The following is a 139,536-nucleotide window of genomic DNA, read 5'->3' as shown; positions in this document are numbered from 1 at the left end:
CACTTTTGTAGCTGAAATACGGGAGCTGAGGACATTGATTTAATTCATTTGTCACTATGCTGCCTTTCTACGACCCTTGTTACACTAGCATTCACAATAGACAGGCCAAAACTGGAACTGTATTGTGCTTATGTAACCAATGTGTGTCTAAGTAATTGGGATTCCGTAATCGAATAATAACTGAATGTGGGAAAACCTCCTCTGTTTCACTAGATTCATCTGCTTCTTGTTATGGCAAAATATGGACAATGACAGGTTCACATTTAACAAAAATTAATTTAATGTATGCAAAGCTTTTTTGCAGTATGAAACATGGAAGAATAAATAAAATTGTGGTAATGTGCAGATGATGGTGGCCCTGATTTAAATATAAGTCCAGAACAGACTATTACACTACATCTTTATGAGCAAAACTGATTGACATTCATTAATGCATCAAAATGGGCACTAATCAACAAAATGAAATGAATGAAAATCCATCCTTGGTGTAGAAAACTAAGTTTAAGTTGATAGTTACCAGTAATTGTTGGTGTGCAGGCCCTGTCTTATGATAGGGGATGTAGACAAGGTTGCATTATACAGGACAGGATGGGGTCTGGAATAGATGGTTCCTCTCATGCTGTATGGTTTTGTCAGTTGGTTAATGTAAGCTCCTGTGCACTGTAGCTCTCCGCCCAGCTTTCATCTACACACCACACACACAGTTACTCGCACATACTCGACTAGTGCAGACGACCTTCACTTAACAATTTGCAAACAGAGACAAGGGTCACATGCATCATCTAAATCTACAGTATATTAGTTTGTTATGAAAATAATCTACACTAAAATTTGAGAAAAATTTGATCACAAAAGACATCTGGTTAATATCTGTTAAAGATACAAGGCATGCTAACATGCATTTCAGCACATGAACAGTTTAAGTCAAGAACAAGTCAACACGTGAAAGCAACATGTACACTAGCATTTTGGAGTTCATGTGTTTTCAACTCTCCCACTGCTAAAATGTGTATAAAATCAACTATATCCTTCTAACTTTGTGGCAATGCTTATATGCTGTGATAACTTTGGGAAAAGCTATTTCCGTTCCAGAGTCTCATTTCCTCATCTCCACCAAAAATCCCCACTGGATAATTTGGATTTATTGCTGTGTTAATGAACATGGATTTTAAATGGGATGTCTGATAAGCTCACAGTCAGGTGTTTACATAATTTCATCCAAATGCAGTTTAGGTTCATTGAAAAATATGGCAAAATCCTACAACTTTGTGGCATGCCCCACTTATGTGTCATTTGTGATTATGATTTACTGCAGCTGGTGATTTTTCTTTGCACAATAAATATAGGTAGTTTCAGTGCACCCAGTAAGAAATACATGGAACAGTGGTCTTTTTGCCAAGGTTAGAAAGAAAGTGAAAAGGTCACCTTATGTTGAGATGTTATTGTGCTGGATGGTCAAATCTAATCCAAGAGGTTCCAAAATCAGGTCTGCCATGAATCCATTAAAAGTTGCTGGACACTGTAAAGCTTACATTGGTTTATAGGCTGTTGTGTAATAATAAGCCCCTGCTCCAAACCCGATGCCTAATTAAGGTTTGTTGCTAATCATTCAGAGGAACAAAAATGCAGGGACAGGCTTCTTTCTTGCAGGGTAGCCTTTAAGTCTATTGCGATGTAAAGTTTGCTTGACTTTGCAAAGTGACACTTGTGTTTTCTTATTCAAGGCAAACCTGATTTTGGTCTCTCAGCAGAGGGTGACACTGGGTCTGTGGGTCACAAAAATGACCACTGACAACATGTACTTCTTAATGAGTGGAGTCAACCAAGACCTATTTCTATTGCAGTTGTAGAAGTCACTGAAATCCCAAGACTGCTATGACATACTATATGTCCCTTATGTACTGTATGAAGACTTTAGCCTTTACTGGATGTATGATTTTAGATTGTGTAAAAATCCAGGGTAGCAATAAGGAACTAATCCCTCATCAAAGATATGAATCCTTTTTATAATTTCTATAATGTGTAATATTTCATTTCATATCATGTGTTTATAATAGCTAACAGTCTACATGTTTTACTTTAAGTGTGTAATTCCAAAATAATATATTTCATTAGAGTTTAATACAATACACTTGTGTTACTAATCACTTGGTGTATGATATCCAAGACTAAATTTTAGTTCAGTATGGCAAATTAATTGGAAACTTAATCAGCTCTTAGTTCTAGTAATGATTTGCCGGATGCAAAGCAACCCCTAACGGTGTGTTCCCATTTAAAAAAAAAATCTCTCGTCATAGTCTATATTAAGAATCAGAACTCAGTCAAACTATGTAAAACAAGAAACATCTATGAACAGTAATCCAACAACACAATATGTCATTAACATGGAATATAAACATGGAAATAATAAGAGATTAGGACTAGAGAATAATGGAAAAAATGACCGAAACACTGCTCAGGATGAAAGGCAAATGCACGAGACTGCACAAAACAAACAGCTTCACATATTAAATATGCACAACCTAATCCAGGAAACAAGACACAGGTGAACGCAATCAAAAATCCAAAAACAGAATGGGGGCAGAGATTACTAAAACAAAACAAAGAACACATGCTGTGTCGCCAGTGAATTCACAAAGTAATGTAAAGAGGAGTATAATTTACACTCCATTAACAATTGTTATTCTATTGCATCTTGTATTTAGAATTTACACTGCAAAGATTTTTAACTTTTTCATAAAACTATGATCATACACAATATCCATTTAGTTGTACTGAAATCTCATGTGTGCACTGTGAAAAAAATCAGCTTATTAACACTTGAATGCTGACTTTGCTTTGTTGTTGGGCTCTGTGATAGCTTGTATACTGAACGTTGCACAGCAGCATGGATACTGGAGACCTGATTTTAAGTAGTTATAATAATGACTTTTTATTATTATTATTATTGTTATCATTATTATCATTATTAGTTTTTATTATATATTTATATTGTTATATAAATAATAATAAAAATAATATATAATAATACTCAATAAGTTATTATTATTATTTTTAGTATTTAATAAAAAGCAATAATATTTGAATATATAAATTAATTGTCCAAGTTAAAAACAACAGCATAAGTAGAAATGAACCCATGCTGCATATTATAAAATATGATTGCAGTATAAACCTAAGAATGTAAGGCCTGTTCTAACCTTAATGGCTCAGCCTTAATGCAATTATTAGAAAACCGTGAATTTTGTATCTCTGAGTTATGCTTTGCCACTGGCAATAATGGCACCATGTTCTTCCTACTTTCAAATAAAATGCTTCTGTTAGTTCTAATATAAACTGTGCACTTAATTAACAGAAGTGAGACGAATTTGTTTGGATGTGGAATGATGGAAATAGAGAAAGACAGCAAGCAAATGTTTCATGCAGACCCAGAACGCCACACAAAGAACAGACCGTTTAAACTAAACAAAGGGCAATGAGATACAGCAGCACTGCGTGGGTACTGCAATATATTTACTTTATACTAGAACGGCTCAACAGAGGTGTTATGCAACATTAACCAACAGAGGTGAGAAGTAACAAAGTGTTAGTACTGTTTTCACTAACATTATGTACAGGTGTAAATATTTATGCTATTATGTATTTTAACTGAATACATGTTGCCCCTAGATACATTTCAAAATGCTAACAGACTTTCTGTAAACTACATTTTCAATACAGATCTGTTACTCTAGAATTAATATAGCTGATTTATAATAATAATAATAATAATAACAATAATGCAGAACTTTGTTACGCCATGTCAATTCGGAAGTTTACACCAATCAGCCATAACATTAAAACCACCTCCTGGTTTCTACACTCACTGTCCATTTTATCAGCTCCACTTACTATATAGAAGCACTTTGTGGTCCATCTGTTTCTCTACATATCTATTTAACCTACTTTCACCCTGTTCTTTAATGTTCAGGACCCCCACAGAGCAGGTATTATTTGGGTTATGGATCATTCTCAGCACTGCAGTGACACTGACATGGTGGTGGTGTGTTAGTGTGTGTTGTGCTGGTATGAGTGGATCAGACACAGCAGAGCTGCTGGAGTTTTTTAAATACCTCCTACCTAGTTGGTCCACCTTGTAGATGCTCATCTATTGCTGCTGTTTGAATTGGTCATCTTCTAGACCTTCATCAGTGGTCACATGACGCTGCCCACGGGGCACTGTTGGCTGGATATTTTTGGTTGGTGGACTATTCTTAGTCCAGCAGTGACAGTGAGGTGTTTAAAAACTCCATCAGCATTGCTGTGTCTGATCCACTCATACCAGCACAACACACACTAACACACCACCACCATGTCAGTGTCACTGCAGTGCTGAGAATGACCCCCCCACCCAAATAATACCTGCTCTGTGGGGGTCCTGACCATTGAAGAACAGGGTGAAAGCAGGCTAAAAAAGTATGTAGAGAAACAGGTGGACTACAGTCAGTAATTGTAGAGCTGATAAAATGTGGAGCTGATAAAATGGACAGTGAGTGTAGAAACAAGGAGGTGGTTATAATGTTATGCCTGATCGGTGTATATCTTACCCAGGTCACAGTACAGTAAGTGATTCAGATGTTGTTTGACAACTGCCTACCTCAGCAAGTAATTAGTAATTACATCAATTATTTTTTCACTTTAAGTAAAGCAAAAACAATATGCATAAAGCATAGATTTGGGTCTAACTTGACTACAAAATTACAACTTTTACCATTCACTAAAATAATTAAGTACATTTACCTGAGTAAAGAGCTGGTGTACTTCTGGCACCTCTGTTAACCAGTGACGGACTAATAATAAATGTTAAGCAGCTGAACATGTCTCGCTCAGGTGTATTTTGTACAGGCATAGCAAGGCAGGCAGGAGATGGCATGACATGGGGAGGAAAAGGGCAGCTGAGTTTGGCTTTTACATGAACATCAAACAAGTGCTCACCCTTCTAAAACAAAAATGGCTGCCAGAGTGGCTACGCCCAAATGCCCTCCTCATCATCCTATTGGTTAAGATGGCAGGGGTTCAGCCAAGTGCAGCATGGGAAAGAAGATCTGGTTAGTGAGCAGGTAGAAGTGTTCCAAGTGGAAGTGACCGCCAAGTGCAGACCCAGGTTCAGTTTAGCATGTTTGCACCACATTGCACAATTATCTACAGGATCAACTGATCCTGGATCTGTACTTAGGGTCGACTTCTACCCATGTGACTTAGAGAAACACCAGGAGACGTGATTCACTGAGAAAGATGAGTCTGCATTAGAGTTGGGGTCAGTTTTATTTCATTTATGCTGGAAACAAGACATAATGGGAAATTAACACTCTTATGAAGAGTGTCCATCTCCAATTAAAATACCAAAACTAATACAGCAAAGAAAGAAAAATAAAATTGGCCCCATCTCTGGCCTTGCAGTGAAGAGTATGCTTATATGAATGGTGAATACTTTATTTCTATTAATATTTTTATTTAGCCATGTTATATCTCAAAGAAAAATAAGCCAATGGTAATAGGAAAATATGAAAATATCACATTTGGAAAATACATTTGAAAGCTGCAGTGTCACCTGATCGGGTGATTTTGGCGGTTTGTGGTTGATCTGGTCAGGTGGTGTCTTCAGGTGGCCATCATCGTAATTATCCGTCATGAGCTTCATCCGATTCTGTGTCTAGAAGAAAACAGGTTCAAGGCAAAAATCAGGCAAAAATGATTTTCTTGTGTTCGGGTAGCCATTTGTTAACAACTTGTTGTTGCAAATTACTTTTTACTTTTCATTTAAGGCTTTTTGCAAAAGTAAACTTGTCTTTTGTGAAGTGGAACTTTTGTTAAACTAAGTGGACGAACATTTTCTTACTCATTATGCTATTTTTGAGTAGCATGTACACCAGTCTGATGGGACTTTTTCATCTTCCGTCTAATTTTGGTAAGTGTTTTACTTTACTTAACAATTTTGTTTAAAATAAATGATCTTAATGTTGACACTAAATAAATAATCAAACAGCGCTGCTTTATTTGCCGTGTTTAGGCTACATGCTAGCATGCTAGCCTTCATACGAAGCAAAGAGTGTACTGGCCTGCTTTATTTTAATCCTTAAGTGAATGGTATTAATGTTGATATTAATACTTCTGTTTCTTGTTTCTTTGTTTTGTTTTAGAGAGCTGCAGCCAAACATTAAGAAATCAGCTTGCTGTGTGAAACTGAGTACAGGTTCATGGTTACTGTAAAGAGCTGTTTGTGTTTCATCAGAACTTTATATACAGTTTGTACAGTTTTGAAGATGTTTTCTTGATATATTGTATTTTAAGTAAATACTTCTGAAGTGAAATAAAAAAATTTTTTTTTATAATTCTGTCTGTTTTTCTATAAACATTTCTAATTGATATTTAAAACGTAATAAACATGAAAACTAAGAAGAAATCAATATTTTTGTCCATTGAGCTCAAGATAATAAGTAGAATTATTGGGAAAAGCAGTTGGTATAACAAAAAAAATAAAGTTTAATCAACTTGCTTTTTAAGTGTAATAACTTAATGTTTTAAGTTATGCTAACTCAAGTTTTTATTATACATTACCTAACTTTTTTAAGGCAACCGGTTTCCTCAAATTTTTTAAGTAGATTGAACTTATCCGGGCTTACAGTGTTCTATCAGCCTGCTGGGTGCTTAGGCAGATGTTAAAATCTGGCTGATGTTAAAATTGGCTGTGTGTCTGTAAGGGGTGGGACAATGGCTGGCTAATCGATGGCATCTGCATAATGAGATGGGGCATGATGGGGATTGGTCCATGACTTTCTGTGCAGTAAAAAGATCCCCATATGAACTCGCTTTGTGCATGTAAAAGGATGGTTGGTACTGCATGTGTTAGAGGAGGCTTGTGATGGTTGCAGCTCTCCTGGGTCAGGAGTGGAGGTCTGCAGCAGTAAAGATGAATTACAATTGGGTAATTGGAATTGGATATGACTAGATTGGGAAAAAAATTGGGAAGGAAATGAATAAATAGAAAAAAGTCCCTAAAAGGTTGACTAATCTAGGTTGGTATTATGCTGCTTTTGTCAAGGTGACCAGAATTCTTATTATTTATTTAAATATGACCAGAATTTCTATTATTTAGTTAATAAGGATACTAAAGAAAATCTTTAAACCACAAATACCAGCTTTAATAGCATTTTTTAAGGGAAGAAAGAATGGTGTCCAGTGGCAACCAACAATCAACTTGACCTTTAAGCAATGTCTGGTACAAATACACACATATGGCTCACTCTCCCTCTCAGCTAGAGCCCTATGACGTGGATCATACCTGCTGTTTGAGCTGCTGCACCAGACGGTCTTTCTCTCTACGCAGCTGGGCCACTTCCTCTTGCGTCTTTTTCTTTTTGGACGAGGACAGCTCCAGCAGCGCAATGTTTGCATCCTTTTCACTGATGGCCGCCAACAAAGCCTCCTGTCTGTAATGCACAATAAGCATGAGTTTAAAAAGGTGATGGTTTCAGTTATATCTCACAGGAACATAAGCTGGTTGAACATCATATTTTACAGTTATGATTATTAAATTATAACGGTTCTGCCTTTGTTTTTAGAACAGTTTGTGTTGCCTCAGTCCATTGGACATAGTAGCTGATGCAGCTTACTTCATCTCCAGCACCTCCTCCAGATGTCTCCTTCTTTCAGCCCTAAGGGTGGTCAGATGGGTCTCCTTCTCTGCCAAAGACTGCTGCGTGGATGACATCTTGGCCTTCATGGACTCAAGCTCCTGCTTTACCTTCTCCATGGCTCCAAGCAGCTCCTCCATCTGTTTTAGGAAGCAGGAAGCAGTCAGACAGCTCACTTTTATATGGCTAGGCTCAGTACAACACAGTTTAATTGCTTATAGTCTTGAGTGCTTGAGTTGTAGATGACTGGACTTCTTTTTTAGGTTCTTGAAGACGTAAAACACTAGAGGTTAAATACCTGGGACTCCCTATCAGCTTTGAGAACCAAGGAAGTTTTTCAGGTGAGAGGTGAAGCATCTTTAAGAACATAAAGAAGTCCATTGGTCTTCAACTCAAGCACTCAAGACTACCATGACCTGGACGACTAAGAATCTATACTAACCTAACTGCTTATACAAGTTTTTACAAGTTTTAACAGTACAGATAAGGGTAACATTGTCAATTCATTTAGGTTCATTTTATAGATATGCAGCATATACAGTGTATCACAAAAGTGAGTACACTCCTCACATTTCTGCAAATATTTCATTATATCTTTTCATGGGACAACACTATAGACATGAAACTTGGATATAATTTAGAGTAATCAGTGTACAGCTTGTACAGCAGTGTAGATTTACTGTCTTCTGAAAATAACTCAACACACAGCCATTAATGTCTAAATAGCTGGCAACATAAGTGAGTACACCCCACAGTGAACATGTCCAAATTGTGCCCAAATGTGTCGTTGTCCCTCCCTGGTGTCATGTGTCAAGGTCCCAGGTGTAAATGGGGAGCAGGGCTGTTAAATTTGGTGTTTTGGGTACAATTCTCTCATACTGGCCACTGGTTATTCAACATGGCACCTCATGGCAAAGAACTCTCTGAGGATGTGAGAAATAGAATTGTTGCTCTCCACAAAGATGGCCTGGGCTATAAGAAGATTGCTAACACCCTGAAACTGAGCTACAGCATGGTGGCCAAGGTCATACAGCGGTTTTCCAGGACAGGTTCCACTCGGAACAGGCTTCGCCAGGGTCGACCAAAGAAGTTGAGTCCATGTGTTCGGCGTCATATCCAGAGGTTGGCTTTAAAAAATAGACACATGAGTGCTGCCAGCATTGCTGCAGAGGTTGAAGACGTGGGAGGTCAGCCTGTCAGTGCTCAGACCATACGCCGCACACTGCATCAACTCGGTCTGCATGGTCGTCATCCCAGAAGGAAGCTGACGCACAAGAAAGCCCGCAAACAGTTTGCTGAAGACAAGCAGTCCAAGAACATGGATTACTGGAATGCCCTGTGGTCTGACGAGACCAAGATAAACTTGTTTGGCTCAGATGGTGTCCAGCATGTGTGGCGGCGCCCTGGTGAGAAGTACCAAGACAACTGTATCTTGCCTACAGTCAAGCATGGTGGTGGTAGCATCATGGTATTGGGCTGCATGAGTGTTGCTGGCACTGGGGAGCTGCAGTTCATTGAGGGAAACATGAATTCCAACATGTACTGTGACATTCTGAAACAGAGCATGAACCCCTCCCTTCGAAAACTGGGCCTCATGGCAGTTTTCCAACAGGATAACGACCCCAAACACAACCTCCAAGATGACAACTGCCTTGCTGAGGAAGCTGAAGGTAAAGGTGATGGACTAAACCCAATTGAGCACCTGTGGCGCATCCTCAAGTGGAAGGTGGAGGAGTTCAAGGTGTCTAACATCCACCAGCTCCGTGATGTCATCATGGAGGAGTGGAAGAGGATTCCAGTAGCAACCTGTGCAGCTCTGGTGAATTCCATGCCCAGGAGGGTTAAGGCAGTGCTGGATAATAATGGTGGTCACACAAAATATTGACACTTTGGGCACAATTTGGACATGTTCACTGTGGGGTTATGTTGCCAGCCATTTAGACATTAATGGCTGTGTGTTGAGTTATTTTCAGAAGACAGTAAATCTACACTGCTATACAAGTTGTACACTGACTACTCTAAGTTATATCCAAGTTTTATTTCTATAGTGTTGTCCCATGAAAAGATATAATAAAATATTTGCAGAAATGTGAGGGGTGTACTCACTTTTGTGATACACTGTATATTACCAAAGCCCCATACCATGTTCATCACTGAAAGAAACCAAATGGCCAGTTTGAGTAGGTTGAAGATAGCTCTACCTAATATACTGGTAACTCAATGTAAGTGAGATTTTCTGTAGCATTGCAATAATTTCTTTACACAATTGACACTAGCCTGTTTCTCCTGGTGGTTGCGTGCAGCCTCCTCCTGTGCCAGCACCATCTCCCTCTCTGCTGTCATCTGCACACTCTCTCTCAGCGCCTCCTCCAGCTCCTCAATGCGCTCAGCCTTCTGCCTTAACGATTCCTGGAATTGATAGGACACAGACCACAAGATGAGGAGCGTTAAATCTATACAGGCCTAAAGATTGAGTAAGTCCTGAGCCTGTTTTTTTTTTGCCAGTCACAGTTTTGCTGTTTTGTCTAAACAGTTAAATTTTTGATCCATCAGACCAGAAAATGTTTTCCTTGTGTTGTCAAAGTTGTTTACATACTGTTTAACAAACTCTAAGTGGACTTTCTCATGCCTTTTACTCAACAGTTTACTTGACAGGATAAACCTAATAACGAGTTGTGCCGCCCTTGCCAGTAACAAGTGCAATCAATTGTTTGCAGGAACTGGCTCTGAGTCTTTTACATAGCTGTGAAGGAATTTTGGCCCACTTCTATTTGCATAGTTGCAGAATCGTCTACATTAGAGGTTTTTCAAGCATGAACAGCCTGTTTAGAGTTTATTGGTAATTCAAGTCAGGATTTTGCCACTCCAAAACAAGCCCAGCATAATGTTGGTGTTTTTTTAGCCTTTCAGGGGTAGACTTACTTGTGGGCTTTGGATCACTGTCCTGCTGGAAATCCCAACTGTGTTTAGCTTTAGGTCACAAACTGACATTTTTCTTCAAGATTTTTATGATAAAAAGTAGAATTAATTTTTCCATCAATTCTGACAAGTCATCCAGAGACCCAGACCATCACAATTTCCATCCTTATGTTTGACTATTAGTATGATGTTCTTATGGTGCAATGTAGTGTTAGCTTTATGCCAGATGTAACAAGGCCCATGTTTTAAAAAAAAAGATCCACCTTTGAATCCACAGAATATTATCCAAAATGTCATTTGGGTCATCTTGATGTTTTGGCAAAATGCAAGACAAGCCTTTGTATTCATTTTGGTTAGCAATGGTTTGCTCATTGCATCTCTCTAATTTATGCCATTTTGCCCTGTGGTTCTTTGTGACCACCTGGATGAGACGTTGATGCATTTTTGGTAAAACTCTGGTAGGCTGGCAACACCACTGTTCCAGGTTTTCTCTATTTGTGAATAATGGCTCTTATTGGGGTTTGTTAGAGTTACAGAGCTTTAACAATGGCTTTGCAACCCTTTCCAGTCTGGATAATTTGGCGCTGTGTGCTGCTTAAGACCTTCTAGTCTGCTTCACATTGCCAGACATGCTTTATTTAAGCAGTGCTTAGTTTCAACAAGTCTGGCAGTAATCAGACCTGAGTTTGGCTACTGAAATTGAACCCTACTGTCAATTGAATTTGGAAAAAAATCAGGCAGGGCTGAACAGCATTTTCCTACAGTTAAATAAATCATAATTTATTTACTTGGGTTATATTTGTCTAATATTAAAAGTAGTTTGGTGATCTGAAACATATAAGTGTGACATGCCAAAACAGAAGAAACTAAGAAGACATAGTTTTTCGAGGCGCTTAAATCAGTGGGATTAATGGCTGTGCTCTAGGTATCGCACCTGCTGGGGGCCGTCACTGGCATTGCGCCCTCTGCCAGTCGGCTCCCTGTGTTTTCCAGACGGCTTCTTTCCGTGCTCCTTTACCTGCCTGGAAAAGGAGGATGTAAAATAAGCACAAGAACAGATATGACTTTACAAAAGTGGATGGTGTAAAATTACTGCACTGTAGAAAATAACACCTATACTAAGAAAAGAAGAGAATATTTGTTTGTTCAAAAAACGTTGAGTTGAGTTCTATGTATATTACTCTACACATTTCTTTTTTATAATAATAAAGATTGGCATTTCTGACCACAGAAATCACGCAGATTCTTACTGTGGCCTTTGTCATATCCACAATTGATTAATGTAAGCTATTCAGCGTGCCCCTGCTTACCTGTTACCCTAACCAAAAACTCTTGTATAACTCATATAACTTACACAGCTATACTGAAATTACACCACTGGCCTTCTGTCACACAGTCACAGCCTGGATCAAGTTTAAAACTCTTATCCTTACTTTACAGGCTTGAAGGGCTATGCTCCAGATTATCTTCATTCCTTAATTCAAAGCTACACACCGGCATGCTAGTGCAGATATCCAACTACAGGGTGTCCGATTTTTTCTTTTTCTTGAGATCTAAGCATGCTTAAAAGGTTTTACCAATAGTAATAACAGTTACTTCTTCATTACGTGAAAGTCTAAAGATGTACCTTTTTTACTGTACTTATATTCATATTTTCTATTTTTCTGCACTTTGATTCATTGTACCCAAACTGTGTTGTGTTGTGTTGTTTATATTTTATTTATCATCCATTGAATTAGTCCTCAGTTTAAAACTATCCCTAAGGTACAGTTTAGACCTCGAAGATTTTTCCTATATTTAGCTTTTAAAGCTCTCTGTTTCCATTAAGATGAGAACTTGTCTTCAAGCCTTAAAACAATGTTAAATACCAAAGAGTGAAACATAATCATCTTTAGTAAGCATATATTTATATGGAGTGAATTATTTTGTAACACAAGATATGCTAAATTTTACTTTCTATTTTTTTAGTGAAACTAAGTACAAATCAGTATATATAAGTAAATATATTTAATGTGATTAAAGCTATGTTTCTTTGAAAGAATTCTGGTTTACCCAGAATTATTAGCTAAAGGCAATTTGAGAACTTAATTTAGAACTTTTTTTTTTTTAGAACTTTTGTAGCCTAAAGTGTAACTAGAAGTTGGACAGGTTTTAAATGTCAAAAGAAGAAAGATCAAAAACATGGAATGTAAAAGTCAGGCAAGTCAATCCAATCTACCTATTTCAATGTAAATGTAAAACACATTTTTCAACAAGGTTTTTGATGTGTGATCAAAGTTGCACAAAAATTGTTAGCCTGTAAACCTGTAAACCTTTTTTTCTTTTTAAAAAAGTAGACCCGCCTATCATTAAGAATTTGTTTACAAATACATTTCAATGAAGACTGTAAGAATAAGTAGGCAACGGGTGGAGTGCTGGAGACACAGGTTCATTCTCGTCTTCTGTCACTGTGGGTGACCCTGACCAGCATAAAATGGTTTACTGAAAAATCACCTTTTTCTTCTTAGTAGTTTTGAGTAAACTGGCTTATTGTGTACTTTTCTCATAGACAGAAATGTGTGAAAGTTGTTTTTGATCATCCCCCAAACACTATGGATTATGTACATAGGGCTTCAGTTTAAAATGTTGTGGTATACATTTAACACAGAGGTAAATACTCATAGTGGCATGGTTGTGGGCTTGTGAGATGTCCATGTACTGCATGTACTAACCTGGAAGCCACACTAGGTGCAGAATTCCAGGTAACAAAGTGAAGAAGAAGGGAGACAAGAGCAAAAGTTCAAATGCAGATTAGCAAAAGCAGAACGAAAATAGATGTCAAAGGGTGTCCAGTATAAAGCAAATATCAAAAGCAAAAACAGAGGATGCTGTTGATTATAACGATGATTTCACAAAGACATGAAAATGTTTGAACAGAGACACTGATCTGACACTGACAATCACATTTAAAATGAACACCCCAATGAGCCAAATGAACAAGCTGACCTTTCAAGCTCACTGATCTTTCTGTCCTTGTCGTTCTTCTCGTTCTCCATCTGCCGCAGGATGTCCAGCAGTCGGTCAACTTCAGCTTGCGCTTTCCCAGACTCCTCTCTGTGCCTGGCCACATCGGCTTCCAGCGAGGAGATTCGTTTAGAGATCTCTGAGTTGACCTGTGCTTCCACAGCTGCATTCTGGGCCTGTTAATTATGTGTGAAGATGTGAACTTGCACTGCTATCCATGCCAATATGTCACAATACCAATCACAAAGTAAAGCAATCTCCTTATTACTCACCCTCTTTAGCTGGGTCTCTAGTTTAGAGCACTCTTCCCTCCTCTGCTCGAGAGCAATCTCTAAAGATTTTAGTTTGGAGTCTTTCTTTAGCCCAGACGATGCTAAGGATGATGCATGTTCCTTCAGGTCCAGCAGAGAATTCTAAACACAAAAATGAACACTTACAGACATTTACACATATGAATGAACTGGGAAATCAAACTAAGTAAATGTAATATAAAATTCTGGCAATGCAAAGTGCACATAAGATGCCTTTCTGACATTTGGGGCAGTAGTTGTGCACATCCTCAAATAACACCATTTATTAAAGGGCACTGTGACACGACTTTCTCAAAAGGCAACACAAAATACCAATATAAGCAAAAATGGCTTATAGGCTGTTGAAGACGATTAATCACTAACATTTTTTCAGCTTATTATTTCAACATTTTGCCAAAATTACCCATATACATCATTGTGTGCACTGTTTTTGTCTCTAAACGTCTAATATGCAAAGATAAAGGGTCCCTTTTGAGTCTGGTTCCTATAAGGGTTTTTTTCCTTATAATCATAAACTCATTAACGGATGGACCCAAAAATGGCATATAGGCTGTTGAAGCTTTTCTGCATTTATTTGCATTTGTAAGACATGTCCATGTTTCTCCATGTAAATTTATAAAAAGAATCGTCATAAAATCACTAAGTTCACATGGAAACCTACCACCCAAAGGGACAGGATGGTGATATAGTACTAGGCTTCTGAAGACTTGGGTTTGATCCTTTTTTGAAATGTTTTTGTCTGTCTGTTTACCAGATTTTGCCCAAAAACATGCCAGTTGTGCATGCTAGGTGTAAGAGAATGAGCATATGGTCGGTTGGGCCCTGTGATGGACTGTCACCCTGTCTGGCTTTTACTTCTGCCTTGTGTCTTGTGTTTCTGGGTAGAATCTTGACACACTGCAAGTCTGATCAGGATTAAGTAGCTACTAAAGATCAATTAATTAAATAAATGCAGGAATCCAAGATTCAAGGCTACGTAGTTTACCAGAATTGTGTGGCCTTGTGAAATAATTGACATGTTCTTTATTGTGGTATCTAAAAGCATTGGACACATGGCAGAAATACACCCTGCACTGGACAGTGCATTGCAGGGCAACACACATATACATTGTATCTTGGGCCAGTGTAAACCAGTCCCAATTCCAGTATTTCACCTTGGTGTTGAGGTTCCTATGGGGACAATTGCAAGTCTCATTTTGTTTTGGTTTCTGTTCCAATAGCATGTCACCACCCCTGATTTGTTCCTTTGTTCTCTATCAGCCCCTGAACAGCATCCCTGTTAATTTGTTTATTGGCCTGCTTGTGCTATGACTAGTTCTACAGACTTTGATGATTATCCTCATAATATGCTCACTGTCCACTATCTGCAAGTGTGTGTTGCCCTGCAATGGACTGGTACCCTGTCCAGGGTGTATTTCTGCAATGAGTCCATTGTTTTTGGGATAGCACTGGACCTACTGTAACCCTGATTATGATACAGCAAGAACAAATAAATACAAGTGGAAAGTGTGTGCTGGTGCTAGGTTAGCTCTCATTTTCTTTCTAAACAGAAAAACCCACCTCTCGTTCTGAGAGATCTCCCTGCAGCAAGCTCACTTTGTCCTTCAGCTCTTTCAGCTCCCTCTTACTACTCTCCAGGTCCTCAGTCTTCTCCCTCTCCTCTCGGTCCCTCTGCTCTTTTAGACGCTCGATTATACGTTCCTGTAATAATAATAATAATAATAATACATTTTATTTATATAGCGCTTTTCAAGATACTCAAAGACGCTTTACATAAGACAAATAATCAAAACAAATACGTACATACACCATACAAATCATAGTACAAAATCAAAATAGTACATCAACATCAAGAATAATTAAGATAAAAACAAAGAGAGCAGCATAAGACAGTTCATTAAAAATTAGCTAAATTATGAGAGAGAACAACAAATATAGAACAATTTCTTAAAATTAGACAGAAACAGGACAGATTTACATGCAATCAGGAAACTGAAAACTTTACAAGTTTTAGGATCTAGGACTTCACATTTCTGTCGTGATCTAAGTATAAAAACTATTAAAAAGAATAGCAAAAATAAAAGCATTTATTTTGTGTTGTTACAAGTTAAATGCCACTCTGAATAGATGAGTTTTGAGAAGTGACTTGAATTTGGACAGGTCAGGACAATCTCGTAGGTGTTTGGGGAGAGCATTCCATAAAGATGGAGCAGCTATGGAAAAGGCCCTGTCACCCCAGGTCCGGTGCTTGGTCCTAGAGGGTATGGACAGTAGGTTAGCCTCAGAAGAGCGAAGGCTACGGGAGGGAATGTGCTGATGGAGCAGGTCGGTGAGGTAGGATGGGGCCTGATTATGGAGAGCTTTGTGAGTGAATAGAAGAATTTTGAATTGAATGCGTTGAGCAACGGGAAGCCAATGAAGTTTTTGTAGAACAGGTGTAATATGATCACGGGAGCGAGTATGAGTAAGGAGGCGAGCAGCTGAATTCTGGATATACTGAAGTTTTTTTAGGATTTTGTTAGATGTACCATAAAGGATGCTATTGCAATAATCAATTCTGGATGTAATAAAAGCATGAATCAAGGTTTCGGCGGCAGAAAAGGAGAGTGATGGACGTAGACGTGCTATGTTTTTTAGATGAAAGAAAGCAGTTTTGGTGATGTGATTTACATGGCGGTCAAAAGAGAGGTTGCTATCAAAAATTACACCAAGATTTCGGATGTTAGAAGACGGAGACAAAGTGTCATTATCAATGGTAATTTGAAAATTTTTTGTGGTTTTTGCCAGGGTTGTAGGACCTACGATGATCATATCTGATTTTTCACAGTTTAATTTGAGGAAATTAGCTTTCATCCACAATTTCATTTCAGTGATGCAATTTGTCAGAGTGGAGTGAAGTTCAGTATTAATGGATTTGGAGGAGATGTAAAGCTGAATATCATCAGCATAGCAGTGGAAATGTAAACCATGCCGACGTATGATGTCACCAAGGGGGAGCATATAAAGAATAAACAAAAGGGGACCTAACACTGAGCCTTGGGGAACGCCTTGGGACAGTGGAGCAATGGCAGAACTACAATTGTTGATATTAACAAACTGTTGTCTGTTTATGAGATATGACCTTAACCACAAAAGGGCAGTACCAGTGATGTTGACAGAGGATTCAAGGCGGGACAGAAGAATGGAGTGATTAATGGTGTCAAAAGCTGCAGTAAGATCAAGGAGGACGAGAATATTAATTTGTCCAGAGTCTGAGGAAAGAAGAAGGTCATTTGTGACTTTGAGGAGGGCTGACTCAGTGCTGTGCTGGGGGCGGAAACCAGACTGAAATGATTCAAATAGATTATTGGAATTTAGGTGATCTTTGAGCTGTGAGGCAACAACACGTTCCAGTATTTTCGACAGAAATGGAAGATTGGAAATGGGCCGAAAGTTACTCATAATGTTAGAGTCAAGTCCAGGTTTTTTAAGTATGGGAGTAACAGCAGCCAATTTGAGTGATTGAGGGACTGAGCCAGAACTAAGAGAGGAATTGATTATCTCTGTGATAAGTGATGAGATAACTGGAAAACAACCCTTAACAAGTTTTGATGGAGCAGGATCCAAAACACAAGTGGAGCTTCGCATCCCTGTTAAGATCTCAGATAGGTCCAAAAGAGACACAGGTGAGAACTGAGACAGAGGCTGGGTAATAAATTGAGATGAGATAGGCGGAGAAACAGAGATGACAGGGGAAACTGTCAGAAAATTGTGGATATTCTCAACTTTTGTTTGAAAAAATGAGAGGTAAGAGTTACACTTGTCAACTGTAAAGGAATTGGTAGTATTGTCAACTGGTTTGAGAAGTTTATTTATTGTGGAAAAGAGAGTCTTAGGATTTGTTGATCCAGCATGTATGAGTTCGGAATAGTAAGTGGATCGGGCTGCCGTAAGAGCGTCTTTGTAATGTTGAAGATAATCAGAATAAATCTGATAATGTACTGTTAGACCGGTTTTCTTATAAAGTCTTTCAAGCTGGCGTTTACGGGATTTCATTTGGTGAAGCTCAATTGTGTACCATGGTGCGGAATGACTAAATGAAACAAATTTGGTTCTCAAAGGAGAAGTTCTCTGTAAGAGGTGATCAACTGAGATTAACCCTGTAAATTATACGTTGGGTCTTCAAGATGTCTGAACACTCTTTAAATGTTTCTATAGGTTGACTGTTGTCATTTAAAGGAACTGGACATGTCTGAAGACGGTTCCTACTCTGCTATGACACTGAAGCTCACCTTCTCGGCCAGTGAGTCCTCTAGTGTACTGAGAACTGTATCAGTATTAGAGGTGTCTGTCTGCAGAGACTTCACTCGTTCTCTCAAACTGCCCATTTGCTTCTCTTTGTCTCTCAGCTGCTCCTGCAGGTTCTCAATCTGGATAAAAGATGGAAAAAATATGGAAAGATGGAAAAGTCTAAACAACATAGTCTAGTAGTAGTATCTTTTTTCCTGACTTGCAAGTCAGTGTTTCCAAGTGGCATTAGACCCAAACCTGATTAGGATAAAGCATTTACTACGTAAAAATTCTCTTATGTTTTTTCCCCCTTTTTCCTGAATTTTAGCAACTTCCAATTCCCTATTGCAATTCCCTAGGCTGGCCAATAAGGGCCGCAGACAATCACCCGCCCCTTCTGATGTGTGAAGTCGCCAGCCACTCCTTCACACAAGCCAGTATGGAAAGTCATGATATACCCTGCTCTCGCCAACCTCCCTCAGACACGACCAAGCTCTTGAGGCTTGAACTCAAGAGCTCAAATTTTCTGTGTTGGTAGGCTAGCACAGTAGACTGCTGTGCCACCTGGGGCCCCTATTAACATTATACATACAGTTAGAGAGCATTTTTCCAAGATGACCCATATACATCAATGTGTGCACTGTTTTTTCTCTAAATATCTACTGTGCAAGGATGAAGGGTCCCTTTTGAGTCCTCTCAAGGTTTCTTTTTTATAATTAAAAACCCTAAGCTTGCTCATTAGGGGTTAGACCTGGATTCTGTACAGTTATTTTTTTTTAAAGTAGTTTATCAGAAATAAGTCCTATACAAATAAATGTGACATGACTTGGCCATTTTCGGCCAGCATAATGATGCAGGTGATAGAACACCCACTCTCAGCTTTCTTCTCTTTTCCCTGTGCCTGTGAGGGTTTCCTCCCACCTCTAAATATCATGAAGATATTGAATTGGTAGCTGTAAATTAACCCTAGGTGTAAATAATTGAGTATATGATGCCCTCAGATGGACTGTTGTTATGTTTAGGTACATGTATTTCTGTTTATGGGTGCAACCAGGGCACAGCAGTTAGTAAAAATAATAATTGAATGAAACAAGGTCTTACTTTTGAGTAATTTGTCCAGAAAATGTGTGAGGGTTAGTTAATGCAGTGCATATTTAGGCCTGGCCAATAGCTCAGTGCTTCACAAAAGTTTTGACGAAATAAATAAAGCTACATAGCAATATGTTGGGACTTTAATAAGGCCATCTAATTATTTGCAACCACCCGGTCAGAAACTACTGCTATAGGAGGCTCTTTTTAGAAGAATGGACACAATAACAATAACAGCATTGACATGTAAAAGCATTCCTGACCTTCTTCTGGAGCACTACAATCTTTCGCTCTTTGACATCCAGCATGTCCTTGAGATCATGGATCTCGCCGTTCAGTGTGCTTTTCTCTTCAGACATGTCCTGAATCTGCTTGCTTTTTTTGTTCAGCAGTGCCTCCTTCTCCTCCAGACGCAACCTCAGCGCATCCACCTGAGAGAGGATGTACGTTATTAAATCTCAAAAAACTTGGGAGAAATGTGTAAAAGTCATGTTTTTGGATGTACACCAACAACGCAGACAAGTCACTGGGTAGATTCCTACCTCTGTCTGTAAAATGGCAGCTCGCTGCTCTTTGGCAGTCAATGACTCTTTAAGGACCTCAATGTGTTGTTTACTATCAGAGAACTGATTAGTAAGAGTCTCAAGTTTGGTCTGCAGGCCGAGGAGCTGAGTGTCCTTCCTGGATAGATCCTGCTTCACCTGGTCCATCTGAATCACAGAAGACATTCAATGTTATCCATCCCTGCAGTAGTTTAGCATACATTTTCTCCAGGATGTTAAAAGATTGAATAAACTACCTTGTTCTTCATGAACTTGGTGTGGTTGCGGTACACCTCCATTTGCTTGACCTCCTCCTGTCGCTCTTCACAGGTGAGCATGTTACTGGAACGCAGCATCATGACCTGATCTTCCAGTTCCCTTAGTCCCCGTTCCAAAGAGCCGATCTGAGAGTCCTGTACACACCAACTAAAACCTTACCAGACATTCATAATTTAAAGACAATTTTGCATCTTTTGTTTCTTAATAGTGTATTTTAAATGTACCATTGACTCAGATCAGTAATGTTTTAACCTAATCTCTGACTAGAGCATTTGCAGTAAAGTATAAATGCAGTTACCACAAACAATAATTTATTTATACTGAGAAAAGAATAAAAAATATATTCAGCACTTACATAGTCTAAGGTCAGTTGTTTAAGCAGTCAATACAATTCAATGTAAACATGTGTTTAACACTTTTTTATTTTGTGTTAACATTTTTATGCTGTGTGGGTCTAACCACAAAACCTAGGGGAAATTGTGCATTTGTTTGTTAGGGCAGTCTTGTGGTTTTCATAACCTCTACAACTGATCTTTATCTGTGACTGAATAATTGGAAAATACATTAAAAAAAAAAAAAAAAACTTTCAGGAATTTCATAAATTTGTTTATCTACACTTGCAATAAAAATATGACCATCTGCTGGGTAAAAAAATTGGTGATAAAGGTTACTACGGCTGGTGACTTCTTTGTGCTCTTATAGTTTAAGCTAGTTTGACTGCACTCATTAAAACGTACACGAAACAGTGGTCTTTTTGCCAAGAGCCACCTTATGCTAAGAGTAAATTTGTCCAGATCTGTTCAGAAAAATGTAATCCAAGAACCACCAAAAAGTCTGCCATGAATTAGAAGTGACATTGTTCACTGTCAATGGAATGTAATGCTGGATTGATGGATGATGCAGTACATGTGCACAACATCAGCGAGCATTTTAATTAAGCCAAAGTCCATAAATAAAATCCAAATAACAGGCACAAGTCAAAACCAAGAGATCAAACACAGTGGAGTATTTAAAACAGAAACACAAACAAATGACAGGAACTAGAAACTATGACCGGTTTCATGACATGACAGGAACACAACACAGGTACATAAAATTACAAGGAACACTTTGTACACTTGGGGTATTCAATACTCAGCCCTGAATAAAAGAAACACAAGAGGTATAAATACACAAACTATTCAGCAAGACAATGAAGAACAGGTGTATACAATGACCAGGAGCAAATAAAAAACATAGGGCATAGACAGGGAAGGAGACACAGTGCACAGCGGGCAATGCTATAGGAAATGCAACTCTAGAGGGTAAACTGGGGAGGATGTAACAGAGTGCTGTAAATCACTCTGGGTTTAGAAGTCGCCATGCAAACAAATGCTTTACTACATAAATCAGTTTGGTATGAGATCTATCTTGTCCTAGTCATCTTCACTGTTAGAGCTGAAACATTATAATTTGAATTCAATGTTTCATAGGTACTTTGTTTACTTCCCAACACAATACAATAATCATGATGATTCCTCTCAGCTGCTCCCATTAGGAATCACCATAGCGGATCATTTATTCATTTATTTTCTGTTTTACCACTGCATTATCCTGGTCAAGGCAGAGTTTGGTCCAATTAATTTGGCAAAACGCAGGAAACACCCCTGATGGTTTGCCAGGCCATCACAGGACAGGCATACACACAAATACTCACACACACTCAAGGCACTTCAATAACTTCAATTGGCTTGTGAGAAGTGGTGAGAAGAACTGGAGGAAACCCATGCAGAAATAGGGAAAACTTGCACACTCCACACAGAAAGGACCCACGTCATTGTTTGTGGTATTCGCACATACACAGTTTATAATAGATATAGATTATGTTGGAAAATGCTCCAGCTGCTGTACCTTCATCTCAATGACAGTCTGCAGAGCTTTGGTTTTTGTAGACTCAGGTGTTCCTTCGAGGCGTCGATGAAGCTCCTGAAATAAGAAAAACACGCCTGGCACTTTGTTCACACCACAGCCAGAAATAGAGCTTTCAGATGTGTCATCAAAGCTTCCAGGGGAAAACATGTCTGTTCTTGGGATTTGGCTCAACATTTTATTGCTCAGCGGGTAAATGTAAAAGCAAATAAGATCCCCTGCAATCTATATACGCTATATGGACAAAAGTATTGGGACACGCCTTGTAATTTTTGAATTATGAATAAAGATATGGTTTAAAGAAACTCCAGTGGTCTGCACAAAGCCCTGACCTCATCCCCACTTAACGGCATTGGAATGGACTGGAACAACTGATAATTTCTTGACCAACTCTTTGCGCTGAAAAGGCACAAATTCCCAAAGACATAAGTCTTGTGAGAAGCTCTCTCAGAAGCGTGGCTTTTGTAATGTTGAATGTGGTCTTAAACTAACATTTTATTATTCATAAAGTTGTCATGTATAGTTGTATAGTTATGAAAATATCATTGTGACGATCAATTCAAAAGGTTTTATAATCCCTTTGCTGCAAATTTCATTAATCACTGAATTTTTTTAATTTGCGTTAAAAAAGTTATGGGCAAATGTGCAGAGATCACTTTTTTGGACTACAGTGTATATACATTTTATGTAGGGTGTAACTGCATAAAGAATGACCCATAATAATGCATAGGTTGCTCACTTCTCGTAAGGCCACCATTTCCTTATCACGCTGCTCCAACAGATTTTCCAGGTGATGTGCATGCATTTCAGCATCAGCCAGGCGACAGGTAAGCTCATGGTCCTCCTCACTGGCTTTGCCTGATGGCCCTTTGTTGTGCAGCATCTCCAGCAGCTTTTTGACCGAGTCATCGCGGGCGATCAGTGTCTGTCTCTGCGTCTCCAACCGTAACTCCATCTCCTGCAGGGTTCGACGAAGAAGGACAAGCTCACGGGCCTGCCTCTCCTGTTCTTCACCCGGCTCGAGAGCCAGAGGTTCCCCCGGCGGCTGCAGCAGCTGGTTCAGGTCACGCTGAATGCGCAACTCGGCCTGCAGAGCCTGGACTGTTGTGTGCAAGTGCTGCCAGGGATAAGACAGAACAAGAGAAATGGTAACAAACGTCATGACAGAAGTGTGTGATTCAATATAACATCTGTTCATTTACCATGTTCATGTCTTTTATATGTTTATTTTCAATTGTGGATTTATAATCTAAACTTTCAGTGTGGAAGAACAAAGTTAAAATTTGACTACACAGTAAAACCTGCTGCTCTCACATATGGCAGTAAGTTTTATCTAATTGCTTTTAGTAATTGTTTTATTCTGTTTATAGAGAATTTAGAAAAAATGAGACGTTCTGTGACATTGAGCAAATATATTTTATGCCATATAATTTATTAAAATCATTTTAAGTTAAAAAATGTTTTATAAGTTTATGAGATAATACTGATTTTTGTGACTTTATGTGCATAACCTTTTAGCAATTTAAAGGCAATTTAAGCAATTAGAATGCAGAGAATGTGGGGCTATCTGATACTCACAACCTTAATATCAAAATTGTATTAAAACAGGATTTGAAGTAGTCAGTGTGGGTGCCGCACAGGTTCTTATCCTTGATTTTCACCTGTTCTTTTTTTAATGCATTTTCTCCCCTTTTCTCCAGATTTTTAGCAAGTCCAATTTTTACCCAATTGCGTTATGCTTCCTCTCTACTGGTGCTCTGCACCGATTGTGGTGAGCGAACTGACACACACACCCTCCGACACGTGAGTAGTAGCCGACTGCATCTTTTCACCTGCACAAGGTGAGTTCTTATGCAGATCAGCCTTGTGCACAGAGAGCCACACCCTGATTGCATTATTCCTGTACTCTGTGCAGACGCCATCAATCAGCCAGCAGAGACCGTAATCGCATCAGTTATGAAGTCCCTATCCCTCCCTCCCTGATGAACAACAGCCAAACGTTGTTCATATGGCCACCCAGCCCAGCCGGATGGCAGAGCTGAGATTCGATACAATGTATTCAAAATCCCAGCTCTGGTGTGCTAGCATATATTACCACTGCGCCACCTGAGCGGCTTTTCACATTCTAATAATGTCAGCAAGAGTAAGAAGATGTAACAAGAAGCAGAAGATGTGTGATGCCCTGTGATGAATTGGTGCCCTGTTCTGGGTGTATTTCTGCCTTGTGTCTGGTGTTTCCATGAAGAATACTGTTCTACAACAATGGCTCAGGATGAAGCACTTACTTTGGATAAATAAATAAATAAATGAAAATGTATCTGCCACAGTAAATACAACCACCCCTGAGCAAAACCGTAAGCTAAAAGCTGATTCTTGGACAAAAGTACTTCAGGGTACCATTCATTATGTCATCAATTCTTAGGTTCCATCAAAAGGATAATTAAAGCAAAAGCTGAGGTATTTTAGATCTGAAATTAGCATTTACATGTTGAGCTACATTGTCAATTCTTCTAAAATAGCTGCTTAAAAATTTGAAAGATGGTTTATCTAATGTACACAAAATTCTACATTTTTACACGTGTTCCACACAGCACATATACTATTATACTGTATTTTCTATTATTTTTTTACATTTAACATTATAACTATAAAATGAATCCTAAATAACAAAGGAGGTAGCAATCCATTAGCCAGACAAATGTAAGCACAGTGTTTTGTGTACTGTGGCGAAGGAAAGGGAGGATGGAGCCCCCATGTGGACCGTTAGAAAACTCAGTTTTTTTGTACCACACCCCAAATAGTACACAGAGAACATGAGCTGTTGGTAAACCTGTAGGTAAAAAAAAGTCAACAGCTTATTTTATTAATTTTTGAGGGTTTTTTTCTGAGCTGTTAGTCATTAGTTTAATTTTACCCATTGCATCTTTTACCCAGTGCACCCATTTACCCAGTGCATTTTTGCCAAGAATGGGAAGAAAACCCAAGCTGTAACCTCACTGAAAGGATATATATCCACCAACAACAAGTCTACAATAAATAAAAAGCTAATGGGTGTCAGTGTCCACAGTCAAATGAGTTTTACATGAACAAGGCTAAGCAGCTGCTGTGCAAGAAAGAAGCCACTGCAGCAACAAACTTTATTTAATTTTAAAGCAGGGGTTTTCTTTATTGTGCCGCTACCTTTACACCAATGGTGACGTAAAACTTATTTGGCTGTGGACAGTGACATCTGTGTTACATCAGCTTCGAATTCATGGTTCTTGGATTACCGCTAATCCAGACAAATTTTTTTTAGCATGAGGTGACATTTTGTGTATTCTTTCAGACCTTGGCAAGAGACCACTGTCCCATATAAATTTTTATTAAAGCAATGAAATTAGTTTAAACAAGCACAGTGAAGTCACCAGCTAGCCAATCATAATCACTAATATGTAATCAGGCGGCAGAACTTTCTACACACGGTGGCTCGGTGGATAGCACTGTCGCCTCACAGCAAGAAGGTCCTGGGTTCGTTTCCCATGTGGAGCAGTCTGGGATTTTTCTGTGTGGAGTTTGCATGTTCTCCCCATGTCTGTGGGTTTCCTCCGGGAGCTCTGGTGTCCTCCAGCAGTCCAAAGACATGCAGCCTGGTTAAATGGAGATACTAAAAGTCCCCCTAGGTATGTGTGAATGTGTGTATGTGTGTTTGCCCTGTGGTAAAACAGACAATGAATGAATGAACTTTCTACACAACCACAATAGTAATCTAAGTTGTTGTATGTAAATTTCTGACCCAGCATATTTTCAGACAACCTTTTTTCTTTTGGCTGCTCTCATATTAAGGGGTCACCACAGTGAATCTGGTCAGCATACCAGATCTGGCATAGACCTGGGTCCTGTTGCAGTCCTCCTATTTTTATTCTGGCTTTGGACCTGCACTGAGAGTGCACTGACAAGTGCACCTTCCAACTGCTAGGGTGTTTCCGCCATCCCCCTTGGACATTAACCAATTAGGTCCATGCAGACAACGAACAGGATGATAGAACTGGTGAGATTCAAACCCCAGATCCCCGGATCTCAGCGCTAGTGGGCAAGCATTTACTGCTGCGCCACCCGAGCTTAATTTTTTTTGAAAGCCTTTTTAAAAGAATGTGTTCCAATTATTCAGTCACAGAAAAAACTGAGAATCATTAAAATCCCTAGACTAATGAAACATCTTTTACAATGTGTGTACACTTATTTATTTTAAATGTAATGCGCCACCAGACCTGCTGACATCTATGCTTGACTTTCGTGCTTTTTTAGAAACCTAATGTTCTCAGTTCGGAACAGCATGTTCCTAAATACAGGACCAGAACAGCAGTTAATGAGCAATTACTTAATAACATACACACTCAATTGGGATATCGAAGAGTAAGTTCTAATTAAGCTTAAATAAGCATCCTGCCATTTGCCAAATACCACATACTAGTAATCAGTGTCCGTGTATACTGTCTGTGCGAATTTCTGTGTAATTTTAACCACAACTGAGCAGCATGACAATGCCTATCGCACCTAATTACACAGCCGACGTTAGCTTTCTGCACTACGCCCCTTCATCTGTCAATGTGACAAGACAGCCATGTTACTGTGAATCACAGTTTGAGACTAATCACCAAAATGAGAGGGTTCTGCATTCACCAGCAAAGAGGAAAGCCAGCAAAAGACTACAGTAAAATCACTGCCACCAAGCCCATCTCAATCCAGCCTTCAAGAAGCTCTAAATTCTGCAAACAGCCATCTTCTACAGCTGAAAGATACCCTGCTCAGCATTCAGTTGGCCCATATTAGCACAGTGTAGTGTGGGCAGCTCTTCTTTAGAAACAGGAACAAAATGGACATGTCTGGTCTCAGCTGGCCTATTACACAGTTCATGAAAAACTGGAGTCATGTGGAACCGAGGCTGACCTTTTTCCTTTTTTTCTCTGCAAATCTGGAACAATTGTTTTAAACAATGGTGTTAGGTTTCCAAACTGTTAGGAGAATTGGGTAAACAGGATGTCTGGAGATTGGCATGAAATACTGCTTACTTCTGTTATGACAATAAAGCCTTATAAAAATGACAAATCCGCATCTGAAATATAAACATGTCAAATAAAAACAGTGAAGAGTGTGAAAGGCGAACATAGTGATTTTAAATGTTTATCAAACATGTCATATGCGTATGATATGATTATTTGTAAATGATAAAATATTAGGTCTAGATAATCCATGTATCTTTATCGTCTGGCTCTGTTCAGCTGAGTGCAGTATACATTCAGCACCAGATCGATTAGCGCTCACAAAAAAATTACTTTTTGTTTAATTAACTCAATCTCACTCTAGAAACATGACAGAAATCTAGTCAAACAAAACAAATTTGCAGAAGATGGCCAGCGAGTCTAAAAACTGCTCCACTTTGGATTGTTCTGATTTGGATACATCAAATTCCCTTGTGCACTCTGGCATGTTTGCATGACACACTCGCCGGCCGAAGAGGGCTGCAAGCTGGCACAAGCCTTCTATCCATCAAGCCAACTGTGTATGTTGAGCAGGCCGGTGGTAAAGCTAAGACTCGAACTTGGGTCCCTGCGGTGGTAGGCTAGCACATTAGACTGCTGTGACACAGATTATCATTAAGCTATTTTTGTCAGTGTGGACATACCATATATTGAATAAATAATTAAGGATTATGAATTTTACTTTAATTCCACATAAAGAGTGTCATTTAAAGTAATATTATCTCACAGAAAAAAGTAATAGTGTGGCTGGGTGGTGCAGCGGGATATTCCACTAGCTCACCAGAGCAGAGATTCTTAACTCCTCGATTCGAAACTCTGCAATGCCACCAGTCGGCTGGGCGCCATTAGGTGGGCATAATTGGCAGTGCCTGCAGCAGACACTAATTGACCACCGTGTCTGCTAGGGCGGGATGACCAAACTATGTGGGTGGGGTCTTCAAATGCTGTGTAAAGACCCTGGTTAGCGCCTGTGCAGAATGCATGGGCGAAAAGAAGGAGTCCACTAGGACTGCGCACGTGTCGGAGGAGACGTGAGCAGCAACATACCCTCCTTAAACGCAGTCAGGGATCCCCAGCAGCAGAACACAAATTGACTAGGCTAAATCGGGAGATAAATGGGAGAAAATGCATAAATAAATAGAAAAAAAGTAATATTAATGTGGGAACTTATTTATTAGTCAAAATGGTCAACAAGATCAACTGATCTGATCTGATGATGTTTGATGTTGAACTAGAACTGATGAGGCATGCGTAACTTGGCTTCCTGTCCGCTCATGAATGTAAACAAAGTGTAAAACATGACGTTAAAATCCTAATAAACAAACCATTAGTCAAAATGTAAAAAAGCTAATTATATTTACAGTTAATGCAAAATACATTCGAGAATATTCACAGATACCCCTCACCTGAGTCTCATCCTGTAGGGCACGGTACTGCTCTTTCCACACTGCTATCTTGGAGGCCTCATCCTTGCGCAGCGCCCTCTCTTTCTTCAGCTCGGGACTCCAGAAGGTCTTGATGGAGCTCATGGATGAGCTAAGCTTGCTCTCCTTTATCTCCACCTCCTTGCGCAGTAGTTCATTTTCCCTCAGCACCTCTTTCAGCTGGGCCTGCAGCTCCATGATGGTGTTATCTCTAGCCTGGCGCAGCGAGTGAGGTACAGTGGACGCCGCATGGAGCTCGCCGCCAAAGCCTATGGAGTCTGTGGACACTGTCGGTACCATGGCCATGTCGGGCGTGCTGCCTGTGACCGCTCCTCGCACGCTGTATGGGATGCTGCCACCGAAGCGCCCAGTCATCACGACGGTCTTTGGGATGTCAGATGAAGTGACAAGGGCTACCTCGTTGTCACTCATGTACATAGGGCCAGACGTAGCATAGGCTGCATTGAGAGACTGAATGTTTTCCATGGAAAGGGTCTTTCCTCCAGAGCCACCAGGTCCACCGTTGCTGCCCCCCATGCTGTTGGTGCGGCGATGTCCCATGCGGGGTGAGCGTGGCAGGCGGGGAGAGCGACCCGAGTTTGCCTGGCCGCTCCGGCTCCCGCTGTGATTCGTGTCTATTTTGCTCACGGAACGAGAGCTTCCGTACATTTTGACTGAGTATGAATTGTAGACAAACTGAACACAGGACTGATTTATAACACACCCAATCTCATGTTACCAAGCAGTCATTCTTCTTGGTGTACTCTTGCTTTCCTGTTCGCACTAGGACAGCAAGGACAGTCTGTAACTAGCGTGGCCCACCTACTGTGACCTGCAAAAACATAAAATGCACAGAATGACAAAATGCTATTAGATATCTGTAGAGAATTATAGTCTGACAGCAAAGGACATGGGTCACCTACTTCTATCTGGGTCAGAGGGAAAAAACACAACAACTTAGCTCAAACATACTGGCTACTTTCTATCCTCTTTATAAAACAATAGACAGCTTTGGAGAGATGAAAATTAAAGCTCTTTGGTTAGTCACCAGCAAAAGAACACCAGGCCTAATGTGAAACATGAAGGTGATAATGATCAGTCATGTTTTGCTGCCTTGAATCTGTGCAGGGCACAATGAAATTAGAAGACTATTAAGGCATTATGGAGCAGAATGTACAGCCCGGTGTCGGAAAGCTATGCCTCAGTCGCAGGTCATAATCTTTTAGCAGGATAATGATCCAAAACAAACATCAAAAGCACCCAGGAATGGATAAGAAGAAAACATTAGACCACAAGTGTCCAAAACTTTTTTGTTGGGGGCCAAATGGAGTAAAAAATATGCAAACACCAGCCACGACTCTTTTGTAATAAAGCAAATATAAATATAATAGACCTACTTAATTACTAACTATTACACTTAATGATCTTAATGATCCATCTTTAACAGTGTTGTGTAAACTAAGATTTTTGCCGATTTCACTCACCTGTTTATAATCCTATCTGGAAGATTATTATACTTCTTTAAATTAAATGTTCCCACTCCCAATATTTATTTTCCCAACACACCTGAAATCTTTTGTATTCACTCTCTAGTTTTCGTTTATTTGGAGCCGCATGATTATCCAAAAAAGTGGGAACAATAATGTAGGTGTAACTTTAATGTTTTAAATTGGGGGAAAAAAGATGGGGATCATTACAGATTTGTTTTATGCGATAGTTTTTTGGTCTTTTGAAACTTGATTTGATGGCATTGTTTCAAAATTTTGGTTTTGTAATTGTTTATATTTGTAATAAACCAGTGCACCATTAACATCTACTAAGTTTCATATTACATTGAGTAACACTGAAGTAATAAAAACACTATAAATTGAATTACAAATTACTTGTACTGTATATGATTTCTGAAAAAAAATATATAGATATATACTGTATATAGCCTCAGAGAAGGTACACTGTAATACTTCAATTTCTAATTAAAAAATGCCAGGCTTTTTAAGAAATGGAACTACTAAGCACACCATACAAAGGTTTTACTGGTTTTTAATAATGCTGAATGAGTTTCTATATTATGGTTCTTTAAGAGCTTAACAGTGAAAATAACACCAAACTTGTTTCCAAATCATACCTGAGGGAATATCATAGATTAAGGCTTGTTTGTGGCCTCAGGACTGGTCTATTCACATTCACTAAGGAATACATTGTTTTAAAATAAATTATTAAATGTTATAGGAAAAACATGACCAGAATCTTAGTTAAATTTGTATGGTGAAACAATGCAATGCCATACAGCACACAAGTAAATCAAAATAATAGTAAAAAAATAAATGAATAAAATCTGGACCATACCCAAATTGAGGGTGACCTTGAAGTTAGACAGAAAACAACTGTTCATGCATGGAAACCCGGTAGTCCAAACTTCCAGCCTACCATTGTCTCTAATATATGTAACAAAGGGTTAACTTTAATAAGCAGCTACCACAGTGCTTTTCTCTCTGCCCATATATCCTATAAAACATTTTAAGGCACAGATTTGACATGCGGAAACCAACATGTGCACCACCACCAACGAGTCTTATTAAGGTGTTGGACCACCACAAACCGCAAGAACATCTTTCTTGCTGGCATAGCATTTACAAGAGTAAAGTCAAGTCATGTTTATTTATAAAGCGCCTTCAAAGACCTCAAGTGTCATCCAAAGCGCTGTACAGTAAAATCAGAGCAAATCAATGACATAAATTACAGTAAAAGACATACTATAATACTATAATACATATAATAAAAATCTATGTAAATAAAACAGTTGGCACAGAAAAAGCCATGCCAAAACCCAAAACCTGTGAAAATAAATAGGCCTTCAAGTTGGATTTAAAACTATCACTTGTAGGAAGCGCCTTAATAAAAAGTGGCAAGCTGTTCCATAGTTTCGGGGCAGCCAGAGAGAAAGCCTGATCACCTTTGGACCTCATCTGAGTGTGTGGGAAAGTTAAAAGCAACTGGTTGGAAGATCTTAAAATTCTGGAGGTTGAATGGGGGATGATAAGATTAGATATATAGGATGGGGCTTCACCGTGGAGACCCTTAAACATGAATAAAAAAACCTTAAATTCTATACTGTATTTTACTGGGAGCCAATGGAGGACAGCAAGGATCGGTGGGTCTGCCAAGACTTTAAACTGTACTAGAGGGATATAACATGAGTCACTTCTTTCCAAATATATTTTCTTATTTGGTGTTTTGATAAAAGTAGTAATAAGCACTAAATAAGATTAGAATCACAAAATCTCTCACAATGATTTGATCGTTTTAAGATTTGATAAGTGTACAGACCAAATGATATACTGGATTGCAATGTGTTCCAACATGTTAAACAGGTGTTAAGTCAGAATAAGTTTGTATTGTTTAGCCCGCACAGCACACTAGAGCCACCCCACGTCCTTACTGTAAGGATCAAGCAACATTTCACACATTTTATACTAACCAGATAAGAAGTCCTGGTGAACAAAGCCATTTAGATCAAAATTAAGATAAACTGGGCATGCTCACCATTTTAATACATTCCACAGAACGTGGTTTAAAAAACACTAATCAATATATTGTAGCGTCGCTCTAGGGGCCCGGCACAGTGGTGTCTAAGCTCACCGTAGCCGTGTATCCCGATGTTGGGAGTGGGGTGGCTGCGGTGAGGGTTGGGTAAGTAGCTTATATGTTTGTCTGTTGTATGAATGTATGTGTGTATGAATGGGTGTCTGTCCCTAAACCACTGAATGAACTGCCAAAGGCAGCTCACTTGCGGCCCTGACGCTATCCTTCCTGCTCGCCGGCGCCACAATATAATGTTTGAGGTAATGTCATTAAATGCAGTGTAGTGTAAGTATGTGAGAAAACAGCATGTGAAGAACATAAAGCTAGGCTGGCTTCTTTACTTTCCTTCACTAATCATGTTATACATGCCCCTCTGCTTACAAATAAAAACATGGCTGGTTTCCTTAATAAATGGCTAGCGTCTAAATAAACTATAGCTTCTGTGGGGAAAATGGCAATTGCCCTTTGCAATTAGGTCACTACAATTTTTATTTGTACCTATACACATGTATATACAAGGTTTATATATAGTTCCAATAATTTAACATGATTTACCAGTCTCAGTCATTGCTAAGAAACATCTGTTAGCCTAGTGGTTAAGGTACTAGATTAGTAATCAGAAGGTTGCCGGTTTAAGCCCCACTACTGCCAGGTTGCCACTGTTGGGTCCTTGAGCAAGGTCCTTAACCATCAATTGCTTAGCTTGTATACTGCTGAAAATGTATATGATTTTTTATCACTGATAACATTTCTTTTTTTAATTTAATTTTACTTTATATTTGGAGGAACATAAGATCATAGTAATGCCACTGCCACCGATGTATATAGCCATGTAACCACTACAGCCAAATTTCTACACAATGCACTTTAAATTTCCCAATTATATAATGTAATAGGTTATACCTGTCTGTAAGCATCTGCACTGGTTATGTTTAACCACTTATTATTTTAGCTTTCTTTAAATTGGTCATGTCAGTACATTGTCAAACCAGCAGGTAAAGACTAAAGGTCTGTATTAAAATAGACACAAGTAGCTGTTCTTTTTCGGCATCTAAACTTCTTTCGTTCTGGCCACAGCTTTCCTCTGGTGCTTGTGTTTGTGAGAATGAAGCGAAATGTTTTATACCACACTGTAGCAGGAAATGTTTTATATTACAATTTAGATTCAGCAATAACACATTTCCATCCATTATTACCAAGAATTTAGGTGGAAAACCTAAATGATCTTACAGACAGAAACCAAGTTTTTACTAAGGAACCCTAAAGGACGCCTAAAGCTAACCTTAAATTGAAGCTACGACATTGCTAGCATCCATTTTAAGCCAAATGTGATTCTTTTTTTTTTTTTTCTCTCAATTTATCGTAGTCAATTTGTCTGATTGCAGTCGAGGTGGGTATATTGCTTCTCACGCCTCCACCGACCCACGCGTAGCCCTTAGCGGAACTTGTTTACCCATGCACCCCGCACAGGTGCCTCTCTATCTGCCAGTCAGGGTTCTTACACAGCGTTTAAAGACCCCACCCACATGGTCCGGTCGTCCCGCCCTAGCAGAGACGTGTCTGCTGCAGGTGCCCGCGGGATGGCGCCCAGCCTCAGGACTGAGGAGTTCAGAATCTCGGCGCTGGTGTGCTAGAGGAACATCCCGCTGTGCCACCTGGGCACCTAGTGGTTAAGGTACCGGACTAGTAATCAGAAGGTCACTGGTTCAAGCCTCACAACTTCCAGGTTGCTGCTGTTGGGCCCTTGAGCAAGGCCCTTAACCCTCAATTGCTCAGACTGTATGCTGTAACTGTACTGTAAGTCGCTTTGGATAAAGGCGTCTGCTAAATGCCGAAAATGTAAATGTAATGGAAGGAAAGGTGGGGTTCAAGTGTAAGTTACACCCCACTTGTGCTCCAAGTGTGAGCACTGCAAGGTTAATGAGAATTCTAATACAGTGAGGTACTGGTGGATCACAGATGTGTTTTGAAATAGCCGAGGAGTTGATCAATATGCCAATTTCTTCTAGTGGAATTCCATTATGGCTTCTATATCTAGGCGTGAGCTGAGGAACTGAGGAGACGCGCCGCACGCAAACGCGCAAAATTTGCGCGTCTCCTCAGTTCCTCAGCTCACGCCTAGATATAGAAGCCATAACGGAATTCCACTAAAAAAAAGCATCAACATAATTCGTACATTTTTTTACATTTTAATAAAAGCATTGTGCTTATTGTCTGAGCTCTTAGTGCTATCCACCTTACGGCAATCATTCAGCCACAAGCACCCACCCTCTGCCCTTCTCTTTCTACCATTGTACCGCTTGGATAGTCTATAACAGCATACTGACTCGTGATATTAAAAAAAAAAAAGACATGGCCTGCAATTCAAGAATAGTAGCTTGAACAAAAACAGCAGTATGAACAATATAGTCATAATAAAAATAACAACACAGACAGGCATCCTGAGAAATTCTTTTACCATCAAAAATCAATTTACCATCTGTTGTTTTATTCCATGCGTTCCAAAGATCTGCCGCTGTGAAATCGTCTTCCCAATAATAAAGTAATATTTCCCCTATATTCTATTATTATTGATATAAATGTTATTATTCATTTATTATATATATATATATATGTTATATATATTGCAGACATTAGCAGCATCCTTTTCCATCAGGGCTGGAGGAGTCAGTGACGTAAGGGCTACGAAGCGCGTGTCGAATCTGAGTGGGCGGGGTTTCACGTCATACATAAATCTCGCGCAGGCAGACAGGAAGGCAGGGACGCTCAGTGAGAGACGGGAGCATCAACGGCCATTTTGTACCGTCGAACCAAACTGAAGTGTTAATTGATTGTGAATAAATAATTGATTAAATGTTAATTTTTGTGTGTAATACGTTTTAATAAAGCATAAACAATATGGCCAAAGGATGCAGATGGCCTGACCACAAGCTTGTTGGGCATCCCATTTCGAAACCAAAGGCGATAATGAAGATGCCTCTGTTTTCTCCTCAGTGTAACATTAAAACCACCTCCTTGTTTCTACACTCACTGTCCATTTTATCAGCTCCACTTACCATATAGAAGCACTTTGTAGTTCTACAATTACTGACTGTAGTTCATCTGTTTCTCTGCATGCTTTTTAGCCTGCTTTCACCCTGTTTTTACCTTTCAATGGTCAGGACCCCCACAGGACCACTACAGAGCAGGTATTATTTAGGTGGTGGATCATTCTCAGCACTGCAGTGACACTGACATGGTGGTGGTGTGTTAGTGTTTGTTGTGCTGGTATGAGTGGATCAGACACAGCAGCGCTGCTGGACGTTTTAAATACCGTGTCCACGCTCTGGCCACTCTATTAGACACTCCTACCGAGTTGGTCCACCTTGTAGATGTAAAGTCAGAGACGATCGCTCATCTATTGCTGCTGTGTGAGTTGGTCATCTTCTAGACCTTCATCAGTGGTCACAGGACGCTGCCCACAGGGCGCTGTTGGCTGGATGTTTTTGGTTGGCGGACTATTCTTAGTCCAGCAGTGACAGTGAGGTGTTTCAAAACTCCATCAGCATTGCTGTGTCTTATCCACTCATACCCAGTACCATGTCAGTGCCACTGCAGTGCTGAGAATGATCCACCACCCAAATAATACCTGCTCTGTAGTGGCCCTGGGAGAGTCAAAGCATGCAAAGAAACATTACAGTCAGCAATTGTAGAACTACAAAGTGCTTCTATATGGTAAGTGGAGCTGATAAAATGGACAGTGAGTGTAGAAACAAGGAGGTGGTTTTAATGTTATGGCTGATCAGTGTATATGGTCATTATAAATCGCCCAGAACATGCAGGAAAAAACACAGTACGCCAATGAGTAAAATGTAAAAGTGCCAGCACTGTGTGCCAAGGAGAACTTGCCCACTATGAGCATTGATGTAATGCAATTAATTTATGTGTTATCATCTGCTCACAATATTATCTTGAACAAGTATTCAACTATAACAAGAGTTACAATCAGATTGGGTGCTTGGGTAATGCAGTGGTCAAGCTTGGGTTTAATTTGATCTCAAGTCAAGTTAAATTTATTTGTATAGCGCATTTTTTATGGACATTGTCTGAAAGCAATGTTACAGATTTCAGGACCAAAAACTCAATTAAATTTAAATATTACAGGGATGTAAAATGTAAAAGGAACCAGATTCACCAGGGACCCACCCCCTTGGATGGCCTAGAGGATAATTTGGATGAATTAGAATGAGATTAGATAAACTAAATAAAATTTAAAACAAGTTAAAAGCCTGAGAGCTGTGCTAATTGTGGAAGAGCATACTTTGACTCTCCATACACAACACAGCTTTCTGTGACACCACGTCTGGCAGGTAAAAGGTAGCAGCAGGCACTTGCATGCATGTTGGAGGGGTGGGTGAAAGCCTGCTGCTCTCCTCAGACAGGACAGGCATGGTGCAAGCAGCAGAATTGCAATTTGGAATTGGAAATGACGAAAAGAGTTGTCTCCCCTCAATATAATAATTTATTATTGTGTAATCATAAAATGTATAGGTATTAAATGTATGGTAATATCCTGCATTGAATGAACTTGTGCTAATTACAGACAAAATATAGTTTTTTAAGTTTTGAGAGATTGCATTTCCCCCTTTATATTACTAATACTTTCCAGGATGTGTCAGCCGCCCGTCCGGCATCCCCCTGGCACATCAAACCCCCTCCTCACTCTCTAGTTAGACTTACTTGTCTGTGAAGAAGGGGCGTTGCTAGTTAGTGAGTGAGTGAGTGAGTGAAAGTACATGATTACCAGTGTTCTGTCTGTATAAGTGCCTGAAGTAGCTACTTTGCACTACTGTTCTAACACTCAGTAGAATAAAACACATTTACAATTGTAACCAGGCTGTATTTTGTCTACCTCACCCCTTGTGTGTCTCCTAAATGTAGCAAAGTTAGCCAGCTAGCTAACTATATCCAGAGAGGCAGGAGATCCACTATAGAAATCAGCATCAATCAGGTCTTTGTGAGCCAGCCAGATCAATAACAATGACTGAGAAAAGGAAATTATCTGCCAGGAATTCCTTAAATTCAGCGGCTTTTAAAGAAATACATTTAGTTTGTTAGTAGCTCGGTAGTGCATATCTTATCCAATGACAAAGAAAAAAAACTTTTAGTTTGCTAGACATTGTGCTTTAATGTTAGCTAAACAGTTTTATAGTTTTATTACACAACACAGTATGGATCATCTATATTTTATTTATTCATTCTGTTACAGTTAAGTTACAATAAAGGATTGTACATGTTTGAGTTTGGTGTCATAATTGTTCATTGCTTGTTTTTAAAGTCAACTATAGTGTGGCATTTACAAGCCATTTCAAGCATTCAAACCCCCCCTCCCCAAACACACACACACACACACACACATCGAAATGAAATTTACCCCCTTGGATATAACTAAATTAGGACTAAAAGTTCAAAGGAGAGTCAAATGGACTAAAAGACAGTGGAAAGTTCATGTTTCAGCTTAATACTGAGGAAAACAGATGTTAATTTCTTTAGGCCAAAGATGAAAAGGAATGTCCAGACTGTAATCAACAAAAGGTGCAAAACCCAACATCTGTCATGGTATCAGTGCTCACAGCATGGACTTGCATATGTATGAAGCTACTATTGATTTAGGTGTGTATATTGGAATTTTAGAGAGACAAATGCTTACATCAAGGCAACTTCTTCCTCCTGGATGTCTGTGGTTATTTCAGCAAAACATGCAACAAAACATGCTACTGGGCAAGCTGTAGCCTAGTGGTTAAGGTACTGGACTAGTAACCAGAAGGTTGCTGGTTTAAGCCCAACCACTGCCAGGTTGCTGCTGCTGGGCCCTTGAGCAAGGCCCTTAACCCTCTATTGCTCAGACTGTATACTGTAACTGTAATGTAAGTCGCTTTGGATAAAGGCGTCTGCTAAATGCCGAAAATGTAAATGCTACAACAAACAGTGTGACTCTCTACCTGCAGTTCAGATCTGTCTCATACTAAAATGTATGGTGCATCATAAAGAGAAGAATCAGAGAACAGAAACCATGAAATGTTAAGCAAGAATGAGCTGTGTTTTTAATTGCTGGATTTTTTAAAAGTCTGTGGCAATTAGTTTCTAATTAGTGAACTAGACGCTGCTGGAACACACGTCACTGTCAACAGTCAAGCAAGCTTTATATTATCATGGGCTAAAAACTGCAATGCACCAAACAGGGGCTCCAAATATGCACCTTAGCTTTACTGAAAGTTATTGCGTAGACAACCATCTTTTGCGAAAGTCCCAAAATCAGAGGTCATGGAGTTTGTGTAGGATGGTGTATTGTCCAGCAGATGTCAGGGCAGAGCCGTGTGTCAAATGCCTCGACGATTTGGAATTTTTGTTGTGCTTTAAGTGTGTTCTTGTTTCATAAACGAATTCGGAAGCTTGCTGCAATTAGGTGTTAATATTGATAAATAGATTATAGAGTAATGCATTGATTTATACAATGATATTTAACTGAACAAGGAAACTGAACAGAAGACAAGCCACAACAAAGAACAGCGCCGTGTCTAAAATGGCGCCTTGTTCCCTATACCCTACACAACCGACGTACGTTATGGGTATTTTGTGCCCTCTAGGGTACATCTCTTGGTACATCCTTATACACTGACTTTGTGTAGTGCATTGTAAAACTGTATGAGCACTGTTGATATTATTCATTGTGCTTTAACGCGTAGATGCAAAATGGCAAAGTAGTGCACTATGTAGTAAAAAGGACGCGGTTTAGGCAAGTCCCGTAAAGTATCGCGAGAACACACGTGTTTTTTCAGGTTGACGTTCGAACTTTGTATGTTTGCCGTTCGGTTTGTTGGCCGGTTAGTCGAAGCGAGCTCAGTCTTGCCGGATTTGTTTTCTATCTACAGTGCTTATAAAATAACCCAGGAAAGGCAAATAAAGGATTTATTGATATGTTTAGCAACATGAGCCAAGCGGTGAGTCATTAATATAACTGACGCGCTAATGTAATTAGCCACCTAGCTGAGGAGCTTTCGGCGGTTTCCGCGGCGTCTTCTGTAGAAACCACAGAGAATTCAAGATGACGCGTAACTTAACGGTGAGTTTGTCGTTTTGTCTTTTAAAACTTAACTAATAATGCGTCTTATAAATGGTTGTGTGGCGTAACTGTGTGTTTCTGTGTGTTGACTCCGTCTGCTATGTTTTTACCCTAGAATTTTGGACCGGTTAGTGAACGCTAGCTGCTAACTAACGTAGACTAATGTAAGGGTTCCGTTCTAAACCACACACTAGTGTTCTATTATCACTGCACCAGTCTGTGAGTACTAGTGCGGTGATGTACTATTTAGGTGTATTATCTAGTACGCTAGTCTGCGATTTGAACACCTTCCCAGTTAGCGTTCTACCTAGCCACGAACACGTCCGGTTAGTATTAGCGAGATTGTCGTCGTGGTGGAGAAGAGCAGGCCGCCACGGCGTTTCAAAATCCCTCTACATGTTAGTAAGATGGACTTCCTGTTGGGTTTTCTCTAGTCACTAAGCATGGCAAGCGTGTCAATATTGGTAATCTGTCATTGAAAGCCGATCATTGCTCTTAAGGCTTTGTTACTTCTTTTGCAATGTCTTAATGTTTTCTGATCTGGCAGGAAATCCAGCTACCAACCCATTTTGAATACGATAGTACTTAGACCACGTCTAAATTATAAGCAGATTCGAGAAGGTCCTGGGTTCGATCCCCAGGAGGGGTGGTCCGGGTCCTTTCTGTTTGGAGTTTGCATGTTCTCCCTGTGTCTGCATGGGTTTCCTCCGGCTCCCTCCCACAGTCCAAAGACATGCAAGTGAGGTGAATTGGAGACACTCAATTGTCCAAGACTGTGTTTGATATAAACTTGTGTGAAGTGATGAATCTTGTGTAATGAGTAACAACCGTTCCTGTCATGAATGTAACCAAAGTGTAAAACATGACGTTAAAACCCTAATAAACAAACAAAAACAAACAAACAAGCAGATTCGAAATCGTTACAGTAATTGACAATGATTGTTATAAAACAGTGTTTTGTTTTTGTTTGTTTTAAGCAGCCCCCAAACTCCAAGAGCATATAAATCAAATCTATTATACTAACATCTTTGTATGACTTAACCTTGTTAACCTGTGCAGGAACATCACACAATGGTTTTAAATTTCTTTAGTTATTTAACTGCAGGAGCAGCTTGTTAATGTCACATATGAATATGTTTTTTTTTTCAATGTCTGGTGCAGAGGCTTGATTGACACCTGGAAAGCCTAAATTTTAGTTGTTTGTCTGAACATTTGGTTCATTGGTATCCTGTATGAGTTACAGATTTGTTTAAATCTGATGAAGTGTGTACACCTCTCATGCCATGAATATTAACATTTAGGATGGCCAGTGGACAAGTAGTAGAGCATACATAGTTCATACACTGATCAGCCATAACATTAAAACCACCTCCTTGTTTCTACACTCATTGTCACTGTTTCTGCACTTTGTAGTTCTATAATTACTGACTGTAGTCCATCTGTTTCTCTACATATCTTTTTTAGCCTGCTTTCACCCTGTTCTTCAATGGTCAGGACCCTCACAGGACCACCACAGAGCAGGTATTATTTAGGTGGTGGATCATTCTCAGCACTGCAGTGACAATGACATGGTGGTGGTGTGTTAGTGTGTGTTGTGCTGGTATGAGTGGATCAGACACAGCAGCGCTGCTGGAGTCTTTAAATACCGTGTCCACTCACTGTCCACTCTATTAGCCACTCCTACCTAGTTGGTCCACCTTGTAGATGTAAAGTCAGAGACGATCGCTCATCTATTGCTGCTGTTTGAGTTGATCATCTTTGAGACCTTCATCAGTGGTCACAGGACACTGCCAGTGGGGCGCTGTTGGCTGGATGTTTTTGGTTGGCGGACTATTCTTAGTCCAGCAGTGACAGTGAGGTGTTTAAAGACTCCATCAGCGCTGCTGTGTCTGATCCACTCATACCAGCACAACACACACTAACACACCACCACCATGACAGTGTCACTGCAGTGCTGGGAATGATCCAACACCCAAATAATACCTGCTCTGTGGTGGTCCTGTGGGGATCCTGATCATTAAAGACCAGAGTAAAAGGCGGTAAAAAAAAGTACGTAGAGAAACAGATGGACTACAGTCTGTAATTGTAGAAATACAAAGTGCTTCCATATGGTAAGTGGAGCTGATAATGGAGAGTGAGTGTAGAAACGAGGAGGTGGTTTTAATGTTATGGCTGATTGGTGTATATTAATATTTAGGTTGGCCAGTGGACAAGTAGTAGAGCATAAATAGTTAATATAAAAACAATGGCTTTAATAATATTTATACTTTATATAGAACTTTAATACTTATATATAATGTTTCAAATATTATTTCACACAGCATTTTACTGTATGTAACAATGAAAATGTACTCTGCATTATATAAGATATTAAGATTATTATTACTGCCAGCTATAATCTAAATTGCGGGTAACTCGTGCAACAGTGGTTGATTTATGTCGCTTGTGCACCAAGTGTTAAAAAAGCCACTGTTGACCTTTCTTATCATGCGGTTAGATTTTAACATGTTTATGATGATTTGTTACTTTAAACTGGGTTTTCAGCTGTAGTTTCCAAGCTTCAATCAGAAAAGTTATACCATATCATGACATGGCTAACTGTATGTTAATGTTTTTATAATGGTCAATGTTTGTAAATGGTTAAAACATCTACAACAAACTAACAATTTAGCAGTACCTTTACATAAGTCATTAAATCAGAACGTCAAAGATAATACTCTTACAAAAGTTGTGACCTCAGCGGTAGGGTTGGGCGGTATGACGGTATTACGGTATATCGCGGTATTTAAAAATGGTGACGGTATTTAAAAATGGTGATGTATTTAAAAAATGTGAAGCGCCAAATTTCTGCTTAAGGTCCACGTTGAGAACGGAGACTTTAAGACCTGCGCGCATCCACAATAAGGGAGGGGCGGGAGTTGTAGGTGGTTGGAGCTCACTGATTGGTTGTGGGGGTGCTCACTTTTTGAGGTGATAACACAAAAGCTAGGGAGCGCTCTACATAGGGTGTGTTCAAACACATAGTGAACACTAGTGAGCTGCCTTTCTGTCTTACTGCCTACATAGGCAGCTGCCTCAGTAGAGAGGATTCTAATAAGTCAATGACTTATTATAAGGCAGGTTATTCGAACGCGCTACTTAGACAGCGATTCCATCGGGTTTTGCTTGCTAAGCTAACAGTTAGTATCTTGCCATTCAAAACCATGGGATGGGGTGGCACAACGCGCTAGCATTTCAATATAATATCTCCGTGTACATTCACTGACTAGCCCGAACTTGCAAAAAAAACACACTTCTGCAAGTTTATACAATATAATATTATATCTGTGTGTGTGTGTCGCGCTCACTCTTCGCGATACTCGGATTTCGGATTTGAATTCCGACAATAAACAGCTTTTATTATGACTGATTAATTCCCCGTACTGATGTGAAGCAGAATGGGTTTATTACAGCCAATAAGGACGGTGCAAAAATGAAAAGAACATATAAAACATATATATAACGGTTCCCAGAGATGCGACTTGGTTCATTTGAAAGAGCCGTTCAATAGAGTCGGATCGCTCGCAAACGACCCATTACTAACAGAGAGACGTCCGCACGACCACCCCCCCCCCCGCGGTAATACCGTATACCGCGGTACTTTATGAAGACGGTATGACTGTATGAAAATCGGCAATATCGCCCAACCATACTCAGCGGTGCTTTCGACCAGCCGAGAGTCTACTCAGACATGATTCAGGGCTCTAGACTAACTTTTTGCACTGGTTGCACTGGTGCACCTAACTTTTTTTCTTAGGTGCACCAGCACAAAAGTTAGGTGCACCCAAATTTTCGACCGCATCGCATTTAACACCGCAGTTTTACAGGTTCACTTTATTTTTTTTTATTATTTTTTTTTTTTTTTAAATCACTGTCCATACAGGCAATATTGACTTGTAAATAACTAACAATCTGGTCAACATGGCCTCGTCTGATGATCTGTTTGCTGCTGCCTGCCGCTGAAAGGCAGTGGGGAGAGGGGACACTTGGGCAGTGCATTTATCGCGGCATGTAATGTGTTTTATAGATGCATTGGGCTTTTTCAGCCTTTCAATTCGAAATGTATTAGAACCAGTCACAAATATACTATTGCCGGCCACTGTCTTCTTTACAGTTAATTATAGTATTACAGACTAATTATAGCACACTTATAAAAATTATAAAAATAATAGAGTAACTGTGTATGTATGTGTGTATATCTATTTATATGTGTGTGTATATTTAAAATTATATGTATATGTTTGTGTGTGTGTTAGAGTGTAATCTTAAATGCAGTGCATTATATTATCGGCTTTACTGAATCTTTTACACAGATTCCCAAAATCGCTTGCGGTGCACTCACTGCGTATTTTGACTACATGTATTCTAATATATTTTGGTCTTTTAGTTATTTTTATATTTTACTTAACGAAAATATTGTCGTGTTTTTACTTTCACTATCGCGGCACTTTACCGCTAGCATTAGCCCCTTGCTACTGTAGAGGGTCGGCTCACCTAGCCGCTGTCCGGTGGGGATGCTGCGGGTCTTTTGCTGTGCGGTGGTGGAGGTGTGGGAATAAAGACACACGACAGGGTCGAGTCACTTTAACTGTTTAGTCAGGACTTAAGTGAGCGTTACAACACTTTACACCGCCGAGCTCCAGAACCCGAACTTTCATTCTGGGGACATCCGGCGAGTCTCATATACAAAACTAAACTTACGGCAGAACGTCCGAACGCACGTGTATAAACCTGGTGCTGCATTCTGATTGGCTGAGCTGAATGTCGCTCACATATCACCGCTACAATATTGTCCCGCCCTTCACTATCTCTGATTGGTTTAGACCATGATATTGGCCTAATGTGTGTCTGTTGTTTTTTTTTTCCCTCGGACGCCTGGTCGCACCGGTGCGACCTGAGATTTTTTTTAGTCGCACCATTGAGAAATTAGGTCGCATGTGCGACCAAATTGGTCGCACTCTAGAGCCCTGTGATTGGCTGTATGGGTTGAGAGGGATAGTTAAAAGGGTTCCTAATTACTGCAGCAATTGTGGCCACTGCTGGCTGGTTAAAAGTTCTTGCACAGTCAAAGGTGGTAAATAGAGAGCAGTTTGTGACTCTGTTTTACCTGCTCTTGTCAGAGAGGGTGTGTGTTAGGTACAGCCCTCTTCTGTTAGGGTAGGGTTTTTAGCAGTGAAAGAAAGCTGTAGCTTGTTAATTACATATGACTATATTGAAAGAATTACAATCATAGATTGTCAGTATTCTACTCCATTTACTTTGACTAAAGGTCTTGATGAAATTCTTTTTGTGTTACAGTGACACGGAAGCATGGGTCATACTTGGCATCTTGTGCAACCTGTGGCTTAAAAGTGCACATCGAGTATTACAGCAGGCAGCTGCCTGGCCTTCTCGCGTCACAACTTATGTTGAATGAACACTGCCTGCAGTTTCTCATACAATGGATGATCTAAGTTTAAAAGCCATTGTGCATTGTTATCAGTTTGTGCTAGTTTACAACCTGGACTCTCCCTACTTTATTCATAGTACCCTTCCTGTGCTTTACTCACATCGTTTAGTTTGTAAGAGCATTGACTTTATTTGAACTATCATTTTGAAGGAAGAAAAATCTGCATTTTTCTGCCTTTAAAGACAACATTAGCAAGAAGCCTTGTTGTCATTCATATTACATTTATTTAAGTGTATGGAAGTGGTATAGGCTTCAAGTGCTCACTTTGTGAGTATAGATATGTCTGAAAGCTTTAGAGAAAAGATGGTGAAGTTCCTGTCCCCCAGTTCAAAGAACACCAATGGCTCCAGCTCAGATACACAGTTGGGTGAACGGATTGGTCCCGAAGTTCGGCGCCGCCATCACACTATGGAACGAGACTCAAAGGCGGAGCACCGTTTTTTCCGTCGCAGTGTTATTTGCGACTCCAATGCAACGGCCTTGGAGCTTCCCAGTAAAATCCTTGTGCTGCCACCAGATTTTTCCACCGTATCCACTGACCACCACACTGCAGAAATCAAGGCAGCAGTCCAAGCCGAGCCATCTGCAGTGCCTGATTGGTCAGTCGTAGACAAGTTGGAGGGAGCTGGAGGTGACGTCCACAAGGAGATAGTCGCAGAAAAGATAACCTTGGTTTCAGCAAGTTGTGATGAAGGGGTAAAGCAGGAAGCTTCTCTGGAAGATCACAGCAAAGCACCAGAGTCAGCCAGTCATGTAAATCAAGAGAACGATAAAGAGGAAGATGAGGATGCCAAAGCGAAAGCTCTGGTGGAGGCAGGACAACAGCGGGAAGCAGAAAAGAAGGAGCAAGAGGACATTGAGGAGATGGAGACGAAGGCTGTCGGCACTTCACCTGATGGTCGGTTTTTGAAGTTTGATATTGAGATTGGACGTGGCTCTTTCAAGACCGTGTATAAAGGACTGGATACCGAGACTACTGTGGAGGTGGCATGGTGCGAACTGCAGGTAGGCCATTTCTTATTACCATGTAAGTTCTAAATACATGTGTGCTAAGTATACATTGTTTGTTGCTGAAAATACATTTTGTAAGATGGGTAAATGCTGGATATATAGTATATTGATTTGTCTTATCTGTAGATCTCGATTCAAAGAATTCAACCCAATAAACCAGATGTAGATGGATGGCGTAATAGGCTGATTATAGGTTGTAGACACTATATTGCCAAAAAGACTTGGCCACGAGCTTGACATCCCATTTAAAAAACAAATAGTTTAAAAATAGTGTGACCTCTGTGTGATCTTTTCATCTATGGCTGCCACTCTTTTGTGAAGGCTTCTCACAAGACTTTAAAATTGAGAATTTGTGGGAATGTGTGTACATTCTTTTAAGTTAAAAGAGCAGCAGGGTTTATTTAAACCAAGCTTTTCTTCATGTATATATAGACCCTGCTTTGTGCACAGGGGCACAGTCATGCTGCAAAGTTGAAATTTCCTTTATGTAATTGATTTATTACATCTGCTAGCAATTGTGGCTGAAACACATAAATTCAAAAATTAGAAGGGGGGTCTCAATATTTTGTCCATATAGTGTATTTTGTATTTTAGACAAACTGTCAGTAGAGACCACTATTCTCAAAGCTGAGTCTTGATTTATTTTAGCCTTTAGGTCTTTTAAACACAGCTATTGCATCTCAAACTAGAGATGAGATAACTTTAATAAAAGGGCTGTATGTGACACTAGCAGACCATGTGGCTATGTGTTGCTTCTGAAAAACACACACTCATACTGGCTTGTCACCCACTTCTCACTATTTGCCTTTAGTGACATCCTGTTTTCTCCTCTCATTTTCACCTCTCATTTTAAAGAGGGTGAAGAAAGGAAGTTGTACTGACACTTGTGAGAAGTTTTGCACAGTGAATGTGGCTGCAGCACACTAGTTAACGTTGAGAAAATAGGTCAGAGTCTGACAATATGAATGTGTCATAGCAGCTTTATGGCTTGCCGAGGCTTGACTCTGCCCTCTCTACCCCTCCTTCTGGTTGCTGCTGCTGCTGCTGCTGCTGCTACTGCTGCTGGGTAATCACAGGCCACTGCGTGCAATCACGTGAGCTGCAGCTCTGCTGCAATCGGCCTTCAAGTCGAGCCAGTTCGGAAACTGTTGAAACAAAAGCTGCAGTATCTGTTTCGCTCTCACTCACTTGCATGTTCTCTTGCTCTCAGCTTACTCTGGGGCTCCTATTTCTTGCACATTCTCACTTTCTTCCCCCCTCTTCCCACTCTTCCGGTGTCTCTCTTGTCTTTCTGTGTCCTGTTGGTTGCCTTGCTAGGCAGATATTTAATCAGCGAGTAGTTATGTTTACCAAAACAAAACCGGTTCACATAAAAAAAAGGAAAGCACTGGAATATTCCCCTACCACATCCTTTAATGAATGTTGCACATTTAAATAATATGTAGGTCGAATAGATTTCACTTCTGTCTTATTTTGGAGAAGTGTGTTGTGCTTTTGAAGCAGTTGGGTTTTGCATAACCACAAAATATATATTTGGATTTTGCAGTGCAGTTGAGATTTAGTCATGTCATGGGTTTCCTGTCATGAAATACCAACCAGTCCTGTCTGAGCTGGTATTTAAATGCGTTGTTCCTTGTAGGTCCCTTAAACGATTCTTTATGACATAGGTTTATGTAACGCATTTGCAGAGTAAAAGTTTCAGATATCTACATCTATAGAAACTGGCATTGTGTTGTCACAACCCTGGATTGTTTTTTATATTGCTTATAACTAAACAGTTAAACAGCCTACAGGAATTCTCTTTCTTTTTTTTGGTTTGGAGATTGCTGAAATGCCAAAGCTGTTTTTTATTAATGTACCGGTTAAAATAGACAATTGATGTATTGCACACTACATGAATACTATATTCAGATCACTGCAATGAAACAGTATACGACAGAATTCCGGTTAGATGGTTTACATGCATTTCTGTAATCCACATATGGGAAACCACTAAGTTTACATCAGCTACTCAGTAATCGGCTCATCGCCAAACAAATGATGTAGGCAACAAGACAGCCACAAATGCTATTTTGCCATAGCATGTTACAGAACAGTACGCTACAGTATGCATCCAAATCCTAAAATATCTGTACCGTATCTAATGTGCTTCTGTTTGTTACCAATTATGCAAGGGTATACATACATGTAGGAGGGATTTGCTGAAGGTATCTCTATATGCCATGGTATCTGTAAACAATAATGGTAGCAGCAACTGGATCTTGCTGTGGTGTTTCATTTTCTGTAGCCCTGTATAGTAAAAACGTTTGACAAATTTAAGGATGTGCTTTAAGCAGATGTAAAGCTCTGTGTATTGAGGAACATTATGAACCCAGAACAGTTGATTGTTTGTCTGGCTGTAGCACTAGGGATGAGGGTGGCTATTGTGATATTTCACATTGGAAAATATTCACCATCCCAAAGTCTCCAAACACCCTTTATACTCCATACCTCATCCAAACAGTTTGAGTGGAACTTCCCCTAGAAAAAGACTTTTAGCCAAGTATTTTTGTACTTTCATTTTAAATGAAGGTCCTAAAAGACTCGTTCAGATAGACTCAAGTTCAAGAGGGTTTATTGTTATTTCATCTAACACAGGACTAAAGTGCGAAACAATACAATTAATCAGGACAGTACAGACACAGTAAATGGTACTAAATAAACATATGTTAAAGGACTGTGCAAAGGTATGGAAAATACTGTAACTTATTCTGTGAACATGTGAACTTCTGTTCTACTTTGTAGGCTCTATTAAATCTAAAGGAACCACATGTTTCTACTTCAGTTTAAAACAATTGTCTTATTCTGGTGTTTGTAGCCATTTCGCATTTTTGTGTATATCATACTATTTGGGCTTAAATTTAGACGTTTGAGGTAATTACCTACTTTTTAATGCTTTTCAGGATCGCAAGCTTTCAAAATCAGAGCGGCAACGCTTCAAGGAAGAAGCTGGCATGCTAAAGGGCCTGCAGCACCCCAACATTGTGCGCTTCTATGATTCTTGGGAGGTGCCATGCAAGGGGAGGAAGTGTATTGTGCTTGTGACGGAGCTCATGACATCTGGCACCCTAAAGACGTAAGTGCACAGATTAGAATCATTTCTGATCTGCTTTGTAAATAACTTTTAAATGTAAAAATGCATGAAAAATAAGGTCAAATAATTTATTAAGCTCGATGTTGGTTCTGGCCTGCAGTTATTTGAAGCGGTTTAAGGAGATGAAGATCAAGGTCCTACGCAGCTGGTGTCGACAAATACTGAAGGGGCTTCACTTCCTTCATACCAGGTCTCCTCCCATCATTCACCGTGATCTCAAGTGCGACAACATCTTCATCACTGGCCCCACTGGTTCCGTGAAGATTGGCGATCTGGGCCTTGCTACCCTCAAGAGGGCTTCTTTTGCCAAGAGTGTCATAGGTACGTCACCACAAACTCTGTATGCAGGTTTGCTGGCAGGAAGAAAAAAGCCTGTCCTCTTCTGAAGTTTCTTTCTCTTCCTCTGCTTCTTCCAAAAGTGTGACTTAACCTTGTGGTGTGAAGGCAGACCACAGTGTTTCTGTGAGCCCCCAAACCACAGCAAACCAGGGCCCCTGCTTCTCTCGACTCACGATTCTCCTCCCTTTTCTAGGTCCAAAATAATTTCTTGTTTCTTATAATGTCCTCAGTGTTTTAGGAGGCCCTTATTTCAGGTTCTCCCAGAGAGTAAGTAGCTCCTTAACTCTCTCTTTGTCAGTGCTGTGCGTAGTTGTATTGTGGCTTGTCTGCAGGCAAACCTGATCATGGCAAAAGGATAGCACAAAAGCTAGAGGTGAGCCCTGGGCTTTCAGGTACCATTCTGAATATTTGTCCTGTGGTTTGGATATTTGTGGTCTGTTTCTTCAATGAAATGTCTGATGTATATGCTAATAACTGTCATTTTTTTCTCTTAAGGGTAGGTTCTCTGTTTTGCTATGTTTTTCTTTCAGTGTCTTTTAAAGAAGGCTTTATTTTTTTTCTCGTCTCAGTTTTAGTCCTAGGTTCTATTTTTATTTTGGGATCCTTTAGACTCTAACCTCAGATCTCCCCTTATTCTACTTTAAGGATAATTTAATGTACTGCGGTACAGGCAGAAAATGGTTCTGGTAAGTCGATGAGTATGACACATTACAAATCCAAATTCATTTCAAATATGTGAAGTTTTTCTGTGTGAGGACTTGGTTCAACGGGCAGGTTATTTGTGTTGCTTGGACTTATGTGCAGAATCTCACTAAGCAGTGACTAGCTATGGAATACAGAAATACAGCTGTTCTTTTTTTACAGGTGTGAAAGAAAGGTAAGTGCATTTAAGGGGATTTTCAGCAGAAGATAACAACTAAAGTGTTAAGTTTTTTTCCATAGCTAGAAAATTAGCTTATTCTGAAATGTCAGACGTGGGCTGTTGGCTGACCATTGACTCACCTCAGATATCTTCCAGTGACTCGCTGTTTGGCTAACACCTTACTATTCCCTTATCTTTGCTTTAGTAAACAATCAATGCCTAACAAGCTTATTAAGGCTTAGTTTTTCAACCATGACTCAAGTCTGAGTGCTTTGGTCAGTTTAGGCCTACTTGTAGGTTCTGTACTCTAGTCCGATATCTTTAGTCCTGCCCTAAAGTCCTTACACTGAGAAACTGGGGCTTTTTATCACAACAACCTAACTGAGGACAGTTTCCCTCCCTCCCTCCTCTTTTTTGCTTTTTTTCCCCTCTTTTGCTCTCCCCCTCTCTGTCTTCTCACAGGTGTGACAGGAGGACATCTTGACCAGCATCTTCCTCCTCTCTCCTTTTCACAGAGAGGGTGTTGTAGGGCAATGAGAGAGAGAGCGAGTTCTGAACCGTTCTTTTGATTTAAGGTACCCCTGAGTTCATGGCGCCTGAGATGTATGAGGAGAAGTACGACGAGTCAGTGGATGTCTATGCCTTTGGGATGTGTATGCTGGAGATGGCTACTTCTGAGTACCCGTACTCCGAGTGCCAGAATGCGGCACAGATCTATCGCAGAGTAACCAGCGTAAGTCCTCACCTATCTGCTGGAAGAGAGGGCCATGTGTGCTCATCCTCCTCCCTCTTCTTCGCTTCATTCTTTTAATACCTCTTTTTTTGGCCTTTTATGAGGTGATTTCTTCACTCTTTTTTCCTCATTCAGTGGTAAGTTATGTTTTTAAGACTTTTAGTCCAATCTGTGCCCCGGTTATGGACATAACTTTCGACAGGAGGGATCTTTACTTCTAAAGGTTCTTAAAATTAGAGCAGTAGTGAATTACTAAACTTTTTTCCAATTACGTTTGTTTTAGTGATACTTTGATCCAATATTTAATGCCTGATACAGTGTTAATGTCAAAGCTATGGATTCAACACATTCACCCTAAACACTGTAACTTCTCTTCGGAAAATTGAGTCCATGCCTGATATCAAATCTGGGTGTGTTTGGGGATAGGCCTTCAGTCTTCATCAACCTTTGGGTTGAGATCACAGTGCTAATATTATTCATGCCAATCTACTGTAGAAAATCTTTCAATTCATTTTATAATAGAGCTTGCCTATATACAAAAATATAACAAGTTGCTTGTTTAGTACCTTCTAATTGGATTTAAGGTCCTTTTTGCACTATTTGTATACAGAAGGAATGCATTTTAAGCATCTAACCTTTGCCAAGGTAAAACTTCAATTACAAAGTAACATGACTTGTTAGACTAATCAAATTATTCAATGCTCGTCTTTCAGAGAAAGGATTGCTTTTACATGTGGCGCAGTACACACCTGAGCTCACTTAATGAAACCTTAAACCCTCTTAAGTGTTCCAGACATCTACGTTGTACTACAGCCGAGCTCGCTCACAGCAACAGCATTTTATTAAGCATTTTTTGATCAGTCACATTTTAAGTAAACAATTATTTTTGTGTGTTACCACTGCTTCATCCTGATCAGGGTCGTGTGTGGGTCTGGATTCCACTGGTTTGCACTGGGTGCAATGCAGTACCATAACCTGAACAGGACACTAGTCCATTGCAAGGCCCATCATGCCTGTCTGTAGACACCTGACTGACCACTGGGGATTTAAAACCCTGGATCACAGCGGTAGTGGTCTAGCAGAATTTGCTGCTGCATCATCCTGGTGCCGTAATTATTTAAAATAAATTAAAAAGCACAGTAAAGTAAAATTTGAAATTTTTTACCACTGATGCTGAGTTGAAATGAAGCTGAAGTAAAAGGAATGTTTTTGACAACGCAAAGCTGATGTCATGGCACGTTATGCAGCAGAGGATTTAAAAGACTGCTGGAAAAGCAGTGCTGGTTTGCATACTAACTAATAGCAAAAGTTTTATTCAATAATAAATTCAGGTATGCTTAGCATGAACATTATAAAAGAAAACGAATAGATTGTTATTAGTTTATTAGTTTTATTATTAAGAGTTTGGTAAAGGGAGGTATTAAGTCATTTTTACTGTTTGATTTGGTTGTTTCCTGTGTTAACTTTGCAGGGTGTGAAGCCCGGCAGTTTTGATAAGGTCGCCATTCCAGAAGTTAAGGAAATTATTGAAGGATGCATTCGTCAAAACAAAGATGAAAGGTGACTTGCGTGAAATAATACAGAACACCTTGCCTTCTATTAATATCATATTTTAACCTTCCTGTCTGCTTTTTTAGATATTCCATCAAGGACCTGTTAAACCACGCCTTTTTCCAGGAAGAGACTGGGTTGCGTGTGGAGCTCGCCGAAGAGGACGATGGGGAAGTGGTTGCCATCAAACTGTGGCTGCGCATTGAGGATGTTAAGAAGCTCAAAGGGAAATACAAGGACAATGAAGCCATTGAGTTTTCCTTTGACCTCCACAAAGATGTCCCAGAGGATGTGGCGCAAGAGATGGTAGCAGAAATCACTATGCCTTTAGAAATACTAAAAACAAAGCCTTAACTTAAGTCAGCGCTGTTGTATAGTCACCTCCTAATAGTAGTTGCTTCTTGTGTGTTTTGTCTCCCATCTCTTGCCAGGTTGACTCAGGCTATGTGTGTGAGGGTGACCATAAGACCATAGCCAAAGCTATAAAGGACCGTGTAGCCCTAATCTGCAGGAAAAGGGAACAGCGGCAGCTGGTGCGAGAAAAGCGGAAGCAGGAAGAGGAGAAGGGACAGCAGCCTCTGAGCGAGCCCTCTCAGCCTTCTTCCTCCTCTACAAAGCCCCCCACATCCAGTCTTGCACCAGTTCCCATGGAAACAGAGGAACCGGAGGGGGAGCAGCAGCTGCAGTCGCAGCCTGTGGCGCAAGTTTCATGTAATCATCACACCCAAAATTAGATATTCATAATAGGATTTATTATTTAATATTTATATATAATATTAAATATTTAATAGGACTGTCCAAATACATTTCACTGTGTTGAGTTTTAATTTCTAGTCGATTTATGTATTTTAAAGGCAGAAAATTCCCATCATAATCAAATCTTCTGCTTTGTTGTTTAATATAAGTTTAGTGTTTTGTCCATATAACCTTTTATTTTGCATATTCAAAAACAATAAATCAAAAGTGCCTCTGCATGCTAGCTTACCACCGCTGAGATCTCAAGCTCTCGAGTTGGAATCTCGGCTCTGCTGTTGGCAGACCAGGCACATACAGACATGATTGGCCATGTTTAAGGAAGAAAGCGCCAAAGGGTTTTCTGATTACTGCTGCAACAACGGTCTCTGTTGACTGGTGAAAGGCATCTGCACAGTGACCGGGAATAATGGAGGTCAATGTGTGACTGTAAGCGATGATGATCTCTGTATGTACCTGCCTCGTGCAGGTATTATACACATGTTGGAAGGGGCATGTGTTAAATATGACTCTAGAGGAGATATAACTGGGGAACTGGGTATGACTACATTGGGTAAATAGGGGAAAATCCATAAATATAATTTTTTTTAATTATCACATAACAGTTTTATGCCTTTTATTCAGCTAAATCTAAAAGGTGTGGTAGTGCAACACAGTAACTTTTAAATCATTATTTTCTTAATTTGCTTTTTAAGATTTGGTATCCTATAGTTACAAACAACTTTAAAGATGCCCATTTTGTTTTCCCCAGCAATGTGTGGCATAGAGGCCCAGTATTTCCAGAGTATTCCCAGTAATGTGCCAGAGTCTCATTCTGGTCAACCAGTGCTACCTTCCTACAGCTCTCTGCCACTGGAGCAGCAGCCTCAGCCCTCTGCCACGCCACACAGCATGCATTCTCAACTTCCCCCGCAACCAACTGGAGTCCAGTCACAAAGCCTGGTGGGTTATCTTTGCTGCTGTCTAAGCATTTACTGACACCATTGTGAGCAACATTTTTTTTGACAAAGTTTCTGTTTTAATTAAAGTTTTTTTTATTTCGTCAGCCTCAGGTACCCCTCTCTCAAGGAAGCAGTGTTCCTGCGTCTCATTCTGGAAACGTTGCTTCACAGGTTGTCAAAGACATAGTATAATAAATTGTTTTTATATCAACTTTTTGAAAAGTGATTTTAATGATCATGAGGTTACATAAATATTAATCCAATGTTTTTATAAATTTATGTGGTGCTTGTCTGGCACAACAATCTTTTTCACTAGCCCACCATGGTCTGTTTACACACTCTTCAGTCACATCTGGCCATGTCTGAGGAAAGGCCGATAGAAAGAAAGAAAAAAAAGAGATGACTTAACATACAAGCACTTGTGTTTTGTTAACTTTCTTGTGCTGAGTCATTAGGTAAACACGCCTAAATACCAATGTTCTGTCATCTTTTTTGGTTTGCCAACAGACCACTCTGCCAACTCCAGTTCAGCCCAACATTTCCCACCAGCAGCCACATCAGCCACTCGTAGATACTGCACCACAGAGCTCTGTTCAGCCCCCGCCAGCGCATGGTTCTCAGATGGTTCAGGTACACTAGCAGATTTTGATCCCTTAACATGGTTACAGGGTGTCAGAACTCAAACTCAAATTAATTAGTAATTAAACATGCAGTCGATGCAGTTCTTTGTGCATAAGTGTAAGTACCACTGGCTCATTAGCTTTCCTGTCTGTGGCTATGTTTACAAGCAAGGATTTTCATCAATTCAATTAAATTCTTTCTTATTATTGATTGAGGTGTTTATATGTACACTCTATTAAACCGTCTGATAAATTTCCTTTACATGCACTCTAAGTAATCCAATCCATAATGATGTGCATGTGTAGAGTACCACTTAGTATACATGTTACCATGACAACGAGCGTTACTGTTGAGAGGAACAGAATTATGTTTTCTGAGATTGAGTTGGTGTGTGTTTTAATTGCTGCAGACTCAGGAAAATGTACTTTACATTCACTTATTATATATTTAATTTGCTCTTTAGGGTTCTTGTTCTTATTACATGCTTTACTGCTGTCCATCCTGCTATCTATTTTTAAGTCTTTTAAAGTTCGACCAGTCTATTCTGCTATTCTGCTATTAGTTGGATTATTAACAGATTATCGGGCTGCATGTAAACATGGATTGCGTTTTTTGGCTTTTACCTGAATCTACATGTAGTGCTTCAGTGAACTGCTGAAAAGAAGAATGTTAACTTCTATTGTTCCTCTTTTACGATCTTTCTTACTGTTCCTCTTTTCTAAGCCACCAGATTTAGAGCATTTACAGGCAGCTATCACAAGATTTCTGCTTTTTTATTTTTATTCTAACACCGATTATGCCATAAATAACACAATCCAGTGTAAAAAGTGGCTTTAAAAAAATCAAATAAATATTCTAACCATGTTTCCTTTCAGCTAGTCTTTTTGTAACGGTGTTATTCTGACATTACATGCAAATCTTAAATGATTTGAATATAGCACACCTTCAGAAGAACAAATGCTTGACATTGCGGTCACAGAAGAAGTAGCTGTATTTTAATATGCTCTTAGCATCCTCATTCTTATGAGTTTAGTAAACATTTCACTCCTTGACTTCTTCATTCTTCCTCTGTTTTACATTCCCATCTTTTGCATGCTGCTGCCAGGTTTGGCTAAACCAACTCAGTCCTCCCGTTTTCTCTCCACCACCAAATGCTGAGCAGCTCTATTTCTTATATCAGGCCTTTCAGGTACACAGGGTGTCTTAATACTGGGGTGTTTGCTTTCCTGCATAGATGAGTCCCTCCTCCACTGTTTCTTTGAGTTTTGTGGTACTGGACTAACAGACCCTCAGTTTTATAGATGTGGTCCATTTTTTACATAGTGAAATTAATTTGTAAATTTGTCCATTTTAGGGTCCTGCAAGTGTTCCCCAGGTTCCCCCTCCAGATCAGACTCAAGCATCATCCATGCTTATTCCAGCATCCACAGAGAGGTATGTACTGTGTGGAAAACACTGTATTCAACAGTATCGTTTGCGTGTGTTTGTGCCTTTAGAAGAGACGCTTTGTTCACAGTATCGCTATAAGTGATTCATTGATTCATGAGTTGATTCGTTTTTATGTGAAGCGTAAGTTTCTCTTCTCAGTTATCTCTCCGTGTTTACTGTTATTAATTAAATGTCGTGGTTTTAAATAAACACCAGCTACTACAGAACATTTTGTGTGACTCTCTTACATTAAAAAGCTTAATAAAAAAGCTTAATTAAACCGCTATTACCACAGATCTGTAACCGAGTCAGACTCGTTCCGTCTAAGGAGCTAAAAGTTTTCTAAAAGTTCAGCAGATGATCCTGAACTAACGAATTTGGTAATGAATAAACTTTTGCCTCGGATTGGCTCTGTAACGTCTTCTGTTCTCATCTACATCACAAGTAAGAACCGCTTACGATTTACCAAAGTGAACCAGGAGTTTATATAACGTGCTGATAGAATCGACTCAGATGTGACCGGGTTGAATTATCTTTTTAAAGTAAATATTACAATCAGCAAAATTACATCGTAAGAGCTTTCACGATGGTTTCTGTACGATTGTTGATGAATGGTGATGTGATGGTTGGTGCTTCGTAGCTCAAAGTCTGGATCAATCCACTGAGCTGTTAACTTAACGTGATCTTTATATATCACACGATCGGATCGGCTACTTTTAGGAAATATCGCCGATAGCATATTTTGATTAAAAATCGGCCGATACCGATTCGTAGCCGATCGATCGTCCCATCTCTAGTTATGTTGTTTTTGCCTAACCATTTTTAAAGAAACATTAAACAGCAAACTTGGTTGTGTCTGAAAGCTATCTTGACCATTTAATAAAATGTAATGCTTACAGACATCTGCTGTGTTTAATGCATGGTTTTAAGCCATGGCTATATAAATGGCAAAAATAAATGTCTGCTGTTGTGCTTCATCCTAGTGGCCTGTCGGATGCTGCATCAGGGTTAAGTGATGGAAATGAGGGCAAGCATGAGGCTCGCTCCACAAAGCGTTACCAACGCCGCTCTGCCCGCAGCCGGTCTCGACATGAAAAAACAGCCAAACCCAAGCTTGTTGTCCTCAATGTAGGTTTTTGACTAGCATTTATTCACTGTATTTACTTTTTCGTGCTATTTGTGGTCTAACTGGCTTATACATATTATGTGTGTGGAAAACTTTATATCATTATCAGCAGACATCCCTCAGTTCAGTATTGGCATGAAATTAATCTGCAAACTTGTATGAGGCCTATAGCTGATGTATGTAAAAAGCTAAACAAAACAATTCAGGCAGTGCTGCAGTGTTATGCTCAAATTAATATAAGTGAGGCCAGTCTCAAAACACGTGTGTAATGCCTGCTGACCCAACATCATACACATAGAAGTAAGATTAAACAAACATAAATTTTACTTGAAAGATTTTCCTTAGCACCCATTTAAAATATGAATTGCTCTATAAAAGGTAAGGAAAGTCGTGCATTGTTCACATGATGGGTAATAAAAAGAAGTAAACAAATAAAAACTGCCATGTGATGATCTGGTTTTGGTTGGTGTGGGTTATAGTGGTGATAGTTAAGGGCACCGTGTGTAGTTTATCTGTTCAGAAGTAACTCGAACACAAGTTTTTTTAATCGTTATGGGTGACCTGTGACATTAATCTGTAAAAATGACCGGTATAAATTTTCCATTCTAAATCATAAGTACAGTAAAGTGCACAAAGTCAAGGTGTCTAATGCATAAACACTTTGTTTTGGTGTTGTCTTTTGCTGTATTCTGTACATGTATCAGTAATGTAGGGTGATTTTAAATGTAGTTGCTGACATTTAGGTAAACTTGCAGGACATGCAATGTTTATAATGGCTCAGTTTTAATACATGTAGTTATATTGTTCTGTCGACTGCTTTAATTGTATTTTTGGAATCACTAGTATTTTCTTTACATTAAGTCTAAAAAACATCAATCAAATTGGGTCTTGTCTCAATTTCTACCTTTTATTATTTGCATATATTATTATGGGCAGATGTGCATAAACACTAGAATCTCCCCAAAGTTCCATATCTGTGTTTCTCTAAATAAATAGTTTTGTATTTCCCTTGTCTTCCCAGTCTTCTATCAATTTTTAAAATGTTCATTTGTTAAAGGTCAATCTGGTTAAATGCCAATTTGCATAATTATGGCAATTCTTGTGCAATTCAAAAAAGAAAAAAATGTCTGTTTCAGATTTCCAACATTGGTGATAGAGTGGCTGAATGCCAACTGGAAACGCACAACAAGAAAATGGTGACGTTCAAGTTTGATCTGGATGGAGACAACCCTGAAGAAATAGCACAGATCATGGTAGCCTGCTTTTCTCATGGTTCCCACATTTTCAAGTGTTCCAAGTTGTTAAGTTGTGGGTAATAGTACACTTTTATTGTGCATTCAGGTCCAAAGTGACTTCATTCTGGAAAGTGAGCGTGAGTCCTTCATTGAGCAGGTGCAAGAGATAATAGATGTGCCAGATGAGAAAAGAGAAGCTATAAAAGATGGGTCTTCTCAGGTATGAGGCAGTTTTTCCTATCTATTATTCAGGATTACAGAAGAATGCAAGAATTAACTTTGACTGTCTTTATAGGTGTCAGGTGAGCAACAAACAGCTGAGATATTAACTCCTAATCTGCCTGGTAGGCATAATTTAATACAAATTAAATCTCACGTGATGAAGTGTTTTTTTGGCTGGCTGCTGATTTCTGCTCTATTATAACCCATCTCATTGTAACAGGTCTGCCACCCAGTTTGGCTGCACAGGTAGTCCACTCAGCAGGGCGGCGTTTTATTGTTAGTCCTGTACCAGAAGCACGACTTCGGGAGTCGTTCTTTGGCCCGTCCTCAGCCAACACATCTTTTGGCGATGATGCATCAGGTGGGTTCTTTCTCTTTAACTTTTAGTGAAAGTTTAAATTAAAAACATGTAGTTCTCCAAATGAATGTCTGTGTACTATTATTGAATCGCCATCCTCAGTACTTGGTAAAACATACTTTGTCTTTATAACCTAAAATAAGTAAATTTGGTAGATGCTACCAATCTTCTAATACGTTCCTTGTGGTATCTTTGTCCATCTCATGCAAAAGCTTCTAGTTCATGGAGTTTTGATGGCTTTTGCGCAGCAACTGCTTTCTTTAAATTCCACCAAAGGTCAATCCAGGATATTCCAGAATTGATTCCTTAACCGAGTTTAAATTGACTTTGAAGTGTGCTTGGGAGCATTTTCCTGCTGGAAAGTCTAATTATCACCAAGGTTTAATTTTACCACAGAAGGCAAAAACATTCCTTCTCTAAATGACTTGGTATTTCTGTGAATCCGTAATGCCAGTCGCACGGTCAAGATTGCTCATTCCTACATCAGAAAAACATCACTGATCCATGCTTAATCATAGGGGGAAAGTATTTGTCTAATCATAAACCTCACTGTTTTTGTGCCATGCAACCCGTCAAACAGTTGAGTTCCCAATGGCAATAAATCATGTTGTAACCTGACTAGCAGTAGATTTTAAGATCAGCAGTATTATGTAAGTGTTGAATAATAGTGACATGTCAGTATTAACAGCATATCCTGTTTTTTATAGCACTACATACGTTTTCTTTGTTATAAATCCTTATTTCTATACTTGATAAAGAGAGCTGATTGTTTTGCTAAATTGAGATTTTTCTTACTTGCAGCAGTTGATTGTGGATTAGCTGGCAATGTGCAGCAGGAGCAGGGACAAAGCAACCTGGTTACAAACACCAGTCAGCCCTCTTCATTACCATCTCAACCAGTATACCAGAACTCTGGCCCAGCTGCCCAGAACGTTTCTACCACTGTCCCAGTAGGTTCAACCTCCCCGCCTTCTTCTACTCAATTGCCCCCTGGACTAGCCTCCAGCATGGGCCACATTCCCCCTGCCAGTTTGTCCCTGAGCTCCAGTGGACAGTTTGCATCTGGCACTTTTGCCCAAGCTGCAGCATCAACTGTATATATACAAACTGGCCAGATTGATCCTAGCCTAGCTCATGCCACCACCCAGCCTTCTGTATTACCTCTTCAACCTGTATACCAGAGTCCAGGAACAGTTGCACCAAATCTCTTGGGTACTGTCCCCATTGTTTCCACTTCCCCACCATCTTCCACTCAGCTGCCTAGGACAGGCAGGATGTCCCCTTCCCCTGCTCCACAAGAGCAACCCATCTATCAGCGTCGCACCTCACTGCCCACTCCGACTACACTTTACCAGCCACCTGAGAACAGCAGCTCTGTTCCACTATTTGCTGGAGAACAATCTACTCCTCCCTCTGCATCTGTGACGCAGATGCCACCTACACCTCTGACTGTACTTACCCCTGGCCACTATGGTGAGAGTGAGGGGGAGTCACAGGGGAAATCACCAGGCATTGAAGACATCCAAGCACTGGACAAGAAGCTTCGATCTCTCTTCCATGACCAGGGTTCCTCCTCTAGCTCTTCAGTCTATCCTGATGCATCCGGGGAAGCACCCCCAACCTCCTCACCCCCCAACACCATCAGTTCGCCTCCTTCTGGCTTGGTGTCTAGTGCAGGCCACATGCCCTCTGCCAGTTTGTCCCTGAGCTCTAGTGGGCACTATGCTGCTGGCACATTTGCCTCACAGGGCCAGGCTGGAGGAGCTACTGTGTACGTGCAAACTGTTCCAATTGATCCTGGTGTGCAAGGACAGCAGGTAGGTCATGGTATTTTATGAATTTTTATTACTTGCTATTTGGAAACCTGCCTCAGTGAGATACATTAATGGCTTTGAAAATTTCAAAAATTAAAGTAAATCAAAAATATATAAGCGAATACATAAATTACAAATGTGCCAATTATCACATGCCCTAAAGTGCTAGACTGAGAATTTAAGTGTTGTACTTTATCACTATTTCTTTTTTTTTTTTTGGGATTCTAGACTTCACTCATTTCTGGCCTTTTTTTTTCCATTGTAGACATCTGGGACTGGACTTCAAGACGGACAGACCCCTGCAGAAAACAGGCAGCCTGAGATACCACCTGATGGTGGTGTCAGACTTGGTCGCTTTCAGGTAGTGATTTTTTTCCTCCAAACTAAAACTTTAAACAGGATCATTTAAAAATGTATTTGAAAAAGTTTTTATTCTGCAGATGTTTAGACATACCTCATATTGGCTTATATTAAAATTACAAATTTTAATTTTAGCTTGTGCAAAAGTTTAGACATCCTGGATCCTTTTCTTTATACATACCTGATTTTAGTTCCTGGCTGGATGCCCTTTCTAACACAGCCCTCCTTATTTTTTATCAAGGCATGGGACCGACACTGAGAGTGCACTGACAAGTGTGCTTCCCAATGGCTAGGCTGTTTGAGCGCCTACACATGATTGGCTAGTCTTGGCCAATCAGCCGTGTTTTACCACTGCGCCACATGAGCACCTTCTATTGGACCTAATGATAATGTCAGGGCACCCTAACCCCACATTACTTGCTATTTGGCCATTTATCAGGGCCAGTGATAGCTCAGTGGTTAAGGTACTGGACTAGTAAACAGAAGGTTGCCGGTTCAAGTCCCACCACCACCACCAAGTTGCCACTGTTGGGTCCCTGAGCAAGGCCCTTAACCCTCAATTGCTCATTGTGTAAGTCGCTTTGGATAAAAGCGTCTGCTAAATGCTGAAAATGTAAATGTAATTACTGCTATATGTTGTATAGCCATATGACGCATCGCATATATCGCCACTCCGAATATATATATATTTAGTTCTCGGCTGGATGCCCTTTCTAACACAGCCCTCCTTATTTTTATCAAGGCTTGGGATAGACACTGAGAGTGCACTGACAAGTGTACTTCCTAGCTGTTTGAGCGTCTACACATATGATTGACTAGTCTTGGCCAATCAGTTGAGTTTTACCACTCTGCCACATGAGCATCTTCTATTGGACCTAATGATGATGTCAGGGCACCCAAACCCCACATTACTGCTATATGTTGTATAGCCATGTGACGCATCGTGTATATCGCCAATCAAAAATATATATATATTTTACAAAGAAATGCATATATTGCTTACTTTTCACTTTAAAGCATATTATTTAGCCTGAGGAGCCCAAATGTATGCATAGACCTGTATTTAAATATGCTTTTTAAATGTGTCCAAAGGTCTCTGTGACCACTGATCAAGTTGTGGACAGTGTTACTGACCAGAATACTGTTGTGTCGTCTTCATCCACAACCTCTTCGTCTTCACCTGCCTCAAGCCCTGAAAACACTCTCCATAAGAATCAAACCCTGACGGCGACGAGCACTGGGCATGACGTTCCAGATCCTCCTTCTGCTGCTGCTACTACTACCACAATTGGACGCTTTCAGGTTACCTCTGGCGCTGACGTGAAAGTGGGCCGTTTTTTGGTTACTCCGGCCGAAAATCAGGATACTACTTTAAGCTCAAATGAAGATGTAGAGCTCAGTGTATCTCCCAGCATCCAGGTTTCCTCTCCGTGCTGCTTAAGCAGTGATGACTCTGAGCCAGAGGACGAGGCTTTTAAGACCGAGATGAGACAGCTTAAGGACAGGTGGGACTTGTGGAAATTATGTCCTTTTTTGTGTGTTGGGAAAATCATGTCATAATAGTAAATCTTGCTGAGGTTGGCTAATAAAATGCATGCAAAACATTATAACGTCTAACAAAAGTTTACTTACAGAAATGTTTAAGAGCAGAGTGAAAATATGGCACTTCAGATCAATTTAAAGAAGACAAAAGTCGTGACAGCAGAAAAGACTTATAATTGAATTTAACCTTTGTTGGAGAAGATGTGAAAGTGGGGGGCAATTTGTTCCTACTTAAATCAATTATCTACTGCAGAGGATCCAACAGTCAGGAAATTTGACACAGACTGACACTTGGCAGAACAACACTAAAAAAGAGATCTGGGGGGTTTTATGGACTTGAAAGCTGAAAAAAGGTGACAGGAAGTTTATTGATGCCATTGAATTTTGCTGCTGGTGAAGACTTGAGAGTACCTTGGATGGCAAAGAAGACAAACAAGTGAATCTTCAGATCAGAGTTATTTTGACAGTCTGTTAGGTGGTCCTAATGTTTTGGCTAATTGGTGTAGATGTTCTATTACCTAGCAGCTCCAGTCTCAATAGACAGACATTTTAAATATCCTAATAAAAAGGACCGTTGCTTAACAGTCACCTGCTTTCTTCATGCAGACATGTACACGAGTTACAGGCCTTGCAGACCAAGCAGAAGAAGGAACTTGAGGAGCTGTATACACGGATGGGTAAAATGCACCCCTGTGTGGTGGGTCCTTCTGCTCTCGCTGTGGCAGGGGGCAGACGGCGGCTCACCAAATCCAAAAGCAGCAAATCGGGCCGCAGCAGCAGCAACCACAAGAGCCCCAGAGGTACACCGATCACTTACCTTTCTGGTCACAAACAGCTTTTATTCCTTTGTACAGTAGCCAATTAAGAACGTCTCATTATTTAGCTACTTTTATGTTTAATTTGTGTGGCTTATGCCTGCAGATCCGTTAAACATTTATAAACGAGTTAAACAAGTTATTTTGCAGCTAGTTGCATTTTCTGCACATATGATCTGACTGCATTATTTGTGTATTTACAGGAGAAAAATATTCCACACTGAACAGGCAAACTTCGATTGATCAGTCGACTACAGGGGTTTCAGATAGTCATAATACACTCATTCAGGATGCTCACTCAGAAGGTAATTCATACCTATATCAGTCATAACTTTATCTGATATATATTTTTACCTATAACTGTATATATTTGTACCTATAACGGTATCTTTATTTCTATATTAATACTTAAATCTGTATATATTGTTAATGATAATAGGAGCAGTAGTGTCATGTACTCTGTTCTTATAATTATGCCAGATGCACAATTTGCACATACTTTTTTGCATACTATATATTGCATATATACGCTACACCCTGCTTACTTTTTTTGTGTTAGTTCATCTTCTTTTGCTTGTTCAACTATTGGAGGCCAATAATTTCCCTCGAGATAAATAAAGTGTCTGTTTGTCTATCTGTCTGTCTATATAATTGTTTTTCTGTAGTTATTTGGAGTGCATAATGAGCAAAACTTGACGTAGCCTAATTGAGAAGTGTTTGAAGTATTTGTCATTGCTGTTTTAGGACAGCTTACAGTTTGGGTTCGGTTGAGTTTTATTTGTGGAATCCTTATAAACAAGATAAAATAAACAGACAGAAACATAAAACCTATTTTGCCGTTAAATGACACACGTGTTAAACATGGAGTTTAAACCCAAATAAATAAATACATTAATGGACTCCTTATCTTACAGGTACTACAATCACTGATAAAGCAGAGAATGGTTCCAGTCAAGCCACCAATATTCCACGAAAAGGCACATTTACAGATGACCTCCACCAGTTAGTGGATGACTTTGCTCGTGATGCCATGAGCCACGTCAAGAAGTGTGGCAAGCAAAATGCACAAGGCCATGATGTAAGTCATATTAGTCACAATAGTCAGCTGCCTCAATTAAACATTAGCTAAGCTGAACCAATACTTCTGTCTGTAATATGTTTTTTTTTCAGGTTTGATTGTCTATTGGTTTTATAGTGTATTACAGTATTATTTGGATACTTTGATTATTAGGTTTTGAGTGTAACACTACACTGGCTTTTTTGCACATTAATTTTAGTGGGATTCAATGTAATCAAAGATTTCTGATTATAGACAAAAATCTCTTGACTTGTTAAGTCCTGGTCAGTTAGTACAGCACAATTGCTGAGCTAATGTTGTCTTTTGTGAGCCCATATTTGCAGTGCAACAAACACTAAAGGAAACAAAAGAAAACTTAAGCAGAATGCCAATGTCATTATTTTTAAAATACTCCTTATGAAACGCAGTGAAATGTTCATTGTAGAGGTCTGTGTGTGAATGATTTTCAAGTCCTGACTGACTACATAGCTGACATGATGAGGCTTGTAGAAGCCTAGTAGTTATTTAATTCTTTATTTTACTTAACTACAACCCCAAATCAGAAAAAGTTGAGACAGTATGAAAAATGCAGGAAAAACGCAGTGTTTCTTACAGTTACTTACATTTAAGGACTTTTTTCATTGCTGACAGTATGAACCCAAGATTTCATATTTTGTCTGGTCAACTTCATTTTATTTGTTAATATACCTCAATTTCTGCATTTTAGGCCTGCCACACATTCCAAAAAATATGGGATAGGGTCATTTTTAACTATTTTAACCAAAACAGGCGGCTTGGTGGGTAGCACTGTCGTCTTAAATGATGATTAAAACTTAAAATGATACGTTATAAAATTGCTATTACTATAATACCTTCAAGGGGAGAGGGATTGAATATTTCTGTTCACAACTGTAATTCTGCTATTATTATAATTGTATTTACAGTGTGACTTTTTTTTATTGCTCTAGATAATTCCTCGCAAGTTCTCTGCACCAGGCCAGCTCTGCTCCATGGGTGGTCTTATTTCTGCTCCCTGCTCTAACTCTTCTGCTGGAAGGAAGGGTTCATTGTGTTTGCAGTCACAGCAGCAGCAGCACACCTACTCGTGTACTCATTATGCCACCACACAGTGGGTAGGACCTGCAGGACATGCTCAGATGGGCATGTTACAGCCCACAGCCACAAATGCTCTCCAGCAGAGCTTTCAAGCGGCCACGGGAGCTCACAAAGCAGGAACTAACGGTGGAGGAACTAACGGTGGAGGAACCAACATGCGTCCCACTCAGGCGAGCTGAGACAACGGGGTTGGTTTGCCATACGTGGCAGAAACTGTATTGTCCACTGTGAACTGTGTTTTTTTTGTAACCTTTAAGAGTATTTAAGTCCATTATTAATTTTTGTCCAGAAAACCAGCTTTACAAATGTTATTGCAGTAAAGGGACCACGCGACTGTTGCTTTTCGCTGTGGATTCTCTAGTACCTGACTGATCTAAGGAAAAATGTAACTAGACTACAGCCAGAAATCCTACAAGGGTGTGATCTCATGATTTGGTATGTTCAGTAGGAGGATTCATTTTTGGGTTCTACAGATGGATGTGTATAGAGTGATGTGATGGTGCTGGATGAAAACAAAACAAAAATTTGAAACATTGGTGTTACAGCCTTAATTATTAAGCTTTAGTGTTAAAAAGAATTCAGCATTTTGTAACAATCTTTTTCTACCAGATTATTAGTACATATACAGATTACCATGGCTAATTGTTTTGCACAAAGATCCTAAAGCTGCCTGTTTAAGATCCTTATTAAAGCCTTACGGCAGTTGTTCAGTTCAGATGAACATAGTTCCATGTTTAAAATCCTTAGCTGTATTGTTAAATGGTTGTTAAAATTACATTGACGGGTTTGAGGATGATGCATGAAGAAATGTCTCACTAAAGCTGTTCTTATGTAGTCTTATCCAACATCTGAGCTCTGGAGCAGTACAGTATAAAAAAAGTATTTAACAATACCAATTTGTGATCAGACATGTGAACATATCTGTAATGCACAACCACAAATTCTACACTATTAACCAAGTAGTCCCATCTCCTAAATTGTTAAATTTAGAGCTTCATTTTCAGCTGCAGTGGAATGTGTTGTGTAATCATTTATTGGCTGCTGTTAGACTGTTTTTTTAATGATCCATTTGAAAAGTGTTGGATTCTGTTTTTTTTATGTCTATACTTTTCATTGAATCTAATTGTCTAATTGTTTACCATACATTTTTCTAAAGCAACCTGCAGTTTACCTGAAGCATATTTTATCTACACATAACATAGTAAACAGAGCAATAGGGTGTAAACTCTGGCTGTATGCGACTTCTGTACCCAAGCAAGATAGCAATAACGAGATGGATGAAGTAAGTTGATGGCATAGAGCAAGTAAAGACTGTTGGTGAGGCAGAAATGTATATTAATCATGATTAATAGCAGGGTGCCTGAATCTTTTGGCAGTTTTTAACAGTTCTTTAAATATTAGATGGAATTTGAATGACAGTGACAAAGATGTGCAATATGAAGGTTGAAAGCAGGGTGAAAACAGCACTTGACCAATTCGACACCTTTTTTCCATTGTAAGTATTTAGATTGTTGTGTTTTTGTATTGCTGATTCATGTTGGCTTTCCATAGCATAGCTGTTTCCTAAAACACTTGTACTGTTATCTAGTAAATAAACAAAGGGGATTGTGTATTTTAGGAGTTTTGTGATGGCTGCAGCATGTAGCTTCTTGCAGCCCCTTGTGCTACATGCATATGGGGTACCTTCTAAAATGACATTCTTTGTTTTATCCCTAAAGCACCTTTATCCTTCCCATGATGCATTGTATTAGGAATGCATTTTCATTATTGATGGTGGCTGGCTATCACTGCCCTGCTCAGAATTACAGAAAATATATTGCTGTGAATTTAATGAAACAAAGTATCTTGAATACTGGCCAGATTTCAGTATTGTGCAACTTGTCTTTATAAGCAACCGCTTTCATGAACTGTAGTACCAGGCCACAAACGTAGTGCCATTCCTGCACAGAAGTGACTTTTTCTCACCTCTGAAATGATTTGCTTGACTTCTCTAGAGAAGGAAAAAAATTTTACTGCAATGCAGAGTATGCACCATTTATAAAAAAGTGCAACAGGCTGCGGAGGCTGATGTTACTTTTGATACTTGAGTGCATGATTTTTCTAAGTCTTTTCTTTAATATGATTTTAATCAACCATACCACAACTTTTCAGAACACCACTAGTGTCACAAAGCACATCCTGCTATACTTAGCAAAACTGCATGTTTTAAAAACTGACCTTCATCTCTTCAGTAAATCAGCATTAAACCACTAGATTAAGAAAATAAGAGGCAATACTGCTCAAATAGTGCTTGATTATCAGTTTTGTTTCTATCGATGGTTGTGTTGTTAACCTTTTTTTATTGTATATATAAAAGATTAATTAAAACCATTTTGGAAAATGTACTTTGTTTCATGCTTTTTTTCCTTTCATCACACAAGACTGCTTTATACCATTACTGAACAATTACACACTGAAAGGTTTTTAGCTGGTTCCAGGGTTTGAATCTTGGCTATGCTCTAGATACAGTAGTGTTAAAAAAAATAGCAGTGATTTTAAAATAATGTGAATAAAGCACAAAATCATTATAATAACTTTTATTTCCATAAATGCAAATGCACTGAAAATACTACACTTTCAATTCTAAATCAAAACATTAACAAAATGTAGCCAGTTTGTGTCAATCCTTTACAGAAAGTTAAGAAAAATGAATATTAGGCTGTTAAATAAAATAGCAGTGCCAGCATTTTTCTTTAAAAACTCAAAAAAAATTATCTATAAACTGAAAAAAATGTTTGAGGTTTCACTTTACTTTAAATTACTGAACTAATATTCAGTGGCATAACAATTGTTTCCGAGATCTGTGTTGCATGGAGTCGACCAACTTCTGGCACCTCTGAACAGGTATTCCAGTCCAGGATGATGAGACGACATTCCACAGTTCTTCTGCAATTTTGGGTTTTGCCTCAAAAAAACACGTTTCAGATTTCAGCCCACAAGTTCTCTCTGGGATTGAAGTCAGGGGATTGGGCTGGTCACTCTATTACCTCAATGTTGTTTGTCTGTAACCAAGATGTTTTGGGTCATTGTCATGTTGAAACACTCATTTTAAGGACATTTCTTTTTCGACATAGGGCAACATGATCTCCTCAAGTATTCTGATATATTTAAATTGATCCATGATCCCTCGTATGCGATAAATAGGCGTAACACCATGGTATGATAAACATCCCCATATCATCATTTTGAACCACCGTGCTTTACTGTCTTCACAGTGTACTTTGGCTTGAATTCAGTGCTCGGGGGTCGTCTGACATACTGTCTACGGTCACTAGACCCAAAAAGAACAATTTTGCTTTCACCAGTCCACAAAATGTTGAGCCATTTCTCTTTGGACCAGTCAATGTGTTCCTTGTGAAATTTGAACCCATTCAGGACACGTCTTTATCTTAACAACGGGACTTTGCAAGGAGTTCTTGCTGGTAAATTGGCTTCATTTAATCATCTTCTGTACTTACTGGTAACTTCAGATGTTCCTTGATCTTTCTGGAGGTGATCATTGACTGAGTATTTGCCATTCTGGCTATTCTTTGATCCAATCGAACAGTACCGTAGTTCCACGCTTCCTTCCGCATCTTTCAGGTTTTGGTTTTCACTTCAAGGCATTTGAGATCGTTTTAGCTGAGCAGCCTATCATTTGCTGCACTTCTCTGTATGTTTTTTCCCTCTACAATCAACTTTTTAATCAAAGTACGCTGTTCATCAGAACAATGTCTGGAACAACCCATTTTACCCAGTATTTCAGAAGGAAATGCACTGTGACCAACCTGTGCAACATTTGCCACCCTCCTACCTTAAATAAGGGCCAAAATTGACACCCGTTCTTCTGCAGAATGAATGACTTCACCAATGGAACGCCTCACTGCTATTATTTTGAACAACCCCCTTTCAATCAATGCTTCGATTACTCAGAATGAGCGACATGCATGTCCTAATTGTTTGGTTTGTTTTGTTTTCATTACTCTACTACACTTTCAAGTAAATTATTTGCTATGTAGAAATATCACTTCTACTAAAAACAGTGATTTATCAGGTTAATGGTGTTGGACTGCTATTTTTTCAAACACCACTGTAAATAGCCTAGCCATTAGAAGTTGCACTTGTCAGTGCGCTCTCAACGCCGGTCCTAAAGAGGGTTGTGTTAGGAAGGGCATCTGAGGTCAAATCAAGTATGCAGACCAAAATGATCCACTGTGATGACCCTGAATATGAGTCCATATGCATTATTTGGACAAAAGTATTGAGACACCTATACATTACACATACGGGGGCTTTTATGACATTTTAAGGCTTTAATATGGAATAGGTCCTTTCACTCTTCTGGGACAGGCTTTCTATAAGCTTTTGGAGTGTTTCTGTGGGAATTTCTATCCTTCCATACAGAAGAGAATTTGTGAGAACAGACACCGATACTGGACTTGAGGGCCTGCTTTGCAATCTTCATTCTAGTTCATCCCATAAATGTTTGTAGGGGTTGAGGTCAAGGCTCTGTGCAAGCCAGTCAAGTTTTTCCACACCAAACTGACTCAACCTCATTTTTATGAACCTTGTTTTCTGCACTAGGGAACGGTCATGATGGAACAGAAAAGAGCCTTTCCCAAACTATTCCCACAAAGTTTGAAGCATACAATTGTCCAAAATGTCTTGGTATGCTGAAGCATTAAGATTTCCACTCACGCCGCTCAGGTGGCGCAGCGGTAAAAAGACACGCTGCAACCAGGGCTGGATTCTGAGTACGTAGTATCGAATCCAGCTCTGCTTCACCGGTTCGAAGCTGAGTGGCTGTATGGGCAATGATTCGCCGGTTGCTCAGTTGGGGGGTGGGACAAAGAACCGGATGTGGGTCTCTCTCTGTCAGAATGCGATTACGACCTCTGCCGGCTGATTAGAGGCGCCAGCACAAGAGATGAGGGAGAGTGCCCTTAGGGTGTGTCTCTCCGCATGCAACGCTAGGTGGCACCACACTCATCAATGTGTGGGTGGCAAAAATGCATCTGGCTGCTGCTCATGTTTCGGAGGGGATATGGGTTAGCTTCGATCTCCTCGGTCAGGGCAGGGTTCGGCATAGACAGAGAGGAAGCACGATGCAAAATTAACAATTGGCCAAACCCAAACTCAGCCATCAAACTGCCAGATAGAAAAGCGTGATTCATCACTTCACAGAAAACGTTTCCCCTGCTTCAGAGTCCAGTGGCTGCATGGTTTACACCATTCCATCCGACACTTAACGTTGTGCTTGGTGATGAAAGGCTTGCATGCAGCTGCTCGGCCATGGCAAGCCATGCCATGAAACTCCTGGCACAGTTTTGTGCTGATGTTAATGCCAGAGGAGGTTTGGAACTCTGCAGTTACAACGTCAGCAACTTCAGTGACTCCACTCTGTAACTTTACATGATGTGGTTCCTAAATACTTTTACTTTTCAATAATACCACTCACAGTGTATTGTGGACTATCTAGGGGGAAAGAAATTTCATGAACTGACTTCTGCAGCGATGGCAACATATTACAGTACCACACTCGAATTCAGTGACGTTTCTGAAACCCATTCTTTCACAAAGGTAATGGAACTAAATGAAATACCTAAATAATTAGTGATTAAGAAGTGTGTCCCAATACTTCATATAGTGTGTGTGTGTGTGTGTACACTATACAGTATATCACCTGTTTAATGGTTATTTTGCCACATTGAAAAAATTTATTTGCTCAAGAAGTAGTATTATGTTCTAAGAAATGCAAATATTTACTCGTTTGTCTCACTTTTCAGACTTAATATCTAAAACTAAGTAAAATGTATACAGCATTAATATTTGAGCCTAATTTTTTAATGAGCTTTTTTACATAAAAAAATAACACATTTGCACCAATACAAACCTGCAGTATTAAACAAACAATAAAATAAAGTTCAACTAAAACAAAAGCTAAATTATAACGTCAAGGGTCCAGTTTCCGTTTCTTCATGTACTGTCCATGTCGGTATGGGCTTTTTGGACCTAGGAATAAAACTTAAGAATCAGTACATACTAGACACAACATTGAGTATTAATTGCACAATTTCTGTGTCTTTACTAAACAGCCGGTGCTGTTTTAATAACCCAGACATAAAAGAAATCCTTATTTGCACTACAGTAGGATTCACATGTGAGAGTTTATGTCGACCTTTGCAAGAAAACACACATTTATTGCTGTAAAGCACTTAACTGACACTAGGGGGCGGTACCCTACGCACATTATACAGTACATCATCTTTAACAACTGGCACTCAGGTGGTGCAGGGGTAAAGTATGCTAACCCACAACCACTGAGATTCAAACACCATATCCTGGCAGCGCTATCAGCCGGTCAGGCGTTGATCTGATTAGCTAACGTCCAGGTTGGAAGTGGGGGGCTGAGCAGCATAGCCATTGGGAGGTGCACTTGTTGGTGCCGGTTTTAAGCCCAGATAAAAATAGGAGGGTTGATTCAGGAAGGGCATCTGGTGTAAGAGCTGTTCAAAGATGTACCAGTATGAGTACCAGATGTGCTGTGGCGACCTTTAAATACAGGAAACCAAAGGAAAAAAATGTCATTTCAATCTGAAGAATCCTGGTCAGGGCTGTGGAGGGTCTGGCCACAAATTTATCAAAGGTGACATTTAGTCCAGCCAATTTATCTTCTCATGTGTTTAGGAGATGTGGACCATGCAAAACTCCTCACAGGTATTAAAGAGAAAAAAGTCAGAACTCATGATTTTAGGCATGAAGTTGCTGTGTGGCACCCACTCTACCAGCTGCTCTGCGATGCTGCCCGTGTGGATTAAACAGAGCCAGCTTGTTGTTTTTATTAGTTCATGTTATGAGTGATTAATCAAAATAACAAAAAAAACAGTTAGTTTGAGTGGACTACCAAGGGCTATCTTACATGCTAGGGTGCAAAAGACTTTTGAGTAAGATCCACTGATATACCCTTGCTCCAGAAGCCCCCCTAGTACTGTGACTAAAATCAAAACGGCTAGGAATTAAGGAGCCAGTTACTTCTGAAATGCACCCATGGTTTATCAACCCTTTTAAACAGCTTTGGGATGAATTGGAATGTTAACAGCAAACCAGGCATTTTGATTTGGCATATATTTAGAAAGGCTGTAATAGCTGTAAACGGAGACCAACAAGCTGATGCTCAGGGGTCCACATATTTATGATTTGTCTGTTCCAAAAAGAGCAACCTTCACCCAAACTGAACCTGCTGGCAGACAACTGGCTGTATTGTGACAGAAATGGGGGCAGCAACTTCAGGATCGGCACCAACCTACCTGTTGTGTGTGCAGTGTTCTGAAATGCAGAATTCTCCATCATGCCAGGTCTGTACTGTGCGGAACCCCGCCCGTGATGGGCCTGATGATCTTGTGGCCTCAGCGGCGGCCTCAGGGACGAGGCGGGTCTCTGTGGAGTTTTACTGCGGGTCATCATCCCGTGATCGTTCGGAGTGGCAGGTCGAGGCGGCCCTGACGATTCTGTGGGCGGATCACCGAGCATATCAATGCCGTCCAGTGTAAAGTCCCACAAGGCTGGGTCATCTGGAAAAACAACGTCCATTTACGTCTAGAGCTGCAGTTAAACACGCTGGTGTCTTCAACCTCACCAGTAGCTCTTACCAGCCAGACATTCCTCCTTCTTGATCGGCGCTTTGTGTCCGTTAGGCGTGCTGTGGGTGACGGGACCTGATGCATGAACTGTGAGGAAACAGTGACCATAGAAAACTGTATGCGACAATCCGGTCTACTTATATAATTATTTGGATTTTAATGTCATGTTTAACACATACGTGTCATTTTATGGCAAGTAAGATATGTTTCTGTCTGCTTATTTGATCTTGTCTTTATAATTTGGGCTATTTTATATTTTCATTTTTATGGCTACAGGGTAGGTTAAGACTGTTCTTGTGTTGTCTTGTGTAAGAATTTATTTTATGGTTCCAGGGATGAGTACTTGTTGTCTCTCCTTGGTACAGTGTATCACAAAAGTGAGTACACCCCTCACATTTCTGCAGATATTTAAGTATATCTTTTCATGGGACAACACTGACAAAATGACACTTTGACACAATGAAAAGTAGTCTGTGTGCAGCTTATATAACAGTGTAAATTTGTTCTTCCCTCAAAATAACTCAATATACAGCCATTAATGTCTAAACCACCGGCAACAAAAGTGAGTACACCCCTTAGTGAAAGTTCCTGAAGTGTCAATATTTTGTGTGGCCACCATTATTTCCCAGAACTGCCTTAACTCTCCTGGGCATGGAGTTTACCAGAGCTTCACAGGTTGCCACTGGAATGCTTTTCCACTCCTCCATGACGACATCACAGAGCTGGCGGATATTCGAGACTTTGCGCTCCTCCACCTTCCGCTTGAGGATGCCCCAAAGATGTTCTATTGGGTTTAAGTCTGGAGACATGCTTGGCCAGTCCATCACCTTTACCCTCAGCCTCTTCAATAAAGCAGTGGTCGTCTTAGAGGTGTGTTTGGGGTCATTATCATGCTGGAACACTGCCCTGCGACCCAGTTTCCGGAGGGAGGGGATCATGCTCTGCTTCAGTATTTCACAGTACATATTGGAGTTCATGTGTCCCTCAATGAAATGTAACTCCCCAACACCTGCTGCACTCATGCAGCCCCAGACCATGGCATTCCCACCACCATGCTTGACTGTAGGCATGACACACTTATCTTTGTACTCCTCACCTGATTGCCGCCACACATGCTTGAGACAATCTGAACCAAACAAATTAATCTTGGTCTCATCAGACCATAGGACATGGTTCCAGTAATCCATGTCCTTTGTTGAAGTGTCTTCAGCAAACTGTTTGCGGGCTTTCTTGTGTAGAGACTTCAGAAGAGGCTTCCTTCTGGGGTGACAACCATGCAGACCAATTTGATGTAGTGTGCGGCGTATGGTCTGAGCACTGACAGGCTGACCCCCCACCTTTTTAATCTCTGCAGCAATGCTGACAGCACTCCTGCGCCTATCTTTCAAAGACAGCAGTTGGATGTGACGCTGAGCATGTGCACTCAGCTTCTTTGGACGACCAACGCGAGGTCTGTTCTGAGTGGACCCTGCTCTTTTAAAACGCTGGATGATCTTGGCCACTGTGCTGCAGCTCAGTTTCAGGGTGTTGGCAATCTTCTTGTAGCCTTGGCCATCTTCATGTAGCGCAACAATTCGTCTTTTAAGATCCTCAGAGAGTTCTTTGCCATGAGGTGCCATGTTGGAACTTTCAGTGACCAGTATGAGAGAGTGTGAGAGCTGTACTACTAAATTGAACACACCTGCTCCCTATGCACACCTGAGACCTAGTAACACTAACGAGTCACATGACATTTTGGAGGGAAAATGACAAGCAGTGCTCAATTTGGACATTTAGGGTGTAGTCTCTTAGGGGTGTACTCACTTTTGTTGCCGGTGGTTTAGACATTAATGGCTGTATATTGAGTTATTTTGAGGGAAGAATAAATTTACACTGTTATATAAGCTGCACACAGACTACTTTTCATTGTGTCAAAGTGTCATTTTGTCAGTGTTGTCCCATGAAAAGATATACTTAAATATCTGCAGAAATGTGAGGGGTGTACTCACTTTTGTGATACACTGTATATTTGGTGCAGTCTGTAAGTATGTGTTAGATCCGGACTACTAAAAGAACAGTCCACCAGTGTGAGAACTGTCCACATCACAAGCTGATCAAAAGAAAGATCAGTATTTTAGCGAGCACCTGGTTTAAGATGAGCCGCCGTGGGTTCAGGCCTCAGCTGTGGCTCCGTTTGCATCTTCTTGGCCTCCATCTCCTGCCTGAACTTTTGCTGCAGCTGCTGCTGTCTCAGCTTCCTCTGCTGCTTGGAGTCGAGCGCAGGGTCGCAAGAGGACAGATCCGTTACGTCCGGTGCTGACCTAACGGTGAGACGAAAAAGGCAAGAGTCAGCAGATTGTGTTAAGCAAACGTGAAGCGCATTACCAGCTGCATAACCAGGGTGCTTCAGATGAAGTGTTCCTGTACCCTCTGTAGTGCATGTTTGTACACACTAAAAATGAATTTAGGATTTTGCCTATGCTAGCGTAGAAAAGACATTGAAGCACTTTGTAGTTCTACAATTACTGACTGTAGTCCATCTGTTTCTCTACATACTTTTTTAGCCTGCTTTCACCCTGTTCTTCGATGGTCAGGACCCTCACAGGACCACTACAGAGCAGGTATTATTTGGGTGGTGGATCATTCTCAGCACTGCAGTGACACTGACATGGTGGTGGTGTGTTAGTGTGTGTTGTGCTGGTATGAGTGGATCAGACACAGCAGCGCTGCTGGAGTTTTTAAATACCATGTCCACTCAATTAGACACTACTTGGTTTACCTTGTAGATGTAAAGTCAAAGACAATCGCTCATCTATTGCTGCTGTTTGAGTTGGTCATCTTCTAGACCTTCATCAGTGGTCACAGGACGCTCCCCACGGGGCGCTGTTGGCTGAATATATTTTTGGTTGGTGGACTATTCCCAGTCCAGCAGTGACAGTGAGGTGTTTAAAAACTCCACCAGCATTGCTGTGTCTGATCCACTCATACCAGCACAACACACACTAACACACCACCACCATGTCAGTGTCACTGCAGTGCTGAGAATGATCCACCACCAAAATAATAGCTACTCTGTAGTGGCCCTGTGGGGGTCCTGACCATTGAAGAACAGGGTGAAAGTAGGCTAAAAAAGTATGTAGAGAAACAGATGGACTACAGTCAGTAATTGTAGAACTACGAAGTGCTTTAATATGGTAAGTGGAGCTACAGTGAATGTAGAAACAAGGAGGTGGTCATAATGTTATGCCTGATCGGTGTATAGTGATAATTGTAAGTCGCTTTGAATAAAAGCATCTGCTAAATGCCACAAATGTAAATGTAGATTTAGATGTGTTATTATAAAATAAACAACAGACCAAAAACAAATGGTATTTAAATAGAGTGACCTTGATTTAATATTTTCAGCTATAACAGCAGCCAATCTGCTGACAAGGCTTCTCACAAGGTTTTAAAGTATGTCTGTGGGAATTTGTGCCCATTCAGTCAAAAAAGCATTGTATGGCTGGGCACTGATGTTTTGGTTTATTCCAGAGCTGTTCACTGAGGCGGAGGTCAGGGCTCTGTGAAGGTCACTGAAGTTTCTTTTTTTAAACCGAGCTTTTTTGTCTCATGTCTTCATAGATCTTGATTAGTGCACAGGGACACAGTCATGCCGGAACAGGAAAAGGCAATTGTTCTGGCTGCATCATTCGAATTCAAAAATACAAAGGGAAATCCCAGGACTTTTGTCCATAGTGATCCTGCTCTGTATCTGTACAGAAATGTAACCGGGGGATGTCTGTAATGAATTCTGGTCGATAATACTTACTGTATCTATAACATATAAACTGGAATGTATCTAAGCAGAAATAGTATCCACAGTATAGTGCTTTTAAATGTCATCCATAATGCATTATTTATACTCTTGGTTCATAAACCAGACTTGGTTCATGTATCCTGGAGTGTCTCCATAAATAGAAATGATCCAGTAAACACTGCAATACAATAAATCTAAAGGAATTTTAGTTCAAAATCTTTACTCTGCTTAATAGTGTTCATTAAAATTATTTACTCCAATTATTCCTCATTACAGACTAATTGAAATGCTAAAAGTGCTTTCTAATTTTATTTATTTTACTTTAGTTTTGTGCATTATATTTTATACTTTAATTTTTAAATCCATTACTTATTTGGCACCCTGTAAATACTTTGAATTTTATTAAAAAAATTATGCTTTATATAGTATAATTATAACTAATAGGTTATATTAATTGTAAAAAAAAAAAAAGATAAGTAGCACATATCTATTAATGTCATGATCATTAATGTTATCTATACACAGTAGTAAATAACTTCACTATCGTAATTAAATGTTTAAATATAAGCTCTGATGAAAATAAAAAAACAAACACACACACACAGATACACTACATAGCCAAAAGTATTTGGACACCTGACCCTAAGCTTGTTGGCCATCCCAATTCAAAAACAAAAGGTATTAAAACAGAATGACCTCTATGAGATCTATTTGGCTTTAACAACAGCACCTCTTCCAAGACAGCTTCTCACTAGACCTAAAGTGTGTCTGTGGAGATTTGTGCCCATTCAGTCAACAGAGCATTTGTATTGACTGGGACAATGGTAGCTCAGTGGTTAAGGTAATAGACTAACAATCAGAAGGTTGCCGGTTCCAGTCCAAACACCACCAAGTTGTTACTGTTGGGCCCCTGAGCAAGGCCCTTAACCCTCGATTGCTCAAACTGTATACAGTCATAATTGTAAGTTGCTTTGGATAAAAGCGTCTGCTAAATGCCACAAATGTATTTGGCATGGACGTTGGGCAAGAAAGCCTTAACTGATGTTCCAGTTCGTTCCAAAGATGTTTAGTGGGGTTAAGGTCAGGGTTCTGTGCAGGCCAGTGGATTTTCTTTAAACCAAGCTTTTCTTTATGTCTTTATACAGCTTTCTTGCTTTCTATAATTAATTTATTACCCCTCTTAGCAACTGTTATGACTGAAACACATGAATTTAATAGTTAAGGGGTGTCCCGATACTTTTGTCCATATAGTGTAGATTAAACGTCTCACTTTAGCACTAAACCTGCAGATTTAACGGTGTTACCTGGAGGTGTTAGTGGAGCTGTTATGACAGTCCTGTGTAGTTGAAGTGTTGCTGGAGGGTGCAGTCATGTTCGGCAGTGAGTTCCTGGAATCTGTTGTGTTCTGCTGCCCTGCAGGTCCAGCCTGGACACAGTTTTGTACTGGCGGAGAATTCGGTGGTGCTGATGCAGCAGGATTGATGAAAGTCTTGCTGTCTTTTCGAGTAAGACTGTTAAAGCGGGCCTGCTCAACACAGGGCTCATTATCTCTGCGCTTCGTCTTCTGAGGATCTAAAGGTGAACGGGGCTACAAAAGTTGAAAATGAATTATTAACCTTAACAATGTGCTTTACTAAGTATTTAGACTGGGACAAAAGTTCAACTTTGATGCAGCTGAATTTTAATGAATCAGAAGAAAGTAAATTAATTTAGAACAATCTAAAAATGTGTTTATTTATTAGAATTTTAAGGTCATGGTTTACATTTATGTTACATTAATGACAGGACAGGTAGTTACATGATTACACATGATTCATCAGCTCAAGTTCAATCTCAAACACCGTCGCAGCCAATTTTGTATCTCCAATACATCTAACTTACACGTCTTTGTACTGTGGGAGAAAACCGGAGCTCCCAGAGGAAACCCACACATACACAGGTAGAACATGCAAACTCCATATAGAAAGAACCTGGATCAAATCCACCTGGGAATCAAACCCAGGACCATCTCACTGTGAGGCAACAGTGCTACCCAGCGAGCCACCGTGCCACGCAGACCAACCTAAATAGGAATTCTAACTAACAAGGTTAATATGACAATGGTTTGTAAAATAGAAAGACAATCATTTAAAACAATTGCCTTCACAGTCAGTTTACACAATTACTAGTCGTATGTTGTATTCAGTTTTACAGGCGTATATTTATTTTTAACTAACTGCACTGTACCTAACTTACATTTTTAGTATGGTTGCAGTAACAAGTAGGCTTAATCTGAAAAGATTGCATACATTTTGCACACGCATTTGCAACACAATGCTAGGTCTTTTACATCTTAGGTGCAGAACACTTTTAAAAGTTGATGAGAGTGGCGTCCAGGAAGCGCAGCGGGATATTCCACTAGCATACCAGCACCAAGTTTCTGAACTCCTCGATTCGAAACTCGGTGTTGCCACCGGTCGTCTAGGTGCCATCTGGCGGGCATAATTGGTAGTACCTGCAGCGGATACTAATTGGCCACCGTATCTGCAGGGTGGGGGCTGGACAATGTGTGGGTGAGTCGGTCTTCATACGCTGTGTAAGGACCCTGACTGGCGGAAAAGACGCCTGTGCAGAATGCAGGGGCAAGAAGAGGAGGGCTGTACACGTGTCGGAAGAGGCGTGTACAGTGACGTGCTCTCTTTGGATACAATCTGGTAGCTCTCAGCAGCGGAAGACAAAATTGAGTGTACTAAATCGGGAGGAAAATGGGGAGAAAATACATTAAAAAAAAAAAAACGTTGATAAGAATATTGGAACAGGGGCTAGGGGTGGCAACTTGCATTTACAAGCAAATTCTTTTTACTTTTTAATGAATAGTTTATAGTTATACTCATATTGCTCTTTAACTCCACCTAAAATAAACACCACATGAATACATATCTTGTATTGGCTTTAAAGTGACTAAACTATTACAAACAACAGTAAGAGATGTGAAATATATTAGCTCGATTTCCACCAACTATAAATGAGATGTAACAATAAGCTCTTGGATATGTAAAAGTTTTAATAATACACTGGAAGATTTTCTCTTTGAAGAACTATTTGATTGTAATACATCTATGACAGCATGGCAAAAATAATTAAATGGTTCTAAAGGAAAATAAGTCATGGTTTTAATATGCAACACAAGTTTTTATTTGTTTCTACACCACTGCACATGTAAATACAGATTTTTACCAGTTCTGTATTTATTGTACATGTAGAATGTTTGAAATGACTAAGTTACACCGATCACGCATAACATTACGAGCACTGACAGGTGAAGTGAATAACACTGATTATCTCTTAATCACGGCACCTGTTAGTGGGTGAGATACAGTGTATCACAAAAGTGAGTACACCCCTCACATTTCTGCAGATATTTAAGTATATCTTTTCATGGGACAACACTGACAAAATGACACTTTGACACAATGAAAAGTAGTCTGTGTGCAGCTTTTATAACAGTGTAAATTTATTCTTCCCTCAAAATAACTAAATATACAGCCATTAATGTCTAAACCACCGGCAACAAAAGTGAGTACACCCCTAAGAGACTACACCCCTAAATGTCCAAATTGAGCACTGCTTGTCATTTTCCCTCCAAAATGTCATGTGACTCGTTACTGTTACTAGGTCTCAGGTGTGCATAGGGAGCAGGTGTGTTCAATTTAGTAGTACAGCTCTCACACTCTCATACTGGTCACTGAAAGTTCCAACATGGCACCTCATGGCAAAGAACTCTCTGAGGATCTTAAAAGACGAATTGTTGCACTACATGAAGATGGCCAAGGCTACAAGAAGATTGCCAACACCCTGAAACTGAGCTGCAGCACAGTGACCAAGATCATCCAGCGTTTTAAAAGAGCAGGGTCCACTCAGAACAGACCTCGCGTTGGTCGTCCAAAGAAGCTGAGTGCACATGCTCAGCGTTACATCCAACTGCTGTCTTTGAAAGATAGGCGCAGGAGTGCTGTCAGCATTGCTGCAGAGATTGAAAAGGTGAGGGATCAGCCTGTCAGTGCTCAGACCATACGCCGCACACTACATCAAATTGGTCTGCATGGCTGTCACCCCAGAAGGAAGCCTCTTCTGAAGTCTCTACACAAGAAAGCCCGCAAACAGTTTGCTGAAGACATGTCAACAAAGGACATGGATTACTGGAACCATGTCCTATGGTCTGATGAGACCAAGATTAATTTGTTTGGTTCAGATGGTCTCAAGCATGTGTGGCGGCAATCAGGTGAGGAGTACAAAGATAAGTGTGTAGTGTGCCTACAGTCAAGCATGGTGGTGGGAATGCCATGGTCTGGGGCTGCATGAGTGCAGCAGGTGTTGGGGAGTTACATTTCATTGAGGGACACATGAACTCCAATATGTACTGTGAAATACTGAAGCAGAGCATGATCCCCTCCCTCCGGAAACTGGGTCGCAGGGCAGTGTTCCAGCATGATAATGACCCCAAACACACCTCTAAGACGACCACTGCTTTATTGAAGAGGCTGAGGGTAAAGGTGATGGACTGGCCAAGCATGTCTCCAGACCTAAACCCAATAGAACATCTTTGGGGCATCCTCAAGCGGAAGGTGGAGGAGCGCAAAGTCTCGAATATCCGCCAGCTCCGTGATGTCGTCATGGAGGAGTGGAAAAGCATTCCAGTGGCAACCTGTGAAGCTCTGGTAAACTCCATGCCCAGGAGAGTTAAGGCAGTTCTGGGAAATAATGGTGGCCACACAAAATATTGACACTTCAGGAACTTTCACTAAGGGGTGTACTCACTTTTGTTGCCGGTGGTTTAGACATTAATGGCTGTATATTGAGTTATTTTGAGGGAAGAATAAATTTACACTGTTATATAAGCTGCACACAGACTACTTTTCATTGTGTCAAAGTGTCATTTTGTCAGTGTTGTCCCATGAAAAGATATACTTAAATATCTGCAGAAATGTGAGGGGTGTACTCACTTTTGTGATACACTGTATATTAGGCAGCAGGGGAAAATTTTATCCTACAAAGTTGATGTGTTAGAAACAGGAAAAAGGATTTAAGGGCCAAATTGTGATGGCTAGACAACTGGGTCAGAGCATCTCCAAAACTGCAGCTCTTGTTGGGTGTTCCCAGTCTGCAGTGGTCAGTATCTATCAAAAGTGGTCCAAGGAAGGAACAGTGGTAAACCGGCGACTGGGTCATGGGCGACCAAGGCTCATTGAGGCATGTGGGGAGAGAAGGCTGGCCCGTGTTGTCCGATCCAACAGACGAGCTACTGTGGCTCAAATTGCAAAAAAGTTCATGCTGATTCTGATAGAAAGGTGTCAGAATACACAGTGCATCACAGTTGCGTATGGGGCAGCAAAAGGGGGACCGACACAATATTAGAAAAGTGGTTATAATGTTATGCCTGATCGGTGTATATCTGCATGTAAACATTAAATAAATTCATATGGCATTTATGTGTAAAGAAGTATGTTGTGTTTGTAACTGTAAGGGCCAGTGATAGCTCAGTGGTTAAGGTACTGGACTAGTAAACAGAAGGTTGCCGGTTCAAGCCTCACCACCACCAAGTTGCCACTGTTGGGTCCCTGAGCAAGGCCCTTAACCCTCAATTGCTCATTGTGTAAGTCGCTTTGGATAAAAACGTCTGCTAAATGCTGAAAATGTAAATGAAAATGTAAATGTAACCTGCTGACCTGTTTAGGAATCTTGTTGATTGCCATCAGGTACTCCTTATTGAGGATGCAGTTTCCAAGAGCGTTTCCAAAACACCTTCATGAAAAGATTTTAAATCAGATGAACTTAGCATAATTAGCTATTCTTCCAACATTATTAATATTCTCTTAAATATCATGTGATTACTTGAGTGCTCTTTTCAGTCCGTCTGTTACAGCTTCTTTTCTTGCTTTTTCTAGCGACAGTGCTTTGGACTTCAGACCCTCACTCACTCCATAACCCACGTCCTCATGAAATGATCCATCCTGTGAGAAAGACATGATGATCACATAATTGTACATGCTTGTCTGTAACACTGTAAATTACTGTTGATGTCAAAAGTTTACATACACATATAGGGCACATGAATGTCATAGGAGTCACACATTACTACATGATTGAATTCCACGTTCTTTGGGAATTTAATTTCTTTAATAAGTTTGTGGGCTTTCTGAAAATATGTAAACTCACTTGGTACATACAGGGTATTCTTGGGGCCATCACATTCAAACAGGCTAGCCACTTAGTAAATGAGCCGGTCATGTTTTCATTTGTGAGCAGTAAAGCTGTGCATGGCATGTAAAAAAGCCAAACTGACTCTGTTCTGCACAGTTCATTTGGTGCAGAAAGTTCTATGGTGACATGATTTGTCCATATTACATTTGACTATTTTGACATATAATTAACAAAATTTATGCTTTAACACAAGGCTTACCTTTAACTGAACCTTCACAAAAGCGCTCACTCCTACATAAAATTTCCCATTAATCAGGTCCACAAAGTCTGCACAAAGACATTTAGGATATTTAAACACAAAGATTACTATGTCAGCATCATGCAGTCAACATTAAAAGCAAACAATGACCCTAATTACCACATTATTATGTTTTGTAATATATTTTTATCAACCAAATTTCATCTTAGGCATTCAGGTAGCACTGAGGTACCAGCATTAACATAGATGATTGGCCGTGTCTTTTTGGGGGAAAGGGAGGGGGTTTGAAGTATAGTCACAGGCATAGCTAAATATATTAATAAGAGCTACACTAAAACACTGTTTCTTTATTTATTCAATAATTATTAAAATGTAATTCATCCTGATCATTGTTGTGGTTTGTGAAGTGACTCTTGAAAGCACATGGGGCAAAGCATTCACCCATTCACATTTTTTAAAGGTAGAAGGAAACTGGAGTATTCTGAATTAAGCTTTAAACCAACATTCCAAGGGCCCTAGCACACCTGATCCAATTCATAAGCTAATTATCAACTAAGTTCTTTATTAGCTGAATCCAGCGTGCTAAAGCAGGAAAACCTAAAACCATGCAGACTGGTGTTGCCCAAATCCTGGACTTAACAGACTTAACAGGGGGTGGAAAAATGCCCCCTGTACACAACCTTTGGGTATGTTCAGCTTATGTTTTCAATCAAATATTACATTATATTGTAAAATGGTACAGTATTAAACAGATCATTCTTACCAACATTTTGTTGTGAAATTGAGTGAGACCAGCCATTGTACCCAAACATTTCATTGGCCAAACTGATGACTTTGTGACCCTCGATGTAGCATACCTGCAAACAGTCAGGCATCATTCTTCATGACTGTGTGGGAGAAGCAGGTGTTCTCCCAATAACTACCAAAACATGCTTTGCAAACTAGGCTTCTAGAATTACACAGTATAAGGGCAATAAAAAATTGTCTTCCTGCCTTCTGCCCTCCTCCTGCTTGTCTCGTGCTTATGTACTCTGGTCCCAGTCTCTGTCGAAGAGCATTCTGAACAGCCTGGTACTCCTCAGCACTGTAATGGTACTGAAAAAAAATGTAATCACTCCTATTGTTAATGTATACACGCAGTCCGTACATTAGAACAAAACCTCTATAACGTTGCACATATAATTATGGTTACGATCAATTATGGTAAAAGTTTTGTTCATAAAATTCAAAGATTCAAAAGAATTAATTAAGCATTTAGTAATAGAACTACTAATCACAAATGGAACACATATGAACAGGTCAAATAAAATCTGATTAAAAACATTTCTAAATGTTGTATTTATAATGTAATCTGAAATTTTTTTCTCAGAGCTTGGGGTGTGTCTGGTTCACTGGGCACAATGCAGTAACACATCTTGGACAGGATGCCAATACATTGCGGGCCTTAGGCAACCCCAGACCGGCCAGTAGCACCACTGGGGATCCGAACCCTGGAACCCAATAGTGAGCTGGTGGCCTGAAACCCAGTAGTGCCAGGACATATTTCATCAGTTGATCTGCAGGTGATTCTAAGGAATTACTGAAGGTCTGTCTCAGCTAAAATAAGCTATACAGTTGTAGAAGATCAGTAAGATATGCAGGAGCTAAACTAGTGACAGTTTTAAGCATTAGAAGGACTTTGTAGTAAACAAACTATTACATTAGTGTTCCTTTAAACTAAAGTGTACCTAGATAAGACAATCCACCTTCTGAATGTTTCTTGAGAGGTGGGAGAAAGTCCAGGTGGAAAGAGAAGCCCAGGTGGACACAGCAAGACAGTGACCAAACCCAGGTCCACAAGACCCTTGTTAAATGGGTGCAATACATTTGCAGTCATATTTATAAGAGTATTTAATAGAACATAAACATACCTGTCCAAAACACATGTTGGATGTGTGCTTCTTGTTTTTTCCTTCAGTGCTTTGCTCCATGTGTTGATGCACAGGCTCAACTACTTAAAAAGCTACTTAGATCTTGTGTGATTGTCCATGAAGCAATCAGATCATAAAATCAGATTCGGTTCATCAGACTGAATCATCTCACATTAACAACACAGTTACATATCCGGATAGCTCAATGGAGCGCTGCTCACGCTCTTCTTTTCATTTAAAGCGTTCAGCTCACGTCGACTGCACTTTTTCACAATTGTCAAGGAGTCTGACGCTCACTTTTGCGTAAACGTGAAGACGCAGTATAAATAAACTATATTAAAATAACAGAAAAAGGCGAGTAAATGTTTGAACTTCCCGCGTTAAGGTAATGCTAAAAGCTGCAACGCTCACGCTCTGTGCGTAATGCGTCACTGAAAGGCTGGCAGTTGATTGGTAGAAATGCGGATATCAAATTGCACATTATACACTATACAAGTTCCCTACATAGTGTAAAATACAATGGATTTTATACCCTACGTAGCGCACTAAATCTGCAATACAGTGTAATGTAGGATTCTGACCAGCGTGCGCCGCCAGTTAGTTATGGAGCCCTTGAGCGAATGTTTATAGTACTGTAGTAAAAAAAATCATTTCATTATCATTTTATTAAAACTCATTTAAATAAAATCATTTCACAATAAAAATATGTATTGTTCCTTTATTCATTCATTATCAAGGACAGCTTTGTCGTGGTCAGGGTCGCGGTGGGTGCTATAACAACCCTTCTGCTATTGATACCACTCACTGCATTCAGTTTAATCCTTGTGTTCATATGAATAATGCACGCCTCAAAGCTAAATGCATTCATATGAAGATGGTCCTCGGTTTGTTACTAAATTAGTATCCACTCATATAGGAGGATTTTACAGATTTTGTAATATGACTGCATGGATCTGCTTCAGTTTGATACTGATTTTGGGAGATAGGAGGAAGGATAGGCTCCTGGAAGCTGGCACTTCAGTTTCTCTAAATGTGTTGAAGTTAGGACTGTCACAAATATTACATAATCACTGTTACTTGAGCTCTCTTTGATTATGTGGTTATGTAGAATGACTGCATTAAAAATCAGGTTCCACAGAACCAAATTTAATGAACTGGCAAACATGAGTTTTTGTTATCAATGACTTTAGTAATTTAATCTACTTACAATGCTATTTTTTGTCAATGACTTTTAAATATGCATTATTTTTGCTTTATTTTGTTAGCATTTATATTTGTTGGAGTTCCTGTACAACCTTATTGTTGCTTGTGTTGATTAATGGTCACTGTGTATGAAAACAGAATAGAATAGAATAAAATTAGACTTTCTGGCCACTTTATTAAGAAAACCTGTTTACATGTGAGGTGTCTGGAAGGTTCATATAAAATAATTTGAACCCCAACACAGCTTAGATCAGAAATCATGCACAGACAATAAAACTCACATTAGCCATCAAAGTTTAGTATATTCCTATAGACGATCAGTCTGTTGCCAAGCCTTTTCTCTCTAAAACTATATCATATAGTGTAAACAAATACACATACTCTTGTATACCCAAATAGATGAATAATAATCATAAAATACACTTAAAATGCAGGTATTGGATAGCAGAGTTTGTGATAATAAACAGGAACACTGGCCTGATTAGATGAATGATGTCATCACACTTCAGTCCTTATTGAACAGCAGCACCTCCACTCCGCGCTGCGCACACAAGGGGAGAATCACCCCTCCTTCTCCTCTGCTCACAGAAACCCACTTTGTAGTCGTCTCATATGAACACACAGGAATCAGAAGACAGGGCAAAGTTTATAAAGTCTTTTACTAAACAGCACTCTATTAATTCACAACTTTGCTCAGGTTTTTTTCCTTCACTTCAACAAACTTTTATACACATGCAAGCATTTGCAGTCAGGCTAAACATTACACCTACAAAGGTTAGGCACGTCAACTACACACACACACATACATTAATGTACATGGACCTACTTAGTTCAGTTCCTTCAGTTCCTCTGACTACTTTTCAGTCCTTAAATCCTTACATATTCCTTATTTCTGTTTACATTAAACTCCTTTATATTGTCTATTCCTTAAACTCCTTTTAATAAATTTTTACGTCCTCGGATCTCTGCAAATCTGAATTACATGCATTCTATTCTTCTGCTATCTTAACTATTTGCTATCTGCTCCTCATCCTTCAAACCTCCTGAGGCTGGCTCTCCAATGTCTGTGGTGTCAAAAACTCAACTTCAAACATACTTTATCTTGATTCATTCCATTACCCATTAAACCAGACATGTGGCAGCAGAACATTACATAAAAGCACACAGACATGGGGCAAATGCTGTAGTTAATGTTCACAAAACTGGCTTAATGTTAAGAAAGGTCTGAAAAGAATGTCAGCAGGTTTTTGCGTACATGTAAACTGTGGTTACTTAAATGTCCAGCTATTTATAAGTATGGTAAGCATTAAAGTATCTCAGAGTACATATCAATCCTTCAGCAAAGGACCACATCAGACCCCCTCCTGTCAGCCAGTATTTTTAAATGGTCTTTTTGGGATGGTGGTGTTTAACATGTTGGTCTAACATCACTCATGGGTGTTTAACTGTGTAGATGTCTAGTAACAGTAAAGAAGATATAATATGATGTCATTTTCATATTTATTAAATCATATTGTGACCCCTTATGCTTTGTGAATGGAGGCAATGTAATGTACCATCCTGTTACTAAGATCATAAAGCAGAATATGTTTATAAGCTTTTCATTTTAGACACTAGTGCTACCTGGATTCCATCTATGTCTCCAGGAACTGTCCCGGAGTTTAGCACATTCTCCCTGTGTCCGTGTGACCTTCCTCTGGGTGCTCGTAGTTTCTTTAACATTTAAAAAGCATGCAAATAAAACAGCTACTTGAACTTTCATCTAAGTGTTATAAAGTAAATGAATAGGTGAGTGTTGCCCAGCATTGGACTGACGCCCTGTCCAAGCCATTTTACATTTAAATTTTTGGCATTTAGCAGACTGCTTGTCTTCAGCAAACTGTTTGCTGGCTTTCTTGTGCGTCAGCTTCCTTCTGGGATGACGACCATGCAGACCGAGTTGATGCAGTATGTTGCGTATGGTCTGAGCACTGACAGGCTGACCTCCCACGTCTTCAACCTCTGCAGCAATGCTGGCAGCAATCATGTGTCTATTTTTTAAAGCCAACCTCTGGATATGCCGCCGAACACGTGGACTCAACTTCTTTGGTCGACCCTGGCGAAGCCTGTTCCGAGTGGAACCTGTCCTGGAAAACCGCTGTATGACCTTGGCCACCGTGCTGTAGCTCAGTTTCAGGGTGTTAGCAATCTTCTTATAGCCCAGGCCATCTTTGTGGAGAGCAACAATTCTATTTCTCACATCCTCAGAGAGTTCTTTGCCATGAGGTGCCATGTTGAATATCCAGTGGCCAGTATGAGAGAATTGTACCCAAAACACCAAATTTAACAGCCCTGCTCCCCATTTACACCTGGGACCTTGACACATGACACCAGGGAGGGACAACGACACATTTGGGCACGATTTGGACATGTTCACTGTGGGGTGTACTCACTTATGTTGCCAGCTATTTAGACATTAATGGCTGTGTGTTGAGTTATTTTCAGAAGACAGTAAATCTACACTGCTATACAAGCTGTACACTGACTACTCTAAGTTATATCCAAGTTTCATGTCTATAGTGTTGTCCCATGAAAAGATATAATGAAATATTTGCAGAAATGTGAGGGGTGTACTCACTTTTGTGATACACTGTATATATATATATATATATATATATATATACAGTACAGGCCAAAAGTTTGGACACACCTTCTCATTCAATGCGTTTTCTGTATTTTCATGACTATTTACATTGTAGATTCTCACTGAAGGCATCAAAACTATGAATGAACACATGTGGAGTTATGTACTTAACAAAAAAAGGTGAAATAACTGAAAACATGTTTTATTTTCTAGTTTCTTCAAAATAGCCACCCTTTGCTCTGATTACTGCTTTGCACACTCTTGGCATTCTCTCAATGAGCTTCAAGAGGTAGTCACCTGAAATGGTTTTCAGGTGTGCCTTATCAGGGTTAATTAGTGGAATTTCTTGCTTTATCAATGGGGTTGGGACCATCAGTTGTGTCGTGCAGAAGACAGGTTACTGTTGGGGATTTATTCAAAATTGATGGCACACTGAACCAGCATGGCTACCACAGCATCCTGCAGCGACATGCCATCCCATCTGGTTTGTGTTTAGTTTGACCATCATTTATTTTTCAACAGGACAATAACCCCAAACACACCTCCAGGCTGTGTAAGGGCTATTTGACCAAGAAGGAGAGTGATGGAGTGCTGCGGCAGATGACTTGGCCTCCACAGTCACCGGACCTGAACCCAATCGAGATGGTTTGGGGTGAGCTGGACCGCAGAGTGAAGGCAAAGGGGCCAACAAGTGCTAAACACCTCTGGGAACTCCTTCAAGACTGTTGGAAAACCATTTCAGGTGACTACCTCTTGAAACTCATTGAGAGAATGCCAAGAGTGTGCAAAGCAGTAATCAGAGCAAAGGGTGGCTATTTTGAAGAAACTAGAATATAAAACATGTTTTCAGTTATTTCACCTTTTTTTGTTAAGTACATAACTCCACATGTGTTCATTCATAGTTTTGATGCCTTCATTGAGAATCTACAATGTAAATAGTCATGAAAATACAGAAAACGCATTGAATGAGGTGTGTCCAAACTTTTGGCCTGTACTGTATGTATATATAAAGCCATGAAATGTAATGCATGAACTACACAGTTTTATATATATACAGTGTATCACAAAAGTGAGTACACCCCTCACATTTCTGCAAATATTTCATTATATCTTTTCATGGGACAACACTATAGACATGAAACTTGGATATAACTTAGAGTAGTCAGTGTACAGCTTGTATAGCAGTGTAGATTTACTGTCTTCTGAAAATAACTCAACACACAGCCATTAATGTCTAAATAGCTGGCAACATAAGTGAGTACACCCCACAGTGAACATGTCCAAATTGTGCCCAAATGTGTCGTTGTCCCTCCCTGGTGTCATGTGTCAAGGTCCCAGGTGTAAATGGGGAGCAGGGCTGTTAAATTTGGTGTTTTGGGTGCAATTCTCTCATACTGGCCACTGGATATTCAACATGGCACCTCATGGCAAAGAACTCTCTGAGGATGTGAGAAATAGAATTGTTGCTCTCCACAAAGATGGCCTGGGCTATAAGAAGATTGCTAACACCCTGAAACTGAGCTACAGCATGGTGGCCAAGGTCATACAGCGGTTTTCCAGGACAGGTTCCACTCGGAACAGGCTTCGCCAGGGTCGACCAAAGAAGTTGAGTCCACGTGTTCGGCGTCATATCCAGAGGTTGGCTTTAAAAAATAGACACATGAGTGCTGCCAGCATTGCTGCAGAGGTTGAAGACGTGGGAGGTCAGCCTGTCAGTGCTCAGACCATACGCCGCACACTGCATCAACTCGGTCTGCATGGTCGTCATCCCAGAAGGAAGCTGACGCACAAGAAAGCCCGCAAACAGTTTGCTGAAGACAAGCAGTCCAAGAACATGGATTACTGGAATGCCCTGTGGTCTGACGAGACCAAGATAAACTTGTTTGGCTCAGATGGTGTCCAGCATGTGTGGCGGTGCCCTGGTAAGAAGTACCAAGACAACTGTATCTTGCCTACAGTCAAGCATGGTGGTGGTAGCATCATGGTCTTGGGCTGCATGAGTGTTGCTGGCACTGGGGAGCTGCAGTTCATTGAGGGAAACATGAATTCCAACATGTACTGTGACATTCTGAAACAGAGCATGATCCCCTCCCTTCGAAAACTGGGCCTCATGGCAGTTTTCCAACAGGATAACGACCCCAAACACAACCTCCAAGATGACAACTGCCTTGCTGAGGAAGCTGAAGGTAAAGGTGATGGACTAAACCCAATTGAGCACCTGTGGCGCATCCTCAAGTGGAAGGTGGAGGAGTTCAAGGTGTCTAACATCCACCAGCTCCGTGATGTCATCATGGAGGAGTGGAAGAGGATTCCAGTAGCAACCTGTGCAGCTCTGGTGAATTCCATGCCCAGGAGGGTTAAGGCAGTGCTGTATAATAATGGTGGTAAAATATTGACACTTTGGGCACAATTTGGACATGTTCACTGTGGGGTGTACTCACTTATGTTGCCAGCCATTTAGACATTAATGGCTGTGTGTTGAGTTATTTTCAGAAGACAGTAAATCTACACTGCTATACAAGTTGTACACTGACTACTCTAACTTATATCCAAGTTTTATTTCTATAGTGTTGTCCCATGAAAAGATATAATAAAATATTTGCAGAAATGTGAGGGGTGTACTCACTTTTGTGATACACTGTATATATATATATATATATATATATATACACAGTATATATGACATTTGTTAAGGGGGCCCAAAAAATTAGTTAATTTGCTGCGCGTTCACGGTGCGCGGTCGCGTTTCTAAGCACGCGTGTTATCCCAGTCTGGCAGAGTGTCTGGACACGAACGCGCTCGTACACACACACAGTGCAACTGGGCGAGTAAAAGGAGGGGCGAGTTATAGAGATACCAACCACAGGAATGACAGGAGGAAGCCGCCTTGTCCCACATCCGCATTTACTCATTCAACTCCATTCAGTGAAACAATAGCGCACAGGATCCTGATCCACATCTCTACATGCTTTTCTTTATTTCAACTCACACTGACCGAGGTGTTCATGATCATTGACATGCACTTACGCATCCAGGAGCGCATGATGGTGAGTGTTGCAGCCTAATACACCCGTGTTCTCGTCTTTATCTCTTATGCTGGATATCTGTCCTGTTTGTTTGCACTACATCTGTGCGTCTAGTGATATAATCACATTGTTTTGTGAGGGCTGAGTAACAGCAGAGTGTAATTCCAGCAGCATGGAAGTACGCCGAGTACTGGTGTGAACACTGTATATGTAATGGGTTAAAGCCTGAACTGTACCCCAGATACACACACCTACACAGGGTTTGTATTGTTTTTCATGTGTTATATTGTATTACAGATCAGCTTTATACACAAAATCACATCCAGTAGTGAAAGTGCAGGTGGAACATCTCAGTCTGGGAGTCTCCCTTAATGCGTTTTTACCTGTCCACCTTAATAAAACATAATACCTTCTGCTTCACTTCATATCTTCATATCTAAACATGTACAGACACGCCATTAATGATGATGCAAAAGAAAAAAACACTAAAACAAAGCTAAAAGCACGTGAAAAGATACACTGTGTTATTACCGAGAGGATTTATTCTGAGAGCTGGAAGCACATGGTGTGAAGGCGAGGTGGATGAACGACGCAGGACTCTTTGTTTTGTCTCTTTGTTAAACAGTAAGCACATTGACCAGTAGGTGGCGCCATGCCAGTGTAGTGTGGATTATTTATTGAGTGTTTTCCTTGCCCTGGCAATCACATGGCCTCATGTGGGTCAAAAATACTAAAAAAAAAAAAAGTAAAACGTTATCAACAGTTAATACTTCCAACCAGAAGAGAGAGTATCATGTTTATTCATAGTTCATTCATAGTTCATTCAGGTGCAGTGGGTCAGACGTGACCCAGTATGTCAGGAACACACCCTGGACAGGGCGGTAATCCATTACCAGGCATCAAACACTTACACATTAATTTGCTCACTCACTTACACCCAAGACTAGATTAGAACAGTCAGGTGAAACCTATACAAGCACAGTGAAAACTTTTTTTATTTATGTATCACATTTTTTACTTCATCCTCATGGGTCACAGTGGGTCTGGTGCAAGGCAGGTCCTATAAGTGAGCTAGGGTTAATCTGTTTTGTCATTAACTGTCTGTGGAGATTGGTATGTTCTCTACATGTCTGCTTAGGCTTTTTTAACATTCGAAAACATGAGACTGGCTACTCTAAAGTGTTTCATACATGTGAATAAATAGGGGGAGGCACAGGTCCTTGGCTGGGTGACCAGGGTCCCTTCCCCGAGAGCTGTGTGCAGACCAAAGTACCCAGAGGAAACTCACACGTAGAAAGAGAGACTATGCCAAACTCTTTACAGTATAGAAGGTAAACTGAGGTGCGGATTAAACCCTAGACCCATGTTTCTGTAATGCTATTCAACCATACGTGCCACCTTGGTGCCAGAAGATGGACAGGGTGCCCTAAATTGCCTCTAGATGTAGGTCGATGAATTAGTAAAATGGTGAATGTGTGGTACCCTGGAATGTTTTACTCCAGCTTCACCTCTTTTCTTCCTCTGGGTGGCTCTGGATTCATTGCAGCCCTGTTTAGGAAGAATCTTAAAATGTTCTGATTGGCATGTTCTCTTTATGCCTTTGTGCACTTTCTATGTCTATCATGCCCTGCCCAGGTTTATTCTCTCCCTGCACCCAGTGTTCCAGAATTATCACAGAATTAATAAACCATATATGAATGTCATTATTTTTAATCTCATTACAGCACTGTAAAAAAGTATTTGCCCCCTTTCTGATTTTTTTTTCCTTTTTTGCACATTTATTATACGTAATTGCTTTTTTGATGGTTTAAATTATTTTTATTCAAGCTAAACTCAAGCTATTTGTCATTCAAGCTAGTTAAAAGTGGGTCAAAAGTTCTTTAATTGTTTCTTTAATATGATGGTTTGCATATTTTTTTGCTAAGGCTGGCACTACGAGTTATTGCGTTTAAGGTGGCAATGATTATTAACAGAGAGCCAGTTGGTTTTGAATATTTGTATTTTAACAATTTGTTTAATTATTTATTAGGATTTAAATATCAAGTTACGGGTTACAAATGATTCATCCGTTCAACTACAATGTCAAACACTGTCATGGTCATTTCTGTATATCCAATTTCATTGACTGTGGGAAGAAACCAGAGCTCCCAGAGGAAACTCACACAGAAACTCCACCTGGGAATCATACCCAGGACCTTCTCGCTGGGAAGTGACAGTGCTACCCACCGTGGCAATCCCGAAAGCATTTAAGTGTGCAATATTCACAACAGAAGACATCAATAAGGAAGCAAATACTTTTCACCATACTATAAGAAGTACTCATATATGTAAACACATTTTATTTTGGTCTCTAGGAGCTTGATTCCAAATGAAACCGGGAGTCTGCCTCTGATCTGTTTAAATAAAAATGCTGGAAGATTTGAGTGGGACACACACCAGACCAGGCATTCTAAAAACAGGCTCGTTCAGCTTCTCAGCCCTGGCATTCTTACCACACTGCCTTCACATGGACACCAGCACTCATCCCATCAGGAGGTAAGATGACTTATGATCTCTTAGCTCAGATAGAACAGAATCATGGGCATGGCAAGTACTTTTATTAAACAAAAGAGGTTTCTAAGTGTATTTGATTATCATTTCATAGCAGAAAAACAAAAAAATATATAACATCAATCAGTCATGTCTCTGCCATGTTCTGCTACATCACGGCTGTGTCAACTAAAGAGATTTCCGCATTTCAACAATGATAAATCAATAACCTAATGTAAGAACCAATGTAAGAATAATTCTCGACCCAGCTCCTGGCCTTTTGTATTGTGGCTTGGCCTGCCTTGCCAGTGCTTTAGGGGATTGTTACAAATAGCTTGAGCACTCTGGATAGACAGGAGAGCACAAACACACATTCATCAGTGAAATGTTTAACCTGCAAGTCCTGTTTGTTATAGATGATTCTTGCATTCACAGCTGCCTCTGTGAGCTTAAGCAATAGACATACTTGCACATCCTTTCCCAGTTAGTTCTTCTGAAATCTAACATTGCTCACTTTCCACATGCTGACCAAACCCATATACTATTGAGGAAGGTTACAGGGAGGTTAGCAGATTTAAATATTACACAAATTGACGTCTAATCTTCTTCTTTTTGCAGATAGTTAGAAGGAAAGGAAAATACACTATATGGTCAAAAGAATGAGCTGGTTAGACATCCCAATTTAAAAACAAATGGTATTAAAATAGAGTGACCTCTGTGTGACCTTTCAGCTATAACAACAGCCACTTTTTTGGGGACAATAACTTCTTACAAGACTTTGAAGTATGTCTGTTGCAATTCGTGCCCATTCAGTCACAGGAGCATTTGTATGGCTGGGTAGTGAATGTTGGTCAAGAAAGCCTTAGTTGATGTTCCAGTTCATTCCAGAGCTGTTCAGTGAGGCTGAGATCAGGGCTCTGTGCAGACCACTGGAGTTTCTTTAAACCAAGCTTTGTGCACATGTAGGAACAGGAAAGTGCTTTCACTAAGCTGTTGCTGCAAGGTTGGAAGCTTATAGTTTATTTTATATAATTGATTTACCACTTAGCAAGAATGCAGCAGCATTTCTGCATTTACATGATGTTTTGTTTTATCTGTGTAATAGAATTCTCCGGATTCCCAAATTCTTTTCACATAATTATGTACAGTAGATGGTGATAGACCTAAATTATTTGCAATCTTGCATTGAGAAATGTTCTCAATGATTGACTATTTTTTTTATATGGTTTGGAACTAAATGTTGAGCCATGACCCATCTTTTCTTGTATCCTCTTTATATACCCAATCATGATAACTCACCTGTTACCAAATAATTAATTTCTATGTTTTGGCTCATCAGTGCATATCATATATGCTGCATGGTTATGCTTTTTTAAATCACAAATTGAAATGGTTTTGTTATATGTGCTATATTGTTTAGTTAAAGTATGAGGTGCCCCTTAAAAACTTGATGAAAACTGCATAAGTAATTTGGTAGTCTAAGACCATTTAAATGATTAGTGGGGCGGCACGGTGGGTAGCACTGTCGCCTCACAGCAAGAAGGTCCATGGTTTGATCCCCAGGTGGGGCGGTGCAGGTCCTTTCTGTGCAGACTTTGCATGTTCTCCCCGTGGCTGCGTGGGTTTCCTCCAGGAGCTCCGGTTTCCTCCCACAGTCCAAAAACATGCAGTCAGGTTAATTGGAGATACTAAATTGCTCTATAAGTGAATAGGTGTGTGTATGTGTGTCTGCCCTGCGATGGACTGACCCATTGAAAAGCTGGGCTCCAGCACCCCCCTGCGACCCTGATTGAATAAGCAGTTAAGAAAGGGAGTGAAACGATTAGTGACCCTTCTAGCATTTTAAACTACTAGCACTACTAGCCATGGCTGGATTACTGACCGGGCCAGTGGGGCCAGCGCCCAGGGGCCCTCGAGGTTAGGGGGCCCTAGCCATGCTTTTGGGGCCCCTAGACTTCTACAGAAGTCGTTCACCATGGGCCCTTGATGCTCTAGGGATTGCCAGGCAAGCCACTGTACTTGCTGACCCTACAAGGGGAGGGGGGGGGTGCCGCCGATCGAGTGTTGCTCCACCAAGGGGGAGGGGGTGTGGCGGTAGCAGTGCCTATCATATGCAACCGAGAACTGGTTCACCAAGGGGAGGGGGGCGTGGTGCGAGGAGGGACGCAGAGATGAAGTGCCTTTCAATACATTGTAGACTGGGGCAACCCAATATTTTGAACACTTTTAAAGGGTGCCGTGACTGAGCAAAGGTTGAGAAACTCTGGTTTAATGTATTAATCTATTTATGTTTTTGGAGGGGGCCCTGGGCAACTCTTTGCCCAGGGGCCCAGACTATCCTTAATCCGTCCTTGCTACTAGCCTGTCATATATATCTTTACCCTTGTCTTTCATGCACCTGGTTGTGGTTAAAACTCCTTGTATCACAATCGGCTCCTTAAACAGCTACATGCTTGGATTGCATACATGATAGAACCTACAATCTGCATATAAATGTCTTCGAAATATAAATAATTAGTCACTTTCGTATTTAGAGCCTCTATTTTCAGTGTTTATTTGAACTAAAATGTGCAGACTGTAAAATCCCTGATCAGAATTAAACAGAGCAAAATTAGCTCTTACATTACCCTGCTTTTTCTCTGTTAGCCTGCTATTACATCACACTGTACTTATTCTTCTAGTATTTGTAAAATGAACTGCAGGAGCATATTTCCTCATGCTTTATGCAACAAGTAAATGGGTCACAGAGCTTCATATGTGGGTCAAAGATAAACTGAAGGTTGCTTAGTTTACAGATTTTTTTCTTTCTGCTGCTGTCGTATTTGACTCCACATACCTGATAAGTGCACCTCCCAAACGCAACCCCCCACCCCCACCCCTTTCCAGGCATAGCCAATCATATCTGTGTAGATACCTGATTATCTGGTAGCACCTCTGTGAGTCAAACTGCACCACCCATTTGCCCATTTTACAGAAATGATTAACATGCATAATTGCATAATTAATGCATAATTATATATTTTTAATATACTTTAATTCTAAAATACTTTTCTTTTGCTCTCTCTTTTCTGTCTTGGTAAGTATAGTAAAATAATGTTAACGGGCAAATAAAAATGCAAGTGAACATTTTTCAGATGTAGTAATTTATTAACTGGGATTAATTTTTTGTCATTTAAAACACCACTAATTTAAATACCCTCTTCAAATGTGTGCATGTTGCCTGTTGAGTTAAATGCCAAAAATGTGTCTGTAAGCATACATAAATATATATTTAAAATGAACTCGATATGGCAAAAAAGGACTCAGACAAAGAATAACAAGCACTTTGTTGTAAAACAACTATTGTCAGCAAGTTCAGCTATGAGGCAGTTACGGTTAGACATAATGAGCTTTTTTCAGGCTTGTGTTTCACTTTTTTGTCCTGGCAAGCAATTTTCAAATTTAAGGTTACAAGTCTGATGGACTTGCAGTTTAGAAATTCTACTTATATTCTTAACAGGATTAATGTCTGGAAATTGGGGGTTAGAGACCTTGATTTATTTGGGGGCATCTAGTCAAAACGTCTAGTTTTTTTCTGATAAGATAAGATTTTGTGTAGGGTGTAGGAATAGATTTAATTGCAATGCAGCGCTGTTTGTTGCTTTTTGTTTACTGTGTAACTGTTGTTCCTGCTGTTTTCAGGCCATTGTGTGACTCTTTTTGACCAAATGCTGGTTCTTTCATTAGTCTGAGAGCACACTGTAGAGTCTAGCGTGATCCACCAGTCTTTTTTCCATAAACTTTCCACTTGTACCGACAGGGGTGTTTAAGGTGTTTGCTTTGGTTCTGTGGCTTTTCTAAGTGTTATTCAAACATTTTGTCTGTATAGAAAGTAAACAACCCTTCACTGTTAACCTGATTGCTAGTGGCTGGATGAACATTAGTGATCAAATACTCCCCCTAGTATTAAATACCCCCCCCCCCCCCCCCCCCCCCCCACACACACACACAACGTTTTACTTCTATATACAGTACTATGTAATTGTTCTATGGCTTGTATGCTATTTACTAAATGGTCAAATTTTAATGACCACTTTTAATTATTCAGTTCAAATGTGTCAGCCATATAAGTGCACCTCCTAAACTCTAGGCTCCTCCCCTTTTCAGGCATAGCCAATCATATCCGTGTAGATACCGGATCATCCGGTAGCACCTCTGTGAGTCAAACTGCACCACCCAAAAGCCCATTTTACAGAAATGATTAACATGCATAGTTGCATAATTAATGCATAATTATATTTTTAATTAAGTGCTATTCAAACATTTTGTCTCTTTAGAAATTAAAAAACCCTTCACTGCCAACCTGATTGCTGGATGAACATTAGTGATCAAATACTCCCCCTAGTATTAAAACCCCCCCACACACAACGTTTTACTTGTATATACAGTACGATGTAATTGTTAGATGGCTTGTATGCTACGTATTTACTAAATGGCCAAAAGATTTTAATCACCACTTTTAATTATTCATTTCAAATGTTTCAGCCACACCCAGTGCCACTGTGCACAAAGTGAGATCCATAAAGACACGTTTTGATCAGTTTGGTGTGTAGGCATTCTGACGGCCAGCACAGAGCCGTGACCTTAACACCACCGAATAATTTTCAGATTAATTGAAAGATTTATTGTGAGTCAGGCCTTCTCAACCAACAACCAACAAAGTCTAAGCTTACATCTAAGCTTAATGCTTTTTTAAGTGAATGCGTACAAATTCCCATGGGTCAGACTAGATCACACTAAAATCTTGTGGAAAGCCTTCACAGTAAAGTAGAGGCTGTTGGAGCTGCATTGAGCTGCATTGGGCAACTCCATATTAAAGCCATTGGCTTTAGAATATCTGACATGCTCATGGTCAGGTGTTCACATACTTTTGGCCACACAGCCTATGTAACACTTGTATGTGTAAATGGAAGGATGTTTCCATTAAAACATTTTATGTTAAAGGGAACTTGATGCCATTAGCCTCCACTTTCACTTCCCCTCCTTACTTTTCTCCTCCCTCCTCCCTGTCATTCTGGGTCATGTTTACTCCTTGTTACTTGAACTTAGCTCGGACAAACTGTTCTGTTTCTCTTTCACATTACCATGAGGACTCTGTACCGGCTGAAGCTGGTAAGCTCCCCGAACCTGAGTCAGCAAGGAAAGAACGAGAAGTCGTCTCTGGAGGAACGAGGATCAGGGCCAAACGCCACTTGGAACAGGTGACCTTCACTCTGAATGTTCTAATATGTAACCTGCATGTTTTTATTCTTGAATCGGTTATACAATAGCAGGTGTAATTCCACACTTAAACACTTAAAGGTGTATTAAAAGTGCATCTAGGATATAATAATAATAAATTCTGTTCTGATTCTATTTTTATTGTAGCATTCACAATGCAGTTATTGGAGTTTTCCAGAAGAAGGGTTTAGCTGATAATGAGCTCTATACACTCAATGAAGGTGTGAGGTGAGTCATATTAGTTCTACTTTCCATTTGTTTTATACTTAATAGCATTCAAATCAGATTGTGGTTTAAATGCACTTTCTTTTACTAGTTTAAATAATAAAAAATGTAGGGCGCTCCATTGGTGCAGCTGTAAAACATGCTAGCACACCAGAGCTGACATTTCATTTCAAGCTGATAATGAAGTATGGTGCGCAACTCTCTGTGCACGATACAGATCTCCACATCTTGTGCAGGGAAAAAGAAGCGGACCTGCTACTGCACACATACCAGAGGGGGTGTGTGTTAGTCACAGCCCTCCTCTGTCAGGAGTGGAAATTAGCAGCAGTAGATGAAACAATGGCCAACTGCTATATTGCTTATACAAATTGATATATTGTTATGATGCTTTTACAATGTATTTACATCAGTTTACATCAATTTCATTTGCATTTTAATTTTGATTTACAACCCACGTTACACAATGCAATGTCATATGAAACAGGAAAATATAAACATAAATTTATTTGACAGATTGTGCCGTTGACGCAGACAAGGACGAGGCAACAGGAATCGTATTTATGCTCTTTTATTAAACCGGGCGGAGCAGGAGTCTACTCCAAAACTGACTTACACCAAACATTGGGCTAGACCAAACAAAAACAACACAATACAACTAAATGGTAGTTTGCAACAAGTGCACAAAACATGACGCAACCTAAAGCAAACGTTGCACAGAACCACACTGGTCACTGTTTATAATTCTAAGCACCCTTATTTACACCTTTCAGTCAGTGGCACTATGCATCCTGGGAAACATCGCTCCCACTGACTTTTTTCTCATTTTCTTTTTATGCATTTTTACCCCCTTTTCTCCTAATTTATCATAGCCAGTCCGCTGCTGGGGACCCCGATGGCATCCAAAGAGGGTGTATATTCGCCTGACACACACTTTCTCTGACGTGTACGCCTTTCTTATTCACCCATACTTTGATGGATTTGTGCATGGGTGTGTAAGCCACGCCCTGATTTCTGCGCTCCTTCACTTTCTGTACAGACACCCTGGGCAACCAAGGTCCTTACACAGCGTTAATAACCCCACTCCTTAGTCCAGTCTTTTCCACCCAGCAGACTTGAAGCCAATTTTGTTGCTGCAGGCATTATCCAATTATGCCTGCTAGAGAGCGCCCAGCCGACTGGTAGCAGAGCTGTGATTCGAACCCGGGAGCTCAAAATCTCGGTGTTGGTGTGCTAGCGTATTATCTTGAGATTAAATTCTGAAATTGAATTCAATATGCATTAGTAATTACATTTAATTTATATGTCATTGATTTAATATAAATCTATGAAAATTATTGCAAACTGTTAAATCATTCACTTTTTTTCCAGAGTAAATCTTGGTCACCAATCCACACAAAATGTAACGTCAGCAGCTGTGGTAATGAACGGTATTTAGCTGTGCCGCACAAATACTACAGTCCTGTGCAACAGTTTGGATCCCTGGTCGAATTCTATGTTGTGTTGAGTAATGTTGTTGAGTAAAAAATGAGTCAATACAAAAAAAAAAAAAGGTAAATATGTACGTAATCCATGAAACAAGAAAATAATTAGAATAATAAGAACAATAAAATCAGACAAGCCTTCAAAAACATTTCATAACAGTTGTGCATGTGACTGTCAGGTATACAGTGTATCACAAAAGTGAGTACACCCCTCACATTGCTGCAGATATTTAAGTATATCTTTAATTGGGACAACACTGACAAAATGACACTTTGACACAATGAAAAGTAGTCTGTGTGCAGCTTATATAACAGTGTAAATTTATTCTTCCCTCAAAATAACTCAATATACAGCCATTAATGTCTAAACCACCGGCAACAAAAGTGAGTACACCCCTTAGTGAAAGTTCCTGAAGTGTCAATATTTTGTGTGGCCACCATTATTTCCCAGAACTGCCTTAACTCTCCTGGGCATGGAGTTTACCAGAGCTTCACAGGTTGCCACTGGAATGCTTTTCCACTCCTCCATGACGACATCACAGAGCTGGCGGATATTCGAGACTTTGCGCTCCTCCACCTTCCGCTTGAGGATGCCCCAAAGATGTTCTATTGGGTTTAGGTCTGGAGACATGCTTGGCCAGTCCATCACCTTTACCCTCAGCCTCTTCAATAAAGCAGTGGTCGTCTTAGAGGTGTGTTTGGGGTCATTATCATGCTGGAACACTGCCCTGCGACCCAGTTTCCGGAGGGAGGGGATCATGCTCTGCTTCAGTATTTCACAGTACATATTGGAGTTCATGTGTCCCTCAATGAAATGTAACTCCCCAACACCTGCTGCACTCATGCAGCCCCAGACCATGGCATTCCCACCACCATGCTTGACTGTAGGCATGACACACTTATCTTTGTACTCCTCACCTGATTGCCGCCACACATGCTTGAGACCATCTGAACCAAACAAATTAATCTTGGTCTCATCAGACCATAGGACATGGTTCCAGTAATCCATGTCCTTTGTTGACATGTCTTCAGCAAACTGTTTGCGGGCTTTCTTGTGTAGAGACTTCAGAAGAGGCTTCCTTCTGGGGTGACAGCCATGCAGACCAATTTGATGTAGTGTGCGGCGTATGGTCTGAGCACTGACAGGCTGACCCCCCACCTTTTCAATCTCTGCAGCAACGCTGACAGCACTCCTGCGCCTATCTTTCAAAGACAGCAGTTGGATGTGACGCTGAGCACGTGCACTCAGCTTCTTTGGACGACCAACGCGAGGTCTTTTCTGAGTGGACTCTGCTCTTTTAAAACGTTGGATGATCTTGGCCACTGTGCTGCAGCTCAGTTTCAGGGTGTTGGCCATCTTCTTGTAGCCTTGGCCATCTTCATGTAGCGCAACAATTCGTCTTTTAAGATCCTCAGAGAGTTCTTTGCCATGAGGTGCCATGTTGGAACTTTCAGTGACCAGTATGAGAGAGTGTGAGAGCTGTACTACTAAATTGAACACACCTGCTCCCTATGCACACCTGAGACCTAGTAACACTAACAAATCACATGACATTTTGGAGGGAAAATGACAAGCAGTGCTCAATTTGGACATTTAGGGGTGTAGTCTCTTAGGGGTGTACTCACTTTTGTTGCCGGTGGTTTAGACATTAATGGCTGTATATTGAGTTATTTTGAGGGAAGAATAAATTTACACTGTTATATAAGCTGCACACAGACTACTTTTCATTGTGTCAAAGTGTCATTTTGTCAGTGTTGTCCCATGAAAAGATATACTTAAATATCTGCAGAAATGTGAGGGGTGTACTCACTTTTGTGATACACTGTATATTAAATGTTGGGCTGATGGTTATTTGTGTGTTGAATGCAGCAGATATGATCAGCATAAAGACTGGGTGTCTTTGATAACGACCAAATCATTATGACCAGACGAGTGTTGAAGTGACGTCTGGTACAAAACAACAAAAGAGCTCCTGTAGCTCAGGTGCAGATCATTTTAATATTGGTATTTGTGAATGTGTCACAACATGCAGTGCATCAAACCCTTCTGTGTATGAGGCTGTGATCAGGCATAACATCATCCTTGTTTCTACACACACTGTCCATTTTATCAGCTCCACTTACCATATAGAAGCACTTTGTAGTTCTACAATTACTGACTGTAGTCCATCAGCTTCTCTAAATACTTTTTAGCCTGCTTTCACCCTGTTCTTCAATGGTCAGGGCCCCCACAGGACCACCACAGAGCAGGTATTATTTGGGTGGTGGGTCATTCTCAGCACTGTAGTGACACTGAGATGGTGGTGGTGCGTTAGTGTGTGTTGTGCTGGTATGAGTGGATTAGACACAGAAATGCTGATGGAGTTTTTAAACACCTCACTGTCACTGCTGGACTGAGAATAGTCCACCAACCAAAAACATTTAGCCAACAGCGTCCTGTGACCACTGATGACGAAGACGACCAACTCAAACAGCAGCAATAGATGAGCGATTGTCTCGGACTTTACATCTACAAGGTGGACCAACTAGGTTGGAGTGTCTAATAGAGTGGACAGTGAGTGGACATGGTATTTAAAAACTCCAGCAGCGCTGCTGTGTCTGATCCCCTCATACCAGCACAACACACACTAACACACTACTACGGTCAGTAATTGTAGAACTACAAAGTGCTTCTATATGGTAAGTGAAGCTGATAAAATGGACAGTGAGAGTAGAAACAAGGAGGTGGTTTTAATGTTATGGCTGATTGGTGTATAAGGCTGTGTACTCGCGTGTCTGTCAAAGTGCCCTTGCTAACTCCTGTTTAGTGTCAAAAGCACCTACAACATTCTCACATTAAAGCTGGAAATCGGAGCAATAGCGGGTCGACTAACGCTGTTTTCTTTCAGATCATGTGGACAGCCGGGCACAAGTGCAGCGTTTACTTTGTACTGTGCTGATTTGTGCTGTTGCACAACTCCTAATAGCCACAGTTAATAAAAAGGGCAAATAAAAGAATATACATTACAAAATACCACAGTTATCAGCTTGTCTTATGCATCGCATTTAATCACATGGCCTGTTTTTTTTTTTTTTATCCAGGCAGCTACTGAAGACTGAATTGGGCTCTTTTTTCACGGAGTACCTGCAGGTACGGCGGCATGGTGAAGCATGTTTGAGACAATGTTCTTATTCAGTAAATCATTCAACAGCTCTCATCACCTTCTCCTTGCTTCTTTATTCAGAACCAGCTGTTAACCAAAGGCATGGTCATTCTGAGAGACAAGATACGATTCTATGAAGGTAATCAAATTAAATCCTATAGACATGCCACCCCTTGTAATAACACACTTCATTATTGTAATGAACTTATTCACATGAAATGTAAATAGAAGAATTTGTGTTATCAACACCTAGTATTTTGTTGCAGGTCAGAAATTACTTGACTCTTTGGCTGAGACCTGGGACTTTTTCTTTTGTGATGTCCTGTCCATGCTACAAGCCATCTTCCACCCAGTACAGGTAGTCTAATCCACTCCATCTGCTCTGTTTCTATCTGGTCCACTTCTTTCTATAATCTAAACTATTATCAAATGCTTACAGTATTTTATGTATTTATTAGGATTTTAATGTCACGTTTTACACACTTTGGTTACATACATGACAGGACAGGTAATTACTGGTTACACAAGATTCATCAGTTCAAGTCTTTAATGTCAAACACAGTCACAGACAATTTTGTGTCTCCAATTCACCTCTATGGGAGACTATGGGGAAAAAAACCGAAGCTCCCAGAGGAAACCCACACAGACACGGGGAGAACATGCAAACTCCACACAGCCATAACAAAAATGTAACAGAGTTCCTTACAAGCTGTGAGACATCACACACTATATGGCAACAAGTATCTGGACACCTGACCATGAGCTTGTTGAATATCCTAATCCAACACCAAGAGGTCTTTTCACAAGACATTGGAGTGTGTCTGTTGGAATTTGTGCCCCTTTGTGCCACACTTCAGTGTCTATGCAGTCAAACAACATGAAGTAAAAGGAAACCCTCCCATTAAACAGTTCAAGCTACACAGCAGAAGCACACGCTCTACAAATGGCGATAACATACATTGAACGATCAGATTTACAAAAAACACTAATCTGCACACTCTCTCAGTCCTGCCTCCAAGAAATGGAAACACTATCACTCCATCATCCAATCCTGAACGAAATACAAAAAAAACTAAAAGAACTCCACAATCAGAATTATGACATCAGACTGTGCTGGATCCCAGGACACCTGCGGCATTGAGGGAAATGAAAAAGTGGATCGTTTAGCAAAAGAAACAACAGGAGGAAAAGCTGTAAACTGCAAACTCCCCCCATCAGATCTAAAACAAACAATCACTACCTATATTACAAATATGTGGCAAAAAGAGTGGGAAAAGCAAAAACAACAAACTTTACAACATCCACCCCAACATACAAACACGACCACAACTACCGACTGGGAAGAGATTGGAACAGACGACATATATAAGATGTCGTATTGGGCACGCTCGCCTAACACATACACACCTGGTGAAGGGAGAACGGCCACCGATATGTGAACAATGCAATACACAAATAACCATTGAACATGTATTGACAAAGTGTACTAAATATAACATAGAACGACAAAGACTTGCAATGCCAAATACAATGACTGAAATTTTTAACAAAACCAAAACAGAGACACTGATCAATTTTTTGAAAAATACAGGACTGATAGTACACATCTAGAACTAAACACAGAAAGGACAGTAGACAAAGAACATTAATAAATAAACTGTACAACTGTTAGGTACCTATCCTGCCATGAGAATAACCAATGTGTAAACATGGCGTTAAACAACAAACAAACAAACAAACATTCAGTGTCTATGCACTTGTGGTTTGTTATTCTACACTACAGTCAGTTGGATGATCAGACTCTCTAGTAGACCAGGGTAAAATTATAATAATTAAATAAAGAATGTTAACAGGCACATAAACATTAAATGAACTTGTACACAAACACATCTAATGGAGGCTTTATGTTATATCCTGTAAAGCACAGTGGGACCAGATTGCCACCATTATATTAATTAAGTATATTTCGTTTTGTGTTTTGTTTTGATGCATTGTTTGTGTTGTCTGGGTCAAGGTAGAAACCATAGACAAAATGTGAGTACTGTCTAAAATTTGGTTAGATTGCTGTTGTTGACATAACACTATATTGTACCACTCAGGGCAAAGAGCCATCGGTTCGCCAGTTGGCTCTGCTGCTCTTCAGGAACACTATTACGCTGAACATGAAGCTTGACGAGGCTCTGTCACGACCACGTGCCCGTGTCCCCCCCTCCATTGTCCAAATGCTTCTTGTCCTACAGGTACAAAACAGACAGAAACCCCTTACTGTTGTGCATGTATTTTTTTTTCTGCAACCTGGTCAGTGAATATGCTGTGTGATACAGGGTGTCCATGAATCGCAAGGTGTGACAGAGGAATATCTAAAACTGGAGTCGCTCCTGCAGAAGGTGGTTTCGCCTTACCTTGGTACGCATGGCCTGTGTGCACACGACTGTGACGCTGCCCACTGCTCCTGTGTTATCGGTGAGAACTTGGCTTGTGTCAATATGTGACATTACGTTTTAAACTTTGTATCAAAGTGACATTGTCATATATGAACCAAACATGTGTAATGATTGCTGTCTGACTGGCAACATTTTACTAGAAAATAAACCTCAGCAGGTTTAATAAAGACTTCCTTTAGCTGCTTCATTAACTTATATCAAGCTGTGCGCATGACATTTGGTTCTCAAAATCATCTAAGACTTTTTTAGATTAGATTGAGGCACAGGAACACTGTAAAATATTAAAGGTTTATATTCTATTAAACATGGATAATATATGAATGCTTGTTTAAATGAAAAAAAATCTACAATATGATTGAAGCTTGAAACTTGAAACTATAGGCCTACACACGTGTAAAAAATACCTTTTTGATTCTTAACCATGTGGAAGTGTGAGCTGCCACAGCCTTGTAATTGGGGCAATCTAAACCAAATGCATCCAGTTGATGTAGAAATGGGAGACATTCCTGCACCAGGTAGTTACATTACTTCATACATGCATATTGTGGCCAGCAACACCAACATTTACCCCATCAGAAAGAATTAACTGTAGTAAAAAAAATTATACCATAAATATACAGTCTTAGGCCAAAACATTAGGACCACCCTTATATGTGCAGTCAAAAAGGCTTTGAGTTGCCAGGACATGGACTCCACAAGACATCTGAAGGTACCAAGACGTTACAGTGCATCTTGTTGCCATCTTTTCTGAGGGTAAACAATGAACCCAAACCAGCTGTCCACATATTCATGGACAGGATATGTCTGACCAGGCAACTTTCTTCCATTGCTCTGATGTCCAGATCTGATACCAATAAAGACTGTCAAATCTTGTACTGACCCACAGAAGGGCTACTATGGTTCATATTGTAGAGATTTTGATGCTAAACTTTATTGTTAAATTTTATTCATACGAAGTGTCATTGATATCAGAGGACATGAAGGCTATGGCGTCTGGTACGGACCAACAGAGGAGCTGCAGAAGTCGGAACTAATCATCGAAGCGTCGGAGGAAGGATGTCTGATCCAATAAATACTGTTTTCTCATAGTTCATATGGGCGGCCGGACATTGGCATAATTTACCCGGTGAAAAGATGTCATCATGATGCACTGAATGACGACTCACCTCACAATATAAAGAAGTTAAAGAACCAGCTGGTAACATCCTCGTGCCAGATAGCTGAGATTACCCTAAAGGGGAGTTCATGCCTCAGGGGCTTAACGCTGTGTAGACAGCATTGGGCAGGTGGTCAGAACGTTTTGGCTCGTTTGTGATCATGTATTATGATAACAGTGTAAAACTCTGTACTGTTACAGAAACACGCTGGAGCTGGACCAAGCCTGCTGAAATCCTTGCCACCAACTCGGTGGTGCGCTCCAAGAGCTACAACATCCCCATGCTCACGCCCGTGGCAGAGTATGACTCTGAGGTAGGCTCGGTGGGTAGCGTAGGAATCCGACGGCACTCAGCCTGCGAGGTCTCCTCCTGTATAGAGAAGCCAGGCTACCCACTTTCAAACAGCATAGAGACAAGCTCTACACCCAGACTGTCTCTGGAAAACTCTCACGAGCTAACCCTACCCACAGCGAAACGAGCCGCCGGGCCACAGCCGGCACTTATCCTACCCTCCATCTTCATCCAGAACTCTACAGGACCTTTACACACCCAGACGTCTATGTCTGAGACTGATAAAACCCTGTCTTCACCCACGAGCTGCTCTTCCAGCCCAGAAACTATCGTCATGCAGGGCGTGGACTCGATGGAGTCCGATCAGGATGGGATTTTCATCGACTTTTCCCACTGTCGCTCAGAGTCTTTCGGCACAGGCAGAAAGACGAGCTGATTTCAATACGCTCCACTTTTCTTCTACAAGCTGTGAATGTTATTTTAGATTGGTTCAAGACACTATATATTACCACGTGCCAAAACAACATTTTCACATTGATTGCCAAACTTTTTTGAAGGGTTAAATTATTATAACAACATTGTATTTAAAAGGAACTTTCACAATGCACAGTACAGGATTGCCTTCTCTGCCAAGGACATGTTTAATCTTTCATTTTTTGTCACAATACTCTGCGTTTGTTACATATTATCACAAAATGCACACTTTGCATTCCAACTCCTCATCTGGCCTTAATTTGGAAACCAATCATTTTTAAAATATTGCCTTTATACAGTTGCAGTCAGAATTTTACATACACACATAGGTGACATGTAGCTGCTCTGGTAGTCTTTTCTTTTTTTCTTTTAAGACTAAATGAACAAATGCTTGGAAAATATATGAAGTCATTTCATAGACTTAAGTGTGATTTTTCTAAAGGTCCTGCTGGGTCAAAAAAATACAGCAACTTGATGTAAAATGGCATTTTGACTTGGTTGTGGTTATTATTGACTACAGCTGGTGAATTTGTATGTCCATATAAATAGGGCTTGTTTGATGGCACTCTTAAAAACAAACAAAAAAGTCCCCCTGTGCTGGGAAAGACTTTCCCCCAATTAATAGATATAATCCAAGAACCACTACCAACGTGTCTACTACAAATTAGAAGCTGCTAGTACATTGGTTAAGCTGTTCTAGTGAAGCGAGCTTTACATTGCCATGGGCTTAAAGACCTCCATCCATGCTCCGAAATGTGGCACCTTAAACCTTAACTGCAGTTCATTGCCGGGACAAGACCATAACAATGTAAAGCTTGCTGATTGAGAACAATATCTAGTCTCTAGCAATATTACTATTGTGAAAGTATAAGGCCACTGCACAATGGTAAATGACATTATAGAACTTTCTACATCACCATATTAACAATTAAAGTTTCACTATGTAAATATCTGACCAGTTGTAGAAATCCTGAAACCCCAGGACTGCCATGACGTGTATGCCATTACAGTAATATTCAAATCTTTGACTTTATCCGTATACATACTGTGGATGTATTTTTTACATTTCTTACAAAGTTTCTACTTTGTTTTTGTATGTTGTTACATAAATGTTAAAAAGTTCTGCTTGGACAGTTTATCGTTCAGGTAAAAAGCATGAAGTTGTTCTGCTCTGCTAATTAAATGGTGTTTTCTGACTTTTATGAGATTTTATAACTAGCATAGCATTAGGGAATTAGTAAACATACACTAAGTAGATTTATTTTTAAAATATTACCTCAGTCTTGACTCAAAGAAGGTGGAAAAACACCCTGGAGATGATGCAGGTCTATGGCAGAGCATTACAAAATCACCCACCCATACTCACTCATACTTACGAACAGGACTGGGCCAAATAATTATAACTGAAAACGTATGAACACACTCTCAACATTCTTAACTGTGCTTATTAATGTATTACATAAAAATACATACATGTATTTAGTACTTTTAAAGCTGAAATAATTAATATACAGATCAGTTTATAATATACATTAACACAAATTGGTATAGCCAACTCTAATTATTCTGCAAACTAAATAAAAAATCTAAACTAAGCATACTTATCTAAATAAGGCACAAAAATAAATCAGATTGCCTATTAGCACTGAATAATATTTGTAATATGCAAAATGAACTAATTGTAAAAGAATTAAAAACAATAATAATTATCGATGTACTCGCTTGCATTGTATTTGGTAACAACTAAGTAATTTTGGATAGAATGTAATTTCTGACACATTGACTGACATTTTATACTGTGAATGCTTCTAATGTTGACTAAGGTGATAATGATCATATATATTAACATAGAACACAAACATACTTTAATCATGATGCTGTAACATTTAACTTTATTGCAAATATGTAGTTTTGTATTGGATTCAAAATGTGATTTAGCGTTAGAACAGTTTCCCTGATCACATCTTTCTTGATTTGTAAATCATTGTATGGCTTTTTGAAAATATGGAACTCAATTTTGATTGTAAATAGCTGATTTGTTTAAATTTTTATAGGAAAAATGATGGACACTTTAGGTCACATATGAAGTCCTCGTAAGGTCTAACATTTTATAGGATTGTGTAAAAATTTTAATTTTACATTTTTAAGTACTGTGTTAGTGTGGAAGTTCTTAAACTAGCTTTTACATTTTAACAATGTAGTTTGTTTTTATATATGCTCTTTGTTGGTATCTGTGTGATTCTGGTTAATTTTGTATTATGTGATATAGAATTTGTTTAGCTTTTTTCTTAAACAAGCAATGTAAACAAGCCAGTTCGACACTGTCTTTCAAATGTTGTTTTCTTGGCCTTGTTTTACACTTGCTTTGATCACATTGTGTTAAATCTTTTGTTTTCCACTTTGTTTGCTCCTTTAACATTTGCATTTAGTGTGAATATAAAGTGAATTTGTTACAATATGAAATGTGCTATTTTGTAGTCAGTGTGGGATGATTTAGGATTGAGCTGATTTGAGATGTCTACCTGTTAATTCTGTAAGGCCGGAAGCAGTTTTATTAATTAATTTATTTACAATTTGTAGAATTAGTTTTTTCTTTGTATAATATGTGCGTTTTATTTTAGTCATAGAGCTTTTTCGATAAATTAAAACATATTTTGAGGTTTGAAAAGCAGAGAAAGATGGCCGAAAATGATAATTCGTTGAGTCCTCTCAAATGCCTATTTAGAAGTGCACTAGTAGTGTCTAGTGAATTATTTTATGCAGTGTGTATTGTTTTGTTTGAAACTCTGGTTTAATTGCCCACAAAATATGTTTTTTAAATGTTATTTTTTTCGAGCACAAAATTCTGACGCTTTATGTTGCGTCCTAAGTGCAGCCCTTAAATAAGTGCACTAAGTAGGGAGTGAAATGCATTCATTTGTAGCCGGTAGCACTATTATAGACAGCATGCAGCGTTTTTGATAAAAACGGCCAATAAAATAAGCTTGTTTTTATTTTTATCTTATAGTTTGCTGAACATTTAGTTTTTTGTAACATAAACAATAAACACTTTTAACTATGAGTTTTGTGTTTTTATTGAGATAAATACACTCGCTGAGGCAGACAAAGGCTGCCGGAAGTGAGACGTTAAAGGTTGCGTTACAAATGCAGCCATGTTAAATAGAAAGTGCACTTGGTAGGGCGTAATACCCATTATGTGAAAGCCTGTGTTGTGCCCTATTATAGGAGGTGTTAAGTGATTTGGAATGGAATCTAGGTGAAGCCATAATGGCCGGGAAGTATCTGTGTTAATTCCGCATTGCCAAAAGCGGTTTGTTTTTTTTATATGTTTAAGTTAAATGTAGTAGTTTTTATGCCGGGTTTGAATAGTAAAATTGTTTTATAAAACACTTTTGCAGCATTTGGTGGAAACAAACTGGACTTTTTAAAAGCGGCCTGTGTAACAGTGGTAACGCTAGCTTGTTTGTTAGCTTAGCTAGCTTTACCGACGTTGACTGGATACTTCGGGAATCAAATGTTATCACGTCTGTATGGATCCACTATAGCAACTGCGCCAAGATGAGTGATTTATAAATCCAAAAAGGACTGAACTTTATTGGTGATGTTTAAATGCTTTGGCTGAATAACTTTACTATTAGGTGGAGTAGACGTTAAGTTTGGCTGAAATGGAGACCCACGTTTCAAGCCTCTTTCCAGAAATCTTGGCCATGATTTTCAGTTATCTGGATGTTAAAGGTAAAGGCCGAGTTGCGCAGGTTTGCGTGGCCTGGAGAGATGCATCTTACCACAAATCAGTGTGGAGAGGCGTGGAAGCCAAACTACATCTCAGAAGAGCAAACCCGTCCTTGTTTCCCAGTCTACAGAGCCGAGGAATCAAAAAAGTCCAGATCCTGAGTCTCAGGCGCAGTCTAAGTTATGTTATTCAGGGCATGCCAAACATCGAGAGCCTCAACCTGAGTGGATGCTACAATTTAACAGACAATGGACTTGGTCATGCTTTTGTGCAGGACATTCCTTGCTTGAAGATCCTTAACCTCAGCCTCTGTAAGCAGATAACAGATTCCAGCCTTGGACGAATTGCCCAGTATCTGAAGAACCTGGAGTTCCTGGAGCTTGGTGGATGCAGCAACATCACCAACACCGGTTTGCTCCTAATTGCATGGGGCTTGCACAGACTCAAAAGTCTGAATCTGCGCAGCTGCCGACACGTCTCTGATGTGGGCATCGGGCATCTGGCAGGGATGACTCGCAGTGCTGCTGAGGGCTGCCTCGGCTTGGAGAATCTCACCTTACAGGACTGTCAAAAACTTACAGATTTGTCCTTAAAGCACATCTCCAAGGGGCTAAGCAAGCTGAAAGTTCTGAATCTGAGCTTCTGTGGAGGAATCTCGGATGCTGGCATGATTCATCTGTCCAACATGACTCAACTTTGGACATTGAACTTGCGCTCCTGCGATAACATCAGCGATACAGGCATCATGCATCTGTCCATGGGGTCACTTCGACTGTTCGGATTAGATGTCTCGTTCTGCGACAAAGTGGGAGACCAGAGCTTGGCCTACATCGCCCAGGGACTCTACCAGCTAAAGTCACTCTCACTCTGCTCCTGCCACATCAGCGACGATGGCATCAACAGGATGGTGCGGCAGATGCACAAGTTGAAGACGCTTAACATCGGGCAGTGTGTGCGCATCACGGACAAGGGCTTAGAGCTCATTGCTGATCATCTGACCCAGCTGACCGGAATCGACCTGTATGGCTGCACCAAAATCACCAAAAGGGGACTGGAGCGGATAACACAGCTTCCGTGCCTTAAAGTGTTGAACTTGGGGCTTTGGGAAATGACTGAGGGGGAACGAGTTAGGTGATGCCTGATCAAGCATCATCACTTTTGACTTTTTGCTACCTCACATGATTTTGTCACCATGTCTTTATTGTAAAATATGAAGAAATGTTTAGTAGTTGAGTGTTACGCAATAAGATCGCTGAACACCCTTCAGTTAAATTGTTTAATAGCATATATTTTGAAATGCTCTTTTAATAGTAAGTTGATAGTCTTAATTGTTTTAGGGCGTTTTAAGGAGCAGTTCAGAAATAGCTTACCTTTATTATACAGACAAAACATTTTGTCAATGCCTTAAAGTATTAGCCTCATCCTGAGAGCGTTATTAATGCTCTTATGATTATGGATCAGTGTTTAAAGTAAACAGTTTTATCATGTTTTTTTTTTTAAAAACAAGACGTTTATCATTCCTTCTTATTAAGCTGAACTTATGCAATTTAAAGCTTTGTAGAAAAAAAAGAATATACAGTCAATTTATTGGTAAGAAAACATTTGGAAGTCTATTTTCCTATGCTATATAATTAAATTTGTTTTTGAAATGGCATGCTTATTTTTTTATATATAAATATATAATATAATAATAATCCAGAATAATCCAGCATCTACAAAATGTAACTACTTTATGATTTATTGCAAACATCTTAAGACTGACATCAAGAATACTGACTTTTATCAATTTGGTGTGGATTGAACAAGATAAATATTCAAGCATTATTAGCTAAGAAAAATGGTAATCATGGTAAGTATCACTGTCTTCCAGTGCCAGACTTTTTCAGAACTTTGGCACAATAATGAGTGAAAACAAAAAAATATATAAGCTAGTTTATGTCTCATAAAGGCAGAGTTGATTAAAAATAGCTGCTTTTGCCGCTCAGGTGGCGCAGCGGTAAAAAGAAACGCGCTGCAACCAGGGCTGGATTCTGAGAACGTGGTATCGAATCCAGCCTTGCTTTACCGGTTCGAAGCTGAGTGGCTATATGAGCAACGATTGGCCGGTTGCTCATGTGGGGGGTGGGACAAGGAACCGGATGTGGGTCTCTCTCTGTCAGAATGCGATTGCGTTCTCTGCCGGCTGATTGGAGGCGCTTACACAGAGATGGGAGAGGGTGCCCTTAGGGTGTGTCTCTCCGCATGCAACGCTAGGTGGCGCCAAACTCGTCAATGTGTGGGTGGCAAAGATGCATCTGGCTGCTGCTCGTGTTTCGGAGGGGATACGGGTTAGCTTCAATCACCTCCGTCAGGGCAGGGTTCGGCATAGACAGAGAGGAAGCACGATGCTAATTGAACAATTGGATGCGCTAAAAGGGGAGAAAAAGGGGTAAAAATTTATTTTAAAAAAATTAAAAATAGCTGCTTTTCAAATCGCACCGACAGTATAGTTACACAGCATGTAGCACTTAAATGTAAAGGATGCAGCAAAAATCAACGACTATTAAAAGCTTCCATGGTTTAAAAATCACAATATAACACATTAGTTAAGTGTAAGGTTGTGTCCTGAGAGTGTGGGGAAACTTAAAATGCTGTAAATTTATTTTAGGATTAAAAAGAAGCTTAAGAAACACTGTACAGGAGGTTAAAGTGAATAATAGTGGTGTGTCAGCAGTGTGCTAATGAGATGTTAGTCAGATTGAACAGATACTAAAGATAATGGCAGATTAGTTATAAAAATATGAACATGATCTTTCTTGTTTAGTGGTGCATGTTAATCCATAATTTAGGTTGCAAAAGGTTCGACAGTGCTTTGAAATATTTTTGCAAAAACTGAAATATGGATTTAAATAATGAACATGATAAACTCCTTTGGCATTAAACAAGGGTATGTTGTTGAAATTATAGTGAAGCTTGATCTCAGGACAGTTTATAGCATGTTCAAGATTACAGACAGTCCTGCAACACTTCTCATTACTTAGCTGTTTTAATCCATGATAGATTTGAAAGCTTAGTCCTTTGCATGATAGTAGCTTCCGAAGCAGATTAGTGGAGAGTACACAAAAGTAAACCAATGACAAGCTCTGTCAGCAGAGGTAAATGAAAAAAAGAAAAACATGTCCGGTTCACCGGGAAACAAAACAAAAAACATAGCCAATCATGTCTGTGTATGCCCAGCCGGCCAACAACACCACTGGGATTCATATATAGTAGCCCTCTCTTTCTCTGTGGGAATAAGTGTCCAATAAGTCAAGAAAGCAGTGGTGAGCTAGAGTAGTGTAATGGTAAGATCAAATACCAGTTTAAATCCTGTGGTGACCCCTATGAGCATGAGCAGCCAAAAGGAATAATTCAGTCAAATGATCATTGTTGAGGTCAGCCACTGACATAACAAAAAGGCCTAGCTCACAATCATTGCTCCAAATCAACCTAAATGTGTAAAACTGGCTTAGGGTCAAGTGCAGGTCACCAGAGTTCACCCACACTCGTTAAATCATGTTTTATGGACTTTGCTTTGTGCACTTTTGGGCACAGGAACAGGAAAGAGCCTTTCACAAACTCTTGCCACAAAGTTGGAAGCATAATGTGTCTTTTCACGATTTTCTCAGTAAAAAAAAAAACAGCATAATCTAGAGAAACAGAAATTATGTTGGAAACACTGGAGTATTCATTTAATTCTTGTCACACCCATACACACCCATTCTTGTTAAACCTTTGCAAACCATACAAGTTAAACATGCATTTTAGTGAATCGTGCCAGAACTGTTTTATCTTTCACTGTAAAAAAAGGATCTCATTAAAAAAGCAATCCAGGCATGAGAATGTGCTGGTTCTGCAACACTTGTGTGAGCTCAGATTAGCTGTGAACATGGTGCCATGTTTACAAAGGTAAGGCTTAACATTAAAACCACCTCCTTGTTTCTACACTCACTGTCCAGTTTATCAGCTCCACTTACCATATAGAAGCACTTTGTAGTTCTACAATTACTGACTGTAGTCCATCTGTTTCTCTACATACCTTTCTAGCCTGCTTTCACCCTGTTCTTCAATGGTCAGGACCACCCCAGATTAGGTATTATTTAGGTGGTGGATCATTCTCAGCACTGCAGTGACACTGACATGGTGGTGGTGTGTGTTGTGCTGGTATGAGTGGATCAGACACAGCAATGCTGCTGGAGTTTTTAAATACCGTGTCCACTTACTGTCCACTCTATTAGACACTCCTACCTAGTTGGTCCACGTAGATGTAAAGTCAGAGACGATCGCTCATCTATTGCTGCTGTTTGAGTTGGTCATCTTCTAGACCCTCATCAGTGGTCACAGGACGCTGCCTACGAGGCGCTGTTGGTTGGATATTTTTTGTTGGTGGACTATTCTTAGTCCAACAGTGACAGTGAGGTATTTAAAAACTCCATCAGCATTGCTGTGTCTGATCCACTCATACCAGTACAACACACACTAACACACCACCACCATGTCAGTGTCACTGCAGTGCTGAGAATGATCCACCACCTAAATAATACCTGCTCTGTAGTGGTCCTGACCATTGAAGAACAGCATGAATGGGGGCCAACAAAGCATGCAGAGAAACAAATGGACTACAGTCAGTAATTGTAGAACTACAAAGTGCTCCTATATGGTAAATGAAGCCAGTGTAGAAACGAGGTGGTTTTAATGTTATGGCTGATCGGTGTATTGTGTGAACATGGACATTTCATATTTTTGTGGTGGTTTACAAGCCAGTTTGTTTATGAATGTCAATGATATTTACAGTCTGCAACAGGTTATGGGTCTTATGCAACAGTGTTGGGTTTTATTTATCTATTTCATGTCATCACATGTTAAACAGTTAAATATTCACTGCATCATTGCATTGTTTTAATACATGTAACATGCAAATCCGCTCCACTTGCACCATTTCAACACTTTAAATTCACGCCAGTCCAGCTGCCAGAGCTGTGCAGGTGTTAAGCTCTTTTCTGCTCTTGGTGGATTTGGTCTCTGGTGCACATAAACAACATTAATACTTTTGTGGTGGGTTTGGGTTTGGGTTCCAGTTCATTACAAATAAGCAGGCCACTGGAGTTTCTTTAAACCAAGTTGTCTTCTTGTCGTTATAGAGCTTGCTTTGTGCACAGGGGCACAGACATGCTGGAACAGGAAAGGGCCTTCCAAAAACTGTTGGTGCAAAGTTCGAAGCATATAATGTCCTTTATATAATTGATTTATTACACCTGAAACACATACATTTATTTGGGGTATTCAAATACGTATATATTAATATTAATATCCAATACTTGTATTAATATAGTCCATATAGTGCATTATTCACAGATATTCAGTTCTATTTCTTACTAAGATGAGCAAGCGATTTGAAGCCCTATTTGCTACAGAAAGGTTATGTAATCATTTACATGGCTTTGATTAAACTTACATATGACAGTTTAAGGCCTACAAACTATTTCTGAATCTGGGTTTCTGCAGTTCCCATATTCTCTTCACTTTATAGTTAAATGCTTAAAAACAATAGAATATATTTAAGCAAAGCCACAACAAATCCATTTAAAGACATCCATACAGTTCTGCAATTGGTTTTTAAGGTCTAAAAGGATGGGGTTCTTATGAACAGGGTTAAATATGCATGCAGTGTCACCTCCTGCTCCTAGCCTGGTGTAAACTAAGAGGTTACATTCACATTTTTGATAAATTTTACAATAGTTTACAATGTACGTTCACCCATCGCTGACCTTCAAAAGCCTTGCCTTTATCTGGCTGCTCGAATGTTTCTATACTTGCACATTAACAGCTTCTTGAAGGTGTTCTTGAAGGTGCCGTTACACAGGGCGTAGCAGGCTGGGTTAACCGTGCTGTTAATGTAGCAGAGCCAGTAGCCCAAGACCCACATAGAATTAGGGATGCAGATAGAGCAGAAAGTGTTGATCAACACCATGACGTTATACGGGGTCCATGTAATCACAAAGGCCAAAAGGATGGCCATGATGGTTCTTGTAACCTTCCTCTCCCTGGAACACCCACTCCTTTTCTTTTTCCTGTTCGGGGGCATGAGGATCAGGGCCACCAGACTTTGCCTTTCTTTGTGATGGCCGGTCTGTTCACTTGCAGGTTTATAGCTGTTATGTGTGGTCATTTGAGAGGAATTTCCAAAGCAAAGCAGTTTGGCATGGCTTGATTTCACTTGCGATGAAGTTTGGGTTGGAACGGCTGTCAAGTCACTGTTAGAAACCCCCTCCTCCTCTCTCTGATTGGATGAAGCTATGGCACTGCCAGATGTGGAGTCGTTCTCACTCTCTCTGTCCTCACCTGGGGTAGGAAAAATTAACAGAACACTATATTTTGAAACAGTTTTTAGCTGGTACCTTCAAAATGTCATTTAATTTATGACAATTCATATAAAAGTGTTTTTGATGCAAAGCAACATTTCAAGCTAAAATCAAAACTCTTATTGTTTTGCAGAATTTCAGACTTAATTACTGAATTCCCTGAATTTCTGGAATTGTTTAGTTTATGACCGGATTTGGCATGTAAAGCCAATGGGTGACTTGTGGGCAAAAGTAACATTTTTATATAAACTTGTAATAGACATGTAAGTCATGGTAAATTTGGGATTCAATAATGTCTGCGACAGCTTTTTTTCTGTGCCAGAATGACTGAAACACTAATTTTCCCTATAATTACATTTTAATTTAATATAACTATGATCCTCAGGTGGTGGTGCTGTTGGCTGGTAGGGCGTCTACATATAGACATGATAGGCTTTATTTTGGGCGGGATTGACGGCTGTGCGGGGTGTGTCAACTGCACTGCGTCCAGTGATTTTAGGAAAGCTGGATAAAGTGGTGGTAAAAACATGAAAATAAAGAGTAAAATAAAAAAATACTTCATAAGTGATTAGGGTTGACTAAAAAGTATATAGTCAACAGTAAGTGGACAGCTGACCAATAACTTCATAAACATTTCATTCCAAAACCATGGGCATCAACATGGAGTCGTTGTCCTTTGCCATGTGCAGCTACAACAGCATTCTTTCTTCTGAGAAGGCTTTCCATAACATTTTAAAAATGTGTCTGTGAACATTTGTGCCCGTTTAGTCAGAAAAGGATTTGTGAGGTCCGCTAATGTTGGAACTATAATGACCAGGGACTAAAGGTGTTCACTGGAGTTTCTTCACGCCAAATTTGTCAAGTTTTTACAGCCCTTGCTATGTGCGCAGGCATTTATTTCACAAATATTTTTGATCTTGAAATGTTTCTCCACTTTCTAGTAGAGAATGTTCAGCTTGCTAAATGTAAGTTAGTGGAAGAAAGTTGTGGAGCAAAGACCAAGACTTTATAAATAAAGCATTTTAAAATCAAATCAGCTTTACCTATAATAGCAGTAAAACCAACAGTGTTCTGTTTTTGCATATCCTCCGGTTCTTTGCTTTGCTCTCCATTCCCAGCGGTGCTTGAGAGAGCAGGAGTTCTGTTCTCCTGGCTGACTCCAGGCCCTTTGCAACTGACTCTTCTCTTGATGCGGCTACGGCTGGCTTTGGATATCTGCCAGTATAACACACTCATGATGACCACAGGCAGGTAGAAGGCAGCGATGGCTGTGCCGAAGGTGACCACAGCGTTGGAGAAGAACTGAATGTAGCATTCGCGTTCACGCACTGTGCGAACACCCACAATGAACTGCCAGAAGAGGATGGCCGGAGCCCACAGGACGAAGGACAAAATCCAGGCGGCTGCAATCATCAGACCTGCCATCTTGGTCGTCCTTTTCACTGGGTAGGTGAGTGGCTTGGTGACACAGAAGTAGCGATCAAAGCTGATGATAAGAAGGTTCATGACCGAGGCATTGCTCGCCACATAGTCCAGAGCTAACCAGAGGTCACAAATAATGGGCCCTAAAGGCCAGTATCCAACCACAATGTAGATTGTGTAGAGGTTCATGGAGAACACACCAATGATGAGGTCCGCACATGCAAGGCTGAAGAGGAAGTAGTTGTTGATTGTCTGGAGGCTCTTATTTACCTTGATGGAGACGATGACCAGAACATTCCCGATAACTGTGGTCAGACTTAGAACACTTAGTCCCAGAATGATGAGCACCATCTGTGGTAGATTAAAAGGACATTTCACGTGATGACTGGTCTCATTGGCAAGGGTGAAGCATGCAGTAAGACTAAGGTTAGACGTTTTCATCTTGTCTGAGTCTGGGTTTACGTATCGTATCGTTCAGGATCTTCACATTATGACCTAAACACAAAATAAAGAGACACATGATTATACTAGTTTATACTTTCATGGAAATATAAACTGCCCCTGTTCTTTGGGTGGAATTAATTGGCAGTACATCTCCTCTATCCACAACACAGCAACAATTACCAATCTTGGACACTGGTGAGATTTTATGTTAGAAAAGGGTAAGTTACAGTTCTTGGGTGGCGCAGCAAGAAACCATGCTAACCCACCAGTGCTGACATCTCACAAGTTCGAATCTCAGTTCTGCTACCAACAGGCCATGAGCCTATAGGTGCAACTAGTAGCATTTACTAGTAGCAGAAACTGATAGCATTTAGTGATCAGATTGACTCCTCTCCAATTAGATATCATCTCTGTGTCAGCAAGCCAAAAGAAAGCCATTTGTTTTATCTAACCACTAATGCTGGACTCTACTCAAATGATCTACTGAACCAATTAAAAATGAAGTTTTAGGGCAAAAACACATAGGGTGGGTTTGAAGTAAAAAGAATAACGGTTATACTAAAAAATTACTACTTTTCGACATGGGGTCTGAAAACTGGGTTAGGATGCATGGTGCAACCCTTAAGCTAATATTGAAAAAGGGTTAGTGTGTCTCTATGAAACCTGCTGTTTGCCAAACATACAATTTAAACAATGACTTGCTGACACTATATTTATTTCCTTTTGTCCAGCCAGGTGCCATACTGCTGTCAAGTCAAGAGAGCCCAGATGTGTTGGGGCAGTTTGTAAAAAACAGTATTAGATCCAGGGCAGATGAAATGCCTATGTTGGTCATATACACTGATCAGCCATAACATTAAAACCACCTCTATGTTTCTACACTCACTGTCCATTTTATCAGCTCCACTTACCATATAGAAGCACTTTAAAGTTCTACAATTACTGACTGTAGTCCATCTGTTTCTCTACATGCTCTGTTAGCACCCTTTAATGCTGTTCTTCAATCTCCCAGAACCACTACAGAGCAGGTATTATTTAGGTGGTGGATCATTCTTAGTACTGCAGTGACACTGACATGGTGGTGGTGTGTTAGTGTGTGTTGTGCTGGTATGAGTGGATAAGACACAGCAGTGCTGATGGAGTTTTTAAACACCTCACTGTCACTGCTGGACTGAGAATAGTCCACCAACCAAAAATATATCCAGCCAACAGCGCCCCGTGGGCAGCGTCCTGTGACCACTGATCAAGGTCTAGAAGATGACCAACTCAAACAGCAGCAATAGATGAGCGATCGTCTCTGACTTTACATCTACAAGGTGGACCAACTAGGTAGGAGTGTCTAATAGAGTGGACAGTGAGTGGACACGGTATTTAAAAACTCCAGCAGTGCTGCTGAATCTAATCCACTCATACCAGCACAACACACACTAACACACCACCACCATGTCATTGTCACTGCAGTGCTGAGAGTGATCCACCACCTAAATAATACCTGCTCTGTGGTGGTCCTCTGGGGGTCCTGACCATTGAAGAACAGCATAAAAGGGGGCTAACAAAGCATGCAGAGAAACAGATGGACTACAGTCAGTAATTGTAGAACTACAAAGTGCTTCTATATGGTAAGTGGAGCTGATAAAATGGACAGTGAGTATAGAAACAAGGAAGTGATTTTAATGTTATGGCTGATCAGTGTATATGTATACATGTGTACTGTAAAATTCTTCTTCCACATACCCCAGCTTCTTTGGAAGTCGGGGTCAGAGTGCAGGGTCAGTCATTGTACAGTACCGCTGGAGTCGAGTCAACCTTCTAGCTGATAACTCACACCTCTACCCATTAGGCAACCACTGTACCAAGAAGTGTCTGTGATTTTTTAATTATCTTTAATTAACTTACAAAAGTAGGAAGAAAATGATTTCCAATGCCTTTATTGTTTTACAAAATGTCCCAACTTTTCTGGAAAAACGGTTTATACACTGATGAGCCAAAATTTTACAACCCCTTATTGATATGCTGCCAAAACAGCTCTAACCTGCTGACACTGACACCACAAGACATCTGAAAAAGTCATGTGGTGTCTGGTACCAGGTCATAACCAGCTGCTTCAATGTCCGTGCATTGTGAAGTGGATCGTCCTACAGTCCATCCTGGTGCCATCTCCTTCACGGGCAAACGATGCGCACAAGCCCGGCCATCCACAATCAACAATGCCATTCGTTATACAAGTTGAGCTTTCATCGTTCCAATGTCAAGTTCTGATGTCTGTGTGCCCATTGTAGGTGCTTTTGCTGGTGGACAGGAGGTAGCATGGGCTTCTTTGTCTGGCCTGCGACTAAGCAGCCTCATACACATAAGGGTTTAATGCATAAGGGTTTCATCATCACACCTCATCACCAGTATTAAAATTATATGCAATTTGAGCCACAGTTGCCAGACGCCATGGTGTTTATATCACCTGGTATCAGTGAGTCTTGGCCGCTTAACAACCTTCTGGCGGTTGGGCTCTCAAGTAATCAAGTACCATCAATCCAAAATTTGATATATCCCCATCCATGATGTGCTTAATTGTTATGAAACAGGCTTTGACATGCACATTTTTGGCTTATCAGTGTAAATTTTTTCATAATTCATACAGAAGGTCATGGTAACTAAAATATTACCTCAAACTGCTACTGGATTAAAGTATGCTTATATAATTTAAACTCAGTCTGTCTTTTGTTAACACGGCGGACTGATCAAATATGTTTGTGTTATGCTTTTAGGCTTTGTCAGGCTAGACAAAATAGAATTAATGTCTTCACAAATGACTGTATACTCACAGGCTACTGGAGTGTTCGTAGCCTGTTTTTCAGGCATTACTGTAAAGCAGTCTGTTCATCATCAGACTTTGAGGTCTATATTCGACACATGACAGCGTAAAGAACACTAAACCTTGTTTGTGTGAGTGAATGAGAAAGAGCAAGACACCAGTGCCAGCTCAGTGTGGCTTCATAAGAATCACACACATTTTTAGTCCCTTAAGTAACCCATTAAGTGCTCCTAAATTTGGGGTTAGCCAGAGCCTGACACGCATTAATGAAATTGCAGGCCTGAATTGTCAGTGGAGACGAACCAGCTTTCCGTATTTGCCCAGATGCCATGCTATCTGCTTGTCTGTTTATGACAAGCAGATCTCCAAAAGGTAAATAGTGAAATACCAGACGCGTTGAGGTAGGGACAGAACTCATAATATTATTGCAGGTTAGTGTGAAACCCCATCGCTATGTGAATTAGGTTTGTCCTCTTGAGGCAACACTTAGTGTTCAGCTGCCATTTTAAAAGCATGAGTGATAACACAGATTCTTGTCTCAACATTACTAACGTGAAATGTTACCCCCTTACTCACAGTGACCTCTTGAAGTTATTCCTAGACATGTAATGTTTACAAAAGTAGCCTAAGCTAATTTGTTTCCAGGTGTTTCTTGTTAAAACTGTCAGAAAAAGAACCTGATTATTTGGAGGTGATGGAAAGACAAATTATGCCCATTTTAGAACTTTCCTTTTTCATCTCTTCAACAGTCAGGTTCCAACTTAATTAGTTATGCGATAAATATCTCATTAATGTGACAAAACTGCAAAATAAATAAATAAGTATTAAAGAAGAACTGACTATTTAAAAATAGTACTCTGGGTTAACCAACAGTAGTATAAATAGAAGTATGGCAAGCTGTGCAAAAATCAATCTAGCAAGCTCAAAGATTAAAAATTCATTTACAGGATTAAAACAGTAGACATAAAATTGTTAATAGTTTGTTTATAGCTTCATGTAACATGGATATAAAATTTGACACTAAGCATACAGACCATTTTTATTGTGTATGCAATTTGTATACGGTCTTACTGTCTCACCATCTGAATGTATGTATAAATGTAAAAAAAATTCAAGAGCTTTCTGGGAAGTTTAAGAACATTATGGAAAAAAATTACCCTGGCCATGTGTCCAAATGCATTTTCTGATTACATGCATGTTTTTGTTGTTGTTGACTGACAGAATGTTTAAGTAAATAAACAACATAAATTGTCCTATAATAAAAAAAGACACCACTGATGTAGTTTGTATGATTTCACAATAAATGCCTGCAGGTTCAGTACTGTTGATGTTTGGATTAGATAAGTATTGGGTATCTGCATATATTCATAGCTTTGGAATCAAATAGAAAATTAAACAATTAAATATTTGCAGCCAAAAACAGTTATCCTAAGCAAAAACAAACCATGGTAGTATAATGGCTAAATATCAAATAAATTAAGTCACCAATAGTCACCATAGTACAACAATAACAGTAATTTGTTTTAATATACTGATATTTTGGCTATCTATTCTTGTAGTGTCTTCTACTACTTGGTTATTATTCAATAAGTTGTACAATAAAATAATGGTGTATTAGGCTTCATAGTTGGTTCATCATTATGGGGAAACACAGTGTACCATAGTAAAAAAAAATACAAAAACATATAATAGAACAAAAATAAAATATAGTTAGATTCTGTCTATCTTTCAATCTACCCATTCATCCAATGAAATGTCTCAGTGCTCTGGTAATTTATTATTAGGGATGGTCAGTTTATATCTTTAAATGTAAGTTTATAATGCACACACTTTTCTCGCACAAAGCTACTGTTATTCTTACAGAGCTCCACAAAAAAACCAATCTTTAACAGGGACACAAAACTCATTTTATATGCCTGTTAAAGCCGGCCTCCTTTCACACGCCCATCCTGTACACATCATTAACAGTCGGTATATATTATTAGTATTGTTTTATGTTGTCAGTCAGGGAATTGGTTCACTGATTGGTTTACTGATTCTACTTTGTACTGATTTACTGATTCTAACAGGTTTTTCTAACAGGTTTTCAAGACCAATGTATGGTATGGATTATGGTAAAATGGTAAATTATTTTATATTCATGCTCCATTGGTTTTTTTTTAACTGACATCTGTTGTGTTTTTGTTTTATTTTACCATTCTTTATTTTATTATTCTGCATATTATCTTTGGGTCCACATTTGTTAACAGTGGCACCTTCTGACATTGACACCCAGCCAGACATGGGTATAGAAAGAGGTATAGTGCCAGAAAGAGGTACAGTTTTGCTAAATATCTCATATTTCTTAAAATATTTTTTAACACGTATTCCAAATGCATTACATTTGTATGAATTTAATAAAATATGCCACTGAATACAATTAACACAGTGTATGCAAAAATAACCTTTCAAAAACCTTACTTTACCCAAGACAACGTATTAATTAATGATTATTATATAAAGATTTGTAAAACAAATGCAAACTGTACTGTATAAACGTTTACTGTAATTAATACAAAACATACAACAGGATAATACAGTTTATCTTTATAAAACTTGGTGCCCTGTGTTGAATATACAGAGAACAGTGAGACTTCGTTACCATATCAGGTATAGCTGCACAGATCTACATCCAGGTCCATATTTACCTTCTCTCGCACACACTCAGCCGCTGTTTATCCATTTCAGCATAACACAAGTCGATAAGGTTCGATATATCGGCATCCATGTGTTCGCCTCAGCTGTTGGAAGTTTCTTCAGGTTGTGTGAAATGTATAACCGCGTACTGGTGAAGTGAATGAACTTCTGAGTGAGCATGAGGGAGTGTGGATGTAAATACCGGCTGGGGGCGTTGGTCCACACAGACCTCGAGTTCAGAGCCACGCCGCCATGAATTCAGTTTTTTTTTAATTTATGTTCTCAACTTTACCAACTAGTTGAGTTTTTTTTAATTGGTAAACGGCTCAAGACCCTAAAAGTCTATTTTGTCTTTTACAATTCAGGACAAACTCCAGGAACTCTTAAATAAAGTCGAAGTACACTGCTTGGCCAAAAAAAGGTCACCACCTGGATTTAACTAAGCAAATAGGTAAGAGCCTCCCATTGGATAATTACTGCATGGGTGATTATGTTTCAGCTGGCAACAAGTTATTTAACCCTAACTGATGCAGCGAGTAGCTTCTAATTTGTTGAACAACCATGTCGAAAGACACATCCTGTGGTCGTGGAAAAGATGTTAATCTGTTTCAGAAGGGTCAAATTATTGGCATGCATCAAGCAAAGAAAACATCTAAGGAGATTGCTGAAACTACTAAAATCGGGTTAACTGTCCAACACATTATTAAAAAGTGGAAGGACAGTGGGGAAACATCATCTTCGAGGAAGGAATGTGGTCGGAAAAAATGAAAATCGAATGATCATGATCGGCAATCACTTAAACGTTTGGCGAAATCAAATGGTAGAAAAACTACAGTAGAACTCAGGGATATGTTTAATAGTGAAAGTAAGAGCATTTCCACAGGCACAATGCGAAAGGAACTCAAGGGATTGGGACTAAACAGCTGTCAGTGAGGCTAACCGGCAAAAATGGCTTCAATTTGCTAGGGAGCATAAAGATTAGACTCTGGAGCAATGGAAGAAGGTCATGTGGTCTGATGAGTCCAGATTTACCCTGTTCCAGAGTGATGGGCGCATCAGGGTAAGAAGAGAGGCGGCTGAAGTGATGCACCCATCATGCCTAGTGCCTACCGTACAAGCCTGTGGGGGCAGTGCTATGATCTGGGGTTGCTGCAGTTTGTCAGGTCTAGGTTCAGCAACGTTATGTGCCCAAAGAATGAGGTCAGCTGACTACCTGAATATACTGAACGACCAGGTTATTCCATCAATGTATTTTTTCTTCCCTGATGGCACGGGCATATTCCAAGATGACAATGCCAGGATTCATCGGGCTTAAATTGTGAAAGAGTGGTTCAGGGAGCATGAGACATCATTTTCACACATGGATTGGCCACCACAGAGTCCAGACCTGGACCCCATTGAGAATCTTTGGGATGTGCTGGAGGAGACTTTGCGCAGTGGTCCAAATCTCCCATCATTAATACAAGATCTTGGGGAAAAATGAATGCAACTCTGGACAGAAATAAATGTTGTGACATTGCAGAAGCTTGTGGAAATGATGCCACAGCGAATGTGTGCCGTAATCAAAGCTAAAGGCGGTCCAACGAAATATTAGAGTGTGTGACCTTTTTTTTGGCCAGGCAGTGTAGGTGGGTAACAGTTGGCTATGTGGCGTTCAACATCATAGGCTGACTGAAATGTAAACAGTAAAATATCACTTTTTATTCACATTACATCTTTGACATCTTGTTTAACAGAGGAAGAAAGAATCAATCTATAAATAAACAAGTACAAATATTACATATGGCCAAAAGTATGTTGATACACCTTTTAATGATTGAGTTCAGGTTTTCAGGTATATGAAACAAATGACAATTTACCATGATTGTGGTCCTTTAATTTTCCAGAATGAACTTGCCCCATGCACAAAGTAAGGGATGCGGCTCAGTGGGTACCACTGTCGCCTTACAGCAAGAGGTTCCTGGCTTTTATTCCCACTTGGCGCGGTCCAGGTTCTTTCTGTGTGGAGTTTGCATGTTCTCACCGTGTCTGCATGGGTTTCCGTTGGGAGCTCCGGTTTCCTCCCACAGTCCAAAGACATGTAAGACAGGTGAATTGAAAAAAACAGAATTGCCTGTGACTGTGTTTGAGATTGAACTTAAACTGATGAATTATGTGTAACCTGTAACTACCTGTCATGAATGTAACCTAAAGTGTACAACGTGACATGAACATCCTAATAAACAAAGTAAGGAGATACTCTGATGCCTTGCACAGAGCCCTATTTCAACCCACTGAATACATTTGGTGTGAACTAGAACTTCCAACATTTACATTTGCCGCATTTAGGAGACGCTTCTATCCAAACCAACTTAGAATTGAGGGTTAACAGTGACAACTTGGCGGTGGTGAGGCTTGAACTGACAACCTTCTGATTAGTAGTTCAGTATCTTAACCACTAAGCTACAACATCAATACCTGACCTCACAAATGCTCTTTGGAGTAAATGGGTACAGACACACCCTACATCTTGTGGAAATTCTTCCCAGAAGAGTAAAGGCTTTTATAATTAGACAGAGGGGAGAACAACTCCACAGTACTCTGTGGTTTATGTTTAAATGGATTTCTTTTAAGCACTCTGGTGTAGCAGAGAGAGTTGGTGCTGCACATCTAAAGGATCCTGGTTTTCTGTTTGTGTGCAATTTATAATGTCAGCATGGTTCTTGTCTTGGCACTTAGGTTTCCTCTTAAATACAACTTGCCAGTGAGTAAATTGCTTCTTGGTTTAAATAATTGAGTGAGTGAATATAAATATTACCAGTAAATTTCATTTTCATTTTAATTTCATTTTGGGATGTTGATTTGTCTAAATAATATTTATTTTAATAATTAATTTGTCCTGTGCAGAGGCTTAAAGAGGAGAGAAAAATAATAACACAGGGGTACAGAACTATTTAATATTTTAGCTCAAAGCATATTGTATACATGTTGTATTAGCCAAAATAGTCTAGGGGTAATAATAACATTTAAATAAATAAATAATTGAAGAAAAAAATAACCCAGATCCAAAGATATGCTAAAATTGAGTTAGCAGGTAAAACTCTGATATGGCATAGGTTTGGTTAAAGATAATAATGTTGTGGTATTTTATTTCTGCATTTGTATGATTTTTATGCATTTCCTATTATTAACAGTTTAACTATGCAGTATTAAAAACGAAAGTACATAAATGCACAATCTTGTCTCAGGGCCAGTAGCCTCAAGGGTACATATTTTGTTCCATCAGTTGGTATTGAATTACATTCAAATATACAGAAAAATATGTGTACATAAATAGTTATTCATGTAAAACTATGCAAACTAAAATTACAAAATTTGTTACATTTCTGAAAATGCAGTTTGTCTTAAGCACACAGAAAATATCTGATAATTGGGTTTGGGTAGACAATGGGTATTTTCTGGAAGACCATACCCCCTTTTGCCCCAATTTTGTGTTGGTGCCTCCTTGTTTAAAATGAAGAAACAATGTTATAAGGCTGGATTAAATGAAACCACATTAATTCTTGTAAGAATTACAAAGCTAATAGGGCACAGAGATAACCTGTTAAAGAGATGTGTATAAACCTCATTAATTAATGTACAAATAAGTCAGTAATTGATTTTTTAATAAACTTTGGAGTCATATGCAGCAAATAGAAATGATTCAGTTTGAGTCTGTGTTCTGATAATTCGGGTGATTGGCCTTGGTCTTCATTGTCAAACTTTATTCTGACTGTAAAACAGTTTTTTGACATTTAAGGACTTCGGAATGGCAATACGAATGCTCAGAGCTATTTAGCGTAACCGGTCTGCTCTGCATCACTGGGTGATAAAAGTGGGGTTACATTTTACTGGCCACAAAAATGTCCTTGGGACAACATTCCCCTATAAACACTGTGTTTGAAGATCTTAGACAGAATAGGCTATGTTTACAAGCAGAACCGGATTATTCATATTTAATTAACAGACAATATTTGTCCTACTGTGTCTTTACTGTGTTGATTAGAAAGTCTGCTCTGGTGAATATGATTTATGATTTACTGTACCTATTCCTTAAATAGCACTCTTCAACAAACACCACAATGTTCAAAACACTAAAGTGGTTCAACACTAAAGTGGTTCTGGTGCCATTTTCTCCTCATTACTCAAACGAACTAAACAGCAACAGAAGACTGGGCAGCTTTTGTCCCAGGCCAAAGTGCTACGATGGGAAGGAAGGGTTGGAACTGTGCTGAGGAATGCCAGCTGCACAGTGGAAAGTTTGTCAAAGTAAACTGTCCAAACACCTCATTACAAGGCTCAAGACACAAGACAGGGCCCTGCTCTTCATCAGTAAACTCTTCAGCGTGGCCTTGAAGTGTCTGTGAGAAGATGTACACCATCATGGAGCAATCAGTATGCCAAGCTACTTGCATGTGTGCTGAGTTAACAGACTCAGTGAAAAATGAGGAGTGATAGAGCAAACTGAGTTGTAGCTTCTGAAATATGTGAAGATGGATTGTTGTGTTTAAATGCTAAATAAAAAGAAATATTTATTTATGGTTATCGGGCAAACAAAGGACACATCCATATATGGCTAATAAACAAATTTCCGTCAGGTATCTGAACCCGACTCCCCCCAACTTCCAGGAACTGGAAGTGAACTGGAAACTTTTAAGTTTGTACCGGTTAGCGTGAATACGTAAATACTCCATTTGGATTGGTGCCCTGTCTGGGGTGTACTTCTGGTTTTTATACTAATTGTTGCAGTTTTGCTAGTGGATTTTTGTGCATTCTTGCTTGGTACAAGACCTCAGCTGCTTAACACTCCATGGTTACTTACATTTACATCTGCAGCATTTAGCAGTGAGGGTTAAATTGCCAGCAGTGTCAGCTTGGCGGTGGGGCTTGAACCGGCAACCTTCTGATTACTAGTTCAGTGCATTAAAGATATTGTATGATTCTCTTGTTCATGATGTGTGATACATTTTCAGTTTTAAATTAAAAAATCTGGAATGCAGGCAGGACAGTTAGGCACACACACCCTGTGTCTATGAAGACTGTTGTTGTTTGTGCAAAGGCCTGGTACTGTCTTATCTACCAGGGGTATTCTGCCATTCTAAAACATTCCTGCCATCAATAACCAATGGGAACACTGAGCGATTCTGACATTATGCAAATCCATCCATCCATCCATCCATCCATCCATCCATCCATCCATCGCCATTGTCACTTTTGTGATTGCTGCTGCCCAGTATAGATAGTGGGTTTAGTTTGGCATCTTTGCTAACACCTTTCTGCCATGGGAATCCCTGAGAAGCATCATAGCTCTCTGCTTCCCTGATACATGCAAGCCTTTTTGCCTCAACAAGGCACCATAACATTAGAAGACTCTTTCATTTATGTGTTTAGTAATATGTTCTCCAAGAACTTTAGGAAGCTTTTTGAACTTTGCCATGATTACTACTTAAATAAAATAACAGGTGCATTATTGACCCTTTTATATTATATTTTATGTAACCTAACAATGGCAGATAGTGGATTATATTCCCTTGGCATTCTTTCAGCCCATTTTATAAGGGCACCAATTATGATAGGCCTAATCAGAAGAACTGTATGTGCAGGAAATATACAATAAATGTACATTAAAGTATAAAAACAACCAACAAAATGTGTATGTGGTCATATAAATACAGTATTGTAATTCTACTTCACTACTGTCAGGCTGTATTTTTTATAATGGCCACTGTGTGGCGCTGCTCAACAAGAATCTGGAGTGGAAATTGAATATTTCCATGTGCATTCATTCGGTGAGACTTAAGATGAAGTTCAGCTAGAGACGATAGTTAGTTGATGTAGCTGACAGTGACATACAGCTGTGATTAATAATATCCACTCACACACACACACACACACACACACACACACACCTTTAAAGGTATTATGAAGAAGAAGAAGATAGAAGATATACTTTAGTTGTCATATATACATATACAGTTGTACAGTACAATGAAATTCTTCCTTCGCATATCCCAGCTTGTTTGGAAGCTGGGGTCAGAGCGCAGGGTCAGTCATCGTACGGCGCCCCTGGAGCAGACAGGGTTAAGGGCCTTGCTCAAGGACCCAACAGTGGCTGCATAGCAGAGCCTGGATTTGAACCGCCAATCTTCCGGTTGATAGCCCAAAGCTCTACCCACTAGAAGTGTTTTATGTTTTAATGTTTTAACATTCTGGGCGAATGTCCATGTGCACTATTATTCAACTGTTAGCCTCAGTACTTGGTGAAACATCCTTTTGCCTCGAAAATCTACTAGGTGATTTCAGTCAGTGCTAACAAGCTTCAAACACCTCTCTTGTGGAATCTTGGTCCATTGTTCTCGTGCAAAAGCTTCCAGCTTATCTAGGTTTGATGGTTTTTGTGCTACAACTGCTTTCTTTAAATCCCATCACATTGTTTATAGGATTTAAATATGGAGACTGAGAAGCCCATTTCAATATATTCCTTAACCAAGCTTTGGTTGACTTGGAAGTGTGCTTGGGATCACTGTTCTGTTATCAGTAAGTTTTTTACTACAGAAGACATAATATTCCTTCTCAAAATGACTTGGTATTTTTTGTAAATCTATGATGCCAATCACATGGTCAAGATGGCCAGTTCAAACAGCAGGAAAACATCCCCACATCATCACTGACCCCCTCCATGCTTGATTATGGGGATAGTATCCTCCTGATCATAAGCCTTGTCCTTCTTGCACCAGACAAACTGCAGATCCATATGACAAGGTTTTGATTGGTCACTCCATTGAAATGTGTCCCAGAACTCTGCAGGTGTTATCAAAGTCTCTCTAACTGCACCACAGTTTTGGATCTTCTGGACAATCCTCCCAGTGGCAACTCTAGAGATGTTACATTTCTTGGGAATCATTTTATACCCAGTTCCTATTTGGTGCAATAAATTGATTGTTTCTGTGTCTTTTGTGAGCAGCTCCTTACTTTTCACCATTGAATCTCTGGGTGGTGTTTATATAACAAATCACAGTTGAAGCAAATTAAGAGTTATTAAGTTCCCAATTGCTTGATCGTGTTGTAATTCAACTTTAGGTCATACAGAGTAGCAGTAGGTTTTAGGATAGCAGTATTATGTAGGTGTTGAATAATTGTAACATCTGCTACTCTAAAGATCCTGCATCATTTATTTTCTTTGTTTATTAACTGCATCATTCAACTGATTAAGACTTAATTTAAAGCAAACTCTAGCTCTGCAGAAGTATAGAATATTTTTGATTGCAGCTGTAAATTGTCATGTATTTTTCAGAAAAGTGCAAGAACAGAAATAGCATCACAAATGCAGTGCAGTGAAAAAGGTTTTGTATTTTGAATATAACAATGACAGGTTTGCTGAAGTTTCGCCAAAGGCTTAGCGACAACATATTGAAGGCTATGGTCTCTTCAATGTTTATAAATCCAAATAAATTTTTTTAAACTAAGCAAAATTGCATTTTGGGGAGTTTGCAAGAAGACAAATAAAAACAAATCACCCAGATGATAAACAAACATTTTGGAATAAAGTCCTACGTTTGGATAAATAAAATATGAATTTTTAGACAGCAACAGGTTTATCATGTCTGTAAAGTAAATTGTTTTATAAAAGAGCATTTTGCGAACAGCTGAGCATGGTATGGTATGTGATGTTGTGATGTTTCATGACCTGGATGTGAGACCCGAGTAACTCTTATTAGATCATATCTGAGCTAATGAGATATGCAGCGAAAATACAAAAGCAAGTTCACATCAGAGTGGCTGAAATACAAAACTAGAATTACAGCAGTATTGTGGTCTAGTAAAAGTCCTATAGCTTAAACCCACTTGAAATATTGTGACGAGATATTAATGGTTAAAAATGTAGCCATGTTTATTATTTTAAAACTCAAATAAAAACTCAAATAATGTGTCAAAGAAATCAAAACAGAGAGAACCTGAACACTTAACTTTTTTACAGCACTGTATGTTTAATTATACAAACATATGCTGGCATCCATTTGTATTTCAAACCTTTATACACAATACAAGTGTCCCTGCGTTAGAGAGCACAGTCCTTCCTTCCTGGTCCTCATCCATAATCCTAAAAGAGCAGGTTGGTCAATATCTGTGATGCACCATTGTGGTTCTGTAGTAAAATAGACCAGGCATCAGGCATATTGGAAAAATTCACTCCCTTGTTTGCATGCTGATCCCATTTTAAAATTTAAATATATGCAAAATATAGATGATGAGAATATTTCCACCTGTGCTGAACAAGAACATCTCTGACGGGTTTTATGGTTTATGGCATCCGTGCCAATCTGAATGCATTTACATTTGTGGCCAGACATGACCATTGTTTTTTTTTAGGTCACATGGAAAATGGCTTTCCCTTAGCACAATATATTTTAAAACATTATTTTGTAGTTTAGCATGTTGTTCTGTATCAGTGCTCATTGTTTAATGTTATACAGTCATTAGGGCAAGATTGACAAGCGCCATTACTATTTTTAACACCAAATTTGAAGCAAACATGCTCTTATAACAGGAAGCTCGTAGTTATATTACTTGATATGGATGCATTTGCAGTGGAAGTAACCTGGATTATACAGTGTGCTCACTGGCTACAGTAAAAAAAAAACTTACAGTGCCCTCACAAATATTGGCATCCCTAAAATGGCTTGTAAAACATCTTATATTGCTTATGCTTGTAATATTTTATTCAAACATTAACAAAAAGCAACTTGTTATATTACTTATATTACTGGGAACACTCAGGTGGTAAGATCCAGGGTTTGAATCTCCAGTAGTGCTATTGGACTATCATGGGTCTACATACAGACATGATTGGCTATGTCTGGGTTGGGGGATTTGTCAATGAATTGAGGTCCTATATTACTGTTCCTGTGTTACTGCATTTTGGGAAGCTGGACCCACCACGACTCTGACCAGGATAAAATGCTGGAAAAACATGTAAAGGAAACCCCCACCACTTAGTTTAGTACATTTTCTTTAGTACAACTTCTCTTTAATAAGATACTAGCTTGGAGTCTTCTCCTGTAATAATAAATGAGACTGAAAAACACATGGAGGTATCAAAACCACTCTTTCTTACAAACATCTGTGCTTCTGATTTTTCCTCTTCAGCCCACCCCACTGCTTTAGATATTTGGATATACTGTAGGTCAGATTAATTAACCTTAATTATGTGGTCACTAAACCATTTTGTGTAGCTTTGGATCTTTGGTTTTGGTGAATGTTCCAACCATGAGCTAGATTTGGCTAGCTTTCTGGCTGAGGCCCATTTTCTTGGTAGGAGTCCATGACACCATGTATTTGTACAGACCTTTAAAATAGAAACAGCCCCACAACATCACAGATCCACCACCATGATTCACAGTGGGGATGAGGCATCTTTGTGTCTGCATTTTGAGGAAATTTAGGGTTAAGGGTTTTAAAGTCATTATACTTTTTGTAGCTTTTTGTTAATGTTTTGCAATTAAGTTTGTTTTTACAGTTTATTACGTTTTCCAAATGTGCCAATGTTTGTAGTGTGTATTGTTTAATGCTGTACACTGTCTTATGATGCCTTTTGTACTTTTGACATTTTATAAGGCTTCTGGTCTCTGTGGGGACTCATTTAGATCAATAAATTATAGGTACATGATTTTAATACATAAATAAAGAACAAAACAGATGTAAATACACAATTTGTGCCCATTAAGTAAAAACAGAAATTGTGAGGTCAGGCATAGATGACTGTGTGCAATCAAAATTTGAATTCATCCCAAAGGTGTTCAGTGGGGTTCAGGTCAGGGGTTTGTACAGGTCACTAAAGCTCCTTTAAACCAAACTTGTCCAATCATGTCTTTATGGTCCTTTTTGAGCTAGGAGTACACTCATACTGAAACAGAAATGGGCATTTCCCAAACTGGAACCACAAAGGGAGCATATCATTTGTAAAGTTAGCATATCATTTGTAAGCAACAGCTGTGGTGGAAACACCTGTGTGTAATAATCAGGAGGGTTTTCTATGTACAGTGTATCACAAAAGTGAGTACACCCCTCACATTTTTGCAAATATTTCATTATATCTTTTCATGGGACAACACTATAGACATGAAACTTGTATATAACTTAGAGTAGTCAGTGTACAGCTTGTATAGCAGTGTAGATTTACTGTCTTCTGAAAATAACTCAACACACAGCCATTAATGTCTAAATGGCTGGCAACATAAGTGAGTACACCCCACAGTGAACATGTCCAAATTGTGCCCAAATGTGTCGTTGTCCCTCCCTGGTGTCATGTGTCAAGGTCCCAGGTGTAAATGGGAAGCAGGGCTGTTAAATTTGGTGTTTTGGGTACAATTCTCTCATACTGGCCACTGGATATTCAACATGGCACCTCATGGCAAAGAACTCTCTGAGGATGTGAGAAATAGAATTGTTGCTCTCCACAAAGATGGCCTGGGCTATAAGAAGATTGCTAACACCCTGAAACTGAGCTACAGCATGGTGGCCAAGGTCATACAGCGGTTTTCCAGGACAGGTTCCACTCGGAACAGACTTCGCCAGGGTCGACCAAAGAAGTCGAGTCCACGTGTTCGGCGTCATATCCAGAGGTTGGCTTTAAAAAATAGACACATGAGTGCTGCCAGCATTGCTGCAGAGGTTGAAGACGTGGGAGGTCAGCCTGTCAGTGCTCAGACCATACGCCGCACACTGCATCAACTCGGTCTGCATGGTCGTCATCCCAGAAGGAAGCTGACGCACAAGAAAGCCCGCAAACAGTTTGCTGAAGACAAGCAGTCCAAGAACATGGATTACTGGAATGCCCTGTGGTCTGACGAGACCAAGATAAACTTGTTTGGCTCAGATGGTGTCCAGCATGTGTGGCGGCGCCCTGGTGAGAAGTACCAAGACAACTGTATCTTGCCTACAGTCAAGCATGGTGATGGTAGCATCATGGTCTTGGGTTGCATGAGTGTTGCTGGCACTGGGGAGCTGCAGTTCATTGAGGGAAACATGAATTCCAACATGTACTGTGACATTCTGAAACAGAGCATGATCCCCTCCCTTTGAAAACTGGGCCTCATGGCAGTTTTCCAACAGGATAATGACCCCAAACACAACCTCCAAGATGACAACTGCCTTGCTGAGGAAGCTGAAGGTAAAGGTGATGGACTAAACCCAATTGAGCACCTGTGGCGCATCCTCAAGTGGAAGGTGGAGGAGTTCAAGGTGTCTAACATCCACCAGCTCCGTGATGTCATCATGGAGGAGTGGAAGAGGATTCCAGTAGCAACCTGTGCAGCTCTGGTGAATTCCATGCCCAGGAGGGTTAAGGCAGTGCTGGATAATAATGGTGGTCACACAAAATATTGACACTTTGGGCACAATTTGGACATGTTCACTGTGGGGTGTACTCACTTATGTTGCCAGCCATTTAGACATTAATGGCTGTGTGTTGAGTTATTTTCAGAAGACAGTAAATCTACACTGCTATACAAGTTGTACACTGACTACTCTAAGTTATATCCAAGTTTTATTTCTATAGTGTTGTCCCATGAAAAGATATAATAAAATATTTGCAGAAATGTGAGGGGTGTACTCACTTTTGTGATACACTGTACATGAAATGCTAATAAGAAAAATAAATGTAATGCTATGCTTGATGTAGGCATAGAATTATTTTAGCTACCATATTATAACCTGGGTTGACAAAATACTTGAATTTATCTGAATATTGAAAAGACTGCCCTAAATGTATAGAGTACTGTTTTCTGTTACAGTACATAACAATGATTTAATATTCAGCACACATAAGAAACCATTATTCATATTTCTCAGTGGTATTTTCAGCATCCAAAGGAAGATAGAGTGTCAATGTGTGCATCAAATTATACAGATGTGTAAAGGATGTGCATAAAGGAGTGAGTGTGAGGGAGTGAGCAAGGAACTGAGTGTAAGTAAGCGTATGAGTAAGGGATGAGGTCAATGTGTGAGTGTGAGCTAGTGTGATTGAGTGAGGAAGACAATGTGTGACAAAGTGAGTGAGAGTAAGTGTGGGAGCATGAGAGTGAACGTGAGGGAGTGAGGGAGTGAAGAGTGAATGTAAATATGTGATGGAGTGAATGTGAGTGAGTATGTGATTGAGTGATTTGTGAGTGAGTATGTGAGTAAGGGTGTGAATGTGTGAATGTGAGTGAGTATGTGATTGAGTGAAGGAGTGAATGTAAGTAAGTAAGTGAGGGAGTGAATAGGAGTAAGTATGTGAGTGAGTGAGTATGTAAGAGTGTGAGTATATGAGTGAGTGAGGGAATGTGTGAATGTGAGTGTGAGTAAAGAAGTAAGTGAGTGAATGTGAGTGAGTGAGTAAGTGGTTGAGGGAGTGAATGTGAGTAAGTATATGAGTGAGTGAGGGAGTGAATGTGAGTGGGTATATGAATATGTTAGTGAGTATGTTATTGATGGAGTGAGGGTGTAAATGTGAGTAAGTATATGAGTGAGTGAGCGAGTGAATGTGAGTGAGTATATGAGTGAGTGAGGGAGTGCATGTGAGTGGGTATATGAGTGAGTATGTTAGTGAGGGTGTAAATGTGAGTGAGTATATGAGTGAGTGAGTGAGTGAGTAAGTGAGTGAGTGAATGTGAGTGAGTAAGTGAGTGAGTGAGGGAGTGAATGTGAGTGAGTGAGAGAGTGAATGTGAGCGAGTAAGTGAGTGAGGGAGTGAATGTGAGTGAGTGAGTGAGGGAGTGAATGTGAGTGAGTGAGGGAGTGAATGTGAGTGAGT

The 139,536-nt window shown here is 39.8% G+C and overlaps 6 protein-coding genes across 9 annotated transcripts; 3 read left to right on the top strand and 3 right to left on the bottom strand.

Annotated features, from left to right (window-relative positions):
- Positions 1–589: 589 nt before the first annotated feature.
- On the bottom strand, positions 590–29,104 carry erc1a (ELKS/RAB6-interacting/CAST family member 1a). Its single transcript, XM_063000059.1, has 18 exons — positions 28,418–29,104; positions 22,733–23,110; positions 21,976–22,050; positions 20,064–20,219; positions 19,807–19,974; positions 19,528–19,695; positions 18,178–18,315; positions 15,467–15,607; positions 13,868–14,008; positions 13,578–13,771; positions 13,304–13,315; positions 11,527–11,614; positions 9,951–10,082; positions 7,653–7,813; positions 7,322–7,469; positions 5,591–5,692; positions 4,975–5,032; positions 590–685 (listed from the first exon to the last, which is right to left on the bottom strand). The coding sequence occupies exons 1-17, from the start codon at positions 29,102–29,104 to the stop codon at positions 5,006–5,008; spliced, it is 2,916 nt and encodes a 971-aa protein (XP_062856129.1). The 3' UTR covers positions 590–685; positions 4,975–5,005.
- Positions 29,105–44,827: 15,723 nt separating this feature from the next.
- Positions 44,828–68,008, top strand: wnk1a (WNK lysine deficient protein kinase 1a). 2 transcript variants are annotated; one of them, XM_063000738.1, is made up of 23 exons: positions 44,828–45,612; positions 48,561–48,733; positions 48,852–49,072; positions 50,528–50,685; positions 52,157–52,245; positions 52,323–52,542; positions 52,668–52,947; positions 53,741–53,931; positions 54,036–54,101; positions 54,438–54,560; positions 55,906–55,985; positions 56,963–57,107; positions 58,242–58,358; positions 58,447–58,560; positions 58,636–58,684; positions 58,783–58,923; positions 59,725–60,737; positions 61,000–61,095; positions 62,187–62,599; positions 63,243–63,436; positions 63,655–63,756; positions 64,366–64,529; positions 65,477–68,008. In XM_063000738.1, exons 1-23 carry the CDS (start codon positions 44,887–44,889, stop codon positions 65,801–65,803), a joined length of 5,202 nt encoding a protein of 1,733 aa, XP_062856808.1. In that variant the 5' UTR covers positions 44,828–44,886; the 3' UTR covers positions 65,804–68,008. The 2 variants fall into 2 exon arrangements, with proteins under 2 accessions (XP_062856808.1, XP_062856807.1); XM_063000737.1 differs by having other exon boundaries at positions 59,722–60,737.
- Positions 68,009–71,464: 3,456 nt separating this feature from the next.
- rad52 (RAD52 homolog, DNA repair protein) lies at positions 71,465–85,585 on the bottom strand. 3 transcript variants are annotated; one of them, XM_063000056.1, is made up of 11 exons: positions 85,407–85,585; positions 84,490–84,591; positions 84,260–84,353; positions 83,497–83,564; positions 82,929–83,047; positions 82,763–82,838; positions 78,362–78,645; positions 75,407–75,582; positions 73,292–73,369; positions 72,950–73,213; positions 71,465–71,654 (listed from the first exon to the last, which is right to left on the bottom strand). In XM_063000056.1, the coding sequence occupies exons 1-11, from the start codon at positions 85,464–85,466 to the stop codon at positions 71,596–71,598; spliced, it is 1,380 nt and encodes a 459-aa protein (XP_062856126.1). In that variant the 5' UTR covers positions 85,467–85,585; the 3' UTR covers positions 71,465–71,595. The 3 variants fall into 3 exon arrangements, with proteins under 3 accessions (XP_062856126.1, XP_062856127.1, XP_062856128.1); XM_063000057.1 differs by lacking the exon at positions 73,292–73,369; XM_063000058.1 differs by lacking the exon at positions 73,292–73,369 and having other exon boundaries at positions 72,950–73,150.
- Positions 85,586–96,507: 10,922 nt separating this feature from the next.
- prr5a (proline rich 5a (renal)) lies at positions 96,508–109,228 on the top strand. The gene is made up of 9 exons (XM_063000055.1): positions 96,508–96,518; positions 99,908–100,027; positions 100,194–100,274; positions 104,834–104,882; positions 104,977–105,034; positions 105,162–105,253; positions 106,995–107,135; positions 107,220–107,358; positions 108,697–109,228. Exons 1-9 carry the CDS (start codon positions 96,508–96,510, stop codon positions 109,221–109,223), a joined length of 1,218 nt encoding a protein of 405 aa, XP_062856125.1. The 3' UTR covers positions 109,224–109,228.
- A 3,319-nt stretch (positions 109,229–112,547) lies between these two features.
- fbxl14a (F-box and leucine-rich repeat protein 14a) lies at positions 112,548–114,585 on the top strand. Its single transcript, XM_063000054.1, has one exon. The coding sequence runs from the start codon at positions 112,927–112,929 to the stop codon at positions 114,127–114,129; it is 1,203 nt and encodes a 400-aa protein (XP_062856124.1). The 5' UTR covers positions 112,548–112,926; the 3' UTR covers positions 114,130–114,585.
- Positions 114,586–118,797: 4,212 nt separating this feature from the next.
- Positions 118,798–121,147, bottom strand: chrm2b (cholinergic receptor, muscarinic 2b). Its single transcript, XM_063000053.1, has 2 exons — positions 120,436–121,147; positions 118,798–119,354 (listed from the first exon to the last, which is right to left on the bottom strand). The coding sequence occupies exons 1-2, from the start codon at positions 121,145–121,147 to the stop codon at positions 118,798–118,800; spliced, it is 1,269 nt and encodes a 422-aa protein (XP_062856123.1).
- Between the last annotated feature and the right edge of the window lie 18,389 nt (positions 121,148–139,536).

This window comes from Trichomycterus rosablanca, chromosome 8 (assembly GCF_030014385.1).
Source record: "Trichomycterus rosablanca isolate fTriRos1 chromosome 8, fTriRos1.hap1, whole genome shotgun sequence".
Taxonomy (NCBI): Eukaryota; Metazoa; Chordata; class Actinopteri; order Siluriformes; family Trichomycteridae; genus Trichomycterus; species Trichomycterus rosablanca.
This window is presented reverse-complemented; position numbering and strand designations above follow the sequence as displayed.

Coding starts and splice junctions, on each gene's coding strand:
- prr5a (XM_063000055.1), top strand. Junction 100,028..100,193: donor CCAAACGCCACTTGGAACAG/GTGACCTTCACT, acceptor TTTTTATTGTAG/CATTCACAATGCAGTTATTG. Junction 100,275..104,833: donor ACACTCAATGAAGGTGTGAG/GTGAGTCATATT, acceptor TTTTTTATCCAG/GCAGCTACTGAAGACTGAAT.
- rad52 (XM_063000056.1), bottom strand. CDS start 85,466: ATGGAGCAAAGCACTGAAGGAAAAAACAAGAAGCACACATCCAACATG. Junction 73,370..75,406: donor GGCGGCTCATCTTAAACCAG/GTGCTCGCTAAA, acceptor GTTTCCTCACAG/TTCATGCATCAGGTCCCGTC. Junction 73,214..73,291: donor GAAGGAGGAATGTCTGGCTG/GTAAGAGCTACT, acceptor TTGTTTTTCCAG/ATGACCCAGCCTTGTGGGAC.
- wnk1a (XM_063000737.1), top strand. CDS start 44,887: ATGTCTGAAAGCTTTAGAGAAAAGATGGTGAAGTTCCTGTCCCCCAGT. Junction 53,932..54,035: donor GAGTCCAGTCACAAAGCCTG/GTGGGTTATCTT, acceptor TTATTTCGTCAG/CCTCAGGTACCCCTCTCTCA. Junction 54,102..54,437: donor CTGGAAACGTTGCTTCACAG/GTTGTCAAAGAC, acceptor GTTTGCCAACAG/ACCACTCTGCCAACTCCAGT.
- erc1a (XM_063000059.1), bottom strand. CDS start 29,104: ATGTACGGAAGCTCTCGTTCCGTGAGCAAAATAGACACGAATCACAGC. Junction 7,814..9,950: donor GCAACCACCAGGAGAAACAG/GCTAGTGTCAAT, acceptor TTCCTAAAACAG/ATGGAGGAGCTGCTTGGAGC. Junction 5,693..7,321: donor TGCAGCAGCTCAAACAGCAG/GTATGATCCACG, acceptor GTTTTCTTCTAG/ACACAGAATCGGATGAAGCT.
- fbxl14a (XM_063000054.1), top strand. CDS start 112,927: ATGGAGACCCACGTTTCAAGCCTCTTTCCAGAAATCTTGGCCATGATT.
- chrm2b (XM_063000053.1), bottom strand. CDS start 121,147: ATGGTGCTCATCATTCTGGGACTAAGTGTTCTAAGTCTGACCACAGTT. Junction 119,355..120,435: donor GCAAAAACAGAACACTGTTG/GTTTTACTGCTA, acceptor TTCCTACCCCAG/GTGAGGACAGAGAGAGTGAG.